The 138,728-nt window shown below is 39.5% G+C and overlaps 2 protein-coding genes and 1 non-coding gene across 4 annotated transcripts; 2 read left to right on the top strand and 1 right to left on the bottom strand.

Moving 5' to 3' along the window:
* Positions 1-1,070: 1,070 nt before the first annotated feature.
* On the bottom strand, positions 1,071-1,177 carry LOC124516757 (U6 spliceosomal RNA). The gene has a single exon (XR_006963160.1). It is a non-coding gene; the product is annotated as a U6 spliceosomal RNA (small nuclear RNA).
* Positions 1,178-31,521: 30,344 nt separating this feature from the next.
* On the top strand, positions 31,522-128,177 carry RLF (RLF zinc finger). Of its 2 annotated transcripts, none has more exons than XM_047082756.1 (8): positions 31,522-31,668; positions 75,050-75,204; positions 76,283-76,364; positions 80,130-80,262; positions 87,370-87,572; positions 105,855-105,991; positions 115,818-115,959; positions 123,054-128,177. In XM_047082756.1, exons 2-8 carry the CDS (start codon positions 75,092-75,094, stop codon positions 127,695-127,697), a joined length of 5,454 nt encoding a protein of 1,817 aa, XP_046938712.1. In that variant the 5' UTR covers positions 31,522-31,668; positions 75,050-75,091; the 3' UTR covers positions 127,698-128,177. The 2 variants fall into 2 exon arrangements, with proteins under 2 accessions (XP_046938712.1, XP_046938711.1); XM_047082755.1 differs by lacking the exon at positions 31,522-31,668 and adding an exon at positions 40,786-41,044.
* A 6,862-nt stretch (positions 128,178-135,039) lies between these two features.
* Positions 135,040-138,660, top strand: TMCO2 (transmembrane and coiled-coil domains 2). The gene is made up of 2 exons (XM_047082461.1): positions 135,040-135,282; positions 138,298-138,660. The coding sequence occupies exons 1-2, from the start codon at positions 135,040-135,042 to the stop codon at positions 138,610-138,612; spliced, it is 558 nt and encodes a 185-aa protein (XP_046938417.1). The 3' UTR covers positions 138,613-138,660.
* The last annotated feature ends 68 nt before the right edge of the window (positions 138,661-138,728 follow it).

The raw sequence follows: 138,728 nt of genomic DNA, 5'->3' as shown, positions 1-138,728 counted from the left end.
TTAAACTTAAGACTTAATAAATGTAAATTGCTTTATCAATCTTTTGAGATAGCCTCGGGCTTTTTCTGTGACGACAGGGCCCCTGGTGAAAGTGTTTCTTAGAGTGATAGATACTTCTTGCCTTTCACAAGTCACCCATAATTTCTTTAAATGTTTCTTTAAAGTGGAGCAATAACTAAACGGCACTTGTGAAGCAATCTGGACGCAAAGTCCTTCTAGATGTGTGTAGCTCTTCCAAGGACAGAATTTTCATCTACACCTAATCTAACAAGTTTTTAGCAATTTGCTTTCAACCAGCCTTTTCAAAGCATTCAACTTAGTTTCCATAGAAACATCTCTTTTTACACCCATATATCATAACGGTTTCCACATGTTAATTAAATCACAGTAGCAAATTTTCCTGATATAAGTAAGTGGAATAAACCCAACAGACATTTGGTAGTCACGTAGCTCAACTGGCAGGAACAGAACTACCCAAAAACTCTCAAATGCAGCTTCCTGGCCATGTTTACCGCGCTGTAGGCATCGGTAAGTACATTTTAGAATTGGGAGAATAAGTTAAATAGGAATGAAGAAAGTAACTACGTCGTTTTGCAAAAAGTATATATGTTGTGGTGATGGTTCCACCAGTCTGTATTTACTAAAAATCACTGGATCCTACACATGAAATGGGTGAATTTTATAGGATGTAAAATGTAACCATTATCAAGCTGTTTTTTAAAAAAAAATCTATGTATTCACGTATTCATGTATTTCTAGATTTTCATGAATTTTTGATTTTCATTGAACAGCTAAAGTACTGAAAAGAAAACAGTTTTTCACCATTCACTTTTTACTTTTTTTTTTTTAAGTTTTTTTTTTTTTTTAACGTTTATTTATTTTTGAGACAGAGAGAGACAGAGCATGAACGGGGAGGGTCAGAGAGAGGGAGACAGAATCTGAAACAGGCTCCAGGCTCTGAGCTGGCAGCACAGAGCCCGACACGGGGCTCGAACTCACAGACCAAGAGATCATGACCCGAGCCGAAGTCGGCCCCTCAACCGACTGAGCCACCCAGGCGCCCCTTTACTTTTTTTTTTAAACGCTTCATGAATTTGCTTGTCCTTCTTTCGCAGGGGCCATGCTAATCCTCTCTGGATTGTGCCAATTTCAGTATCTGAGCTGCTAAAGTGAGCCCCACTTTCTACTTTTTATACTTCTGTATGGTTTGAATTCGTAATGCAAAGATACATAAGTGGGGTTTTTTAAATTTTTTTTAACGTTTATTTATTTTCTTGAGACAGAGAGAGAGACAGAGCATGAGCAGGGGAGGGTCAGAGAGACAGGGAGACACAGAATCTGAAACAGGCTGCAGGCTCTGAGCTGTTAGCACAGAGCCCGACGCGGGGCTCGAACTCATGGACCGCGAGATCATGACCTGAACTTTGAAATTGGATGCTTAACCTACTGAGCCACCCAGGCGCTCCTTTTTTAAAATTTTTTAATGTTTATTTATTTTTGAGAGAAAACAGAGTGTGAGCCAGGCAGGGGGGCAGAGAGAGAGGTAGACACAGAATTTATTTATTTTTTAAAATTCATTTATTTATTTTTAAACTTACATCCAAGTTAGCATATAGTACAACAACGATTTCAGGAATAGATTCCTTAATGCCCCTTACCCATTTAGCCTATCCCCGCTCCCACAACCCTTCCAAAAACCCTCAGTTTGTTCTCTGTATTTAAGAGTCTCTTATGTTTTGTCCCCCTCCCTGTTGTTATATTATTTTTGCTTCCCTTCCCTTATGTTCATCTGCTTTATATCTTAAAGTCCTCATATGAGTGAAGTCGTATGATATTTCTCCTTCTCTAATTTTCACTTGGCATAATACTCTCCAGTTCCATCCACATAGTTGCAAATGGCAAGATTTCATTCATTTTGCTTGCTGAGTAATACTCCATTGTATATATACCACATCTTTATCCATTCATCCATTGATGGACATTTGGGCTCTTTCCATACTTTGGCTATTGTTGGTAGTGCTGCTATAAACATGGGTGTGCATGTGTCCCTTCGAAACAACACACCTGTATCCCGTGGATAAATGCCTAGTAGTGCAATTGCCAGGTCGTAGGATAGTTCTATTTTTAGTTTTTTGAGGAACCTCCATACTGTTTTCCAGAGTGGCTGCACCGGCTTGCATTCCCACCAACGATGCAAAAGAGATCCTCTTTCTTCGCATCCTCGTCAACATCTGTCGTTGCCTGAGTTGTTAATGTTAGCCATTCTGACAGGTATGAGGTGATATCTCATTGTGGGTTTGATTTGTATTTCCCGGGTGATGAGTGATGTTGAGCATTTTTTCATATGTCTGTTCGCCATCTGGATGTCTTCTTTGGAGAAGTGTCTATTCATGTCTTTTCCCCATTTCTTCACCGGATTATTTGGTTTTTGGGTGTTGAGCTAGGTAAGTTATAGATTTTGGATAGTAACCCTTTATCTGATATGTCATTTACAAATATCTTCTCTGAGTCCCCATCAGTTGCCTTTTAGTTTTGCTGAGGGAGATACAGAATTTAAAGCAGGCTCCAGGCTCTGAGCTGTCAGCACAGAGCCCGACGGAGAGCTCGAACTCTTGAACCGCGAGATCATGACCTGAGCCGAAGTCAGACGCTTAACCAACTGAGCCACCAGGCGCCCCAATAACGTTTATTTTATTTTTCCCAGGCTTTTTCCTCTAGTTTTATTAATATAATTGACATACAACATTGTATTAGCTTAAGGTGTACAACATAATGATTTGATATATGTATAAATACGTAACTTTTATAATCAGAAAAAATTAAGATATAATATACATATATCAAATGTATAATTAAAATGTATAATGTATATATACATTAAAATTATTATGCTTTAAATAAAACATAAAATAAAATTATTGTACTTTTTGGTTAGATAATGGAATAAAGCTTTCTCATAGACTCTGTTTCTGCCAATACCTAAGAAAGTTAAAATTTCATCCACAGCAAAGGGCCACAACTCAGTATCTTAAATGTCGACAAGTGGCAGTCAAGGAAAGAAATAGAAAATTATGGTCTGGAGTATGCCAAGGTTTCCAACCCTGCCTCCATTCCATCAAAATTCATACTGTTAGGTTCTCAAAATCCTGAGAATTAATACATCCATATGCACATATATTCCAAGAGAAAAGAGAACTACCTGGTTTCCTTATTTTTTATCTCTTCTCTCTGGAAAAGTGAAAATGGCCACTGGGGAGAAGGCGAAGTGAGGAGTGGAGAATGGGCTAGGTCTTTTAGGTGGCCGTGAAGAGTTCAAGAAAGCATAGTAAATTGGGGGAAGTTCCAAACATTGAGGCTCTTTCGTATAGGAATGGGATACAACAACCCCTATTAGAGTGAACTCTGAAATAGACTCTTAAAACTTCAGAAGACCCTGAGGAATGCAGTATTCTAACAAAGGCTGCATACCTCCTCCCCTGAGTTCTGGCCTCCTCTCTTTCAGATAAGCTTATAAATCATAGAAAATGTGCATACAGCACAAAATAACAGCCTTCAAGCTGCAGTTCATTAGGAAAAACAAATCAGTTTCAGATAAAGTGGGAAGGAATTTGGGAGGCAAGTAGAGAAATAGAAAAAATTCACCCCAAGTGCTTCGAGCTCTAGAATAACCTAACAAGGAAATGAGCTCAGGGGCACCTGAGTTGCTCAGTCAGTTAAGCATCTGACTCTTGATTTGGGGTCAGGTCATGATCTTATGGTTCATGGGTTTGAACCCTGCATCGGGTTCTGTGCTGATGGCTTTGAGCCTGCTTTGAATTCTGTGTCTCCCTTTCTCCCTGCCCCTCTCCTGCTGTCTCTGTCTCTGTCTCTTTCTCTCAAAAATAAACGTTAAAAAATAAAAAATAAAAAAAAGGAGGGAGGTTGGTGCCTGGGTGGCTCAGTCGGTTAAGCGTCTGAGTTTGGCTCAGGTCATGATTTTGCAGTTCATGGTTTCGAGCCCCACATCAGGCTCTGTGCTGACAGCTTGGAACCTGGAGCCTGCTTTAGATTCTGTCTCCCTCTCTCTCTGCCCCTCTCCCACTGTGCTCTGTCTCTGTTTCTCTCACTCAAAAATAAATAAAAACATTTAAAAAAAATTAAAAATAAAGAAAGAAAATGAGCTCAATAGTGTAAGAACTCAAAAATGAGACAATAAAACGACTGAAAGAGATGAATAGGGAAATTGCACATCTGATAACACAAAAACCAAAACAATATCATTATAGAGCTATAAACACATCAAAATAGCAAGGAGTAGAATAGACAAGGCTGGGAATGGAATTATTCATGTGGAAAGAAGACTTGAAATAATCACAATAAAGGCAAATGAAAATCACAAAGAGATTAAAACCATAGTCACCCCCTCAAAGCATTTTTTAATCAAATAGTTCAAACTATCCATGTGGAGAAGTACCAACAGAGTTCTCACTTCCTCTGGATTGGTTTTAAGAGGAACCGTGTAGTAAAAGACAAGTAAAGTTCTTTCCATTTAAGTCAATTCCTGTGGGACCCAAGGAATTTAACAAAAATCCCCTACCCCTGGACAAGCAGAGCAAGACTAACTCCATTTTGTGCTACACCCACCATCTCATGTATAACCCCCACCCTAGTCAAGCCAGTGAACACCCCCTTACTGGAAACCGACTCATAAAGGAATGCGGAACCCCTAACCGCCAAAGGATGTAAACCCCCCCCTTTTGCCCACCAAACTCGCGCGCCAATTCTGACCAGAGTGATAGGCTATTTCAAACAGTTACTATAGGGTAAATTGTAACTCAATTGGCCACCTGCGTGTGGCCTGACACGACTATGCAACTTTCTGTGTGTGTTACAATCTCTTTGGCCACTGGCCCCTATAAAACTGCTACGCCTCTTAACCTAGGGGTCCAAGTCCCTGCTCCGCTGTGTCGGGTGTACTTGGACCCAAGCTCGAGCTTGCAAATAAACCCTCGTGCGTTTGCATCGGTATCCGCTCCTTGGTGGTCTCTCGGATTCGAAATTGGGGGCATTACAATTCCAGGTTGTTATTTTAATAAACAGCCTCTGAGACTTATTAATATTGTAACAGGAAGTGAGAACTTGTAAAGCCTCAATTTCAGTGGACTTAAAAGAGTACTGAAAATTGGTACGATACATATCTATTCCCCAGAATAGACAAGGAACAGTGGGAACATAGAGTAGTATCTGAATGCTCATAGGTTTCAGTTGTGTGTGTGTGTGTGTGTGTGTGTGTGTGTTTATTTATTTCACAAGAAACTGCTTTATATAAATTAAAATTTCTTAATTAAGTTGCTTGCTATTAAAAACACAGCATGTGTATTAATAATCAAGATCCAGATACCTACTGGCTTTCAATAAAATGAACAGGGATTTTTTTTTCTCTCCTTAGAGAGGGGACCCTACCACATTAAAACTTTACAACTCAAAAGGGAGCCTTCCACATATCAGGGCCTCATAGATCTTTTAATTTTTCCCAAGCTTTTTTAACTTTGTCTGGTCTTGTACCTCTATTACTTAAATCCCATATGGTCCTCTTTGTTAGATTCTATTTTCATTTCATTTCACTCTATTTCATTCCATTCATATCTATGAGTAATTTTTTCACATAGGATATGTGATATTAAACATTCTGAGTTCCCACACGTTTCTTATTTTCTCTCATACTCAATTGGCAGTTTGGCTAGGTATAGAATTCGGTTTCTGTTGTAGCAGGATTCTTGCACAGAGTTGTGACACTGAGGCCTTTCTTCTTCTTTTTTTTTTTTTTTAACGTTTATTTATTTTTGAGACAGAGAGAGACAGAGCATGAACGGGGGAGGGGCAGAGAGAGAGGGAGACACAGAATCGGAAGCAGGCTCCAGGCTCTGAGCCATCAGCCTAGAGCCCGACGTGGGGCTCGAGCCCATGGACCGCGAGATCGTGACCTGAGCTGAAGTTGGACGCCCAACCGACTGAGCCACCCAGGTGCCCCATTCTTACCACATTCTTTAGGGAGAGGACTCTACCACACTGTCCTTGACCGGACTTTAGGCAGACTCCTTTGAGCCCTGTTTTTGATTATGCCTCATTCTTGGGCTCTGTCCTCAGCCTGCCTAGTCCAATTTCACCAAGAATCCTGCTAAGTTAGGGGCACCTGGGTGGCTCAGTTGGTTAAGTGTCCAACTCTCTCTCTGCCCCTCCCCAACTTCCACTCTGTCTCTCTCTCAAAAATAAACATTAAAAAAATAAAAATAAATAAAGAGAATCCTGCTAAGTTAGTTTAGCAAGTATTCCATTGATACCTGATCACCATTGATATCTAATTAAGTTCCTCATTCCATACCCTTGATGTCTAAATCCTTGGCCTAATTTTAGCAAGAATCTCATTAAACAAGTTCATCAAGAATCCCCCTACCCTTGAGGTCTCCTCTTAGTAATTTTCCATCCACCAACCCCCTCACTCTGCTCCTTGCATATAAATGCCCAGCCGTCTTTGCTATATGTGGAGTTGAGCTCAGTTTTACCGAAGCCTCTCTGCCCTATTGCAATAGTACTGAATAAAATCTGTCTTTGATGTCTTTGAGTAGTGTCTGGCTCTATTTCTGCTTAACAATTCTGGGTTCCAATAATTTTTCCCTCACAACTTTGAAGACGTTCAGTGCTAATGATGACAAGTCTCATTCCTTTATAGAGAACTTGCTTTGTTTGCTTTTTTTTTTTTCTTTTTGGGTGCCCCGTTGCCTATTCATATTCCTATAGAGTTAGCCCAAGTTTCCTCTGCATGTGTGTTTTTTCAATAGACCTATCCCTTAACTTGAATTCTATGTGAACAGAAGCTGTGTATCATATCCACAGGCAGGCTTATCTGTAGGGTGCGTGTAGGCAGGCAGTCCAGTGACCTCTATAACTGACTCCATTAAGAGGGTGGAGTACAGTCCATGAATCATCCCTTAATAAAGCAATCGTTCCCCCACTCACTCTACCTTTTATGCAGATCTGATCTGTTTTTTGTCAGGCCAAGTATTTTCCCCAGGAGCCTGCTCCAGGCAAATCCTCACTGTCTTCAGAAAGCATCTATGCTGTGATTAGCAGACAAACCCTTAAAAGAAAGCAATTGGAAAGAAATCCCTTCTTTCGTGGATCGTCTTCCTTTGCTAGATGGTCTGTTGGAAATTCATCCCCTTCTATACTCCCCCATATCACAAGGACTGGAAATTTGGGAGCTACATTTTCCAAAACCCCTTACCGGTGGTGTTCAGGTTAGTGCCAGCTGATGAAAGGCATTCAGAAGAGATATGGAGAGAAAATGAGAAGCAGAAGCCATGTGTTATTATTCCTCAGGCAGCTGCAGGAAGATAAGAGGCTTTGCAGTGGCCTCTCGGTATTTTCCCACAGATTGCCCACATAAAAATTTTGATTCTGAAATTTAGTGGCAGGGCTGAGAGCAAAGGATAACTTTCCCTTAATTTCAATCCTCCAGCTATTCTGATGGTTTGGTAAAACAGCTACTTTCCTGAAATAAATTCCTCTCTGCTTGAAATATCTAGAGTAGTTTCTGTTTCCTTGACTGATCCCCAACTGACACGGTGACAAAGACGAGGAGAGCTGGGGAGAGAAACATGGGATGAAAAGTGCCTGGAAAAAGTCTCATGTGAAGACAGGAGCTGGTAGCTCTGAGAAGAGAGAAGAGCTGAATCACTGGAGCTCACAAAAGAACAAAGGGCCAATAGCCCTTTAAGGAAGAGGTGACCGGGAGGGTGGGGCTATTGGACTGTGAGGACACAATCTTCTTTGTTTGCTACTGTGTCCTTAGCACGTGGCACATGCTTGACGCAAAACTGGTGTATGATAAACATGTTTAATAAGTGAATAACCCAGAAGAGCACCGTGCCTTTCTTTGTGCTTCAGTTGGGATGCTTTCCGGTTGCAAGTAATGGAAAATCCAACTTGAGCTAGCTTAAGCTAAAAGGGAATTTATTATTCCACATATCTGAAAAATTTTTAGAGCTATGCTGAAACTTGATATTTGAACTTCAGGCAAGGTTATCTCCAACAGCTCAACAAGGATCTGATTTCATTTCACCCACTAGTCTCTGCCTTCTAAAATGTTGGCTTCATCAAAACTGACTGCTTTTGGAGGTGCCTGGCTGGCTAAGTCAGTAGAGCATGTGACCCATGAGTTCGAGCCCCTCATTGGGTATAGAGAATATTTAAAAAATAAAAAATAAATATCTTAAAAAAAAAACAAAAACCAACCTGGGGAGCCTGGCTGGCTCAGTTGGTGGAACGTGTGACTCTTGATCTCAAGGTTATGGGTTCAAGGTCTGTGCTGTGTGTACAGATTACTTAAAAATAAAATCTTAAAAAAAAAAAAAACTTAAAAAAAAAAAAACAACCCTCACTTCTTTTGTTATCCCAAAAGTGATGCCCATACTTCCAGGGTTACACACTTTCTCTTTCACATCGTATAGAAAACAGGGAGTCTTTGATCTAGCATTCCCAAAAAGGATCTGATTGGATTGTATTAGATCACATGTCCACCCCTGGACCTATCCGTGTGGCCAAATACTACTGATAATGCTCCACCCCTGAGTTAGTCAGCTTCCTTGGGCAAAATAAATGCTATGAGGGGGGACAAAAAAAGTTTTCTATTCTTAGTGTCTCTTCTACTGTATTGACAGTTCTTTGGGAGACCCTCATCTCTGTATCGCTGGGACTGGGCACAGGAACTACTCTGCACTGGGATTCACTGGATAAACATAGACTCCACAACGGATAAGACATAGCCAACTGACTCCACTTAGTGGGAGAAAATCCTATCTGTCTCAACAACAAGCCCCAGCCGTTTTCCAGGCAAAGATGTTCATTCTCTGGAACCAGTGTCAATAAGGAAGAGAGTATGCCTGTATCTAGGACCCGACCCACAAGAGGCAAGGCCTGTGGTCTTAAGAACTTACTATAGCTACTGAAATGAGTGATCTAACACCCTAGATCCTACTTCTCCTATCTACTCCATGACTTAGCTCGTTAATTTATTCCTTCCCACTAGTCCATCATCAGAATGTCCCTCCCTACTTGATTGTTGCCCTGAGGTGTACAAATATGCTGTAATTTCTCCTATCTAAAAAATATACCTCGTTTGGGGAGCCTGGATGGCTTAGTTGGTTAAGCTTCCAAATCTTGATTTCGTCTCAGGTAATCATCTCATTATCTGAACCATGATCTCATGGTTCAAGAGTTCAAGCCCTGTGTCCAACTCAAGGCTGATGGTGTAGAGCCTGCTTGGATTCTCTCTACCTCCTGCCCCTCCCCCTCTCTTAAAAATAAATAAATAAATAAATAAATAAATAAATAAATAAACATTTTAAAAATGTACCTCCTTGAAACTTTGCACCTTCTTCTGGTTATTACTCTGTTTTCCAGCTCCTCTTTACAGAAAAAAAAAAAAAAAAACAACTCTTGTAAAGTTGTATCTACTTGAAGTCTCTATTGCCTCTCCTCTCATTTTCTCCTGAATAGATTTTAATCAAGCTCCTATGCTTATAACGCCACTAAACTGTTCTCATAAAGGTCACTGATAATCGTCACTTTGCTAAATCCAAGGGTTATTTTTCAGTCCTCATCCCTCTCGGCTTCTCAATAGCATTTGACACAATTGATCACACCCTCCTTCTTGAGACCCATTTTTCACTTGGCTTCCAAGACACCATGCTCCCCACATGTTTCCTGCATCTTGCCTGCGGCTCCTTCTCAGTCCCCTTAGCTCATTCCTCCTAACCTCTAAATTTTTTTCAAAAAACTTTAATGTTTACTCATTTTTGAGAGAGAGAGAGTGCAAACAGGGGAGGGGCAGAGAGAGAGGGAGACACAGAAAAAAAGCAGGCTCCAGGCTCTGAGCTGTCAGCACAGAGCCCAGCGTGGGACTTGAACTCATGAACTGTGAGACATAACCTGAGCTGAGTCAGGCTCTTAACCAACTGAACCACCCCAGACGCCCCTCGAAAAATTTTTTTAATGCTTATTTCTGAGAGAGAGAGAGAGAGAGAGAGAGAGACAGAGTGCGAGTGGGAGAGGGGCAGAGAGAGAGGGAGACACAGAATCTGAAGCAGGCTCCAGGCTCTGAGCTGTCAGCACAGAGCCTAACATGGAGCTCAAACTCACAAACTCCAAGATCATGACCTGAGCTGAAGTTGGACGCTCAACCGACTGAGCCACCCGGCGCCCCTCATTCCTCCTAACCTCTAAAGGTGGAGGGTCATGAATCAGTCCTGAGACATTTTCTCTATTTATATACATTCCCTGGGTAATATCATTTGGCCCCATGACTCTATTTATTTTTTATTTCTATTTTTTTAATTAATTATTTATTTTTTCACACAGTGAGGCATTTTTTTTTTAAAGTCTATTTATTTTGAGAGACACAGCATGAGACGGGGACGGGTAGAGAGGGAATGAGAGAGAGAATCCCAAGCAGGCTCCGCAATGCCAGTGCAGAACCCGATGCCAGGCTCAAACCCATGAACCATGAGATCACGACCTGAGCCAAAGCCAGAAGCTCAACCTACTGAGCCACCTGGGCACCCTGACTCCATGACTTCAAGAGCAGTCTATTGCATCCTGAAGTATTTACAGGGAGAACTTTAAATATCCAGAATTTGCTTCAAAATACTTCAGCCCAGAAAGGAATGAGGAGGAGACTAACAGAATATTAATCATTGAAAAAGCTAGGTGATAGGTACACAGATATTCATCATATTATTCTCTCTACTTTTGTATATGCTTAAAATTTTTTTCCATAATAAAAATAAATGAATGAATAAACACAATCTGTATACCGAACACTTCTATATTCATGCTTCCAGGCCTTTTCTCCTAAATTCCAAACATATATTTTCTACCACCCACTCAACATTTCTACTTGATTGCTCAACAATCATCACGGGGCATCTGGGTGGCTCAGTTGGTTAAGCATCAGACTTTGGCTCGAGTCATGATCTTGCAGTTCATGGGTTAGAGCCCTGTGTCGGGCTCTGTGCTGACAGCTCAGAGCCTGGAGCCTGCTTCAGATTCTGTGTCTCTCTCTCTCTCTGTCCCTCCCCCGCTCGCACTCTGTGTGTCTCTCTCTTTCTCAAAAATAAATAAACATAAAAAAAAAAAAAAGAAAATGTGCATCAGAACATGTTTCTTCTTCTCCTCAATTTCCCAGCAAGATCCCATCCTACTTGGAATACCTTTTGGTGGCCTGCAACACTTTGTTATCTGTCCCCACCCTCCAGCCTCACATCCGGGGCTGCAGCTCTCCCAGCTCTCTCTATCTTCACTGGGATCCAGCACACTGGCCTCCTGCTATTCCATGAGTCCATGAAAAAGACTTCCACCTCCAGAGATCTGCCATTCTTTCTACCCAGAATGCTGCCCACCCCCCACCCCCCACTCCTGCCAAGCATTTGCCTGGCTTAAACTCTCACTTCACTCCAAACACCATTCAATCATTACCTAGGTAGAGCTTTCCCCAAATGATATGTGTAAAACAAAGGCTGCTTTCACTCTATCTCCTTTCCTGCTTAATTTCCCACCTATTATTTGATATATCCATTTGTTTGTTACCTGCTTTGTCAGCAACATGAGAACAAGCACTTTGTCTTGTTTACTGCTATATCCCTAACACCCCAAACAATCCATAGCATAAATAGTATAGGTAGAGAGTATTTGGAGGGGAAATGAATGATTGGATGAATCGGTCTCAGAGAAGGGTAGAAGATAGCTCTTCATTTGAATGTTCCAGGATGAGGGGACGTGACTCTTTCCTTCCCCACTTCAAGCTTCTCTGGGGTTCACCTGAACTCTGTGCCTTTAGCATCCAAAAGATTTTTTTCTTAGGGTAGAACCAACTAAGTGGGTAGAACCTTCGATCTACTGTCCTTTTAGGCGGCAGACAAGGAGGCCCACTCTGCAGCCCTTGTGAAAGCACCAACTTGCCCAAGTGCCTTAATCACCTGATCCAGTAATGGGATTGTGATTGCTGCTAAGGAGTTCCTCATCTCCTCCTATTTTTCCCAGCAAGCCCAACTTTTCTGACACCACCTTCTGCTCATCTCTAAAACGGTTGTCAGCCTCTACAACTCTGCTCTGCTCTGCTCCAAGATCTCAGGTGCCTGGATACACAACTCATAGCCTCAAAAACCTAGCAAAATGTCTAGGCTTCTCTGGAGACCTCAAGACCGGCCACCCTCTAAAGATGGGCAGAGGGTAAATGCAAGCGCTTCATTGTGACCTTGAAAGCCCTACAGATTCTGCGCCCACCTATCTCTTCAAACTCATCCTGAACCATTTTTCTTCTTGCTCATAAAGTTCTAGCCAAAATGATTTTTCTGTTTCTCAAATACTCCAAGCTCGTTCTGCTTCATGGCATTTGCTCTTGCCTCTCCCTTCTCCCGGAACATTCTATCCCCAGATCTTTGCATGACTGGCTCCTTACTTTTATTAGTCTTCAGCTCAAATGTCAGCTCTTCAGAGATGCTTTCCCGAAGAACATCCATCTGTATGGCATCATTTTCTTTTATTTTCTTCAGAGTAATTTTTACTCTTGTCCATTTTTGTTTACTTGCTTATTGTCAGACTCTTCTCTCTAAAATAGTGCTGACCAATAGAACTTTCTGCAGTGAAGGAAATGGTCTTTTTTAATGTTTATTTATTTATTTTTGAGAGATTGCAAGCAGGGGAGGGGCAGAGAGAGAGGGAGACACAGAATCCCAAGCAGGCTCTGCACTGTCAGCACAGAGCCTAATGCAGGGCTCACACTCACAAACTGCAAGATCATGACCTGAACCAAAATCAAGAGTTGGAAGCTTAACTGAGTTACCCAGGTGCCCCAGTGTAGGAAATGTTTTTATATCTGTGCTGTCTACTATAGTGGCCACTAGTTGCCATATGAGTCTTAAGCCGTTGAAATGTGGCTGGTGCAACCAAGAAAATAAATTTTAGATTTTATTGTGTTTTAACTAATTTAAATTTAAATAGCCTCATGTAGCCAGAGGCAATGAAGTTCTAGAATGTAAACTCTTAGAGAATAGGGACTTTTGTTCATCTTATGTTTTGCCCTACCCCCAGAAATGAGAACAATTAAGTAGTCCTAGCCAAGATATTCTCTAGAGGATGAATTCTTGCCAAGGCCTAAGGTTTGGGTTGGATATAGATAGCACTAAACCCTCAACTGATTTGACTTTCGTCTTAGGAACATTAAGGTGAAGGTCAGGATCCCCTTTCTTAATAACAAAATGTTGTTGAAAAGTCAGTACAACAACATTGAGAAAAAATCTTAACCAAGTAATTTTATAATTCTTCCAGCAAACATTGCAACTATTTTCATTTTTGCATACCACCTTCCAGAGTCTGTCCACAGGCAGATGTCTTTTCAACCTCTCGCAAACATGGAAGACACCATCATAATTTTGTCCATGGGGAATGACTCGAAGGCCAACGTCTGCAGCTCAGATGGAGGAGCCTGATTCTAGAGTCATTTGCCTGTGGCTCCCCCCAGTCAGGAGGCTTGACTTCCCACAGGCACTGGGAAAGCCCTGTGAGTGGAGACATAGGGCTTGGCCCTGGGTATGCAGCAACTGATGATCGTTTGGGGCCAGAAATTGACTATGGCAGGGGTTCTGCTGGTTTATTCATTCATCCAGTAACCACCATACTCTGATATAGAATCTCGTAAATATTTTCTTTGATTCTACAGGCTCTACGTTTTTTCCTTTTTGTGGCTGGGTGGTAGACATACCACAATTTATTAAACCTATCATGTATTCATTTTTGGACCTTACAGAATTCTGCAATTGACTTTTCCTACATGGAGCTTTATACTTTCATTGTATCATTACCTTATAGTGTAGTAGTTAAGAGTGCAGGTTCTGGAAAGAGAATGTCTCTTTAAAAAAAAATTTTTTTTAATGTTTATTTATTTTTGAGACAGAGAGAGACAGAGCATGAGCAGGGGAGGGGCAGAGAGAGAGGGAGACACAGAATCTGAAACAGGCTCCAGGCTCTGAGCTGTCAGCACAGAGCCCGACGCGGGGCTTGAACTCACGAACCGTGAGATCATGACCTGAGCTGAAGTAGGATGCTAAATCTACTGAGCCACCCAGGAGCCCCTAAATACAGTTTCCTTTATTTGAGAAGGGTCAGATGGACTCCTAAATATGCTTTCTTTGGAATTTTTTTTTCCTGATTACTAGCAAGGAGGAATATTATTACATGTATTATTTACCATTTGTTCCTCTTCTTCAAACTCTTTGCCCACTTAATTACTGCAGTGGAATCCCTTTTTAACAATCTATCCCTTAATACATCTAATTCAGCTGCAGGAGTGGGTTGGTCTCTAACAGGGTAAGCTTCAAAAAGGCCCATTGCCTCTCTGCAGAGGACTCGTCAGTGTTCCACTAGACCCACTTTCTTCATTAACCAAGGATCTTCCCATTAACTAGAACTTTTCCCAGCATGGTCTTTCTGTCATGAAGTACCTGCGGCATTTTATCTGGGGCATGGACTCCGAAGACAGAACAAGAAAATTATTTGAATACAGGCTCCTTTCTTCTTGATCTTGGCAACTGCTGATTGGGGCTGGGAATTCTGCCAAGGCGAACATGTCCTCTATTTCAGACAAGTGCAAGGTTCTCAATGATCTTGGAGGGGCCTACTCCAGATGACAGTTCCACAGGATGGCTTTGGGTTGAGAAGACCCTCAGTTTAGAGACAATAAAACTCCAACTGGAAAAAGACCATCACTATCTTTTCCTAGAAGGGTACTGTTTATTAAAACGTATGGAATGTTGGGGGTGCCTGGATGGTTCAGTTGGTTAAGTGTCCGACTTCGGCTCAGGTCACGATCTCTTGGTTCATGAGTTGGAGCCCCGCGTCGGGCTCTGTGCTGACAGCTCAGAGCCTGGAGCCTGCTTCGGATTCTGTGTCTCCTTCTCTCTGTGTCCCTCCCCCACTCACACTTTGTCTCACTCTCTCTGAAATAAACATTAAAAAAAATAAAACATGTGGAATATTGTAATTGTTAATGGTTGCATCTAAATAAACTGAGGACGACATGCAGAGAAGTTGGTAACATGCCCAAATAGAGGCCTCCTGGTCCAGAGTCTGAACTCTGTCAGTGTACCAAAGACCATCAGGATCAGAGAGCTGACTCACAATAACTAAGTTCACGAGAGTCTGAGTCTTCATCAAGGAATTCTGAAAGTTCGGTTTGTGATAGTCATGCCCTGAGAGGTGAGAAAGGGAGTACAGGTGTTTGTTTATGTGGGAAAGGGGGATGGTTCAGTGGCAGAGAAGACTGGAAACCTTCTGAGGGGACTGGGGTGCTTTGGGGGTGGGCTCTTGCTGGTGCGTCCTGCTTGTTCAGAGGATATCCAGAGACCAAAGAGGACTCAGTGACTTTATTCTTCCTAAAAATTGCCCAGGAGGGGTGCCTGGGTGGCTCAGTCAGTTGAGCGTCCAACTCTTGATTTAGGACTCTTGATTTAGGCTCAGGTCATGATCTCACTCTCAGGTTTGTGAATTCCAGCCCCACATCAGTCTCCATGCTGACAGTGCACGGAGCCTGCTTGGGATTCTCTCTTCCCTCTCTCTCTCTCTCTCTCTCTCTCTGCCCCTCCCATGCCTGCACTCTCTCTCTCTCTCTCTCAAAAATAAATAAATAAAGCAAGCCCAGGAATACCAGGAATAGTCTGTAGTTCAGGGGGGGCCACTGGCAATAGTCCTGGTCACCCCCATCTTGAGGGAGAACAATGTTGGAAGAAGCATGAGCAATCAGGCAGAATGAAGTTATTGCTATTGCTTATGCGTTTGTCTACTGGTACCCAATACATAAGGGCCCTTCCCCCTCTTATTAATAGCCTCATGTTAGATCCATTCAATTGTCTCTTGTGGGTGGATTAGAAAGAATTGGAAGTTCTTCTATCCTTTATTCTCCTGGCTCAGTCGGGAGTAATTTAGCACAATACAAATGCCAATTTGTTAATAAACATTCTCTTTGATGAGATGCTCTTGTCTGCTGAGAAGCAAAATAAAAGGCTGGCCATTTAGCCCTGAAAAGCATTGGGATGCTTAAGGCTCTGTTTTATTGGAGATCAGCCAGAAACACGAGGTCATCAGAGTAAACAGAGCCTACTGAAGTGGATACAGTTCTTTTCTTAGAACAAATAAAAATCCTTATTTCTAAGTGAAATAGAAAACGCACACAAGATTAACACCTCAGGCAACAACTGATGTTGGTGAGGATGTGGAGAAAGAGGAACACTTTTGCACTGCTGGTGGGAACGCAAACTGGTGCAGCCACTCTGGAAAACGATATGGAGGTTCCTCAAAAAAATCAAAAATAGAACCACCCTGCGACCCAGCAGTTGCACTTAGGCATTTATCCAAGGGATACAAGTGTGCTGTTTCGAAGGGGCACATGCACCCCCACATTTATAGCAGCACTATCAACAATAGCAAAAGTATGGAAAGAACCCAAATGTCCATCGATGGGTGAATGCATAAAGAAGATGTGGTATATATCTACAACGGAGTATTACTTGGCAATCAAAAAGAATGAAATCTTGCCATTTGCAACTAAGTGGATGGAACCGGAGGGTATCATGCTAAGTGAAATTAGCCAGTCAGAGAAAGACAAATATCATATGACTTCACTCATATGAGGAATTTAAGATACAAAATGGAAGGGAAGCAAAAATAATATAAAAACAGGGAGGGGGACAAAACATAAGAGACTCTCAAATACAAAGGACAAACTGAGGGTTGCTGGAGGGGTGGGGGGTGGGGGGATGGGCCAGAAGGACAAGGGGCAGTAAGGAAAACACTTGTTGGGATGAGCACTGGGTGTTATACCTAGGGGATGAATCACTGGAATCTCCTCCTGAGATCCTTATTGCACTCTCTGCTAACCAACTAGGACGTAAATTATAAATAAATAAATAAATAAATAAATAAATAAATAAATAAGAAAATGCACACCAGATGATTTCACCATAAGAGAAGTTAATCCAAATCTGCAGACTACACAAGGTAATTAAACTCTGCAGAGGTCAGCAGCCCCCAATGGCTTGCTAGTTGCCCTCAGAGGCATCACACTAGGAAACTTGGAGACTGTAGCTTGTCTCAAGTACACCTTTTATTTGGGACTCACTCTTTTTTTTTTTTTTTTTTATTAAAAATTTTTTTTTTCAACGTTTATTTATTTTTGGGACAGAGAGAGACAGAGCATGAACGGGGGAGGGGCAGAGAGAGAGGGAGACACAGAATCAGAAACAGGCTCCAGGCTCTGAGCCATCAGCCCAGAGCCTGACGCGGGGCTCGAACTCACAGACCGCGAGATCGTGACCTGGCTGAAGTCGGACGCTTAACCGACTGCGCCACCCAGGCGCCCCGGGACTCACTCTTTTTGAGGTCACCTTTGCCAGCCAATCGGAAGGTCAGCCTGCTAGGATTTTACCAGAGAACACAAGCTTCAACTCTGTGCTGCCAACACCCGTTACAAGTCTGCTATAATCAGCGTAAAGCATAATTTTCAACCACAAAACTATGTTTGCAAATATTAAAGGCTAACGAAAAGGAGTTATACCTATGGATGATTGCATGAGGGGTATTCCGCTTCAAAACTTGGTTTTTGAATTCCTACCATATGCCAGGCACTATGCTGGGTCCTGGGGATACAGAGGTGAGCAAAAAGGTGTAGTAGGCCTTGTCCTCTTGGGACCCACAATTTAGCAGGGAAGTAGATACAAATGGAGTAACTATGTAAAAAAAATTAGAAAATTACACTTCTGGGGGTGCCTGGGTAGCTCAGTCAGTTAAGCATCCGACTCTTGATTTCGGCTCGGGTCATGATCTCACTGTTTGTGATTTCGAGCCCCTCATCAGGTTCTGTGCTGACAATGTGAAGCCTGCTTGGGATGCTCTCTCTCTCCCTTGCTCTCTGCCCTTCCCCTGCCCATGCTCACTCTCAAAAATAAATAAATAAACATTAAAAAAAAAAAAATCACACCTCTGGTCAGTTCTATAAAGAAAAGGCGTAGGGGGCGCCTGGGTGGCCCAGTCGGTTGAGCATCTGACTTCAGCTCAGGTCATGATCTCGCGGTTTGTGAGCTTAAGCCCCGCGTCGGGCTCTGTGCTGACAGGTCAGGACCTGCAGCCTGCTTCGGATTCTGTGTCTCCCTCTCTCTCTGCTCCTCCCCTATTCATGTCCTGTCTGTCTGTCTCTCTCTCAAAAACAAATACATAAAAAAAGAAGAAAGAAAGAAAGAAAGAAAGAAAGAAAGAAAGAAAGAAAGAAAGAAAGAAAGAAAAGAAAGAAAAGGTGTAGGAAGGGGATTTGACCTAGACTGGGAGGTCAGTGAACATTGTTTTATGGAAGACACCTTTGGGCTGTGATCTGAAAGGTATATTTACTTTGCAAAACTTGAGCTGGAGATGAACAGGGGAGCATTTTAGGCAGAAGGAGGTCCTGTGGAAGGAGGGAGTATAGAATCTGCCCCTCATGCTGGTATTCTTAACACCATCTATAGATCACGTCAAAGCCACCAGAAGGTAGGGGCACCTGGGTGGCTCAGTCGGTTAAGCGGCCGACTTCGGCTCAGGTCATGATCTCGCGGTCCATGAGTTCGAGCCCCGTGTCAGGCTCTGTGCTGACAGCTCAGAGCCTGGAGCCTGCTTCAGATTCTGTGTCTCCCTCTCTCTGACCCTCCCCCATTCATGCTCTGTCTCTCTCTGTCTCAAAAATAAACATTAAAAAAAAAATTAAAAAAAAAGCCACCAGAAGGCTATATATATATTTTTAAGTTTATTTATTTATTTTAGAGAGAGACATAGAGAGGGCACAAGTTGGGGAGAGGCAGAGAGAGAGAGGTAGACACAGAGAGAGAGAGAGAGAGACAGAGAGAGAGAGGTAGACACAGGATCCAGGCTCTGAGCTGTCAGCACAGAGCCCTCCATGGGGCTTGAACCCAAGAACTATGAGATCATGACCTGAGTCAAAGTTGGACACTTAATTGAACCACCCAGGTGCCCCAGTTATATATTATTTATTCACAACCATAGCCTTCCTGGAGGCCCAGGGGGAAGACAGAGCCCAGCGATTATCATTAACATTTATTGAGCATTTACTGTAAGCCAGGAACTTTGTTAGACGTTGTAAACGAAAATCTACTTTTCTCTGTGTCTTTCTCCTTTACTCTCACATGACAACTACCACACTTCACTTCACTTCTGACACCAGATGTGTGGGTTTTCCACATATCAAGCAACTGTCTGACACCAGCTGGGTGACCTACGATTTAACTCAATTCTGACCCGGTAGCATTAGATCCCACAAGTTAAGGGCTCAGTCCCACAAGACTGCCCCCCACTTTCAGATACTAATCACAAATTTCAGGTTGTCGCCTGTATGTCGGACCAACCGACTATAAGTCTAGGTCCTTGCGACCCCCTCCTCGGGTTCAATAATTTGCTACAATGACTCACAGAACTCAGGGAAACACTTAGGTTTAATGGTTGATTATAAAGGTTTATTATAAAGGTTATATAATAAAGAATGACCAGCCAGATAAAGAGACATAGGGTGAGGTCCATGGTTTTGGGGTGCACCACTGTCCTGGCTTACAAACATGTTCACTAACCCAGAATCTCCCTGAACCCCGTACTTTTAGGATTTATACGTATGGAGGCTTCATTGCATAGACATGATTGATCATTAACTCAATCTCCAGGCCCTTTCCTCTTCCCAATGGAGAGGGGTGGGGCTGAAAGTTCCAAGTACCTAATTATGGCTTGGTTTTTCTGGTGACCAGCCCCATCCTGAAGCTATCCAGGAGTCCACCAAAAGTTACCTCATTAGAACAAAAGACACTCCTATTGCCCGGGGAAATTCTAAGAGATTTAGGAGCACTGTGTTAGGAATCAGAATTGGAGATTATCTAATTTAAGCCAACAACAACCTTATGAAGTGAGCTCAATCATCCCCGATTTGCAGATGAAGAAACTGAGGCATGAAGTTAAGGCCAAGGTGGGACAGCAAGCAAGAAATAGAATTTGAAGCCACCAGTTCTGACTCCAGAGTCCAAGTAACTAACCTCACTGCCACCTACGACTTGCAAGTTCTCATGAGACTTAAGGACTCACGGGGCACAGTGACATCCTGGAGTTACAGTTCTGAGGAATCAACTTTTACAAAGACTTTTGTATGATCTAGGCCTGCACGTGCTAAACCATTTCCTGCAGTCCAGCGCTCATCCTCCCTCACCATCAAGCCTGTAAACCGGTAGCATATAAACAGTGGTGGGTGGAGTTTTTTGACCAGAAGACATAGAAAGGAGAAGCTATATGACCCAGATAAAGAGATGTTTTCCTGGGGAGGTATTGGGTTCTTGGCTGCCTTGATCTTCTTGCGGCATCTTGGAATGTTGCAACATATAACACCTTCCCATAAGCGTTGGTAAATGTCTCACACAACCCCTGAGAATGCCTGATACCTTCCAAACAAGGCTATTCCTTCCCCAGTGTCTAGCAATACATCAAGAGAAGATAAACTCTGAGAACATTTCCTAACCATTCTCCATAAGCCAAAGGAGATTGCAAAATGCACTATTGAAAGAGAAACAAAGAAACAAAAGAGAAGCAAAAAAACAAAGAAAACAAAGGAGAAATCAGGTCAGGGAATCCAAGAGCTGCAGGCCCCTGCACCCAAAGCTGGGTGCTTGGTCTTCTCAGGGAATATGGTCTCCCTCTCACTTTCTAGTTAATTTCCTGTGTTCTTGCTGCGAGCTGCTTCAAACATTTTTATTTTTTATGAGTTTGGACACAAATAATCTGTTCAATAAGCCGTACGTTGTTCACACAGAAAGTTCTTTTTCACCAAGAGAACAAGAGCAGGAGCCAGGTCATTCTAGAACATCTCTTACCAGAGTGTTTTCACTTATAAAACTGGGAGTGGGGAATAATGGACTAAACTCTCTTTTAATTGTTTCAACTGCAAGACTCTGTGCTTCGATGGTATCAGATTTATCAGGAAAACTTAATTTAATAGTTTCCTGTTTATTTTTTTAAGGAGCACCAATAAAGAGGAGAGCAAAAAAAAAACACCTAAAACATGGGGTGCTTGGGTGGCTCAGTCAGTTAAGTGTCTGACTTCTGCTCAGGTCAAGTCTCATGGTTTGTGAGTTCGAGCCCTGCATAAGGCTTTGTGCTGACAGCATGGAGCCTGCTTCAGATTCTCTGTCTCCCTCTCTCTCAGCGCTTCCCTGCTCTCTCTCTCTAAATAAATTAATTAACATTAAAAAAAATAAAAACGTATCTAAGGATTCAAATTGAATTCTGTTTTAGGCAACATCTCCGTATTTAGAAACTGAAAGTAAGATACTCTTAAATATCCGTTCAAAACAATACAGACCTATTAAGCTAGGTTATTAACTATGAGCCATGTACTAAGCAAAACAGTAGAATAAAATAATCTTAAATATTTTATTTTTTTATTTTTTATTTATTTATTTTTAATCTTAAATATTTTAAAATACCCATGCTAGAGACCAATATTTAACACAGTTTTTACATTTTTTAACCCCTTTCAATGTAACCTATACACTTGTTAATTACCTGAGTAATCAACTCATCAACTTTGCATATATGATAACAAAGCAGGTTTTAGTAAAACATGTTTTATTTTAGGTAACCATATTTCTGAATATGTTATTACAAAGTTCATTTTTTTTAATGTTTATTTATTTGAGAGAGAGAGAGAGAGAGAGAGCACACAAGCAGGGGAGGGGCAGAGAGAGAGGGAAACAGATGATCCGAAGGAAGCTCCTGTGCTGTCAGCAGAGGGCCCGATGTGGGGCTCGAACCCACGAACCGCGGGATCATGACCTGGGCTGAAGTCAGACGTTTAACTGCAAAGTTCTTTGTTTTTTTAAGTTTATTTATTTTGAGAGAAAGAAAGAGAGAGAGCAGTACTCGCTCATATCATCCAGGAAAAAGGCATGTGCTCAGTCATTTTTGTGCTTTAGATAACATTATTGGTTTTTGTCTACTCAGACGTGATTGTGGACCGGTCTTGTTTTGTCTGCCTCTGTCATAGTCAGATAAACATATCTGATGTTTATGTTCTGCGAAATGTTGTTTTTCTGTTGTTGTTCTGCCAAATGTTTTCATGTTCAACAGGAGAACACCATGGCTGAGCTACGAGTACCAGGCCAGCTCCCAGCTGTGCTAAGGCCCAGGCATGAGTACCAGGCCAGCTCCAGATGAAAGCGGCTGCTTTTCTCTTTCCCATGATATTAAGAATGCATATGATATGGGGGCGCCAGTCTGGCTCAGTCAGACAAGCATGCCACTCTTGATCTGGGGGTCATGAGTTGAAGCCCCACATTGGATGTAGAGATTACTTTAAAAAAAAATTGGGGCACCTACATGGCTGTCAGTTAAGCATCCAACTCTTGATCTTGGCTCAGGTCATGATATCACAGTTTGTGAGTTGAGACCTGACTCACACTGACAGCACAGAGCCTGCTTGGGATTCTCTCTCCCTTTCTCTGCTCCTCCCCCTGCTCACTCTCTCCCTGTCTCTCTCAAAATAAATAAATACATTTTTTAAAAAAGGAACATAAAATTTTTAAAAAGAATGCATATGGTATGAATATATCATGTATAAAAGTTAAAAAGCTGATAATTCGGGGGGGCCTGTGTGGCTCAGTTGGTTGAGCGTCTGATTCTTTTTTTTTTTTTTTTTAATTTTTTTTTTTCAACGTTTATTTATTTTTGGGACAGAGAGAGACAGAGCATGAACAGGGGAGGGGCAGAGAGAGAGGGAGACACAGAATCGGAAACAGGCTCCAGGCTCTGAGCCATCAGCCCAGAGCCCGACGCGGGGCTCGAACTCACGGACTGCGAGATCGTGACCTCGCTGAAGTCGGACGCTTAACCGACTGCGCCACCCAGGCGCCCCGAGCGTCTGATTCTTGATTTGGGCTCAGGTCATGATCTCACAGTGAGTGAGATCCAGCCGCTCATCGGGCTCAGCCCTGATGGCATGGAGCCTGCTTGGGATTCTCTCTCTCTCTCTCTCTCTCTCTCTCTCTGCCCCTCTCCTGCACTTTCTCCCTCTCAAAAATAATAATAAATATAACTTCCAAAAAGAAAAAGAAAAAAAGAAAAAGCTGACAATTCAGTTAAGTAATTCAATGAAAATTGAGAGAGGTATATTGAAAATTTTAAGTACCGTGGTAAAAATAGAGCAGGATAAGAGACAATGTTATAGAGGGAGAATTGTACTGTTTAATGATCCAAATTGTTGTGTAGAATTTTAAGTTTTATTTAAATTATAATGTGTATCAGACTAAGATAACAATAATGAGGTGAGGGCGAAATTAAACTTGTCACTCTGAAAGGCTTCCATTCAGTCTGCAAAATGGTTAATGTTTCCTTTGTTTTGGGCTATTTGACACCCAATAGTCATGGAGCATAATAATACAAATGCAGCCTCAGGTCCTAAATCCTTCAAATTATCCTTCAAGAAAAGAAACCAGGGTTCTTGGAGGCCAGCCAGTGCCAAATCTCCAGGCAGAGAAACTCCCGGTACATCTTGTTACTGACAGGAAATAGCAATTCTTTGGGGATTTCATGTATGGCGTTGAAGGAGGCAAACAGGCCAATTTGAGAAGAAAGTGTTCACATTCAGGGACAGTTATGCCACCACAAGCTGAATATTGAAATCAATGACTGTAATCAACTGGAACAAGTTGTTTTTTTTTTCTTTTAAGTGGGTTCTACACCCAATGTGGGGCTTGAACTCACGCCACTGAAATCAGGAGTCACTTGCTCCACTGACTGAGCCAGCCAGGCGCCCCCATGAAACAAGTTAAATCTATAAAAAATGCCTCGAATCCAGGATAATACGAAGAAAAGAGGTATTAACATGAAGTACATTTAAAATATAATTTCAGTGTAGAGGTAAATGATCAATGTATATTTATAACATTCAGAAATATTATTTACTGATTAAGCCAAATCATGAGAAGCTCGTCTTAAAGCTGTGGTCATGACTTGAGTAAATGATCACAAATCATTACCCAACAAGGCAGCGCTGCCCAATAGAAATAAAATGTGAGCCCCATATGTAACTTTAAATTTTCTAGAAGCCACATTTATTTATACATTTTTTAACGTTTATTTATTTTTGAGACAGGGAGAGACAGAGCATGAACGGGGGAGGGTCAGAGAGAGAGGGAGACACAGAATCTGAAACAGGGTCCAGGCTCTGAGCTGTCAGCACAGAGCCCAACACGGGGCTCGAACCCACAGACTGCGAGATCATGACCTGAGCCGAAGTCGGACGCTTAACTGACTGAGCCACCCAGGCGCCCCAAGAAGCCACATTTAAAAAGTAAAAAGAAGCAGGTGAAATTAATTGAAATAATATATTTATTTAATCCAATATATTCAAAATATTATAATTTACACATGTGATCGATGTAAAATTATTAACGAGACTTTTCTCATCCTTTTTTTCATACTAAGACTTTGAAATGTGGTGTGTATTTTATTTTTTAAATTTTGTAAAAGCTTTTTTTTCATGTTTATTTTTGGGAAAGAGAGAGAGAGAGAGAGTGGGGTAGGAGCAGAGAGAGAAGGGGACGAGGATCTGAAGCAGGCTCTACACTGACAGCACAGAGCCCAATGTAGGGCTCAAACTCACGAACCATGAGATCAGGACCTGAGCCGAAGTCCGATGCTTAACCAACTGAGCGACCCAGGCACCCCAGATTTTTCTTTTTAAGTAGGCTCCACATCCAATGTGAGGCTTAAACTCACAACCCTAAGATCAAGAATCACACGCTCTACCCACTGAGCCAGCCAGGCACCCCTGGTGTGTATTTTATGAGAGTTTATCACAATCTGGACGAGCCACAGTTCAAGTGTTCAATAGCCATATATGTCCACAGGCTCCCATGTTAGACAACATAGCCAAAGGCCTCAGAAATGAATTGCCTGACTGAAGGATAACTGTGAAAAAAACCCAATGCTTTTACAGTAACAAATTCCTCATAGGTCCAAGTTGCAAAGAGAGGTAAGATGTACCTAATAAAGAGGTGGGCATCATAGGAAATCACAAAAACATCTGTTTATAATGATAATCAACATTTATTTAGCATTTTCCATGTACCAGACTCCGTACTAAGAGCTTCACAAGGGTTATTTCATTTACCTTAATCCTCACAACGCCTAATAAGGTAATAATAATGGCTGACATTGATGTAACATATTTCTAAATATTTGCATCTATTAATGCATTTGATCTTATCTAACCCCATGATGTGGTTTCTGTTAATATTCCATTTTAAAGATCTAAGACAAAGAGATTAAGAGCCTTACCTAGTAAGTGCAGAACTAGAAGCTGGGCAAGCCTATTTGTAAAATATACATTATTTATTATTTTCTTCGCAGAAAGAGAAGGGTCATGGTGAATGGTTTTATTTCAAATGCATTGCTGGCAGAAATTAAGCTGAGATCATTTATTTTAAAGTTTATTTATTTATTTTGAGAGAGAGAGAGAGAGAGAATGTGCTTGCTTGAGCAGGAGAGGGGAAGAGAGAGAGAGGGAGAGAAAGCATCCCAAACCGGCTCCATGCTGTCAGGGAGAGCCCACCCAACGTGGGGCTCCATCTCATGAACCCAGAGATCATGACTTGAGCCAAAGTCAAGAGTCAGATGCTTAACCGACTGAGCCACCCAGGTGTCCCAAATCCGAGATCCTTTTATTTTATTTATTTTTATTTTTTAAAGTTTATGTATTTATTTGAGAGAGAGAGAGCATGGGCAGGGAGGGGAAGAGAGGGAGAGAGAATCTCAAGAAGGCTCCACACTGTCAGCACTGAGCCTGATTCGGGGCTCAAACTCATCAACTGTGAGATCATGTCCTGAGCCAAAATCAAGAATTGGATGCTAAACCGACTGAGCCACCCAGGCGCCCCTCTGAGACCCTTTTATACTGCTAAGTGATACCGGGCCATAAAAGATGTGATTTTGTAGTATTTGTAAATTTTTTTCTTCAGAGGTAAGATTAAGCAATCCTATCAAGAACCACTAAATTCCTCATAGCTCTGAAAAGGCCTTTGAAACAAACAAACCAATGAAAGATAAACGTTCTTTTCTGTTGTAACAACCTGGGGAAATGTGCACCCAGGGTGTTACTGAGCCTGCTTTCTTACTGGTAGAAACCAAGGAAAGGAGATCTCATAAAATGTTGTCCCAGGCTTTTCGACTTTCTCCGTACAGGATCCAGTACCATTAAGACAGGTCTCAAAAGGGTCCCTAATTTCACTACCATTTTTTTTTAAGATTTTATTTTTAAGTAATCTCTATACCCAACGTGGGGCTCAAACCCTGAGGTCAAGAGTCACATGCTCTACTGACTGAGACAGCCAGGCACCCCAGTTCATGACCATTTTAGGGAGGACTTCGAAGTATAAGAATGTGTACCATTTCCTTCTATTGAAAAATATATTTTTTAACTTATTTGGTTTTATAGAAAAATCCATCCTAAAATTCATATCAAATCTCAAGGGACCCCAAATAGCCCAAACGATCTTAAAAAGAACTATATTGTTCTTGGTTTCAAAACTTAATCCAAAACTATGGTAGTCAAAACAGTTTGGTACTAGCATAAATGCAGACATAGACCAAAGGAAAAGAATAGAGCGTCTGGGAAAAAAACCTCATATATACAATCCCATTACTTTTTTAACCTTTGTTTTAATTAAAGTATAATTGACACACAATTTTATACTGGCTTCAGGTATACAACGTGATGAGTCCACATTTATATACATTACCAAAAATAAGTGTAGTTACCACTTGTCACCACACAAAGTTGTTACAATATTATTGACTATAGTCTCTGTGCTATACTCTCATCCCCATGACATACTTATTTTGTAACTGGAAGCTTGTACTTCTTAACCCCTTCACCTATTTTGCCCATCTCCCCAACCCCTTCCCCGCTGGCAACCACCCACCTGTCCTCTGTATTTCTGAGTCTATTTCTGTTTATTTAATTTGTTCATTTGTTGTGTTTTTCAGATGCCCCATATATTTTTTAAATGTTTATTTATTTTTGAGAGAGAGAGAGAGAGAGAGAGAGAGAGAGAGAGAGAGAGAGAGCAGGGGAGGGGCAGAGAGAAAGGGAGAATCCGAAGCACGCTCCAGGCTCTGAGCTGTCAGCACAGAACCTGATGTGGGGCTTGAACTCACAAACTGCGATATCATGACCTGAGCTGAAGTCAGATGCTTAAATGACTGAGCTACCCGGGTGCCCCTAGATGTCCCATATTCTTGCAGCCCTTTCAGTAGGACTAGAAAATAGTATATCAGCTAGGAAATATACTTATGGATACACATACACACACAAAAATAGATATCATGCACCTTCTAAGATGTTGGGCTGGAGTCAGCTCATATGGGCTTGAAAAAGCTCAATGTTGAATATTCAGGAATTCTTTGAGCAGCTGTTAAACTGATGGTAGTTTGAAATCAACCATAGTAGGAGTATTTATACCACAGAAGTCAGTAAATGCTACATATCAGTGTGGGTTTTTTAAATGTTTATCTATTATTTTTGAGAGAGAGAGCATGGGGGAGGGGCAGAGAGAAAGGGAGACAGAGGACCTGAAGTGGGCTCTTGGCTGAGAGCAGAGAGCCTGATGCAGAGCTCGAACTCATGTGAAATCATGACCTGAGCCGAAGTCAGATGCTCAACCAACTGAGCCACCCAGGTGCCCTCTCAGAGTGTTTTTTTAATCAGAAAGCCATTTACCAGTACAACTACATATATATCACACACATATATCTACTCTTCTCTATATATGATAGTTAATACTATCTCTATCTCTCTATACATACAGACGTGCACATATATGCATCTATATACACCATGGGCTCACGCTTCTACCTTTAATTCTATTTCAACATCAGTTTGGTCTACTCTTTTCCATTTCCATATTTGTAACTGTCTTCTCCAACAGTAACTTGGCTCCCATTATTCTCCATATATTCACTTATTTACTCAATCTCCTGACCACAGGAGCCATCTGCTTGGCCCCATCCCCATAGACTCTGCCGGAGAGCACAGCCTCCTTTGCCCTGAGGGCCTACCAATCCTGACCTTTCAAACCACACTTCAGCCCTAGCCCTGGCTGCCCAGACCACCGGAGTTGCCTTCCTGGCCTGGGCCCCATCAGCTCTAAGCTCATCAGCCAAATCTTAACTTTAGTCCTCACATTTCCCATGAAACATGCCTGTTTCCCTATTGTTTATGAGCTCATGGTTTTGAGTGGTTAATTTAATTCATTCATATGGATTGCCAGATAAAATACAGGAAGCCAGTTCAGTTTGAACCCGGGAAAATACTTAGGCCAAAAAAGTATTTGTTATTTATCTGAATTAGAAATTGAACTGGATGTGCTGCATTTTAATTTGCCGAATCTGGCAATCCTCGTTAGAACTACAAATAAGCTTCCTTTAATCCTCAACAGTCCCTGGGTCATTTTGAAATGTGGGCTGTAACTCCAGACTTCTGGCACACATTGGGCTCCTAGCTCTTCCTGCACTGAGTCCTATCCACCTCATACCTCTGCTTGGAAGGCACAGGTAAGTGCCCCGCCCCAGTCTCACTTTCTCTACATCTTTTCTCCGTCCTTGTTCTGCATGCACGGCTTTTGCTCTCCACCAAACAACTATCAGAGTTATAGACAGTAGTACACAGTCTAGTATACAGCTAGAGATTTTGGTTTACTAATTAGTTCGTGTGTTTTTATCCTGGAATACTCATAAAGGAGAGGAGGCAGCCTCATCAATCCTCTGGGGAGCTTTACCTAGTTAGCCAGTAGTCCGTAGTATTGCACAGAACTCACTGTATTCTTTTCATTCCCCCACATGATTTTTACCTCCTTACATTGAAAATGATCTGCTGCCCTCCCTGTCTGTCAGCCCGTGGGCTTGTCAGGGAGCTGACGGCCAAACATCAGGGTCACATGGGGGCCAGATTGTGATGCACTCTGAGGGGAGGGGCCTCCTACTTGCACTTAACCTGATAGTTCAAGGTCCCCGGGGGCTGACATTTGTCTCCTGTTTGTGAAGCTCAGGGGTCTCGAGTCTGGGCTGCACCAGGCTAGGAGAAAAATTAAAGATTTGTTTGTTTTTTTTTTATTAAAAAAATTTTTTTGTTTGGTTTACATTTATTTTTGAGAAACAGAGTGAGACAAAGTGTGAGCAGGGGAGAGGCTGAGAGAGAAGGAGACACAGAATCTGAAGCAGGCTCCAGGCTCTGAGCAAGCGGTAAGCACAGAGCCTGAGGCGGGGCTCGAACCCACAAACTGTGAGATCATGACCTGAGCCAAAGTCGGATGCTTAACTGACTGACCCACCCAGGTGCCCCAAGGATTGGGTTTTTCTAAAGAATTAGCTCTATTGGGGCGCCTGGGTGGCTCAGTCGGTTGAGCGTCCAACTTCGGCTCAGGTCATGATCTCGCAGTCTGTGGGTTCGAGCCCCGCGTTGGGCTCTGTGCTGACAGCTCAGAGCCTGGAGCCTGTTTCAGATTCTGTGTCTCCCTCTCTCTCTGACCCTCCCCCGTTCATGCTCGGTCTCTCTCTGTCTCAAAAATAAATAAATGTTAAAAAAAAAAAAAAGAATTAGCTCCATTGAGATGGAATTAGCATACAATAAAATACCCACATAAATGTACAATTCAGTGAACTTTGACAAATGTATATACACATGTAACAGGAACCACAATCAAGATATAGAACATTTCTCACCCCAAAAGGTTCTGTTTGGCCCTTCTCAATCAATTTCTATTCCCAACTCCTGGCGACTGGCAACCACTTAATAATTATATTACACCTATTAATGGATCTTAATATATATTTAACTACACACACTTAAATAACAGAACGTCTGCGTTTTCTTATTAAGCCAAAAAGCAAAAGACTGCCTACAAAAAAGTGCATGGTTTGACCATGTTCTTGTTTTATCCATTTTTTTCCAATTCTCCCCTTTTTTAGAGAATAAATTTGTCATTTGGCAAAAGAAAGAAAAGTGGAAAGCCTGCCTAATTTTCAAGAACAATAGTGGCAGTTGCCATTTATTGAGTAGCTACTGTGTACCAGGCACCATATTCACACTTTACATGAATCCATTTTCTCATTTGATCCTCACAACATCCCTGAAAGGTGGGTATTTATTATTATCTTCATTTAATGTGTGACTCAGAAACACCCTGACCCCACCTAAGCATGGTTAACACAAATGTACCGAACAGTATCAGTAACCCAAACTTCTGGAGCTCCTGGATGGCTCAGTCGGTTAAGCGTCCACTACTGATTTTGGCTCAGGTCATGATCTCAGTGTGTGGGAGTGAGACCTGCGTTGGGCTCTCCACTGACAGTGCAGAGCCTGCTTGGGATTCTCTCTCCCTCCCTCTCTCTCTGCCCCTCTCCTGCTCACGCTGTCTTTCAAAATAAATAAAATAAACATTAAAAAAAATAAGCCAAATTTCTAAACTCTAAGCAACCCACCAAGAGCTTAAGTGATAGCAAATCCAGTCTTTCAATCAGGTCCCCTCCCCAGTTCTCAAAAATAACTAGACCTACCATTGTTACTCTGCAGCTCAAGGATTGCTGCCCTCTTCCAGGCCACTGGACTTTCCATCTGTGGCACACCATCTATGCTGGGCCCAACTCCGGCAAAGCTGTGCTGGGGCCCCTCCTCTCTTTCCAGGGCGTCAGAGTAGCTGGCAAAGATCTTCAGACATTCCTGGGATTCTGAAAACACTATCCCAGAAACAAAGGCCCTCTAGGGGGCAGTGTAGATTAACACGTTGGCCCAACCTAACAACCTACCTCTGCCCACGTTAAAATTCTGTTAACACATGAAAGTGAAAGCTTGAGGCTCAGAGAAGTTAAATAATGTGGTCACAATTGCCCGCTAGTCAATTGCAAGAATGGGATTCAATTTCAGTCTGTCTGACTTCAGAACAGTAACCGCTTTTCACTCTGTTGGGCTATCTTTCTTGACCATTCATTAGACTGAAGGGAAAAGGTCATAGCAAAAAGCAAATAAATAAATATATGTGGAGCAACTACTCTGTGCCAGGCCCCAATTATGATGTGAACAAAAGAGGAAAGATAGCACTTGAGGGAAGAAGTGTTCTTTGGGGAGATTCATGTGTAAGTTAAAGCAGAGAAGAGTTTAAGAAGAGAGGTGGTTTTGCTAATAACAGAGCATGCATTATAACCCAGACGGTCACTCAGGCGTCCAACAAATGTTCATGCTTATGATAGCCTCTGTGTGAGGCACTGAAATAGAGTGGGGAACTTATGATCTAGTGAGGTGTTAGTAGGAGATATCAAACGAATAAATGCATACTTAAATGTGTCATTACAGGTTGTGGTAAGTGCTATGAAAGAAACAAAGAACAGGCTGGGAGAAGAGAGAAAAGCAAGGGACCCACTTCAAGAGAAGAACTCTGAAGATTGAGAAGGAGCTGGAGATGTAAAGAACATTCCAGACAGAGAGCACAGCAAGTACAAAAAGCCCTTGAGGTAAGAAAGAGATTAGGGTTTGCAGGGCTGAAGGAAGGGCCAGTCTACCATGACAGGATGATACTGTATTTTCATACCGTTTAGTATCAATGGCAAGGAGTTCCAAGAAAAGGTGACGAATTGAGCAAAGACACAAAGGTAGGAAAACTGTGTATAAGGGGGGTGGTGACATGTTTGGAGAGCTAGCAAACAACTCTGTGCTCTTAGGAATAGCAAGTAGTTAAGTGGTTGGATTTAAAACCCAGGCTGAGGATTTTGATTCTATTTGAAGCAAGATGGGGCTGAACATTTTTAAGCAGTGGAGGTGAATTTAGGAAGATGAATTTCAGAGAACAATTGGGATGGTCTAGAACCAGGGATAACTGTTGGGACACTTTTGCAATAGCCCAAGCAAGAGAGAAGTAGGACATGTCTAATGGTGGTGGTACAGGGAAGGAATCAGTCCTTCCATAAATCCAACAAATGTAAAATCCCTGAAAAGGAAGAGCAAAGAATAGTTCTCCAGGGGAAATCTTTGGCAGGGAGGAAGACTGCAACAGCATCTGTGGGGTTTTTGAGTTTCCATCTCCTTTGAGGGTTCTCTGCCTTTGGGACCACCGACCCTTCATCAAAACACAGTAGCAAAGTGTCCCAGGAAGGAACACTAGACTCCTGGGATCCCAAGGACATGATGAGTCCAAGGGAGAGAGACTGGGAGGTTGTGGTGACAGTCATGGGGGCTAAGCATTCAAAGGAAGTTCTGGAATATAGACATTGGTCCCTCACCTTGCAGCTACTCTCACCCTCCCTGCTCTTCTGTGACCTTTAGAGGACATCACGTTGTGTTCTGTATATGTTCCCATTTGCTGGGCAGGGGTAAATGGAAATGGGTCAGAGAAAAGACAGACGGAAGAAGGTTTCCTGAGGACCAATGGATTGGATTTGGAACCTAACCTGATTAGATCTTGAGGAAAGGAAAGAGAAAAACAGAAAGTCATTATAAATAAGGCTGGGTATGGAAGGGGGTGATTTAAAATCTTCTAGCTCCCTTTACACAGATTCTACCCTCCCTCAGCAAACTTCTGATGCTAATTTTGTTTCCAAAGTTGACTTTTCTATAGGGATGCTATTATATTTCTTAGGGTGAATTAGTAAGTTGGGCTCTTGTGACTTAATCACCACCTAGATGAAATGATAGAGTGAGTCAGTCCACAATGTTTTTTGAATCCGAATAGATGAATCTGCACAATGAAACTACCCTAAATCATCACTTGTAAATGTGTCGCTGATGGTGTATTGAGAAATATCCAGCTTCATCAAGGAGAACCAGGAGTATCTGTAGAACTAGAATATGACTAAGGAAAGTTGCAAATAAGTTAACTCTATTATAATTTCTGGGAAAAAATACAAAAGTAGGGACATCTTTTATTTATGAGATATATATATATATATTTATTAAAACATTTTTTCAGTTTATTTTGAGAGAGAGAGTGCACAAGCAGGGGAGAGGCAGAAAGAGAGAGAGAGAGAGAGAGAGAGAGAGAGAGAGTCCCAAACAGGCTCCGAGCTGTCAGTGCAAAGCCTGATACACGGCTTCATCTCAAGAACCATGAGATCACGACCTGAGCTGAAATCAAGAGTTGGACGCTTAATTGAGCCATTCCACGCCTGTATTTGTGACATATTTCTGCCCTTAGGACAGTACCTGAAACATAGCAGACCATCAATGAATATTTGTTAAACAAATGAAGAATGCCACTCAACACTGCCCTTCAATTTTCCTGCACACATTTAGTAAGTATTCTTTCCTGTCTCACTCTGAAACAATTCTTTTTTTTTTATTTTTTAATTTTTTAAAATTTACATCCAAATTAGTTAGCATACAGTGCAACAATGATTTCAGGAATAGATTCCTTAGTGCCCCTTACCCATTTAGCCCATCCCCCCTCCCACAACCCCTCCTGTAACCCTCAGTTTGTTCTCCATATTTATGAGTCTCTTCTGTTTTGTCTCCCTCCTTGTTTTTATTTTTGTTTCCCTTCCCTTATGTTCATCTGTTTTGTCTCTTAAAGTCCTCGTATGAGTGAAGTCATATGATTTTTGTCTTTCTCTGACTGGCTAATTTCACTTAGCATAATACCCTCCAGTTCCATCCACATAATTGCAAATGGCAAGATTTCATTCTTTTTGATTGCCAAGTAATACTCCATTGTAGATATATACCACGTCTTCTGTATCCATTCATCCATCGATGGACATTTGGGCTCTTTCCATACTTTGGCTATTGTTGATAGTGCTGCTATAAACATTGGGATGCATGTGTCCCTTCAAAACAGCATACCTGTATCCCTTGGATAAAAACCTAAGTGCAGTTGCTGGGTCGTAGGGTAGTTCTAGTTTTAGTTTTTTGAGGAACCTCCATACTGTTTTCCAGAGTGGCTGTACCAGCTTGCATTCCCAGAGAGCACATTTTCAATCAAGAGCTTAGAATAGATATGGAATGTGAGAGAGAGAATGGGGATGAGCACGACTCCAAATCTTTGGCTTAAGCAGCCAAATGAACCCACTGTCATTTACTGACAAAGGAAAGGCTTTGGATAAGTTTTGTGTGAGCTGCCTGCTAGATATGTAGCGGAGACAGTTAGGAGGCAGAGTCTGGACATCAGTACAGTGGTAATGGTTAGCAGGTTCACTCTTAGTATTTGCAGGGTCACGACCAAGAGCACAAATAGTGGCCATATACCACATGTCTAACTATATAAAGTTATAACTAACTTAACATCACACTGTTAGATAAAACATGTTCTATCCTTCTGTCTTGATAAATATACCTTTACAACAATAAAACCTGAAGGACACATAATGAAATTGTGATTTTTGTGGCCAAATTTTGGCTAAATATCACAAAAAAACTGAATTTGATTACTATCATACCTGTCTGACTGTTCCATTGATGGATCAGGGATGTTTAGATAAATTATAAAATACATGATAAATGATTACATATTTATTCCATACAATTAACTTTTCTTGCCTTAGCAAAATCACTAATCATATTGTTATAATAAAATTTTTCACATAGTTTGTATCTGGGAATAATGAGCTAAAAAAGGATTGAGAATAAAAGATAATTGTATTCAAAATGTACAAAGTGTAAATATATTTTGATAAGTTTAAAATGAAACTGTTGGGCCGCCTCACTGGCACAGTCAGTAGAGCATCTGACTCTTTTTTTTTCTTAATTAAAAAATTTTTTTTAAATGTTTACTTATTTTTGAGACAGACAGAGACAGAATGCGAATGGGTTGGGGCAGAGAGAGAGGGCGGCACAGAATCTGAAGCAGGTTCCAGGCTCTGAGCTGTCAGCACAGAGCCCGATGCGGGGCTCGAACCCATAAGCTGTGAGATCATGACCCGAGCTGAAGTCGAACGCTCAACCGACTAAGCCACCCAGGCGCCCCTTCTTAATTTTTTTAAATGTTTATTTATTTTTGAGAGAGAGAGTGACAGAGCATGAGCATGGGAGGGGCAGAGAGAGGAGTAGACACAGAATCTGAAGCGGGCTCCAGGCTCTGAGCTGTTAGCACAGAGCCCGACGCAGGTCTCGAACTCAGAAGCCATGAGATCATGACCTCAGCCAAAGTCAGACGGTTATCCGACTGAGCCACCCAGGCACCCCCCAAAATATCAGAATTTTAAATCAAAATTGTATAAACAATGCAGGAAATAGAAAGTTAGCCTTTAAAAACCAAATTGTCTTATTAAATATTTTTATACAAAGTTATTCCCAATGCATTCCCAATTCATTGAGTATTGACAATGTAAAGAACCAGTTTTTCCATTCATTACAACTAGACAAATACACACATGATGTAAAATTTCACGGTCAAAAGAATTGTTTAGCATTGCGGAATTTTTTTTCAGCCACTATGGGAAATGGTACTAAATCACCAATTGTTTCCACACCTTGAATCGGAACAGGTAAAGAGGCAATTAAAAAAAAAAACCAAAAACCTTCCTGCATGGTGCACCTGGGTGGCTCAGTTGGTTAAGCATTTGACTCTTGATTTTGGCTCAGGTCAGGATCTCAGGGTTCATGCAGTTGGGCTCTGTGCGGACAGCACGGACCCTGCTTGGGATTCTCTTTCCCCTTCCCCCTGCCACTCCCTCTCCTTTTCTCTCTCGCTCAAAGTAAATAAATAAACTTTAACAACAACAGTAAAAAGGAACATTCACTACTACTGGGAAATAATACTTGGTTATGCAAGAATATGTTGCACCTGTGCTAAAGAACTGAGCCACCCAGGTGCCCCAAAACTCAGTAAGTATGTAATACTAACTCCCCGTTCTCCTTTGCCCCAACCCCTTGCAACAACTCTTCTACTCTTTGTCTCTGATTTTAAATCCTTTAGGTACCTCAGATAGGTGGTATCACACAGTATTTATCTCTGTGATTTATGTATGTCAGTTAGTATAATGTATTTGAGGCTTATCTATTGTGTAGCATGTGTCAGATTTTCTTTCCTTTTTAAGACTGAGCAATATTCCATTGTATGTATATGCCACATTTTGTTTGTCCATCCATCCTTCAGTGAATGCTTGGGTTTTTCCCATCTCTTGGTGATTATGAATAATATTGCTGTGAATATGCGTATACAAATATCTGCTCAAATCCTTGCTTTCAATTCTTTTGGTGCCTTTCCGTTTGAGGACACAGAGCAAAAGATATGGAGTTTGAATAATGCTAGTTATAAAAGTAGATAGAGTTGTACTTAAAAATTTTTTTTAATGTTTTATTTTATTTTTGAGACAGAGAGAGACAGAGCATGAGCGGGGGAGGGTTAGAGAGAGAGGGAGACACAGAATCCGAAGCAGGCTCCAGGCTCTGAGCTGTCAGCACAGAGCCCGACACGGGGCTCAAACTCACAGACGGTGAGATCATGACCTAAGCCGAAGTCGGAAGCTCAACCGACTGAGCCACCCAGGCGCCCCAGGGTTGTACTTTTTTAAAGTTTATTTATTTATTCTATTTATTCTATTTAGAGAGAGAGAGGGAGAGAGAGAGAGAGAGAGAGCGAGCAAGCAGGGAAGGAGCAGAGAGAGAGGGAGAATCCCAAGCAGACTTCTCACCATCAGCACAGACCATGACAAGACACGAACCCACAAACTGCAAGATCATGACCTGAGCTGAAATCAAGAGTTGAATGCTTAATCAACTGAGCCACACAGGCACCCCTAGGGTTGTACTCTGTGATGAGGGCTGGATCTTGAAAGATAGAGAAATCTATGTGTTCTTTAATATAGTTATTGTGTGTGTGTGTGAGTGTGTGTGTGTGTGTGTGTGTGTGTGTGGAGAGAGAGAGAGAGAGAGAGAGAGAGAGAGAGAGAGAGAGAGATTTGCCAGGGCAGGGCCCTTCTTGGATGGTTTTAATGGGCCTAAATATGTAAATGGTATTAGAACTGGGTGGGTACAGGGGCGCCTGGGTGGTTCAGTCCGTTGAACGTCCGACTTCGGCTCAGGTCATGATCTCACCGTCTGTGAGTTCGAGCCCTGTGTCGGGCTCTGTGCTGACACTCAGAGCCTGGAGCCTGCTTCGGATTCTGTGTCTCCCTCTTTCTCTGTCCCTCCCCTGCTCATGCTCTGTCATCTCTGTCAAAAATAAATAAACATTAAAAAAAGAAGAACTGGATGGGTACAGCAATGAGTGTGGATAGAAAAGAGGTTGAAGGGCTGTGCCTGGGACAGCTAGAAATCAGAAAGAGAAGGGAGAGCAAGAAAAGAAACCACGAAGAAACACCAGGAAAGTATGGAGACTTGGAAGCCAAGTGAAATCCAATACCGGGGAATGATCAACAAGGCCAAATACTGCCAAGGGACTAAATAAAGGACTGAGAATTTGCCACTTGAGACAACAAAAGTAGAAATTACTGGTAACATTAAAAAAAAAAAAAAGGCAGTTTCAGCGAGGACTGGGGATGAAAGCCTGGCTGTAAAGGGTTCAAGAGAAAATGAGAAGAAAGTGCAAATAGAGGATTTGGCCAGCTCTTTACAAGAGTTTTTCTACAAAAGAGCAGAGATGTGGGACGGAAACTAGGGGAGGATGTGGTGGAGTGAAAGAAGTCTTGTGGTTTTTGTCTGTTGTTGTCTTGTAACAGTGGCATGACCACCGATGGTTCTGCATCTCCAACCCTGCCCACAGACATATATCCAAGCGCATCCATTTGGATGTCTCATAGGGAAATTAAAATTAACCCGTCCCAAACAGAACTTTCAGTTCTCTCTCCCTCTTTTCCCAATCTGTTTCTTTCCTTAGTCTCCATCTTTCTCAGTAAGCATCTTTGCCAACCATTCAAACTGAAGGCCATTCCAGATTCCTCTCTTTCCCTCACTCCTCATAAACAAAGCATCGGCCTGTTGGTTTTGCTTCCAAAATGTATCCTTAATCTGTTCACCTTTACTACTGGGACTGCTGCAATAGCTTCTCTGTCTTCCTTCTTGCCTCCCACCACCTTTTCTCTACGTGGTGGCAGCAGGAGTGTAAATCAGATGATATCATATGACCACTTAATGCTTTTCGGTGGTTACCTGTCACACTTTAAATCCCCACTGCTTGCCTTGAGCTATAAAGTCCTATATTATCTGGCCCTCTTCTCCTTCTCCAACCTCATCTCCACCACCTGCCCTGCCTTGCACCACATTACAGATACACTGACCTTCTTCCCACCCCACCTCATCCTGCCTTTTTTTTTTTTTAGGCCTAATTATTTTGTATGCCAAAGATACAAAAAAGTACAGGGAATTTTATAGAAAACTATGTGCCTATTACCTACATCTAACACATTAATGTTTAGCCACATCTGTCCATTAAAATATGTTGTTCTCTGAATCTCTGTTAGCTGGGAAAGAGCCCAGCACATAATAGGTGCTAATCAATCAATGTTGATGTATGCAGCTTACTATGCTGATGTATGAAGTTTTTTTTATATATATATGAAATTTATTGACAAATTGGTTTCCATACAACACCCAGTGCTCATCCCAAAAGGTGCCCTCCTCAATACCCATCACCCACCCTCCCCTCCCTCCCACCCCCCATCAACCCTCATGAAGTTTTAATTCATTCATTTACTGGCTGTATATTTTTTGTGTGTGAATATACCGTAATTTGTTTATCCATCTTTCTACTGTTGAACATTTAGTGTACTGTTGAACACTAATAGTGTTGCAATGAACATTGGCAACATAGTGTTTAAGAGGTCAGATTTGGTGGCTCGGGTAGGTTAAGCGTCTGACTTCAGCTCAGGTCTTGATCTCACGGTTTGTGAGTTTGAGCCTAGCGTCGGGCTCTGTGCTGACAGCTCAGAGCCTGGAGCCTGTTTCGGATTCTGTATCTCCCTCTTTCTCTCTGTTGCTCCCCTGCTTGTGCTCTGTCACTCAAAAATAAATAAACATTAAAAAAAATTTTTAAGAGGTCAGATTCTATGGTAGTTTTTTTTTTAAGTTTATTTATTTATTTTGAGAGAGAGCACTCAAGCTTGGGCGGGAGAGGGGCAGAGACAGAATCCCAAGCAGTCTCTATGCTGTCAGCGCAGAGCCCAATGCAGAGTCCAATGCCTGGCAATCTCATGAACCATGAGATCATGACCTGAGCCAAAATCAAGAGCCAGTTGCTTAACCAGATGAGCCACCCAGGCACCTCTAAGAGATCCGTTTCTGGAGCAGACTACTTGGGATTGAATTCCGGGCACCATAATTTCCAAGTTGTGTCACTTTGGTCAAGTTACTTAAAGTCTCCATGTCTGTTTCCTGAATTATAAAATGAGGGTAAAAATAGTAACTTTTCATGGTATTGTTAGTAGGATTAAACGGGTTAAAATATATAAAAAACCTTATCTCAATGAATATCAACTATTATTATTATGAGGAATTGCTGAGTCACAGGACATGTGTATATTCAATTTTATTAAGTGATTACCAATTAATGCCTCCACCAGCAATATATAAGTTCCATATTTCTAAATCCTAAAACATGGTGCTAATGGGTATAAAATTATGTATATATATAATATACACATATATATTATGTGTATATAATATATATGTTATATATGTATATATTATATATATATATATATATGTTTATTTAATCTCTACACCCAATATGGGGCTGGAACTCATGACCCTGAGATCAAAAGTCAAATGCTCTTCTGACTCATCCAGCCAGGTGCCCCATATATTGTTTTAATTTGTACCTTGATGGTCACAGTGAAGTTAAACATCTTTTCACGGGTTTATTGGTCATTCTTATTGGTGTTTTGGTGAACTAGCTCTGTATATCCTTTATTTACTTTCCTACTGGATTGTTTGCTTTTTTTCCTTTTGATTTGGGGAACTTTTCGGATATTAATCTTTTGGCGGTTTTATATATTTGAATACCATCTAGTTTTTGGCTTGTCTTTGTGTTGCATCTTCTTAAACTTCTGTTGTTACAGAATTAACTAATTTTAATGCAGTCAAATCTAACAATATTTTCTCACACGGTTTGTGCTTTTTTGGGACTTATTTAAGAAATTCGTCCCTATTTTGATATCCTAAAGAAATATTTCCTGAAAAATATTTCGGGGCCTACATGTAATCCACCTGGGATTTATTTTTGGATATGGTTTAAAGTAGAAATCTAAATTTTCTTCCTATTGAAAAAGTTGCCTCAGCCCCATTTCCTGTAGAGGTCATCCTTTCCCTACTGACTTGTAGTGCCCATTCTTATAAACCACCTTCCCACGGACCTAGTCTTCATAACCTTTGCTTATTTTCTTTCCACCGGGGGATCCTTATTCTCTCTTCCTTCCGATCGCAGCTTAAGCGTCAGGCCGCTCCTGTCTAGGTTATGTCTACATGTATGTCCGGCTCGGTGACCCCGTGACTCCAGAGAGTCTGGAAAGGCTGAGAGAAGTAGGTGTTTGGCCAGCTGCCGCCAGGCTGTTGCCAGGGCGGCTGTCGGGAAGGCCGCCGAGAGGAGGAGCACCCAGAAACCCAGTGACGGAATCCGGCCCGCGCCCGCGTCGCCAAGGAGTGCGTCACCACGTGTGGTCGAACGGGGGCGGGGCCAGGGCTGAATCACGTGGCTTGGTTGCCTACGCGCTGCTGGGCCGTGGGAAGATGGCGGACGGAAAGGGAGAAGCCGCCGCCGCCGCCGGGGCCGGGGCTGAGGCTCCGGCAGGAGCCGGAGCCGGGGACGGAACCGAGACTGAGTCCATGGCTCGGGGTCATCGCCCTGCATCTCCGGCTCTTGGAGCCCCGGGACTGCGACCGTGTCTGTGGCAGCTGGAGACAGAGCTGAGGGAGCAGGAGGTGTCGGAGGTCTCATCTTTGAACTACTGCCGGAGCTTCTGCCAGGTGAGGGGCTGACTGGCTGGCTGAAGGCGGCGGGGTGGGGAGGCCAGGGGAAGAGGCCTCGGATCGGTTGCCGCAGCCGGGGCTGGACTGAGAGGCGCCACCTCCGTGTCTCGCCGCGCCCCCAGGCCGGGAAGGCCCAGCTCGGGAAGCTCGACCGCTGGCCCCCCTTCACCACTGCCCGACTTTGGTCACCGCCAGGGCGGGTTGCGCTGGGCCAGACTGAGAGCCCGGAGGGCGCCGGCGGCTCCCTGGAAGGGCCGTGCCCTGTCGCCGTTGCCTGTCCCCCTGCCGGGTGGTTGGTTGGAGCGCCATTGCCTCCAGAGAGATTGATTGCTCGTTCCTGCTGGGAGATCCTTTTTTGAGTACAGATCTCCAAACTGGAAAACCTGAGTTTTCCTGAATAATCCGGAGATATGTGTTGGGGCCAGAGACTTCTCTTTGGAGTCAACGTCATCTGGGCCCCTAAAAGGTCTGACAGTTGGCTTTGAAAGGCGTCTTGGGCTTTCTCATTAGTGATTGCGGAGCCCATTGGTTGGTTGTGTTGTTTTTTTTCTTTCTTATTTTATTTATTTATTTTTGAGAGGCGGGGTGGGGAGACTTTTAAGCTGTTCTTTCTCTTCTTCTGGATTCCTTTGAGGATTGTGCTATCAGCAGTGAGGCTAGTGAGCTAGTGGTGGCTATTTAGGGTCTTTGAGTGGAAGAGGATTGAGAAAGATGTGGAGTGTGGTCTCTTGGCAGTGGTATGACCATTTCTGTGCTACAGTGGGTCCTAACCTGTGGTTACATACATATTTATTGGTATGTTTAGTTTATAGTCTCCATGGTCACTTCCAGATTTTTGTCTATAAATTTAAAGATACGCCATTATTATTTCTACTTCTGCTATTCTATCGGGTTTCAGGACCAACACTCTGCTCCTCACCTGGTGTATCTGAGAGAATGCAAAATAATGGTAGTATGTTGGTACTTGGACTCTTGATGAGTAGTTGAGTGTGCCGAATACATTGCGCTGTTGCAAAGTTGTAATTGGGGGGGACAATTTTGCTCTCTTAGTCCAGTGGAAAATAAAAAATTGGCTTGCTTTCTTGCTTTTCTCCTTCCTCTTTGCTGAGCCAGAGACACCTCATCTCTTTGAATGGAATTTTGTCCATGCTCATCTTTTCTATACATTGTATCATTAGCAGTTTTTATGTCTACAACCTGCAGCATTTGTCTGCACTAGGAAGTGTCCCGGTGTAATTCTTCTTTGCTTCTATGCTAGTAATGAGCATTGGTGCTTAATACATTTATTCTGCGAACTTTTACTGACTGCATTGGATGATGCCAGGCACTTCCTCGAGTGCTGAGGAAACGTAAGACAGCACTTACCCATGATGAGCGTACAGTTGGAAGGAGGTGGTAGACGTAACAGTATTTCCAGAACAGTTTTGGTAATGATGGAAAAGGAGGTGTTGTAGAGACAGTGGTAAGGGGATAGCCATCATGGCACATCCTAATGGAATGGAATGACAATTAACTAGTAAAAACAAATTAAAAGTTTAACTGTGGACCGTACTATGTACTTAGAAGTAACTGGGAGAGGCCTCTTTAGATAGGGTGGTCCAGGAAGGCCCTAAGGCTGAAAGGTAAAAAATGAGTCTTGGGACTGTAGGGGGAGGGGAAGGGAGCATTTGAATGCCAAAGGTAGAGATGAGAAGGAAAATTGAAGCTTTGGGAGAATGGGAAGCTGATTGGACAGGAGTAATGGGGAGGACGACAGGAGAAGAAATCTGGGTTTGGGGAAGTCTTCTAAGCTTGTGTTATTATCTTAGAAAGATAACAAGAATGGATGTAACTACTTAAGTTGAAGCTTATCAGAGGATACCATGTATATATCTACATATCTATATATTTTGCTTTATGCCTAGTGCTTGCAGCCCTCATCTCATTTTAACTGAATGTTTTAATGTCTTGAGTCTTGGTGACACCTAGAAATGTAAGGGCACAGAGGAATTTAAAAAGCAAAGTACTTCTGTAATTTGTCTTTTCTGTGAAGATTTCCTTTGGCCTGAGGTTTTTCCCCCAAACACTTTTTTGGACTAATAAATGTAATAAGAAAAGATGTTCCTGTAATCATGATGTGTTATAATAGGAAGCACATTGGATTGGGAGCTAGTCGGGTCCTATTTGTGACTCTACCGCTTATTAGTTAATAACCTTGGACACACTGTGCTTATGGAATTTATTTTGTTTCCTGGCCTTTATCTCCTTATAATGCTTTATACAAACAGTAGAAGAGAAAGTTTATATACAACTCTTCACAATATTTGTCAGAATATTTTGGTCACATTTTTTCCCAGTAGTCCAGATAAAATCAACTCATGGTGCCCTTGTTCACCAAATACAGAAAAAAAACTCAACATTTTATGATGAAGGAGGAACAATTTCACCATTCAGATTTGGTTGGATAGCTCTTGGTTTCACATTTGAAAGGCAGAATAAGATTTATTCATCCACTCTTTGTGGTGTGCCTGACATTGCACTAAGTGCTGGATATAGGAACATGCCCTCTAGGAGCACTTAATGTGTAAAGATAGGTAGTAGCATCATAAAGGCCTGATTTGTGCTCTCCGGGATACTTAACTGCCACAAAAGTATTTTCATCAGGTATTTAGTTTAGAAATCTAGAGATTTAGATGTACCAAGCACATCCCTCCTGCAACAGGCTGGGACCATATTCTCTCCAGCTCTTGCAGTACTTAAAAGAAATGGGTCTATCTTTGGAATTGCACCAAATCAAGAAATAAACCTACATATGAAAGGATAGAGTAGCTTGTCTCATTCTGGGCATGTTTTCAATTTTCAGAAGTTTGTGAAGATGATAAAAATGAAACTTGAAAAGTAATAGTTACTAAGAAAATGATACTTAGATCAACTTGTATTCAGTGAACATTTGTATTCAATGACAATGGGATGTGGCTTTTCCCTCTTTTCCCTCAATTTCTTTTCTGAAAACACTGTCTGCCAAACAGTGTGGATGAGATTAACTCCAGAAAATAGTCTTTCTTTGTTTTGTTGAAAAATTGATGGCTATCCTCTCAAGTTTTTGCTATATTTTGGGATCAAGATTCCTAAAGTTTTACAACTGGTAGTTCTATTTGTAATACACATTTTGAAAGCTTTTTAAGTAACATTAACAGACTTGAAATTATTGGGTGAATGATTATACTTTGAGAATACCAGGCAAAGTAGTTTTATGAATAAATCTTGTTGATATGAAACTTTTAGGTTCTAGACTAATAGTGACTTTATAGATTTTTAAGTGTTAAAGTAAGTACTGCATATATTTCAGTTTCTCCTGGATTTGTGATTGAATGCAAAGGGTCTGCTGGCTTCACCATTTAAATTAGCTATGTGACCTTGGGTACGTTATTTTCTTTAACCCTTAGTTTTCTCATTGGTAAATGGAACAATAATAGTACTTACTATTATCTATGTAAACATATTGTTTATGGACTAAATAAGACAATCTAAAAAACAGTGTTCCCGGAATTGTCCTAGTTTTCCAGATTTCTTAGCCTTCGAATAGAAAGTCTTCACCCACTTACCTCCAGTTTACTTTTCAGCTCTTACCTAGCCAATCCCATCACCATAATCCTACTCTTATTCAGAGGTATTTTACTTGGAGTCCTTGGACCAAAATTTCTCCAAGTACATTATTTTGGGAAAGCTGACTTTAATTTTCATTTGATTCCTCAAGATCCATACATATTAGGCTTCGGTAAATATTTACCAATTGATTGATCTCCAGAAGGATACTTTAGCAAGATCTCAGGTCAAGTAGTCTGCCTTTGTCTTTCATTGTGCTGTTCTCTCCTTTTTTCTCTCATTTTCTATATGGCGAATTTTCCTTGTTTAGGGCCCAGTGCAAACACCGTCTCCTCTGTGAAGCTTTCTCTAATTTCTCTAGACTTCCTCTTAGATGTTTGTCTTCTTTTGATGCTTTGTACATACTTTTAACTCTTGCTTTTCTTGCTGTCACTGGCTTAGTCCAGGTTTCATAAATAATGTCCTGTTGCAGCAACCTCTTTACCAAGCTCCCTTGCTTTCTGACTGACTTTATCTACACTCCATTCTGGTATTCTTTCTAAATTGTAAATATAATCTCGTTAGTCACTTTGTTCCCTGAAATTCTTCAATGGTTTCTTACCCCAAAGACAAGATAGAATTCAGACTTACCAGCCTCACCTGGCAGACAAAGCCTTTTAGAATTTGGACACTGCCCCCACTCCCCTTCCCCAGCTCCCACCTTTCCAACCTTTTTTCCTTTTTTTTTTTTTTTAATACCTTTACTACAGTATCCATCTCTAAGTCTGCCTGATTAACCTAGGGTCCTCCCTTCTCCATCTGCTTATTTATCCTTTAAGACCAGCTCAAACATTAAGTCTTTGAGAAGTGTTTTATGATTGCAGCAGACATAATGAGGTGATTCTTCGTGTACTCCGGTAGCATCTTGTACATAATTGTGGTACCTGAATAGTTGTTTCCATGTTTGTCTCTTGTATTGGCCACCAAACCAACAAGAGTAGAGGTCTTATTTAGTCTTTTTTGTATACTTGGCACCTAGCAATTAATACAGTGCCTGGCACACAAAGCTAATTTGTTGAATGAATTATATTGTAGAACTTCATGATATACTGAAGAGGTTAGTACTTCAAAAGAAACACCTGATGTAAAATCTGATGTAAAAAGCAACTTTATCATAAGAAACAGGATAAAGGAACAGGATAGACACTCTTTGCTCATCTCTTGGAGGCGTACTTGTGAACTTAGCCTACATTCATACAATGTACACATTTACATGTGTGGAATGAGGAGTAGTGTTGGAGGGAGAAAATTAGAGGCGTTATAGCATTGAAGAAGAGTTAGCAGCCTAATAAGGCAACAGTTTGGAAATGTTGAGATGGGGAGGATCAGTTAATTCCTTGAGATTGGTGACCATGAAAACTCTTGAGATTTACTTCTCATTTATTTTAAAGGATTTTTAATACATTACCTTTTCTTTTTGTGCATTCTAAATAGAAACTAGATGACAGGTGGTTATAATGGCATAAACTAGCTTTGCACCACATATGACCAAAACATAATTATAAATGTGACTATGAAGCAGTGGGAATTTTGGATGCTGTCATTTACTTGGTACCACCCAGTCTCTTTCATACTAGTGATTTTTGTGTCTACCTGTGCTTCATGCTCTTTTGAACAATTTTAATAAAAAATCTAAGTAGAAAGCACCACTTGTTTCAAGCCTGCAAAGGCATTGGTCAACTAAAGTGTGCTTTGTTTTCGCTTTGTTCTAGACACCTGTCACCTCTCCCAGAGGCCTTCCTTGACTGTCTTGTCTAAAACAACACTTCCCCATCATCTTCAACTCCTGAACACTGCTTTATATTTCTCTAAATCACCGACTACTATCTGATGTCTATGACAAATATGTCTATTTATCTGTCTCTGCACCTGGAATGTAAGCATCAAGAGGGTGTTGACTGTTTTGTTTACCCAGTGCCTAGAATTGTCCCTGGCACTTAATGGGTACTTAGTCAATATTTGTTGATCTTTTATCTCCTTCCTTCCTTAAATCTCTGACTAGACTTCTTAACAAGTCTTACCTTTCTTTATTAAGAAATAGGGACATGTTTTGGTCAGCCAGTTTATGCTGCTTCCGAGCAGGGATCAGGTCTTACTGTTCTTTGTATCCTAATTACTAAAGAGTAGAACTAAATTTTATTTATGGTTTCTTTTTTTTTTTTTTAATTTTTTTTTCAACGTTTATTTATTTATTTTTGGGACAGAGAGAGACAGAGCATGAACGGGGGAGGGGCAGAGAGAGAGGGAGACACAGAATCGGAAACAGGCTCCAGGCTCTGAGCCATCAGCCCAGAGCCTGACGCGGGGCTCGAACTCACGGACCGCGAGATCGTGACTGGCTGAAGTCGACGCTTAACCGACTGCGCCACCCAGGCGCCCCTATTTATGGTTTCTTTTTTTTTTTTAATGTTTATTTTTGAGGGGGGGTGGGGCAGAGAGAGAGAGGGAGACACAGAATCTGAAGCAGGCTCCAGGCTCTGAGCTGTCAGCACAGAGCCTGACATGGGGCGCGAACCCAGGACATCATGCCCTGAGCTGAAGTTGGAGCTTAACCGACTGAGCCACCCAGGTGCCCCTTATTTATGTTTTCTAAGAATTTCCCATGGTTGCTTGTATTCCACAAATATTTAAAGAGCTTTTCAACAGGGTTTGCTGAGCCAGGTTGAAACATTTATTTTGGATATGGTTGATATCATACTGGAAAATTTGAACATAGATAAGGGATTGAGCAAGATTGTATACAAAAAAATAGATTCCTAAAACTTTTGTTGATCCCTAAAGCCAACATATAAACCATTACATGAAAAATTAGAGGGGTTATTTATTTATCTGTCAATCTTTCTATCTATCAACTAATCAATCATCTTTTATGTGCCAAGCTCTCAGGTAGATGGTGTTATTTTTTATTTTCATTTTACAGATAGAAAACTGAGGCTCAGGGAAATAAACTTTCCCGGGGTCACACAGCAAGTAAGCTGTGACAGAGTCTTCAGATTCCAAAGTCCATGCTCTTTTTCCTATATCAGCATTTCCTAAACTGTTTTGTTCCATGAGTTATATGTATTAGTAAGTACTTACTGAATTAAGGATTCTATGTTCATGTAAGTTAGGATAATGTTGGGATAAATATTTTTTTATGTGTCATATATGTTAAGATGCATTGTGAACCTCCTAGAGAGACATTGTTATGCAGCATTTGCCAAACTTAAAAAGTCTGGGACATTTAATATTTTGCTGTGTTCTAAACCTGATATCATCCCCAAATTACATGTTTTTCTTTCATTATAGTAAAGCAAAACACTGTGTGGAAGAGTGGATTGCTTTATGTTTCTATATACCACTGAATTTTGATTCCCTACTTTCAGCCTAAAACATGACTGTGAGCTTTTTATGAAAAAAATTTCCCTCCAAGTTTTTGCAGGTTTTGAATTATACTTATTGTCACATATGAAAAGTATTTCAATGTATTATAACTTTTGTAAATTAGAAATGAATACTATTTAGACATATCTTGAGGTCAAGGTTATTCATCTGGGTTTACCTTTATCTCTGCAACATAGCTAGCTTGGGAACTAATGTATTTGTCTATTTCTTCTCACTTTTGTGCTATGTCTGAATTCTTTAATATGTTTTTTTTTTTTTAATGCCTTGTCCTTTTTGGGAGGGATCTATTAGTTCAGCATGCTGACATTTGATTTCATAGTATTTTTACTCCCAGGGAAATAGCCGGAGTGTGTCACATTAGCCAGCACAATAATGCTTTATTAATATGGACACGCGTTAAGAATTATTACTGGGTATATTGGAATGAATGGCCTAGCTTGGGAATTGCATTTTTGTGATACATGGTTATATAAAATAGGTGTATTTTTATTCATAATTTCATTTACTTTAATTTGCTTTTTTAACATATATGCTTAGAATACATAAAGTATCTTAAAATAATAAAACTGAATATATATATGTATATATAGATAGATAGATATTTAAAGTTTTGTGACTCCTGCCTAGTATGTGCTCATTCTAAAAGCTTAAGACAAGATGTATAAGTGCAGAAAGTGAAACCACCATGTAATCTCACTGTGAATAGCTTGGTGTATTGTTCTGATTTTTGGGAAAATATGTATATAGTATACGTGTATATATAAGGATTAAAACTAAAAAAATTATTTGAGTATAGTTGACACACAGTGTTACATTAGTTTCAGATGTACAACATAGTAATTCAGCTTCTCTATATGTTATGCTATGCTTACTCCAAGTGTAGCTACCATCTGTCACCATACAATGCTATTATAGTGTCACTGAGTATATTCCCTTTACTGTGCCTTTTATTCTCATGACTTATTCATTCTATAACTGGAAGTCTGTATCTCCCATCCCCCTCACCCTTTTTTTCCTTTGCCCTACCTCCCTTCCCCCTGGCAACCATCTATTTGTTCTTTGTATTTATAGGTCCAGTTCTGCTTTTTGTTTGTTCATTTGTTTTGTTTTTTAGAATCCACATATGAGTGAAATCATAGGTTAGTTTTCTTTCTCAATCTGCCCTATTTTAATTAACATAATACCCTCTAGGTCTATCCATGTTGCACATAGCAAGGTCTTACCCTTTTTTATGGCTGTGTAGTATTCCATTGTGTGTATGTATATGCATTTGTCTGTTAATGGCCACTTAAGTTGCTTGTATATCTTTTTTTTTTTTTATATTTATTTTTGAGAGAGAGACAGAGCATGAACAGGGGAGGGGCAGAGAGAGAGGGAGACACAAAATGCGAAGCAAGCTCTAGGCTCTGAGCTGTCAGCACAGGGCCTGATGTGGGGCTCAGACCCACGAACTGTGAGATCAAGACCTGAGCCCAAGTCGGTTGCTAAATCGACTGAGCTACTCAGGCGTCCCTGTATCTTGGTTATTGTAAATAATGCTGCAGTAAACTTAGGAGTGTCTATCTTTTTGAGTTAATGTTTTCTCCTTAGGTAAATACCCAGAAGTGGAATTATTGGATCAAATGGTATGTCATTTTTTTTAAGATTTTTTTTAAGTTTATTTGTCTTTGCGGGGGCGGGGGGGGTAGAGAGAGAGAATTCCATGAGAGATCATGAGCTGAACTGAAATCAAGAGTCAGATGCTTAACCAACTGAGCCACCCAGGTGCCCACTGGATCAAATGGTACTTCTAATTTTAGTTTTTGAGGAGCCTCCATACTGTTTTCCACAGCGGCTCTACCAATTTACATTCCCATGGTGTACAAGGGTTCTTTTTTCTCCAGCATTTATTATATCTTGTCTTTTTGGTTCTAGCCAATCTGACAGATGTAAGGTGATATCTCATTGTGGTTTTGATTAGCATTTCCCTGATGATTAGAGATGTTGAGCAATTTTTCATGTGTCTGTTGACCATCTGTAGGTTTTCTTTGGAGAAATGTCTGTTCAGGTCCTCTACCCATTTTTTATTTGGATTTGTTTGTTTTTTGGTGTTGAATTGTATAAGTTCTTTATATATTTGAGATATTAACCCCTTATCAGATATGTTATTTGCAAATATCTTCTCCCATTCAGTAGGTTGCCTTTTTGTTTTGTTGACTTATTCCTTTGAAATGCAAAAGGATGTAGTCCCAGGAGTTTACTTTTGCTTTTGTTTCCCTTGCCTTAGGAGATATATCTAGAAAAATGTTGGTGGGGCTGACGTTAGAGAAATTAATGTCTATATTCTTTTCTAGGATTCTAGGATATTTAGGTCCTTAATCCATTTTGAGTTTATTTTTGTGTATGTTAGAGAGTGGTCCAGTTTCATTCTTCTGCATGTAGTTGTCCAGTTTTCCCAGCACCATTTACTGAAGAGACTGTCTTTTCTCCGTTGCATATTCTTGCCTCCTTTGTTATAGATTAATTGACCATATAAGCGTACATGTATTTCTGGACTCTTTATTTTGTTCCATTGATCTATGTGTCTGTATTTATGCCAGTATCATACTGTTTTGATCACTTCAGCTTTGTAGTATATCTTGAAATCTGGAATTATGATACCTCCACCTTTGTTTTTCTTTCTCAAGATTGCTTAAATATTAGATTTTTTAATTGTCCAAGAAATTCATGTAAAAAAAAATTAGAATAATGTAAAAGAAGAGAGCAAAGGATGAAAACTGTCACATATACCCTAATACTTCAGTACTACATTTTTCTAGGTTAATAGTTTTCTTAGGTTAACAGTTTGGGAATATATACTTAGAGAATTTTTCTATATATGTATATATTTTTAGAAAAATAATGTTGAGCTTATATATTAAAACTTAATATATTGATATTGTAGATAATCTGTCTTGTGGAATACACACGTTTATTACTTTAAAAAATTGTATAATTTATTGTAAACTGCCTTGATTTTAAATATTTTTAAAAATGTTTTTCATGTTTATTTTTGAGAGAGAGAGAGACAGAGTGTGAGCAGGGAAGGGTCAGGGAGAGGGAGACACAGAATCTGAAGCAGGCTCCAGGCTCTGAGCTAACAGCACAGAGTCTGACGCGGGGTTCGAATTCTCGGACTGCGAGATCATGACCTGAGCCGAAGTTGGACGCTTAAGGTCCTGAGCCACTCAGGTGCCCCGAAAACTGCCTTGATTTTAAATTCTGCAGGTAGCGGGGCGCCTGGGTGGCGCAGTCGGTTAAGCGTCCGACTTCAGCCAGGTCACGATCTCGCGGTCCGTGAGTTCGAGCCCCGCGTCAGGCTCTGGGCTGATGGCTCAGAGCCTGGAGCCTGTTTCGGATTCTGTGTCTCCCTCTCTCTCTGCCCCTCCCCCGTTCATGCTCTGTCTCTCTCTGTCCCAAAAATAAATAAAACGTTGAAAAAAAAAATTTTTTAAAAATAAAAAAAAAATAAATTCTGCAGGTAGCAAAACCTTCAACACTCTTAATTGAAAAAAAAATTTTTTTTACCTAGAAAAATATATATTGCTACAGAAAGGAAAAAATAAAAGCCCTTTTCTGCCTTCAGTCCCTCCAGTCACTCCCCAAAAGAGTTAAGTCTCTTGTGTATTCTTAAAATCTCAAATACTCTTCTGTGATTTATATTTTAATTTAATGAGAACAATTTTCTATATCGACACACATTGAGCATGTACCATAATTAAACCGTTTTGTTCTTTTTTATTGTTATCATAAGTAAGGTTGCAGTGAATATCCTTAAACATCAAACACTAGTTATTTATACCTATAGCATAAATTCTTGGAGTTGAAATTACTGTATTAAAGAGAATGTTTATTTTAAATTTTGGTGGATACTAGCCTACAAAAAGTTGAGTAGCATTTGTATGTTTTTCATGTGTATTAGATATTTGAACTTTTTTTTCTGTGAGGTTCTTCTTTACTATTTTTTACATAACTGTATTTTAAAGTATTCCCGGCTAAAAGTCATTAAAATTTGATTGTGTTTAATCATTGAGTATGATCATGTAATCTTAAGATTCCATGCTGCTTTGAGGTTCTCAAGAATCTGAAGCCATTGGAATGTATGATACAAATTAGTGATTGTTGCTGTGGGAAATTTGTCGGTCTACTCATTTCCAACAGACATTTATTGATGTTTTATATATCAATGCTATTAGACTCTAGAAAGACTTAAGTCATAGCTGAATAACTGGAAAGGCCCTAGTACTTTCCATTAGCTAAATTTTTCTTATATTGTTATTTTTATGTTACCAAATAAGGTGTCACTGAATGTATGTATGACCTTGGGCCAAATCAGTTTGTTTTGGGGACTTCAGATTGCTGCTCAAATCAGATGATCTTTAAGGTTTGATTCTCCTTAGAAATTATATAATTCGTTTGAAAAATGTTTGCTAAGGATTATTTTCTAAGTCATCTCCAGACTTTGGTCTTACGTATCCTTATTGAAATAAACGAATAATGTTTTATTTATGCAGTACCTATATGTTATAAGCAACCACAGAAAAACATAAAAGTGGTAAGATGTTTGAAAGTCATTTAAATAAGTGTTAGTATTATGTTTCTGCCCCCAATGGGTTATTACTTCTCTCTGTAGAGTAAATGCCTATCCCAGTGGAAACCACTCTACTGATTTGAACTGAAGTTATTTGTTTACATTAGTTATGTTTACTATCCTTATTTGGCTTCTTTCTTCAAAGTGAAATCTTGATTACAGTCTTTAAGGGTCTTGGTAAATGAAAATGTTAAATCTAGAACAAATGATCCCATAAAGTTCTAACAGTAAGTGTGGATATGACATCAAATTTGGGCAATCTTAATGTTTTACTATCTTATGACATGAAGAACATATCTAATAGAAAGTAGATTTGAAGTTAGGAGATTTCATTCTAACATTCTTGTGACTTTAAACTTTGCCTTGGATCTCTATTCTTGTCTCTAAAATTGGGGGTAATAGAAAGCTCCCTGATAGGTGGTTGTGAATATCAGGTAGGACAGTATAACACTGCTCTTAGCATAACTTTTGGTAGCAGATAGGTACCTAGTGTATCAATTTCTTTATATCCATTTCATCACTAATAATGTTTTAAAGAAATATTTCATGTAGAGCAGCTTTCCACCATTTTCCTGTCAATGTACAGCCCATTGGGGAAAAAAAGGTTTCCTAGATGTTTATAGAGCATTTGCTAATATAGTTTTAGAGAGCCTATGATGAGCTTTGTAGATTGGAAGTGTAATTTCCAGTAAATTTCTTTTATGTTGAAACAATATGGATGTCCTTTGGGATCCACATATAGTGGATATAATGGATTTGACCTGTTGTAACTAACAAATCATTCTATATAAAAATTTCTTTGATTCATTTGACTACTGGTTTTAACTTGGCTTATTATTTGCCATATAAATTATGTATTTCATTTTATTGAAATCTGTGCATATCAAAAGTGATTTGAAGGGTGCCTGGGTAGTTCCTCAGTTGGTTAAGCATCCAGCTCTTGATTTGGGCTCAGGTTGTGATCTCATGATTCTTGAGATAGAGCCCCAGGTCAGGCTCTGCGCTGGCAGCACGGAGCCTGCTTGGAATTCTCTCTCTCCCTCTGCCCCCTGCCCCCACTCGCAATCCCTCTGTGTCTGTCTGTCTGTTTCTCTCTTTCAAAATAAATAAACTTTTTAAAAAAGTGATTTGAATTTATAACACGTTGGATTTGAGCCCCTGAAAAAAGGTGGCCATGTTTTTATAAACATGTTTGAGGGAAGAAGTTTAGAAGTTATTTAGTTCACTCCCCTTTCAGCTTAAAACTTTTAAGGGGGAAACTCCCTCTCAGTGTAGGATGTTAGCCGAGGATAAGAATAGGTGATAATATCAATAAAATTCTGAACGTTGACATATCTATTTACCACCAAACAAAATTCATGACTAGTGTGTCATTAATCTGATGTGAACACCCTTGTAAAAAATAGGGTTTAAGCATTTTCATTCATTCATTCATTCATTCATTTATTTATTTTTAAGCATTTTCTTTTAAAAACTCCCAGAAGTGCAGTTTGGTCAACATTATGCTGCTCTCCTCCTTTACAAGGATTTGAATGAAGCAGTAAGAATTTGGAACCAAATCTACTTAGTTGAATCTGTTTTTTTTTTTTTAAGTTTTTTTTTTTAAAGTAAGTTATATTTAAAAAAATTTTTTTAACGTTTATTTATTTTTGAGACAGAGAGAGACAGAGCATGAACGGGGGAGGGTCAGAGAGAGGGAGACACAGAATCGGAAACAGGCTCCGAGCTGTCAGCACAGAGCCCGACACGGGGCTCGAACTCACGGACCGCAAGATCGTGACCTGAGCCGAAGTCGGCCGCTCAACCAACTGAGCCACCCAGGCGCCCCTTAAGTTTTTTTTTTAATGTTTATTTTTGAGAGAGAGAGAGAGAGAGACAGAGCATGAGCAGGGGAGGGAAAGAGAAAGAGGGAGACACAGAATCCGAAGCAGGCTCCAGGCTCTGAGCTGTCAGCACAGAACCAGATGCAGGGCTTGAACTCACGAACTATGAGATCATAACCTGAGCAGAAGTTGGACACTCAACCAACTGAGCCACCCAGGTACCGCAAATCTGTTTTAATATACAGTTGTTTCACTCTCTTCAAAGATATGTATCTGAGAAACTATCTTAATCAAACTTCAAAAATAATTTAGCATATCCTTTAATAATAGTGCGAAGCCTCAAAAGCAAGTAATTATAAGAATACCTGCTATATACTATTCAGTTTGCTGGATTCTGATCTGCACTGATGACAAAACAGATGTGGTTCTTGCCCTCTGGGTTTATTATCTAGTAGAGAAGATAAACGTTAAACAATTTTTGTATTATGTTTGCTTATTGATACAGTAGAGCAGTAGTCAGTGTTTGATCATATATATTTATCCACCTTCTAATTAGTTTGTCCTTAGGTAAGAGGAACATAAGTGAAACAGGAACTATTATTATTGCATAATAATTTTGAGGTCTAATATAAGTGGTTTTAAATATTTGAACATTGAATATTTGAATATTGAACATGATTTCTCTTTTCCAATTAGTATAGATTATAAAGAAACAATTTTTCATGCCACTTTTCTATAATCAGTTTCATTGATCTTGGTTGCCAAATTGAAAATTTGAAGCAAGTATATTTTTAAGAAGGGAAGACCTGGGGCGCCTGGGTGGCTCAGTCGGTTGAACGTCCGACTTCGGCTCAGGTCATGATCTCACAGGTCGTGGGTTCAAGCCCCGTATCAGGCTCTGTGCTGACCGCTTGTTCAGAGCCTGAAGCCTGCTTCAGATTCTGTGTCTCCTACTCTCTCTGCCCCTCCCCCGTTCACACTTTGTCTCACTCTGTTTCTCAAAAATAAATGTAAAAAAAAAAAAGAAGGGAAGACCTTACTAATTTAAAGGGGAGTAGAATGCCAGAAATTTTTTTTATTTTAGGTTTGGAAATGCCAAAAAATAAATACCCTTTGAACATCCCAAAACCATAAGACATCTGCGCCCAGGAGATTATTATAAAGAATTAGAAAGCTTTTGTTTATGTTTATAAAGCATTTGTACCAAATTATTTTTTTTATTTTTTTTTTCAACGTTTATTTATTTTTGGGACAGAGAGAGATAGAGCATGAACGGGGGAGGGGCAGAGAGAGAGGGAGACACAGAATCGGAAACAGGCTCCAGGCTCTGAGCCATCAGCCCAGAGCCCGATGCGGGGCTCGAACTCACGGACCGCGAGATTGTGACCTGGCTGAAGTCGGACGCTTAACCGACTGCGCCACCCAGGCGCCCCTGTACCAAATTATTTATAGGGGTTATTTGGATGTGGGGAATGGGAGTAAAATTAGATGGAATACAGTTGTGATTTTTCACTTCTTTATTGTGTACAAAATTTTAATGTGGTGGGATTGTAGGTGAATTTTACCTTTTTGCTGTATTTCAGTATTTTTTCAAGTAAAATTTAAACAGATGATAAGGTAGTGCTATATGTATTGATAGGAAAGGATATCCAAGATGTTTTTTTTTAAAGAAAAGAAAATTATCTCATTATATAAAGCAGTGGTACATAGAAAAAGTTTTGAATTACTAAAATGTTATGTGTTGCATTTCAGTCAAGATTTAGTGGAACATCCATTTTTCTTGTGTTTTTATACAGTTTGTACTTAATCTGTTACCCTTTTATATCATTTTTCAAAGTATTTTTCAAATGTGTATTTATTGTGAGAGAGAGAGAGCACGAGCACATGAGCAGGGTAGGGACCGAGAGAGAGGGAGAGAGAATTCCAAGCCACTTCCATGCTGTCAACATAGACCCCAGTGCGGGGCGCAATCTCACAATCCTGGGATCATGGACTGAGCTGAAACCAAGAGTTGGGTGCTTAGCCAACTGAGCTGTCCAGGTGCCCCTCTAAAATATTTTATTTTTTAAGCAATTTTTACATCCAACTTGGGGCCCAAACTTAACCTGGAGATCAGCTCACCAACTGAGCCAGCCAGGTGCCCCTATCTGTTACCCTTTCAAATTAATTTTCATTTTATCCTCTGTTGTTGTTGTTGTTGTTTGTTGTTGTTTTTGTTTTGTGGTTTTTTTTTTTTTTTTTTAGTATTTGTCTTTGTTTCTCTCCCTTCTGTTTCCTAGCCCTTGTGTCTTTTTCTTGTTTTACTCGCTTGCTTTGGATCTGAAGGAATACCACCCTCTGGTAGCTTTCTGAGATCTCTCCTGTCTCTTGTTTGTGTTAGACTGGGTGTAGGAATCTAGGTTGAAAATCAGTTTTGCTCAGAATTTTGCAGCATATGTTAAAAACAAAATATCTCCAACATACAAAGTAGTAGAGAGTATATTAAAATGAGCATGACCTAAGAAATAAAATGATAGAGACTACCTGTGTACCCTTTCATTGATTCATTTGCCTCCTACCACCATCCTGATTTTGGTATTTAATCATTGTCCTGAATCTCTTTACTTAGTATTTGTGCATTTTAACACATTTATGTGTTTTCTACTTTACTTAAATGGTGTACTATATTCTGAAGCTTTTCTTTCTTTCTTTCTTTCTTTCTTTCTTTCTTTCTTTCTTTCTTTCTGAGAGAGAAAGAAAAAGAGGGCACAAGTGAGTGAGGGCAGAAAGAGAGAAGTGGGGCTCACCCAAAGTGGGGCTCTAGTTCACCTGAAGCAGGACTCAAACTCATGAACCGTGAGACCCAGGCCGAAGTCAGGTGCTTAACCAACTAAGCCACCCAGGTACCCTCTTCTGAAGCTTTTTAAATTCAACATAATGGAAAAATAAAATAAATGTAACAGAATGTTTCTAAGATTTATCTGTATTGGCATGGATAGCTTTGGTACCTTCATTTTTCAGTGATGTATAGTATTTTATTATGTAAATATAACTCATTTGTCCATTCTTTTATTAATGGACTTAGAGGCATTTGTTTTTATTTATTTATTTTTATTTTTTAATGCCTTTTTTTTTGAGAGAGAGAGAGAGCGAGCAAGCATGATTGGGGGAAGGGCAGAGAGAGAGAGAGGGAGACACAGAATCCAAAGCAGGCTCCAGGCTCTGAGCTGTCAGCACAGAGCTCAGCATAGTGCTGGAACTCAACAAACTGTGAGATCATGACCTGAGCCAAAGTTGGACACTTAACCAACTGAGCCACCCAGGCACCCTGAGGCATTTGTTTACATTGACTGTTGGGGTTGACATTTTCCCAATGTATCTTGATACATTGGTACAAGAATTTCTTTAGGGTATATGCTTAAAGTGGAGTTGCTGAGTTCATATATAGACCTGCCTTCAACTATAATACTGCCAAGTTATTCTCTAAAGTATTTGTAGCAATTTATGCCAGTTATTCATGTATGAAAGTTAACATTGCCCCACATTCTTGCCAGTAATTGGTGTAGTTCGTTTAATTTTAGCCATTCTGGTGGGTGGACTGTGGTATCTCATTGTGGTTTTAATTTGTTTCTTTTTTCTGTTTACTTGTAAGGAGTTACCTGTTTAGTTATATTTATTGCTATTCACATTTCCTCTTCTGTGAATTGCCTTTTCGTGTTTTTTGCTCATTTTTTAGTTGCGTTATTTGCCTTAAAATTTTTTTTTTAATGTTTATTTTTGACAGAGACAGAGACAGAGACAGAGCCTGAGTAGGGGAGGGGCAGAGAGTGAGGGAGACACAGAATCTGAAGCAGGCTCCAGGCTCCAAGCTGACAGCACATAGCCGGAGGCGGGGCTCAAACCCACAAACATGGGAGACCACGACCTGAGCCAAAAATTTTTTTTTTTTAATTTTTTTTTCAACGTTTATTTATTTTTTTGGGGACAGAGAGAGACAGAGCATGAACAGGGGAGGGGCAGAGAGAGAGGGAGACACAGAATCGGAAACAGGCTCCAGGCTCTGAGCCATCAGCCCAGAGCCCGACGCGGGGCTCGAACTCACGGACCACGAGATCGTGACCTGGCTGAAGTCGGACGCTTAACCGACTGCGCCACCCAGGCGCCCCCAAAAATTTTTTTTAAGATTTTATATTTAAGTAATCTCCACACCCAACATGAGGCTCAAACTCACAACCCCAAGATCAAGAGTCACATGCTCTACCGACTGAGCTGACTGTCTTTTACTTTATAGTTTATGAAATTTTGTATTATGAAATATGAATCTTTTGCTGGCCATATACCTTGGAATTATCTTCTCTCCAATTTATCTTTTCATTTTTTTTATATTTATGCACAGAGGTTTTACATTTTTACAGTAAAAACTATAAATCTGACAACTGAAACGTAAAATTTATTTAAATTATTTTTATGATTTTGTGTACTTCTTGGCCCATGTCTTTTTTTAAAATTTATTTTATTTTTGGGGTGCCTAGGTGGCTCAGTTGGTTAAGCGTCCAGCTCTTTTTTTTAATGTTTAGCGCGCGTGCTAAACACACACACACACACACACACACACACACACACACACACACAGTGGGAGAGGGGCAAAGAGAGAGGGAGACACAGAATCCGAAGCAGGCTCTAGGCTCCAAGCTCCTGAGTTGTCAGCACAGAGCCTGATGTTGGGCTTGAACCCACAAACTGTGAGATCATGATCTAAGCTGAAGTCTTGATGCTTAACTGACAGAGCCGCCCAGGTGCCTTAGCGTCCAGCTCTTGATTTTGGCTCAGGTTATGAGCTCACAGTTGTGAGATCAAGCCCCACGTTGGGCTCTGCACTGAGTGTGGAGCCTGCTTAAGATTCTCTCTCTCCCTCTGCCCTTCTCCCCTGCTTGCACTGTCTCTCTCAAAGAAATAAAAATAAGTTTTAAAAAAGATTTTTAAGTACTCTCTACACCCAACATGGGACTTGAACTCACAAACCTGAGATCAAGAGTTGCATGCTCCACCGATTGAGCCAGCCAGACACCTCCTGGGCCATGTGTCTTTTTAAAAACAACTTTATTGAGGGGCACCTGGATGGCTCAGTTGGGTAAGCATCTGACTCTTTTTTTTTTTTTTAATGTTTTTATTTATTTTTGAGACAGAGAGAGACAGAGCACGAGCAGGAGAGGGGCAGAGAAAGAGGGAGACACAGAATCCGAAGCAGGCTCCAGGCTCTGAGCTGTCAGCACAGAGCCCGACGTGGGGCTTGAACTCACAGACCATGAGATCATGACCTGAGCTGAAGTCGGATGCTTAACCGACTGAGCCACCCAGGCGCCCTGCATCTGAGTCTTAATTTGGGGTCAGGTCATGATCTCATAGTTTGTGGGTTCGGGCCTCATGTTGGTCTCCATGCTATTAGCGCAGAGCACACTTGGGATTCTTTTCTCCCTGTCTCTCTGCCCATTCCCTACTCATGCTCTTTCTCTCCCTCTCAAAAATAAATAAACTTAAGACAAACTACAATCTTTATTGAGATATAATTGATATACAGTAAATTGCTTGTTTTTAAAATGTGCAGTTTGGGGCGCCTGGGTGGCGCAGTCGGTTAAGCGTCCGACTTCAGCCAGGTCACGATCTCGCGGTCCGTGAGTTCGAGCCCCGCGTCGGGCTCTGGGCTGATGGCTCAGAGCCTGGAGCCTGTTTCCGATTCTGTGTCTCCCTCTCTCTCTGCCCCTCCCCCGTTCATGCTCTGTCTCTCTCTGTCCCAAAAATAAATAAATGTTGAAAAAAAAATAAATAAATAAACATTTAAAATGTGCAGTTTGATAAGCTTTGCCATATCTAATGGCAAAACACCGGTGAAACCATTACTATAATCAAGATAATATATCCATCACCCCTAGAATTTCCTTCCTACCCCGTTGCATTTGTCTGTCTTTTCCTACCATCTTTCATCTTCACCCAACGATTGATCTGCCTTCTCTAGAGATTAGATTCCATTTTTAAGAATTTTATATCATTCTTTTTATAAACTATGCTGTGCCTTTGGCTTCTTTTACACAATAATTATTTTGAAATTCATGTTGTGTGGAATTAATATATTGTATTGCTGGGTATTCATTGTATGGTTCTATCATGCTTTGCTCATTCACCTGTTGATAGACATTTAGCATGTTTCTACTTTTTGGCTGTTACAAATAAAGTTGCTGTGAACATTTGTATTTATAAGTCTTTGTGTGGACAAATGGTTTCTCTTTCGACTCTTAAAAAATGAGAACAAACTGAGGGTTGATGGGGGGTAGGAGGGAGGGGAGGGTGGGTGATGGGTATTGAGGAGGGCATCTTTTGGGATGAGCACTGGGTGTTGTATGGAAACCAATTTGACAATAAATTTCATATATTTAAAAAAAACAAACGCTTTCTCTTTTCTCTTAGGTAAATATGTAGGTGGAATGGTTGTATCACATGACAAGTTTTTCAGAGTAGTTGTATCATTTTACATTCCCACCAACAATGTATGAGAGTTCTAGCTTTCTATCTCCTGATCAACATTTGGTGTGATCAGTCTTTTTAATTTTAGCCATTCTAAAATTAGTGGTGCTCTCTGTGGTTCTAATTTACATTTCCCTAATGACTTATTATGTTGAGTATCTTTTCATGTGCTTATTTGCCGTTCTCATATCTTTCTTGGTGAAATATTTTTTCAAATCTTTTGCCCGTTAAAAAAAGTGGATTGTTTTTTATTGTTGAGTTTTGAGAAGGTGTGTGTGTGTGTGTGTGTGTGTGTGTGTGTGTGTGTGTGTGTCTGTCTGTCTTTTTTCTGGACATAAACCCTTCATGAAATATATTTTTCTTCCTTTTTTTAAATGTTTATTTTTGAGAGAGAGAGTGGGGAGGGGCATAGAGGGGGGACAGAGGATCCAAAGTGTAGACTGTGCTGAGAGCAGAGAGCCCAGTGTGGGGCTCGAACTTAACAACTGCGAGATCATGACCTGTACTGAAGTCAGACACTTAACCGACCGAGCCCCTCAGGCACCCCTATTCTTTATTTTAATGTTGAAGCTTAGATGGCAGAGAGTGGGCAGAATGGGAATGGTGATTTTCACTTCCAAGGTATACACATTCAGACCCTGAATCACTTGGGACTCTCTGGAGGGAACATCCTTCGCCATGACACAGATTCCATTGTGGTAATGTGGCCATGGGGAAAGCCTAAGGTACTGTCTACATGCTTATAGGGAGCAAATCACAAGGATGAACTAAGGCAGAACAGCATCGTGGATGTCACACATTCTGGAATAACTGTTGAACTCATGTGAGATACCATCAAGAATTACTAGGATACTGGGTAAGACAGGAATGAAAAGTCCTACATAACTAATGGTGGGCATACAAGCCAGCCAAGCCATGGTTAATTTCTATTAAGTTGAACCCTTCTATAAACACACAGGCTTTTTTTCTTAGGCTTTTCCTTTTATTCTCTTACCAGTATCTCTTGAAGAACACACATTCTTAATTTTGATAAAGTTCAGTTTATCAACTTTCTCTTTTATCTTTTAACATTCTTTTCATGTTACATACAAAGATTTTCCCTATGTTGTCTTCTGTAAGTTTATTTTAGGTTTTACATTTAGATCTATGATCCATTTGTAGCTCATTTTTATATATCCTATGATGGGTGGATGGAAGCTTTTTGTGTTTTTATTTTTTTTTAAAATTTTTTTTTCAACGTTTATTTATTTTTGGGACAGAGAGAGACAGAGCATGAACGGGGGAGGGGCAGAGAGAGAGGGAGACACAGAATCAGAAACAGGCTCCAGGCTCTGAGCCATCAGCCCAGAGCCTGACGCGGGGCTCGAACTCACGGACCGCGAGATCGTGACCTGGCTGAAGTCGGACGCTTAACCGACTGCGCCACCCAGGCGCCCCGCTTTTTGTGTTTTTAAATGAATATCCGAATGTTCCGTATTGTTAGTTGAAAAGACTGCTTTCTCTGGGGTGCCTGGGTGGCTCACTTGGTTAAGTGTCTAACTTTGGCTTAGGTTATGATCTCATGTTTTATGAGTTCAAGCCCCATATCAGCCTCTGCACTCACAGCATGGAACCTGCTTGGGATTCTCTGTCTCCTCTCTGTGCCCCTCCCCTGCTTGCAAGCGTGCATAAATACTCTCTTTATCTCTGAAAATTTAATATATAAACTTCAGAAAAAGAAGACTCCTTTCTCATTGAATTAAAAAATTGCCTTTGCACCTTGTTGAAAATCATTTAGCCATATGTATATAGGTGTATTTCTGGACTGTGTTCTGTTCATTGATCTATTTGTCTACCCTAATGCCATTATTATTATCTTGTGTTGCTTTTTCAAACAGAAAATAGAATATGAAAGCAATATTGCACATAGAGACAGGAAGTAGGTGGTTGTCAGGGGGCTGAAGGGAGGTAGTAATAATAGGGAGTTATTTAATGGGTTCAGTTTCAGTTTTGCAATGTGAAAAGTGTTCGATGCATGGATGTTGGTGATGGTTGCACAATACCATAAATATACTTAATGCCACAGAACTGTATTTTTTTTAAATGGCTGAGATGATAAATTTTTTTTATCATCTAATGGCTAAGATTTTTTTTTTTTTTTGCCATGATTTATTACAAGCTATATTGCACAATGTCTGGGGCAGAATGAAAGAATGAATACTCAGTTTCAGTTGACTGATTTAAAAAAAAAAAAAAAAGGACCCAAAGAGGTTAGCTAGCAAATGATGAGGGTAAGAAGTTTGAATCCACAGCCAAAAGGCATATTATTTCACTCTATTACATAGCTACATCTGAATTGTAATACTTTTCCCCAACATGATAAAGCTTGGATTTTAAAATCTCCAGACTTACTAGGTATTCTAGGTCAATGCTTGTATCAGTAATGACTCACTAAAGTAGAAATGGAGGATATGTGAGTTTATCCTCTTCTTTCTCCCTGTCTTCCTGTTGCACTTATGTTTCTTGAAAGTTGCTAATCTAAAATCTCAAGACATAAAGTTGGCTCTCTTTTTTTGGTATTTTTTAAATTGTAGTGAAGTATGCATAATATAAAATTTACCATTTTAACCATTTTTAAGTACGCATTCAGTGGCATTAAGTATATTCTATTGATCTGAAACCATCACCACGATTTATCTTCAGAACATTTTCATCTTCCCAAACCAAAACTCTGAACCCTTTAGACACTAACTCCCCATTTCTCCCTCTCCCTAGCCTCTAACCACCACCCTTCTATTTTCTGTCTCTAAGAATTTGACTATGGTACCATGTATGAGTGGAAACATACATTATTTTCTCTTTGTGATTTGCTTATTTCACTTAGCATAATGGCTTCAAAATTTATCCATGTTGTGGCATGTGTCAAATTCCCTTACTTTTTAAGGCTGAATAATATTCCACTATGTGTTCATACTACAATTTGTTTATTCATTCATCACTTGATGGGTTTGGCTTTTATAAATATGCTGTTATGAACATGGGCACAAATACCTTGTCAAGTCCTTGCTTTTGACTCCTTTGGGTATATATCTGGAAGTGGAACACTGGGTCATATGATAGTTGTTTATTAAATAATTATTTATTTTGGGGAGCCTGGGTGGCTTACTTGGTTAAGTGTCCGACTTTGGCTCATGTCATGATCTCATGGTTCATGAGTTAAAGCCCTGAGTCGAGCTCTGTGCTGACAGCTCAGAGCCTGGAGCCTGCTTCAGATTCTATGTCTCCTGCTCTCTGTGCCCTTCTCCAACTCACACTCTCTCTCTCTTTTGAAAATAAACATTTAAAAAAGTTAAAAATAAAAGAATTATTTTGAGAGAAAGAAAGAGTGAGAGTGAGAGCCTGCATGTGGCTGCAGTAGGGAGGAGGGGCACAGAGAGAAAGGAGAGAGAATTCCAAGCAGGCTCTGCACTGTCAGCACAGAGCCTGATGTGGGACTTGATCCCACAAATCATGAGATCATGATCTGAGCCGAAATCAGGAGTCACATGCTTAACCTCCTGAACCACTCAAGTGCCCCAGGTAGTTGTTTAATTTTTGAGGGACCACCATGCCATTTTCCACAGTGGCTGCACCATTTACATTCCCAGCAGCAACGCACAGGGGGTCCAAATTCTCCATATCCTTGTCAACACTTGGTATTTTCTGGTTTGGTTTGGTTTGGTAATAGCCATCCTAATGGGAATGAAGTGGTTATGTCATTGTGATTTTGATTTACATTTCTTAATTAGTGATGTTAAGCATCTTTTAATGTGCTTTTTGGCCATCTGTGTATCTTTGGAGAAATGCCTGTTCAAGTCCTTTGCCCATTTTTAATTAGGTTGTTTGGGTTTCGTTGTTGAATTAAAAAAAATTTTTTTTAATGTTTATTCATTTTTGAGAGAGACAAAATATGAGTGGGGGAGGGGCAGAGAGAGAGGGAGACACAGGATCTAAATCAGGCTTCAGGCTCTGAGCTGTCAGCACAGAGCCCAGTGTGGGGCTTGAACCCACCAACTGTGAGATCATGACCTGAGCCAAAGTTGGACGCTTAACGTACTGAGCCACCCAGGTGCCCTTTGTTGTTGAATTTTAAGGCTTCTTTATATATTCTGTATATCAGTCTTAACAGATATATGATGTGCAAATATTTTCTCCTGTTCTGTGAGTTGCCTTTTTACCATACTGGTAGTGTCTTTTGGTGTACAGAAGTTTTAAATTTTGATATAGTCCAATTTGTCTGTTTTTACTTTTGTTACCTGTGCTTTTGGTATCATATTCAAGAAATCATCTTAGATCTGTATTGAGTTAATTTTTGGATATGGTATAGGGTGAACCTAATTCTTTTGTATATGGTTACCTAATTTTCCCAACACTGTTAAGAAGACTGCCCTTTCCCCCATTGAATGGTCTTGGCACCCTTGTGGAAACTCATTGACCGGATATGTATAGGGTTTATTTCTGGGCTTTCTGTCTCATTGGTCTGTATATCTTGTTTTCATGCCAATATACACTGCTTTGATTACTGTAACTTTGTAGTAAATTTTGAAATCAGGAAATGTGAGATTTGCAACTTTATTCTTTTCAAGATTGTTTTGGCAATTCTTGGTCCCTTGAGATTCCATAATTTTAGTATGGATTCTTCTATTTCTGGGAAAAAAAGTCATTGGGATTTTGATAGGGATTGCATAGAATCTGTAGATTGCTTTGGGTAGTATTGATATCTTAACAATAGTAAGTCTTCCAATTTATGAACATTTCCATGTTATGTCTTTCCATTTATTTGTGTCTTCTGTCATTTCTTTCAGCAGAGTTTTATACTTTTCAGTGTGCTTGTCTTTCCCTTCCTTGGTTAAGTTTATTCCTATTTCTTTGATGTTATTGCAAATGGACTAGTTAACTTCTTTTTCAGATATGTCATTGTTAGTGTATAAAATCAACTGATTTTTGTGTGTTGATTTTGTATCCTGCAAGTTTGCTCAATTTGATTATTTAAATTTATTATTATTTTTTTAATGTGGAATCTTTAGCACTTTCTACATGTACAATCATGTTGTTTACAAAACATTGAAACTTTTACTTTCTCTCCAGTTTGGTTGCTTTTTGTTTCTTTTTCTTGCCTAATTGCTCTTACTATGACTTCCAGTACTATGTTGAATAGAAGTGGTGACAATAGGCATCTTTTTTCCTGATCTTAAAGGAAACGCTTTCAGTCTTTCACCATTGAGTATAATGTTAGCTGTGGGTTTTCATCTATTATTGGTGTATATTATGTTGAGATAGTTTTTTCTTTTTTATTCAAACATTTTTTTAATGTTTACTTATTTTTGAGGAAGAGACAGAGTGTGAATGGGGGAGGAGCAGAGAGAGGGGCAGACACAGAATTCAAAGCAGGCTCCAGGCTCCGAGCTTTCAGCCCAGAGACTGATGCGGGGCTTGAATTCATGAACCTTGAGTTCATGACCTGAGCTGAAGTCAGATGTTCAACTGACTGAGCCAGCCAGGCGCACCGAGATAGTTTTCTTCTGTTCCTTGTTGATTATTTTTTATCATGAAAAGTTCTTGAATTTTTCAGACACCTTTTCTGCATTAGTTGAAATGATCTTGTGAAGTTTTTTCCCCTTTATTCTATTAATGTAGTTTTTACATTGATTTGCATATGCTGAACCATCCTTGCATTCCAGGAATAAATCCCATTTGGTCATGGTATCTAATCCATTTTAATATGCCATTGGATTTAGATTGGTAGTATTTTGCTGATTTTTTTTTTTTTTTTAATTTAAGAGAGAGCCTGCACGCAAGGGTAGGAGAGGGGCAGAGAGATAGAATCCCAAGCAGGATCCACACAGTCAGCTCAGAGCCTGACATGGGGTTCAATCTCATGACCCTGGATTCATGACAAGAGTCGGACACTTAACCAACTGAGCCACCCTGGTGCTCCAATGAATTTTTTATCAGTGCTTATAAGGGATATTGATCTGTAGTTTTCCTACTTGTAGTCTTTCTTTGGCCTTGGTATCAGAATAGTGCTGGCCATATAGAATGAGTTAGAAGTATTTTGTCCTCTTTGATTTTTTGAAAGATTGAAGTTAACTGTTGGAGCTATTCCCATCCAAGCTCTCTTCCTTACTGTTATTGATAATTCAGATGAAGATACCTTATAAGATGCTGTAGTAACTTAAGATTACCTCATAAAAGAAATATATGAAAATTTTATTCAACTTCACCAGTAATGAAAGGATTGTTAAATTGAATAAACAAAATAATTGTATTTCCCCTATCCAGTTGACCCTCAAAAAATCATATTTAGATTGTAATATACAATAATTGTGACAGCTCCCAATCTGTCACTGTCTAACACTAATGATAGGAATGTAAATTGGAACAAATTTTCTGGAGCAGAATTTGGCACAATGTAAAGCTTTAAAAATTATGCATCTTTTGACCTAGCAATCCCATTTATAGGATATTATCCTAAGAAAATTGTCATGAAGAATACATGCAAGAAGTTAGAGGAATGCCTTCAACATTATGTGTAACAGTACAAAGTTAAAAACTATAATGTCCAGAAAAAGAGAAGTGGGTAATAAATTGTGATACATACACAAGCCTGTGCAACTATAACATACTGATGTTGGGGAAAATGTTACAAAATAATGTATAGTATGATTCCATTAAAATGTTTCTATTTAGGCATTAAAACCCCCTCAGATTTAATATTACCTGTTAACAGTGGTCTGTTTCTGGGTGGTGGTAGTGTGGATTCTTGATATTATTTCTACTTCTCCATCTCTCTATTTTTTAAACAGTAAATGATACTAGTTTTAGGACAACACAGGAAAAGGTATTCTGTTAGAATTGAAAATGGTGCTTGCCTCAGCAGCACATACAGTACAATTGAAAATGAAATGAAGCAAGAAACCATAGTTAAATCTTATGACAGAATCAGTATCTAAAAATAATCTGGGTAGGCTGGGATGATGGACTGAATCCAATGAAATTTAATCAGGATGGATGAATTAGGTAGATAAGATAGAGTAATAAGTAAGTCATATTTCTGGGTTTGAAAAACCAACTATACTCAATATGGAAAGTGTGAAGTGGAGCCTGATAGCAACGTATGTAAAAGACTTAAAGGTTTTAGTTGACTCTACCCGCTTTTTCTGTGTGAGCAGCCAGCCATTTTCCTCCCCTTCCATTTCATCTCACACCCAGCTTAGTCTCTTCGTGGGAAACCTCCAGTGTTTCCTCACCAAGTGACGTTAAGTCTTGTCACCATTTGCCCCCATCTGTTCTAGTCATCTTTTCTGACTGTTCAAGTTGCTGTCTATTTGGAGTCCTCCTGTTCCTCTCCCTTTTGCTTTTTCAAACTTGAGCCATACTTCAGAAATCAGACTTAGTCTTGTTGGAAGCCTGTCTGTCATAGTGCGATCACATTTTACTCAAATTTATTTTAATTCTGGGAATTTCTTATGTTGAGAAATTAAAATCAATAAGGTTTCTCGCTTTATGTGCAAAATTTGAAATAATGCAAATCTCTTCTGTTAAAAGTGACATAATTTCCTTTTGCCTTGGGACATGCAGCCTTAACAGTAAATACCTTTTTCATTTCTTTGTGAGCTACCAGCATTCTAAAGCGTGGGGCATTAATTAGCATCACTGCCGCAAAACCTTCCCAGAAGCAGTCACTTTAATGATACTACAAAATATTAAAGACAGTGCTTAGGGGAAAAAAGGAATTTAAAAGCAACTTAAAGGGGCACCTGGGTGGTTCAGTTGGCTAATAAGCATTTGACTCTTGGTTTGGGCTCAGTTTATGATCTCACGGTTCATGAGTTTGAGCCCCAGGTCATGCTCTGTGCCCACAGCACATAACCTGCTTGGGATTCCCTCCCTCTCTCCCTCCTTGTCTCTCTCAAAAATAAATAAGCTTAAAAAAATAAAAGCACACTTAAAATAGTTGTAGAATTGTGCATTCTGAGAAGACATGCAGCAAAGTGATGAAGTGTGGGCTCTGGAGCCAGGTACCTCTGAATTCAAATTTAAATTCTGAATCCTGCACTTAGCTAGTGGGTGACTTTGGGCAAACAACTTAATCTGTGTCTCTGCTTTCTTATGTGTGTATGTACATACGTTTATTTATTCGTTTTGAGAGAGAGACTGAGCGAGCAGAGGAGGAACAGGCAGAAAGAGGGAATGAGAGAATCCCAAGCAGGCTCTGCACTGTCAGCGCAGAGCCTGATGCGGGGCTCAGACCCATAAACAAGATCATGATCTGAGCCGAAATCAAGAGTCAGATGCTTAACTGACTGAGCCACCCAGGTGCCCCTCCTTGTTTCCTCACTTTAAAAAAAAAAAAAAAAAAAAAAGGAAAAGATTTTATTTTTAAGTAATCTCTATACCCATTGTGGGGCTCAAACTTAACAGCCCTGAGATCAGGACTTGCATGCTCGATCGACTGAGTCAACAAGGCACCCTTTTGTTTCTTCAGTTTTAAAATGGGCTGGGGACACCTGGGTGGCTCAGTTGGTTAAGCATCTGACTTTGGCTCAGGTCATGATCTTACAGTTTATGAGTTTGAGCCCCACATCAGGCTCTCTGCTGTCAGCACAGATCCTCTGTCCCCCATTCTCTCTACCCCAACCCCATGTACACACGCTGTCAATAAATAAATAAATAAAAATAAAACTAAACTAAAGCTTAAAAAAGAATAAATAAAATGGGCAGATGATAGGGGCACCTGGGGGACTAAGTCGTTTAAGTGTCTGACTTTGGCTCAGGTCATGATCTCATGGTTCATGAGTTTGAGCCCCGCATCAAGTTCTGCACTGGTGGTGCAGAGCCTGCTTGCAATTCTCTCTCTTCTCCCTCTCTCTCTCTGCCCCTTCCCCACTTGCATGCGTGCTGTCTCTCTTCTCTCTCTCTCTCTCTCACTCTCTCTCTCTCTCAAAAGGAATAAATAAACTTAAAAAAAAAGGGGCTGTTGTAAATTGTGTTAGTAGCATGGAAAACTCCTAGGAGAATACATAGGTAATACTGTGTGCTCAAAAATACTATGAGAATTCCATTGGGAATATTTCTATTAAAGAAAATAGTGTTAAACCACTTGAGTTTTAAATTACAGTACATCCCTGCATAAAATATGACTATTTTGTAAGAAATGCTCCCTCTTTGGGGCATCTGACTGGCTTAATTGCAAGAGCATGTGACTCTTGATCTTGGGGTCGTGAATTTGAGCATGTTGGGCGTAGAGATTACTTTAAATAAATAAACTTGAGAAAATGCTCCCTTTTAGATGGTTTCTCAGAAAATAGGATGTGCCAGTCTCTTTGAAACCATGTAGTGAGGAATGTAGATAGAATTCGGATGAAGGGAGATTTTTTTCCCCCTTCATTGTAAGCATAATAATTGTTCACTAAAGAAAATTTGAACGTGGCTGGGTGACTCGGTTGAGCATCCAACTCTTGATTTCAGCTTAGGTCATGATCCCAGAGTCATGGGATCAAGCCCCAGTCAGGCTTTGTGCTGAGCATGGAGCCTTCTTGAGATTCTCCTCTTCTCTGTCTTCCCTCTCCCCTGCTTGTGTCTGCACTCTTTCCAAAATAAAAATTAAAAAAAAAAAAAAGTTAAAAAAAAAGAAACTTGGGGGTGCCTGTGTGGTTCAGTTGGTTAAGCATCCCACTCTTGGTTTTGACTCAGGTCATGATCTCCCAGCTTTGTGGGTTTGAGCCCCTCATCCCTCGTAGAATTCTCTCTCTCCCTCTTTCTCTGCCCACCCCCACCCCCAATTTGTACTGTGTCTCTCAAAATAAATAAATAAACTTTAAAAATAAAATAAAATAATTTTAAAAAGAAATTTGGGAAGTTCAGAAAAATATGAAAACAACAAAAAAATTGTTCATAATGCTACTGCTGTCCCAGTGCTAACCATATTAGCATTTTAGTTGAGTTCCTTTTAAGTTTTCCCCTGTGCATTATTATTTTTTTTTTAATATACATATATGTTGTGATTATAGCATACAGAACTGGAGGGTATTTAGCCTGGAGAAGTAAACGATTGTAGAAGTCCAGATGAGTCCATAGTAAACTATGTTGGGGGCCTGGTCAGGGTCACTAGCTATAGAAGTAAAGCATAGGGGTAGGAAACAAAAGTATTTCTGAGGTTGAATCAACAAACTGTGGGGTGGTGATTTAGTTTTTTAGCTCTGGCTCCTGAAAAGAGGCAGATGGAACATAGGAGGAAGAGCATATCTGCTGGGGAAGATGTTTGTTTTGGACATGTTGAGTTTGCAATTTGAGTAGGACATTCAGATGGAAATGTCTAATAGGCAGTTGAGGTTTTTAACAAAGACTTGAGAGGTAATCTGCCTGGGATATGCATGAGAGCACCCCAGTAAGAGTGTTTAAAATCATCAAAGATGGCGCCTATAGAGATGCACGTGTATCTGACCTCTCAGTATACCTTTCTGTTTAAGGGCAGGAGTAGAATTTCCATCCTTACTACTCAGCATAGTATTACCACATAGTAGGTGTTTGTGGAATAAATGAGTTTATTGAAACAGAGAGGGGACATTAATTTGGTCTCTGTAGAATCCTAATGAGCTTGAGGAAGTGATATTTATTATTTATCTTCCCTTTCTCTTTCAGTTTTCTTGGTGTCTAAAATAAAATTTCTTTTTAAAAAAAAAAATTTTTTTTTTAATGTTTATTTATTTTTGAGACAGAGACAGAACATGAACGGGGGAGGGGCAGAGAGAGAGGGAGACACAGAATCGGAAGCAGGCTCCAGGCTCTGAGCCATCAGCCCAGAGCCCGACGCGGGGCTCGAACTCATGGACCGTGAGATCGTGACCTGAGCTGAAGTCGGACGCTTAACCGACTGAGCCACCCAGGCGCCCCTAAAATAAAATTTCTAAGGAGAAATAAGACCTATTTTTCTTTACTGCTTCTGATGGAATTTTGTTTACGTGAGATACTTAAATATTATTTGGATGGCTGTAATTCAGCTTAATCTTGAATTTTTTTAAAAAGGTGATTGTGAGAAAGATTGTTTCAGTGAATCTTCAAATGCTCAGAGTATGTCATAGTGGATAATGTTAAGAAGATCTATTTAATTGGACTAACACATAAGGATGAAAAGATTTAGGAATATAAAAATATATAAATCAGTATAGGGCAAGCTATAAACATAAATATCCATGGGGTATTGAATCTTTGAAATTGTGTAGCTTGTGGAAGTCTTCATGAAATGTGTCATAAGATACTAGATTGGTGGCAAGAGCATTCTTAGTGGGAAGGTGGACTGGAAAGACCCACCTCATCTGTATGCATTCAACCCTTCCCTTTGTATACTTTAGGTAGCAGTTGGTTAATTTGCATGTGTGGTTTCAACTGTCACACTGTTGACTCATTCTGAAAGCTCCATGAGGATAGGCCCCCATGTCTTTTCCCCCCAGTACCTAACAGTGTAGGTTAGAGTAAGCTATCGGTAAATATTTGTCCAGTGAATAAAATGATGAATGGATTAGCAAACATTTAGTGAGACTTGAGAATGTTCTATGGGGGTGGGAGTGGGTGAAGAATTGTTAGTCCTGTAAAGATTGAAAACACATAATATCTGACCTCAGGGAGCATAAAATCTGGTATTGAGTATAAATTTATCAAGCTCTCTGGTTTAACCAATGCAGACAATTAAGTAATTTGCTGACCTGAAACAGACTTTGTTTGTAACATAGATTTTAATAAATTTCTTAAGAGAGATTCTGTGAATTTTTATTTATATAACAGATAATCACATAATCTCCATTCCTTTTGTGTACTCATTTAGCTGCAAAAAGGATTGTTGTGGGCTCAGTTTTAAGAACCTTTGATATTATTAAGTTTTTATTTTATTAAAATTTGGGATTTCTTTTAAATATATATTTTTAATGTTTATTTATTTTTGAGAGACAGAGACTAAACAGGGGAGAGGCGGAGAGAGAGGGAGACACCGAATCCGAAGCAGGCTCCAGGCTCCAGGCTCCGGGCTGTCACCACACAGCCTGATGCAGGGCTCGAACCCATGAACTGTGGGATCATGACCTGAGCTGAAGTTGGACGCTCAACTGACTGAGCCACCCAGGCGCCCCTAAAATTTGGGATTTGATTAAATGAGGACATAATGCTCCTCTGAAAATACAGAAGGAGCTCATATCTAAACTGTGATAAAGAAGCAAGAGACCTAATTGAATTGGTATACTAAAACAACTGGCTTGATCACTCAAGTATGCAAAGACCAGATAATCCAATGTGTTAGCTAAGAGTTTTACTATATATGGTATAATTGTTTATGATGTATTTCCTTGTAAGTTTTTTTTTTTTTTTAAGCAATCAAGACTAGTCAGTTCTTAATTATCAGAACTGATATAAGGCCTTTTTAGAAACTGAAGCTGCAAAAAATCCAGTGGAATCCTGTAGTGCTACTATAACTATTTGTGGTTCTTCACGCAGAAAAATTAAAGTGAAGACAGGAAGTTAGGACTTTTTGAAGAAATTATACTGGGGGTAATGAATTCAAATCATATGTAATTCGCTCAAGATAAAGCTACCCTTTGAAAATAAGACACTGGTCCAGTCAGAATGTGTATTCTGAGGGAAAAAACTTGTATGCTGCCTATGCATAATTCAAGTGGTAACCTAACTAGATATATCAGTTGAGCATAAGCAAAACCTAAGCAGTTGTTGGAAGGAAGATATATATATTAATAGAAGAGAGCACAACCCTGTGGAACTTAGAGTCCCCAAGCAAGAATTTTGCAGTGGTTTTCTAGCATTGTCCAGAGAGAACATAAGCCAGCTTTCCACCATCATTTTAACAAATTCTTCGTGTTGGACACATGTAATTTATTAGGCTTGATTGTAGTTCCATTTTCCTTTGTTTTAGATTTCATACTCACCAGATACACCCTCTTAGGTAACCACGCTATGGGTAAGGCATTACTCTGGGTAGTAATATGACTGTCTCCTATTATAAACAAATAAATTGGCATTTGGCCTATATGTGGATTTTTAATTTTTTTTTTAATGTTTATTTATTTTGGGGACAGAGAGAGACAGAGCATGAACGGGGGAGGGGCAGAGAGAGAGGGAGACACAGAATCGGAAGCAGGCTCCAGGCTCTGAGCCATCAGCCCAGAGCCCGACGCGGGGCTCGAACTCACGGACCGCGAGATCGTGACCTGGTTGAAGTCGGACGCTTAACCGACTGCACCACCCAGGCGCCCCTATATGTGGATTTTTAAAAAATAAACTTCATTGAAAATAAAAATATAACATCATTCTTTCATAAATTGGTTGGTGTAAATTAAGCCTAATCAGTTCTATGTGTGCAGAGAAAAATGGATTTTTAGAGCTATAGAGCTGAGGGCCATACTCAGGAATAAATGTCTTCTTGTAGAAGGCAGGAACCATAGTCCTATTCTCATATACCCAGTGCTTACTACTGGCTGGTGCTCAATTTAATCTATTAATGAAACTCATTATTGAATTTCAGAGATCATAACTCCAGACTTCTAGTGAGAATAACTATAGAGATTTTATGGCTTTACCTTTAGATTTATTCTCATGTCAAAAGAGCAGTTCTGGCTTTTCTTTAATTCAGCAGAAACAATTCATTAAATGATGAAAATAGAGTCTTCTCGGGGTGCCTGGGTGGCTCAGTCAGTTGAATATCCAACTCTTGATTTTAGCTCAGGTCATGATCTCACAGTTCATGGGATCGAGCCCTGCATCATGCAGTTTGTTGACAGTGCGGAGCCTGTTTGGGAATCTCTTTCTCCCTCTCTGTCTGCCCCTTCCTTGCTCATACTCTGTTTCTCTCAGAGTAAGTAAGCAAACATTTAAAAAAAAGAGAGAGAATAGAATCCTGTAAACAAATGAGAGGCTAAAAAGGCAAATAAAAGGTGTGTGCATTTGTTAGAAAAAAGGGGAGTGACAGTATTTGAGAACAAAGACAGTCTGTTTCATTGTTTTTATTTCTTAAATAATTAATATTCTAATTTTATTTTTTAGACCTTATTGCAGTATGCAAGCAACAAGAATGCCTCAGAACATATGGTGTATCTTCTGGAGGTATATCGACTTGCCATCCAAAGCTTTGCCAGTGCACGCCCATACTTAACTACTGAATGTGAAGATGTCCTGTTAGTGCTTGGCAGATTAGTACTGTAAGTTTAAGTACTTAAGTCACTGTTAAAATTGAGTACTTCTAGTTGTAATGTTTGCTTGACTTTTCTTTACTATGAAATCACATTATTCAGAGCACCATTAAAGCCATACCTTTGAATGAAATTTCCTTTGCTCTGAGCCTTCATACTCTGGTTCCCAGGAAATAAAGTGCAAGCAAAGCTCCAGCCAAACAACGTAATCTTTAAATGCCTCCAGAGTCTCTTCTACTCAGGCTTAGCATCCAAGAATAATACATTTTCTCTCTGTTCTTAGGTATAGATCAATTTAAGTGACAATATCTGGAAACTGTAGTGGTCTTTGAGGATCACTTTGTGGAGAAATACTCTGAAATTCTACAATTCAATTACATTATTTGAACCAAGAATAATTTTATTAGCGGACAATATCAGGATATAGTATAAGATTGCTACCCTGAGTCCATGATAATTTAGCTGTTGTTTTAATATTTGGCTGTTGTAGTAACAGATAAAATTACACCTTTAATGAAGTTTTCATCTGCAAATTGAAAAGGTACAACTATTCAGTTTTTAGATTGGTTTAGCTTACAGATTGTTTGGAAGGATTCTAGTCTGGGTAGTCTTGATTTGTTAAAGACAAAGAATTGGCCTTGTCAATATTTCTGCTTCCTCTGCAAGTGACAAGAATCTATATAGATGACAGTTACAATATTTATCTCTTTATCAGCTGCATTGACAATATTTTGCTCCTATTTTTGTCTTCAGGAATCAGAATGGTTCCTATTTGTGTGCCCTCCCCACATCCTAATAAAACTAAATAAAACTGCTTGCAATATGGTTTCTAAAAGGAATATATTATTACCGACTTCTAAAGCCACAATGTAATTATAAAGATGCCTGGTTTTTCTTTATTTTCTTTTTTAAAGTTGAAAAGCCAATATAACAGTGTTGAAGAAAATTTTGAAGAGTGAGAAACAAATTTCAAATAATCTAAACAAATGTAAAATGTATATTCAGTATCACTGTTGTACTGTATTTGATTATGCTTATAACTACTATAACCACCTTTGTATATTGACTTCATTATTTTATATTATAGGAGCTGTTTTGAATTATTGCTTTCAGTGTCTGAAAGTGAACTGCCATGTGAAGTCTGGGTACTCTTCCTTCAGTCTCTACAGGTGAGTTGATTTGGGCTCAAAAAAGTTCTCTGTTTAGATATCCAAGACACTTAGTTAATTCCTCCCAGCAAATAAAATTGAAAACTTGGAAGAAAAACAAGCATACTGTATATTAATTTCATGAAATTTTGAGAAAGATGCCTTCCAAATGAAGGGGGTGTGTTAAAAATTGTTTTATTCTTTCATTTGGTTTTGTTAGCCATTATATAGCTTAGGAATCAACATAGAAGTTTTCATTATTCAAAAACAAAGTTTTAGACAGAAAAAAGCTATTAAAAATGTAAAGTTGTATATGGTTGGTTATAAGGTAGCAGTATTTGGATCATTCTTTGTACACTTATCTAGTAATTTCCCTCTAACATTAGGGATTATGTCTAGCAGTGTAAGTCTCTCAAACAGCCAAAATAGTCATCATAGATTCTGTTCATGCATTTTGTTTGCAGAAGAGCTCCATTGGCTCTCATATTGGCTTGATTATCCACTTTCGTAAAAGGTGAGCAGCACATCAGAAAGTAATGAGTTGTGGAGGAGATAATAGGATAGGAGGAAAAACAAGTAAAATGCCAGTAACAGGAGGCAAATTTGCCTGTTACTGACAGAGACCGAAAAACTATTTAAAAAAAAATAGTTTGTTATCACTATGTACTAAATACTGCTCTACATTGTTTTGTGTGTTTTGTGCCTTTTAATGTGTTTTGTGTCTTTTAATCAAATTACAAGCCTATAATGTAGTGATCATTTGAATCCCCATTTACAAATAGGAAGACTAGGCATGGAGAGTGTTGATTAGCTTACCCAAAGTTACACCCAGATTTATATCCAGAGCTTGTTTTGCTAACTGCTTCCTCAAGGACATAACTCTGTAGTAGCCCAGACCTGTTTCGTGTAGGCACAAGTAAATATTTAGATGTTAACAGACATACTTCTTTATCTGGCAGTTTCTTTCTTCTGGGGTGTATAACTCAAAATGAAATGATAACAGTGTTAATCTTTTTCTTTTTGGGGAAAAGAGGATTTTTTTTCTCATGTCTTTGGCCTGTTTTAATCCCTATAACATGGTCCTAATTCCTCAAATATTCATATGGGTGCTAAAATCATCTCTCATACATAACACACTGATTTTGTTATGCTGTGTTTTGAGGCTTGCCAGTAGTTTTGTCCTGGCATACAACAGTCTAGAAGGGCAAATCTCTCTATTCTTGTTAAGGCTATTACTATTATTTATATCAGTATCCTTTGCAGAGAGAATACTGTCCTGTTTCTTCATTCTTTTCTTAGATTGTATGCACAAAATATTTGCCTTTCCCCTACACCTGTGTAACTTTTTCCAGTATTTATCATACAGGATATATTTTTGAATATGTGTTCAATAAAATAAATGTAGTAGAGGTACAGATAAATGTAAGACGTGGTCCCTATTGCACACTAAAAGGTAAAACCCTGAAGTTTTCTTATTTTAGTGATAAATGAACAAGGCAGTAGATGGTTTTGAGGAAATTTTTGGTAAGAGAACAGTTGTTATCAGAGCAGGCCACAAATAGAACACGCTCATTCCCTATTTTCAGCTTGTGTAACCCTTCCACGTCTTTTGCCTATGAATATGAAAATACATCCTGAAATGAATTTCCTAATAAACAAAACTGCAATCCTGTTTTTTGCAACTTTTTTTTAAATTTATTTATTTTGAGGGAGAGAATGAGCAGGGGAGGGGTAGAGATGAAGGGAGACAATGAATAAGAGCAAACACATTAAAATTTCAGAATATGGGAACAACCAGTAATCCTCACTAGTAATAGTGGACATTGGAGACATATACTTAATCATTTATGTCAAGTTAAATTTCTGACTCCTTTCTCCTGACCCTTTGTGTACATAAATATTTTAAAGAACAAACTATTGGCAATTATATTTTTTTTTTAATTTTTTTTTTTTTTCAACGTTTAATTATTTTTGGGACAGAGAGAGACAGAGCATGAACGGGGGAGGGGCACAGAGAGAGGGAGACACAGAATCGGAAACAGGCTCCAGGCTCTGAGCCACCAGCCCAGAGCCCGACGCGGGGCTCGAACTCACGGACCGCGAGATCGTGACCTGGCTGAAGTCGGACGCTTAACCGACTACGCCACCCAGGCGCCCCGGCAATTATATTTTGTTTTCTGAGGAGATAGAATGATAGCTGATAACCTAGACTTTCCATGACATTTTATATAGAGCCACTTTTCATTTAAAAAGTCTTTTGAGGGGCACCTGGGTGGCTCAGTCGGTTAAGCATCCAACTTCGGCTCAGGTCATGATCTCGCCGTCCGTGAGTTCGAGCCCCGCATCGGGCTCTGTACTGACAGCTCAGAGCCTGGAGCCTGCTTCAGATTCTGTGTCTCCCTCTCTCTCTGACCCTCCCCCATTCATGCTCTGTCTCTCTCTGTCTCAAAAATAAATAAACATTAAAAAAATAATAATAATAATAAAAAAATAACGTCTTTTGATAGAAGAATTTAAACAATGAAAAAATTTATCAGTTGGCATCATTAAATTAATATTTCTATTAGAAGGAATACATTGCCTTTGTGAATACCATGGAACACTTTATTAAAAAAGTTTTTTTTAATGTTTACTTTTGAGAGAGAGAGTGTGCAAGGCAGGGCAGGGGCAGGAAGAGAGGGAGATAGAGGATCTGAAGCAGGCTGTTTGCTGACAGAAGAGAACCCGATTGTGGGGCTCGAACTCACAAACCGCGAGATCATGACCTGAGCTGAAGTCTGGCGCTTAACTAACTGAGCCATCAAAGTGCCTTGTGAATACTGTGGAATCTTTTAAAAGAAAGCTATTAAATAGCCTTAAAATAATTTAGTAATTGGACAGTTGGGTGGCTCAGTCTGTTAAGCCTCCAACTTCAGGTCATGATCTCATGGTTCATGAGTCTCATAGTTTGTGAGTTCAAGCCCTGCATCGGGCTCTGTGCTGAAAGCTCAGCCTGCTTCAGATTCTGTGTCTCCCTCTCTCTCTGCCCTTCCTGGTTCCCACTTGTCTCTCTCTCAAAAATAAATAAACATTAAAAAATTTTTTTTAAATAAAATTATTAATGTGAGGTTGTAAATTGAATTATGGTCATAATTTTACCTAAGGAGAATTTAGGAAAACATTTTATTTTATTTTTAAGTTTATTTTGAGAGAGAGAGTGTGTGTGAGCATGGGAGGGAAAGAGAAGGAGAGAGAATCTCAAGCAGGCTCTGTGCTGTCAGCACAGAGCCCGACACGGGGCTTGAACCCACAAACCATGAGATCATGACCTGAGCTGAAACGAAGAGTCAGACACTTAACCAACCAAGCCCCCCAGAAACCCCTAGGAAAACATTTTAAAGGTGCTCTTTAGTGAAAATACCCTAGTTTCTTTTTTTTTTTTTTTTTAAGTTTATTTTGAGAGAGAGAGAAGTGGGGGGGCAGAGAGAGGGAGGGAGAGAGAGAGAATTCCAAGCAGGCTCTGTACTGTCAGCAAGGAACCTGACACAGGGCTCGAATTCACCAACTGTGAGATTATGATCTGAGCTGAAACCAAGAGCCAGACTTTCAAATGACTGAGCCACCAGGCGCCCCTCTAGTTTCACTTTTAAAAATAAACAGAGCTTTGAGGATGGTTTTTTTTCCTGCTTATTTCTCTTTTGGAAATCTAAGTTCCTTTCATAGACATTCAGATACATTGAAAAGGCAAAAAATACATTTTATATTGCTTATTAGTCTGTTTTCTGGATATGCTGTTTTTTGTTTTAGGAGTCACATGATGCATTATTGGAATTTGGGAATAATAACCTACAAATATTGGTTCATGTTACCAAGGAAGGAGTGTGGAAAAACCCAGTTCTTCTTAAAATTCTGTCTCAACAGCCAGTAGAAACAGAAGAAGGTAAGCCATAAAACTTTACTGACTATATTGAAGGAAGACTTAGATCTAAGAGAATTAGAATTCATTTATGGCTTAAAATTTTGTAAATATCACCTGTGTATCCCTACCCAGTCTGTTCTCCTTTGAATAGTAAAAACTAACCGTTAGCATTTAATGTCTCCCTAGTCTTTAGTATATGGTAGAGCTTTGCTCGTGTTTTGTTCACTGGTTACTACAACTAAGGACCATGGAAAAATTGCTTTTTTATTTTAAACTTATGAAATAATTGGAATTTAGCATTTTGTAGAGAAATGCAAAGAATGAAAATTTTATTTACAAAATTGTCAGTTTAACACCAGAAGATTTATGGAATTGAATTGGTATTTGCATTTTAGACACAAAAAGTTATTTCATTTGGTACCACGACCAATTGTGATTTCATTTGCTTTAAGTTAGTAGAAAATTAAAAGGATCACATTCTGTTAAGTATGTTTCAGGAATAAAAATGGGCTTCAGAAGAGTTTTTATTTATACTTTTGGTATATCTTTAACTTAGGTCTTGAACAGACCATTTGAATGTTGATGCCTTAAAATATCCTAGTTAGCTTATTCATTCACCAAGTTTGACAGCCTACTGTAGACATGCTGTTTGGGTTTTCCGTATAGTGAGAAGATTGGCAAGGAGGGTACTTAGAGTTTTCTCTTGATCCCTTTCCTCTGCTAATTCTCCTGCTTATTAGTCACATTGACAAAAGAGGAAAAGAATAAAGGAAAGAGCTGTTAAATAGAAAAGAGGTTGGTTTTATTGTTTTCTGTTCAGGTTCCCAGTGTATGTCATCCCATTTGTGGATATAGGCAAATGGAGGCTAAAATATCACCTTTCTTATTAATATAAGTTGCTTAGAGGATAGAGCCAAATAGTTTCAGAAGAATCCCAGAATTAGGCAGATCCCAGTCCAGATAAAGTCTGACTAGGGCAGAGAAGAGCACTTATTCTGTTACTCTCTAGAGGCAGGCCTAAGCTCAACAGGAAGAAGGCTAGAGTAGCATTAAATGTCCCCACTTTATTTTCCCTTGATGTACGAGTCAAATACATCACCCCACCTCAGGAGTTAACAGTACTTAATTTCTTTTCACATAGAAAAAAATCAAGAGATGGAGAGAAGCACTGTTCACCTAACATCTTGTGGTATCCTATCTATTCAGTAAAGATGAAGTGCCCACTATCTGTAAGACTGTGCACAGAACAGTGACATGTCTAAGGAATTATTCTGTGAACTAGCATATAAATGGTGGGCAGCCTATATAGTCTGCCTGCTTTCTCAGTTGGCCCTGACTCTAATTTCAGGTCAGAAGATTAGAAAGCTTTCTTTACGGGAGCCTGGGGGGCTCAGTCAGTTAAGCAGCCGACTCTTGGTTTTGGTTAAGGTCATGCTCTCATGGTTTGTGAGTTTGAGCCCCACATCGGCCCCTGTGCTGACAGTGTGGATGGAGCCTGTTGGATCCTCTGTCTCCCTCTCTCTGCCCCTCCCCTGCTCGTGCTCGTGTGCACGCGTGCATGTGCTCAAAAATAAACATTACAGAAATTAAAGAAAGCTTCTTTTATAGCCCCACTGCCCTTTGTAGCCCAGGTGTTAACATATATTTGAAATTAGAAAGCAGTGATTATCCTCTCGTTGATTCTCTTCTGTTCAATGATGTAGTCATCAGAAGCATAAAAGTACACATTTTAAGCCTCCAAGGAACTCAATAAATGCTTTTCAGTTTATTTTTGTGGATTTAAAAAAAAGATTTATCAGGGTTTTGTTTTTCCTGCCTTGAATTCTTGAATTTTGTGACCTCCCCCCCCCCCCCCCGCCCCCCGCCCGAAGTTTATTACTGAAGTATGTAATGAGTATCGGTTGTTGGCACTTCTGCCTGGCATAATCAGCAGGGAAATAGCAGGTTCTCCCACCCAGATTCCAGCCCAGGTACTGAAGGCCTTTCCACCCCAGGCTACCCCAGCAGCCTGCCACAGATGATGGGGATGGCAAGACCAAGCCCAGCTAAGGTCTCACTCGTAGTTTCCGTCCTGAGCTCCAGGAGTCACAAAACTACCCCTCCTCACAGTGGCAGTGGCAGCAGCCACCTGGATCCAGGTAACCTACAGACTAGGAGACCTCAGCTACCATCAGTGGGGAGCCCCCACTACCATAATGGAGAGATTCCATCTACAACTCAAAGGACACCCAGAACCACCATCTGATATCTGCCAGTTTTGCCAACTGACCTGTACCCTACCCACCTACCCAGCCCCCCCGCCCCCGCCCTTTCCCATAACTTATGCCAGTAGGAGACTCAGGAGGGCCAAAGCCACAGTCTTTTCCTTTTTTTCTCTCTCCCCTCCCAAAGGTTGAAGGAAGGGATACATCCTTGTTCAGAGTCACCAACTCCTTTCCCAAATCAGGCTGATAAGGAACCAGCTCTTATACCTCCTCCTGGTTGTTTTTCTTTCCCACCCCAGTTTATTTTTTGTGTCCCTTCTGCCCCCTACCTCGGAAGCCATTTTATGAACTGTCAGGTGCCACTTGAGCCTTCCAGTAAAAATAAAAACAGGCTTTCCTGTTAAAAAATAAAAAAACGGCTGTTTTTAATTGGACCTTAAATGTTAACCATTTTTTACGTGATGAAGTATCATGATGTTTGCAGTTTACTTTTAAATGGTTCAGGAAAAGAAAAGCGAAGTAAAGAAATGACAAAACAGTTCATTTGTTGAATCTAGATGGAAGAAAGGATATATGATTAAAAATTATTTTATACTAAAATGACCAAAAAAATACAGAAAGAGTCCCAATTAGGAAGGGGATTTCTATACTTTATTATATCATTTTTAAATATTGAATGTATGGATGGATTTCATCTTAAAAAACAAAGTTAAGATACATAACTTGAAATGAATTTATCTATAAAGCTTATTTATTTATAAAGTTTATCCATCCTGAGAGAGAGAGCACAACTGAGGGAGGAACAGAGAGAGAGAATCCCAAGTAGGCTCTGTGCTGTGAGTGCAGAGCCGGATGCAGGGCCTGAATTCCTGAACCATGAGATCATGAACTGAGCCAAAGTCAGCCGCTTAACCACCTGAGCCACCCAGGTGCCCCTGTTTTTTTGTTTTTTTTTTTTTAAATGTTTATTTTTTGAGAGCATGCAAGGGCCTGAGCAGGGGAGGGGCAGAGAGGGAGAGAGAAATCCCAAGCAGGCCCTGAGTTGTCAGCGTAGAGCCTGACGCAGTGCTTGAACTCATGAACTGTGAGACCATGATCTGAGGCAAAACCAAGAGTCTGGATGCTTAACTGACTGCACCACCCGGGCAGCCCTGAAATGAATTTTAAAATGCAAGATTGGTCTGTATGTTCAAAGTCGATATGGTGGTTTAACTATAGTACATTGAGTAAATTAGTTTTACCTCTATAATTTAGAGTGTTTGTTACGTGATAAGTACCATATTAGTGCTTTCCATATCTTACTTAGTCCATAAACCAGGTGAGACATTACCCATGCCTAAGGCCACGTGGTTAAAATTGGGAGGCAGAATTTGAACACAGGTGAGGAGATATTGAAAGTTTTTGATTGAAGCATGATAACCACTCAGGTGCTAAATATATGGTTTTGTAAAACCTCTCTAATATGTAAGGCATTGTGTTTAGTGCTGCAGGGAATACAGAAGTTAACAAGACACGGTATTCACAAATTGCTGATGGTGTAGTAAGGGAGAAGACAGAAACAGATAATAGCAACTAGCATTGAGCATTTACTCTGTGCTTGGCCCTGTGCCAAGTGTCTTATCTGTGTTACGGTAGTTCATCTATGATTCATTCAGCTCTGTGAGGTGGATATTACTAATTTTTTTTTTAACAGATGAAGAAACTTGAGGCTCAGAGAGGTCAGTTAATTGTCCAAGGGTCTCACAGCTAGTATGTGTCAGAGTCCTGATTCAGCCTCACATTGAATGTGATTCCAAAACATGAGGTAGTAGTCTCTGTACACTGTAATCCTTTATTCCTGTAGTTAAAGAGAAAAGTAAGTACAGTGAAGGAAGTAAAATACTGTGGGAATTGTTTTTTTTAATGCTGTAAGAATTTAGAAGAGGGTGGGTTGTATAGCTCTTCAGGGTGAGATTTGTGAAAATGCTTATAGCCTTATAGGGCAGATTAGGCAGAATAGGATATTGGGGTGACAGATGTGGCAGGAAATAATATGAAAGAATTAGATTGGGAGGTTTTTTTAAATGTTTATTTATTTTAATTTTTGTGAATGTTTATTATTTTTGAGACAAAGAAACAAAGCATGAGCGGGGAAGGGGCAGAGAGAGAGAGGGAGACACAGAATCTGAAGCAAGCTCCAGGCTCTGAGCTGTCAGCAAAGAGCCTGACGCGGGGCCATGAACTGTGAACTCATGAACCGTGAGATCATGACCTGAGCTGAAGTCAGACGCGTAACTGACTGAGCCACCCAGGTGCCCCTAATATATTTTTATATTTATAATATAAATATTATATATTTATATATATATATATGGAGAGAGAGAGAGATCTATCAGTTACTGTTTTGGGGGGAAGAAGGCCGGAGGACTGGAGTTAGGGCAGAAAGGAGATAACTTTATAAACATTTTTTTGTGTTTCTGAATTTTATGTCATGTGCATATATGGTATTACTTATTTTTTAAAAGAATTTAAGAAACTGTACAGATCTATATATCTATATCTATATGTATATATGTATCTATATGTATATAGATATATAGATATAGATCTACTTATTTATTTATTTACACACAAGAGAACATGAGTGGGGGAGGGGCAGAGAGAGAGGGAGAGAGAATCCCAAGCAGTCCAGAGCCCAATGTGGGGCTCAATCCCATGAACTGGGAGATCATGACCTGAGCCAAAATCAAGAGTCAGATCCTCAACTGACCAAGACACCCAGGTGCCCCTGATTGGGGAGTTTTAAAAAGAATTGCTAGCATACAATAAGGATATAATAATAATTGAGGGATGGAATTGGCAAGGAGGGATAATGCTAAACGTTCATTTCTGTATGATTGAGAGAATACCATTACTGAAAATAGAAGTAAGGAATGAGGAGCTATTTGAGAGGGAGATGTGATTATGAGTTCATTTTGTGGAATTTAGTGCCTATGGGACTAAAACGGAAAAATCCAAGTGAAAGTGATCTGTTTTCCAGCCATACTTTTTGACCTTGACTACATTATTAGAGTATCTGTGGAATTTAAAACCAACACACACAGACACACATTCTCTATCCCCCTCTCTCCCTCCCCAGGCTTCACCTGCTAAATCAAAATCTGCAGTTAGAGCTCTAGAATCTAGACCTTTTTGAGCTACCACAGGAAATAGGCACCTTCCACCTATATAGAATGACCTATATGATATATTTAGTGGTAAAAGAAATAGGTCCTCTGTACTCAGAATATTTCTGGAAGAAATTGGAAACAGTTATTGTTTTGGGGGGAAGGAGACTGGGGGACTGGAGTTAGGGCAGAAAGGAGACAACTTTATAAACTTTTTTTGTGTTTTTGAATTTTATGTCATGTGCATATATGGTATTACTTGTTTTTTAAAAGAATTTCAGAAACTGTACAGTTGGTTCGGATGTAAAGACTGGGCCAGTAGTTTATCCCTGTCCCCACAGTGGTTTATCATTAATACAATGATTTCCACTCCATAGATCTCATGCTTGTAGACATAGCAGCATGGGTATCATCTGAGAAGCTTGTTGGAAAAACAAAATCTCAGGTCCCATCCCAGACCCACTGAATTAGAATCTGCATTTTACTAAGATACCCCAGGTGATTCAGAAGGCACTTTCAAGTTTGAGAAACACTATTTTATTTTTTTTTTAATTTTTTTTTTTAATTTTTTTTTCAACGTTTATTTATTTTTGGGACAGAGAGAGACAGAGCATGAACGGGGGAGGGGCAGAGAGAGAGGGAGACACAGAATCGGAAACAGGCTCCAGGCTCCGAGCCATCAGCCCAGAGCCTGATGCGGGGCTCGAACTCCCGGACCGCGAGATCGTGACCTGGCTGAAGTCGGACGCTTAACCGACTGCGCCACCCAGGCGCCCCGAGAAACACTATTTTAGATGGAACATCTAAAGCAGTTTGTTTACTCATGACTTGTCTTGACCTACGATATTCTCACCTCTGTTCTTTAAATAATAGTAACGATGCCACACACTTGTTGAGTGTATGCTGTTCGTAAGTCGTGGGATCGTCTAGAACACTGTAAAAATCAGTGCTCAGATGCTTAATATTTAGTACTGCCCAGAGCAGCATTTTCCAAAGTGTGTACTGAACCAGGAACATATATTTTACATTATGCTAATAATATGTGTAAAAGGGTTCTCTGGTCAAATCAGTTTGGGAGACATTGGGTTAAATAAAAGTGAACAGTTTTCTTTATTGCAGGACTGTTCAGAGATTTGACCAAGGAATCCTTTTTTTTTCTAGGACTATCTCTCAGGTCTTTTGGTCGGTGGAACACACTTTGAGAAATTCCTGGTTTAGAGGAAAGAACACCACTGGCTTTGGAATCCTTGGCAAGTTACCTAATTTCTCTGAATATTAATTTTCCTAACCTTAAACTGGGGATAATAATACTTGCCTTGGTGGTGGTGTGAAGAATAAGTGAGAGGTATATAGAAACACTCAGCCTAAAGCTTGGTACCTCATAAAAGTGTTCGAGTGGTAGTTGTTAATATTACATAGGCTACTTCTTTTTCTTGCATTTATGCTTGTTGTTCATATCCATATTCCTTAATATCCTTATCAGAAAGTGAGGGAGGAGAAAGTCAAATAATTAATTTTAATAAAGTGTTAGTAGTTTTATTAAGAGGTTTGGTGTTTAGAATAAAACTACAAATAATGTGGGAATCATTAGCAAAATTAATTTATCTTGCTATCTGCTCTGTTAGATGAGTATTGAGATCAGAATATACTTCCCAAGTTATATCAACCGAATTTTTATTCACTAAAAACAAACCAACAACAAAAGATATCAAACTATCGTCTTAACCTTGACATGTTATGAGGTATGTTATCAGACTTTCATTTTTCCTTTCTCCTAGTCAATAAATTGATTGCACAAGAAGGACCTTCCTTTCTGCAAATGCGAATAAAACATTTGTTGAAATCTAACTGCATCCCTCAGGCCACTGCTTTATCAAAACTGTGTGCAGAATCTAAGGAAATTTCAAATGTGTCATCTTTTCAGCAAGCCTATATCACATGCTTATGTTCCATTCTCCCGAATGAAGATGCTATTAAGGAGGTGAGTAAAGCAAATAAGTGCTGGTTGTCACTCACGCTTACTATGAAGTTAATAGATTTTGATAAATGTTGCATGCCAGGATGAAAACCAAGAATTATTTTTTTCTGGCTACTGAAAAGTGCCGTATTAATTGTATATAACTGTTCAACAGAGTGAATATAAAGTTATGTCTTATAGGTGGATTTGAAAGTAGATAATTAAAGAATATGCAGGTGGGTATTTATGTGCTAGGGCAATGGTTTGCTTTGAAATTTTCAAATGTAAAAGGTGTTTTTCTTTTTTTTAAAGTAATGATTTCTATATGTTTGGGAAATACAGAAATTATTAATACTAACATCAAGGGATAAACTAAAGTAGGAATGTCACTTAGCTTTCATTTAAGGTACTTTACACATGTAACTGTAAGCAGAGAAATATGGGACTTTAGAACCTGTGAATATGTTTTGAACTATAATTAAATGCACAAGCTGCGTACCGTGGAAAATAATAAAATAATTGAATCTTTTTTAAAAATTATTTTATCAGTCACATTGCATTTTTTAACCCGAACCCTTTTCTTTAAAATGTTGGAATTCGTTTTCTCTAATCGTTTTTGATAAATTACATAGGAAAAGATGAATAATTTCTAGCTATATTCTGTCATTTACCTATAATTCTCCTAGATCTGGTACGTGGATTCTCATTTTACTTCTCTGTTAAACCTTTCCTATTAAAGGTAATAATCCCAAGGATCTGATTTTATGCTGTAGTAATTCTTAAACTTTAATGATAGTTTCAACTTACAGTTTTATTTATAATATCCTACTCCAAATGCAACTCTCTCTTTCCAGCTCACTCACTCCAGGACCAAAAGTCTATTGATCCCGCTTGCCTTCATCCTCCTCATGTACTCCTTTCCCTCCTTAAACTCTGCTTTTCCATAGTCAATCAATATTATCACTCCCTAAGTTTCTCGACTGGTCTCTCCCTTAATTGTACTTATTTGACTAACCACCATCTTGATTATCTCTAAATCTTTACCTACTCTCTATCTTTTCCTGCACCATTGGGGTCAAACTGGGGTGGAGAAAACCAGCCTACTGATTTTACCAGTAATCAGTCACACTATATTTTTTTAGGCTATTTGCTCTCCCACTTTCTTTTTTTTTTTTTTTTTTTTTAATTTTTTTTTTCAACGTTTATTTATTTTTGGGACAGAGAGAGACAGAGCATGAACGGGGGAGGGGCAGAGAGAGAGGGAGACACAGAATCGGAAACAGGCTCCAGGCTCCGAGCCATCAGCCCAGAGCCCGACACGGGGCTCGAACTCCCGGACCGCGAGATCGTGACCTGGCTGAAGTCGGACGCTTAACCGACTGCACCACCCAGGCGCCCCTCTCCCACTTTCATAAAGTACTATTTCATACTGTGTCCTTTCTTTTCAAATATATACTGTAATGCCTTTTGCCCCATCACACTTTGCATTGATGAACTTTCTCCCTATTTCTCTGAGGAAATTGAGGCAGTTGGAAGGGGGTTTCTGTAAGCTGCTTCCATGACATCTATTCACCTACCTGTATCTGTGCGTGCGCACCTTCTCTTCCATTACTAAAGATAACTGTATCTGTTCTCCTGCCTAAGGCCAGTCCCCCCCTGACTTCAGTATCATATCCCATCTGCTGTTGCCCCCTCAAGGATAATGCTTACAGGACTTTTCTCTACTGTATCATCAGTTCCCCCTCTACTGCAACCATCCTATCAGCATTTATGCTATTACTTCTTTCATCTTTAAAAAAGAAATCTTTAGATTCCACTTCCCCATCCAACGACCACCCCATTCTTCTCCTGGCCTTTCAGCATAATTTCTTGAATGAATTGTGTGAATTTACTGTTCTAACATCGTTCTCCTCGAACACATTATAATATGGCATTCACCCCTGCCAGTCTATCACATCACTAAATCCAATGATGATTTCTCAGCTTTCATCTTATTCAATCTGACTTCTTAACTTTGTCTTTTAAACATTTTTTTAGGTTTATTTATTTATTTTGAGAGAGAGCACAAGGAGGGAAGGGACAGAGAGAGAAGGGGAGAGAGAAAAATCCCTAGCAGGCTCCAAGCTGTCAGTGCAGAGCCTGACATGGGGCTCAGTCTCCTGAACCCATGAGATCCTGACCTGAGCCAAAGTCAAGAGTCGGCTGCTTAACTGACTGAGCCACCCAGGCACTTTCTAGGGTATTGCATTCTCCTGGTTTTCTATGCACCTAACTGATTAGTCAGTCTTTCTTAGTTCTAACCTGTTCTTCCTCCTCATCTCTCTGTTGAGTAAATGTTACAGTACTCTAGGACTCTGTCCTTGTGTGTCCTCTCTTTTCTACCTACAAGCATGCCCTTGGTGACTTCTTTTAGATTCCTGTTTTTAAATACCAACTGTTGTCTGCATCTCAAATGTTTTATCTCCAGCCCAGTCCTCTCCTCTGAACTCCAGACTCACATATCCAGCTACCTAATCACTATCTCTACTGGTATGGCTAATAGCATCTCAGACTTCATATGTCCATAACTAAGCTCCTGATCTACCTGATATTCGGGCTTTGTTTTTATGCGCTTTCTTCCAAATGAAGTCAGTTGCTGTCCAGTCTCAGTGTTGCAGGTGAAGGGGGGAAGGTAGTGAATAACCAGCTACCATTTTTTTTTGAGTCCTTACTGTATGTTAAATGCTATGCTGAATGCTTTATATATATTTTGTCACATTTAATTCTCACAACTCTTAACTCTATTTTTATTGGTGAGGAAAATGAGGCTCAGATCAAGTAATATGTTCATGCTTACAAAGCTTAAAGTGGTTAAGGTGAGATGCAAACCTGAGTTTGGTATACTACTACTAGTATTAAAAATGCAGGATAATATATATCATCCTAGGTGATAAATACCTAAGGGTTTATATGCCGAATGCTGTGTTAGGCATTGTGTTACAAAAATTAATTCAGAAACTTCTGAACTGACCTACTTGCTTTTTACTCTCACTCTCTACATTTTATTCTTACCAAAATTAACTAGAATAATATCTTTAAAACTTAAAGTGGGGTCATGTCACTCCCTGATCAACAGCTTTCCATCTTTTTCATAATAAATCCAGAAGGCTTTATTCTATGTGTCATGGCTCCTGGAGACTTCTCTAAACATCTCTGACAGTATCTTCTACCATGTAACGCTCATTGCTCCATAGCAATTTGCTGTTGTTTGAACAAACCAAACACATTCCTGCCTTAGATCTTTGTGGTTGCCATTTCTTTTGCCTAGAATGCCCGTCCACAAGATACTTGGGATGGCTCGTTCACTTAACAGCATTCACATCTCACTGCAATATTGCCTTATCAGAGACCTTCTTCACTGTCCCATCTAAAATAGTGTCCTATCAGGGTGCCTGGGTGACTCAGTGGGTTCAGCATCCGGTTCTTGATTTCAGCTTAGGTCATGATCTCACCATCGTGAGATTGAGCTCTGGGTTGTGCTCCATGCTGCTGTGGAGCCCACTTGGGATTCTTTCTCTCCCTCTGCTCCTCCCCTGCTTGTGTGCATGCACACTGTCTCGAGTAAATAAAAGAAAAGAAAATTTATACTATCCCCCTTCTCTGTCCTTTTTTTCTTAATACCTGTTATCGTTATTATAAATATATAGACGTCCATCTAAAATGGCCTCTGTCACTCTCTGTCCCCTTACTTACCTGTTTCTTCTTTATGTTTATATTACTACTTCTGCTAGACATCATATTTGCTTCTTTTCTGTTTCCTCCCACTAGGTTGAAAACATTGTAAGGATGAAGACATTGGTTTATTCACCACTATATCTCTACATTCTGGAAGAATAGTTAGCAGCGTAATGGGCATTTATTCTTAAGCGACTAACTATAAGCCCATATGCTAATTTTTTTATTTGCAGTGTTGGGAAGGGTAAGGAGATGGGAGACTGCTTATCTCTAATAACAGTTGTAGTATTTTGTGTTTGGGAAACCTAATCAGAGTTAAGTTGTAGTAATGGTTACATTCAGCACCTGATACATGCCAGAAAATTTCAGAAGAAGCAAAAATGCTAGATCATGGACTTGATTCCTCTTCATTCTATAATAATAACAACTTTTCCTTTAATGTCTCAGCCTTTGTTTATTTAAAACTTTTGTTTGTAGCATTGTGTGAGGTACTGGCAAAAACAGAAGGGTGTGTATGGCTTACTTTGGTTGCCAGAAACAGATACAGGAAGATAAGTACTACGCTGTATGATACTGCCCCTGAATTCAATAGAAGTGGGGAGAATCTTTGTTGACTGGCATATAAGGCTTTATAAAAAATTGATCCTTGATTTGGACCTTGAAATAATGTTAGGGTTTGGATGGGTAGAAAGAATGGTTTGGGGATAGCTGACTTTGGTAGTGAAGGCGGAGAAATGAATGTGTATGTTGCTGAGGCCCACTGGGGAACACCTTGCCATGGCAGAGTGGGTGTTGAGGTCTTGTGAGAAATAAGACCTGTTGGGTGGGGAGAAGGGGGAGGCCTTGGAAACTCTAGTGAATTAAAACTGATTTGATGCAGTAGAAATTAGAAAGGTTTTGAAGGTGGGGATTGAAATGACAAACAGTATTTTAGGAAGCTTAGAAAGAAGATATATTAGGCTTAGAGGAGATTGATTGGAGTTAGCAAGAGGACTTAATGTCAAGAGACTCGTGAGGCCTGGGAGACTGGAAGAATGACAGTGTTCCGCTAACTGATCAGAATGGCAAAGAAGAAAGATATGGACAACAAGGAGGGCTTGGGAGAATAATCAGCTTTGTTTTGTCCATGACTTTTCTGGTTTATTAATAACAAGACAACAAAACAGGATTTCTTCCTGAAGTTACATAATTAATTCCTTTCAACAAATTTGTTGAGTTTGTAAGGAACGAAGTTAGAGGAAATGTGATTTGATTCTCTACAACAGAGGTGGCAAACTATGGCATGTGGGCCAGATCCACCCAACTACCTTTTTTTGTAAATAAAGTTTTACCGGAACACAGTCATGCCCATTTGCTTATTGTTTATGGCTGTGTTTACAGTGGTAGAGTTGAGTAGCTGTAACAGACTACCTGGCCCACGAAGCTGAAAATATTTTTTACCTGGCACTTTATAAAAAATGTTTGCTAGTCCTTGCTCTACAAGAATCAGATTTTCCAGTGTATAGTAAACATTGACTATCATTTAGTCTACTCCTGCATGGTTTACCAGTGATGAAACTGAAGCCAAGATGATAATGTTTCCAAGGCCCTACCTGCATTAAGCTAATTAGAGAGTCCAAGCCCAGGCTAGAACACAGATCTCCTTGCTTTCTGGCCAGCCTTTTTTTCCACTGTACAGCTTATTTCCAGTTGGTAAATACAACGAGCCATGTTATAATAGGAAACATCTTAGTGGTATATCATCTATTCATATTTATACATTTATGTATAGGTGTGATTTAAAACATTATATAATGATTGAGATTAATTACTTAAATATATCAATCCAAAAACATTTAGCACACATCATAAAATTTTAAAAGGAACACTGGTACCATCATAATTAGTCTCACCCAGTTGTGCTTTCTTTTGCAACTGACAATAGAATTAAAGAGAATCTTTAAAATTTGCTTTGGAAAAGTATAATGAATCACTAGACGTTCATTAATCGGGTTTAAAATCAGCATGTGTTCTAAAGTAGCAGAGTTCTATACACATTTGCCATCTACTTCAACTGAGTTCAGAAGAGTCATATTAACTTGAGCAACAGCTGGGAATAAGAGTATTTGTATGTTGGCTCCTGTGGGTATCACCATAATGGGTGTGTGTAATAGGAAACCTCTGCTGGGGAAGATTTAGCCAGACACATACAATTAAGATTACTTGAGGGGATCACCTTGAAAGCCAAAATTCACAACCCCAAACTCAGAACCTCAGTGGAATCCTCAAGTTTCAGTTTCATTTAGAATTGAATGATACGATATTACTATTAGTTCTGCACATGAAAGATTTTTTTTTTTTAAATTGTTTTTTTCAACGTTTATTTATTTTTGGGACAGAGAGAGACAGAGCATGAACGGGGGAGGGGCAGAGAGAGAGGGAGACACAGAATCGGAAACAGGCTCCAGGCTCTGAGCCATCAGCCCAGAGCCTGACGCGGGGCTCGAACTCACGGACCGCGAGATCGTGACCTGGCTGAAGTCGGACGCTTAACCGACTGCGCCACCCAGGCGCCCCTGCACATGAAAGATTTTTAATGAAAGTTACAGACTTGGTCATGGCCTAGTGTCCCAAGTGGATGTTTCCTATATTTTTTTCATTACTGAAGGAGGAAATCTTTGCAAAGATCAAGTTTTCCACATATAATATGAAGGATAATGAGATTGTAAACATGAAGCCCTTCTATTATTACGAAGAGCCAAGGAATCTGTCAGTAGAACTCTTGGCACAGTTAAGGCAGGAGTCCATTTCTGTTTTAATCCCTGAATGAACTATTTCTTCAGTGTCTAATGTTAATAGACACAACAGGAGAGGCTTCTTTCTTTTCTTGATGTGGGAAGAAAAAGACAAACAGTACCTAATTTACTCACTAGTCTAGCACTGTTGGGAATTGACATAATCACTAGGTATAGATGATAAACAGCAAATACATTTAAGCAGGATCCATTGGGAATTCAGTTTGGGAGTAGAAGAGAAAGTAAACAGGAGCATAGAAATTTCAGGTGTAGCTTAAATAAGAATCAAGATTAAGATCAATCCTGAACAAGGAATAATAACAAAGTGTATAATTACATTTAAAATTGAAGTGTAAATAATTTTACTTTATTGTACGGGGAATGAAACGTACTCTCAAAAAATACATTAAAGGGATGCCTGGGTGGCTCACTTGGTTAAACTTCTGACTCACTCTTGATCTCGGCTCAGGTCATGGTCTCACAATTTGTGAGACTGAGCCCCATGTTGAGCTGTGTGCTGACAGCATGGAGCCTGCTTGGGATTCTCTTTCCCTCTCTCTCTGTTCCTCCCCTGCTTGTGCTCATTCTCTTTCTCTCTCTCTTTCTTTTTCTCTCTCTCTCTCTTGCTTGCTCTCAAAATAAACTTAAATACATTAAAGGTAGAAAGGCTGTATGAAGATGTTGAGGGTTTGAGTATTTAAATATTTTCTCTCCTAATGCAGAGGTCTTTCAAATAGCTTTGAAGAGACATCTTCCCAGGGCAGTTTACATCTGGATCTTGCATCTAGTCTTGCTTTTGTGGGTTATGTGTGGGTATTTTGGTTGATGTAAGATTATACTAGTGAGTCATGGAGAGTTAGATGTATAATTTTCAAGAATTTAGTAGGACATTTCAGGCTTACATACACACAGCGATAGGGTTTAATTAGAAGCATCAATGACCATTACATGCAGGTAACCACTGGTGTTAACCTAGTGCTGGTCTGTGGTATTATTGCAGTTTAAAAGAAGTCTGATTTTTAGAAGCATGGCCTTTTTTCCTTGTTGTGTCTCTGAACCTAACAGGGATGATTCTCCCAAAGGTAGACCCAGGTTTATGTGAAATGTAGACTTGCTAACTGTAACTCCTACCTTTTTCCTGTTGGAGGATACACGTGACAAGAGTCTTATTATCTGGATAACCTGAAATCCACTTTGATTCCCTTTTGAGAAAACATCAGCTTCAGTTTAAAGAGTCTGTTATGAGGAACAAATGATTTGCATTGTGCCTCAGAACTGATCAGGGGAAAAAAAAGGAAAAAGATCAGGAAAATACTAAATTCAAAACCAGTAATCTAGAGAAAGATAAATGATAAAATATTCCAGTAATGGCACTGGCCAGAATACTGGTTTACCTTGGTAGCCTAATAGTGAAAATAAGAAGGCAGATATGCTGCCTCTACTCCCCTTCTCTTATGCCAGTTGGCTACCTGTTAGACCATTGGTATTTAATTGCCAGATTATTATGAAAGTCTTCTGATTGCATTCTTGTCCCTACAGTTCACTTTCTACAATACCCAAGATGATCTTTTTTCTTTCCTTTTTAAAATAAAAGTATATATTTTGTTTATTTATTTTTGAGAGAGAGCGCATACACATGTATGAGCGAGGAAGGGGCAGAGAGAGAGGGAGATGGGATCTGAAGCAGGCTCCTCACTGTCCTCACAGAGCCCCATGTGGGGCTCAAACTCACAAACTGAGATCATGATCTGAACCAAAGTCGGACACTTAACTGACTGAGCCACTCAAGCGCCCCTTGAGATAATTTTAGATTCACATATTATTGTAAGAAACAATATAGACATACTTTCCAGTCATTTAACATATATTCATTGGAGGACTCTGTTAGGCAGTGGGGATACAAGGATGAACAAGACACGAGGGAGAGGAACAGCAAACAGTATTCATACACCGTGAGACTGAGGGGAGAGTTCTGAGTTGGAAATGAGGCGTTCAAGTCATCAGCATTTGAAACCACAGGGCAAATAAGATTAACTATTTCAGAACCCTGGAAATTAACTAAAGGCTTACTACAATCCAAAGAGGTTTTATTCAAGGAAAACCGATGAATCTCCCTAAGAACAACTTGATGCCATTTTAACTTGTCCTACTTCCTGTCTCTTCCCCAGCTTCACAGTAACCTTGAAAACAAACAGCCTCAAAGCTACAGTAGTAGTAGCCTATGAAAACCAGCAGCCTAGCAACCAGCTGAGGAAGCAGAATGAGCTTTGGAACTCTGCCAAAGCCCATACCTAGCATTGTCACTATTTGATCTTTGTAGCAACTTCTGAAAAGTTCCATTCTCAAGACTTGTCTTTATTTGACTCAGAGCTCACAATGACAAAAGCTGTGTCCTCAGTATGTATTTGTCAGAAACAATCAGTGGTAATTGTTTAATGTGACAGTGGTCAGAGGAGGCATTATGAGTCAGGCTAACAAGAGACTGCCCAAAAAGATTAAAAAAGAAAAACTGGGATATGGGACGTCATACGGGACTTTGAAAACTTTTGATATATTGCTAGGATTCTGGAAGGTAACAGGGCTCTGTGTCTGGTGAGGAATGACCTAAAATGGCCCTAATCTCGAGGCTCTGCACAGGTAGGAAATGAAAGGCAGGGCAGAGTTTTAAACTGCCTACTGAAATATTGAAAGTATGCCCCAATACACAAAGCTGCTTGGCAAAAGCAGAGACTTATTCAGGCATTTAAGTAAATGTCTTCAATACATTGAACATGTAGCTGACCATTAAGCGAACCAAGCAGAGGCTGTAGTGGCCACACATGACAAAGAGTGTAGACTTTACAGAATTAATTCTAGGAAAGTCACTAAACCATCAGGCAAAAGATCGATGGACTAGAATCCAGAATCTAGAAATGAGCCCTTCACACTTACCACCAGTTGATTATCTATGTGAATTCCAAGACAGTTCAATGGGGAAAAGAATGATCTTTTCAATGAACGGGTCTTTAACAACTGGATATCAGTTGCAAAAGAATGAAGCTTGATCCTTAATACTGTATGCAAAAAAATAACTCCAAATGGATTGTAGATATAAATATATAAATATAATACAAATATATATTATAACTACATAATTTATATACAAATATATTATCTATAAAATATATTAGATATAATCCATATTAAAATATAAACATATAATATGTAAATATGCTATAATATATAAATGTTAAATATAAAGTATGACATCTTAAAATACAGGAATAATTATTTAAGGCTTTGGATTTGGCAGTTGTTTCATATTTGACACCAAAAGCACAAGTGACAAAAGAAAAATAAGACTTCATCCAACTTTGTGAAAGGACATCAAGGAACAGCAAAGTTAATCCACAGAATGAGAGAAAATATTTGCAAACCATGTATCTTATAAAGGATTTGAATCTAGAATTAATGAAGAACTCTTACAAGTCACCAGTAAAAAGACAAATAATCTAATATTAAAAATGGTTAAAAGTTTTTTTGTTAAATTAATAGACTTTTTAAAAAAATTAATACATTTTTAAAAGCAGAAACAGTTTACAGAAAGTTTGAGTGGCAAGTACACAAAGCCCTTACCCCACATTTTACCTGTTAACATCTTGCCATGAGTGTGTTACATTTGTTAGAATTGTTGAACTAGTATATTATTTTTTTTTAATTTTTTTTTTTCAACGTTTATTTATTTTTGGGACAGAGAGAGAGCATGAACGGGGGAGGGGCAGAGAGAGAGGGAGACACAGAATCGGAAACAGGCTCCAGGCTCTGAGCCATCAGCCCAGAGCCCGACGCGGGGCTTGAACTCACGGACCGCGAGATCGTGACCTGGCTGAAGTCGGACGCTTAACCGACTGCGCCACCCAGGCGCCCCTGAACTAGTATATTATTAATTAAAATCTGTAGTTTACATTAAGGCTCACTATCAGTGTTACACATTCTATGAGTTGTGACAAACATATAATTGTGTGTATTTGTCATCACAGTAACATGCAGAATAGTTCCCCTCTTCTGAAAATGTCCTGTACTCTGCTTATTTATCCTTCCCTCTTTTTCCCCAGGCCCCTGGCATCCACTGATCTTTTTACTGCCCCCACAGTTTTGCCTTTTCCAGAATGTCATATAGTTGGAATTATGTAGTATGTAGCCTTTTCAGATTGGCTTCTTTCACTGAGCAGTATGCGTTTAAGGTTCACCATATCATTTTATGGCTTCATGCTTCCTTCTTTCCTCTCTTTCCTCCCTCCTTTTCTTCCTTCCTTCCTTCACCAAACTCATATTCCTCTCTGCCTTTCTTTTTTCTTTTTCTTTTCTTTTTTTTAAACAAACCAAAGTCCATGGTTAGGGTTCAGTCTTTGTGGTGTACATTCTGTTATCTGTGCTGCTTATTATGTATACTGCATTTCTGGAATGGCTGGTTTAGTTGTACTTTTTATAGTTTGGGATTCTGAGCTCAGTTTTGATGGAAGTGGGTGGAAGCAAGGAGTGCTTTATTTCTGAGAATTCTAATAGGGCTTAGTTAGCATATGTCTCTATAAATCAGTTTCAGTTTTCCTTCTGCCAGGTGATTCAGAGATGTTACCAGCCAGAACCTTCTTTTTATTTTGTATCATTTTTCTCAGTTTGGCATTATTAGACAACGGAGTAGTGTTAGGGCAAATTCCAAGTTTGAAGGACAGGTTATAAATTCTCAAGTATTTTTTTTATCCCACCAGAACCTAGGTTGAGATTGCTATACAAGTTTTCCTGCTGTGTGCCTTATTTTGGTCCACCCGTTCTCTGAGTTTGTAGCTCTATTGGGGTTCCAATTGTATGCAGAAGTCTCACTGCCAACTTCCTGTCTCCAGGTCCAAGCTTTATCATCTACCCATGAGTTGTAAAACACAAGCCTCTTAGTGAGATTAGCAGTGATCCAGCAAGTTAGGGCGGTTGTCCAGTCACACTTGAACACTTTTATCCCCCTTCATGATTTCTTTTACTTCTTTAATGTTCGGCTGTATGTTCTATAAAAGGCATTTCTGTTTTACCCAGGATTTCTAAGTGCTTTGCCACAGGGGAATTTTCAGGCATTACTCTTGTTCAGGACTGGCAGGAAGGTATGTAATCATTATATATTAAATTCACAGGGTAAGGTGGTATGTTTCATCTTTGCCACCAGAATTTCCAGCATTAGCCACTTTTTGCCTTATGCTGTAAGTTGTGATACTTTGTAAATACACATAGCATTGATAGTGCTTATGCATGATTTATAATTTTATATTATTAAGTGTAGCAGACTTTGTTATGAAGTAGATTTTAGTAAGGAAAGATCTGGAGGAACTAGTTAGGATTTTGAAGAGGTTGAAGGTGAGAACATGGTATGGAATGAATGTTCCTGACTAATCTTTCAGGTCCTTTTAAGTTCCTAGCTGGTTCTGCTCACTGTCCTTCCATTCCAGTTCAATAAATGTTTATTGACAGCCCTTAGAAACAAAACGATCAACGTGTCCTCCAGTCTCCTGCTATCATTAGCCTATATCCTTTATGGAAATTGGCAAAAAAGACCATGTTCCACTATGTCCTCCTTCATACGATTGCTTCCAAAGGTCTCCCTTCTGTGAGGAAGAGCCTCATGCCAAAACTTAGGGCTTGGCAAGATGACTGAATTTCAGCCTCCATTAATATACTTAGCTGGTTACCTCTGTGTAGTATGAAACTGTACCCTGATATCCCCCCAAAAGCTATTTTCTTTGAAGCCTTCTTTGCTTACTCTAGTCTGCATTATTCTTATCTCCAGTCGGTCCCATTTATTTATTCTGTGGCCACTGTTATTTATCTTGTGGTTCTCTTTTATTCCAACAAATATTTATTGATGTTCCCCCAAGTGCCTGGTACCATTGTAGGCACTGAAGATACAGTGGTGAATAAAAACGAAGTTTTGCCCAAATGGAACTTATATTCTCATAGGCAAGATGGATAGTAAACAAAAAAAAAGTATTGGGGCACCTGGCTGGCTCAGTCGGTAGAGCATCTGACTGTTGATCTTGGGGTTGTGAGTTTAAGCCCCACATTGGGTGTAGAGATGTTTAAATAAATTAAGGGGAAAAAAACTTTAAAACAATTTTTAAAAAAGAACTAAAAAATTATTTCAGTACCTATCCAGGAATTTCCTAGACACTCACTGAAATTCTCAGAAGCTTGTCAGTGACCTCATTTTAATTTACTGTAGCTGAAAAGTATTTTGTGGCATATATTTGGTTTTTAATGTGGTCTTAAGCTTTTCTATTAGAAAAGGTTGGGGAGGGGCGCCTGGGTGGCGCAGTCGGTTAAGCGTCCGACTTCAGCCAGGTCACGATCTCGCGGTCTGTGAGTTCGAGCCCCGCGTCGGGCTCTGGGCTGATGGCTCGGAGCCTGGAGCCTGTTTCCGATTCTGTGTCTCCCTCTCTCTCTGCCCCTCCCCCGTTCATGCTCTGTCTCTCTCTGTCCCAAAAAAAATAAATAAAAAACGTTGAAAAAAAAAATTTTAAAAAAAAAATAAAAAAAAAATAAAAAAATAAAAAAAAAAAAAGAAAAGGTTGGGGACCATACTGTGTCTTATTAGTGAAGTGTTAAAAAATATGGCATTTTAATTTACCTGGATTTTTCTATTTTTAAAATTTTTTATTTAGTTTTGTTACTTTATCATAACTCTTTTTCCTCTGTATTCAAGAAAATACAGGTATTTGGGGCAAAATACTGATATCCTCTTCAATTAAAAATATTATCTGAGTGCTTGCTTATTTGTCATGTAAAGATCCTAAAGCAGGCACTAAGTAGGTTAAAAGCATGAGATAAGATACCAGCTTTCAAAGGACTTAGAATCAAGCAGAGTAGGTAACAGACTGAAGGAACTCTGGCTTCAGTTTCTTCACTTGGAAGAATGATGAGTTTTTTTTCATTACTTAAATGAGAGTGTAAAAAAAAAAAAGTCTAGATGGATGCCCCTGTGTTATTAGCATAGATGAGTATGTGTGAGGCAAATGAGTTCTTGAATTGGAAGGTTGTACAGAAACCCCACTATAAACTAGTCCTGTTTTGTCAGTAGAAACCTTGATGGAAGTAAAACAATGAAGGTAATGGATAATAAAAAAAATATATGTAAGTTACCATTCTTATTAGGTGTTACGGACCTCTTAGAAACTTCTTTATCAGGCATATATTCTAAAATGTCAGGTAAACAACAATATTAAGCATGAACTAAAAGCATGCTAGTACTTAAAATTTACTAGGAAATGGGTAACATTTGGAGAAAGTTGAGTAGAGGTTAGATTGGTACAGGAGCAGGCAAGGTTACCAGCAATCTTTGTGGTAGTCTCAGAAAAGGCACTAAGGTACTGGAAGAGCAGAAGGCGTCTACTCTTAGGAAACCACTAGAGTTGATACTCCAACACTATTGCTAAATTACCATTAGCTGACTAGAAATAATTTATTTCTGTTTCTCCAGTTCCTCGTTCATTCTTACCTGTTGGCCCTTGCGATGTGTTTTTCTTCCTCTTTGGAACAGTTTTCTTATTTCACTCTACCCTTTCCCATGGCTTATCTCTACTCATTCTTTAATTCTCATTTTAAATGTGACTTCATCCAGGAAGTTGTTTTTGATCCCCCAAATTTGGGTTAGATCTCTTTTTATCAAAGGTAGGAAAAATACTCTGTACATCCCCATTGTAACAGTTAATATACACTGTAATTCTTAGCAGTTGCTGCTGCCTCATTTGTTATCTGTGGCTGGACTGTGACTTCCGTGAAGGCAAAAATCAGGTTGGCTTGTATCCCCAGTACTTAGCACAGCACAGGTACTTAGTAATACACAGCACTGCTTTGAAAGACATGTGCATTTTAATTTTAACATGTTTTTTTCCTGTGGCATTTTGTGAACAGAGGATTTTGGATATAAGACCGTCTTCAGAAATTCATAGTCTAGTTAGAAAGCCAAAGTTCAAAGCACATGTAAAAAAAGTAAAATAATAAAAGGTAAAGGCCACTGTGAGTCACTAGTTCAGAAGTTGGCCCAAAATGGAATAAAAAATAGCCCAATTAAAAATGTTGATAAGATGCTGTGAATTCAGAGTAAGGCAAGAGATCGTTGGATGCTAGAGTAGTCTATGAAGGAAGTTTCAGCTGAATGTTGAAGGATGGGGAGGATCGGTTCAGCAGGCAAGAGGAGGAGGGCTGTTTGTTTAGGCTTATACACTAACTGGTAGTGTTCATCTTTGTAATAAATCATTTTTGTAATAAATGTTTCGTGTTTGTAATAAATAGAAATAATAGAACTACGTATACCTTCTAAACAACTAGTCTGGATTTTTCATATCATTTCCTCCTCCCCCGTCATTTTAGGTTAATGATTTTTGACTTGAAATCTACATTTCTAATTTATTTCAGTTTTGTCCCTTTTTCTTAATACTTTGGTTCCAAGGTGAAAGCTCATATCTCTCTGAAGTATACCCTTTTAAAATGAGCTTCCCTGTAGGAATAAAATGACGTGAGATTAGTTTTTCATTTTATTTACTGTTACTTTTTTTTTTTTTTAATTTTTTTTTTCAACGTTTATTTTTATTTTTGGGACAGAGAGAGACAGAGCATGAACAGGGGAGGGGCAGAGAGAGAGGGAGACACAGAATCGGAAACAGGCTCCAGGCTCTGAGCCATCAGCCCAGAGCCCGACGCGGGGCTCGAACTCCCGGACCGCGAGATCGCGACCTGGCTGAAGTCGGACGCTTAACCGACTGCGCCACCCAGGCGCCCCTACTGTTACTTTTTATTATTAGCCACAGTTGACTAGAGACAGGAAACAGTCTTTTCTCAGGCTCATCTTTTACTTGTGAAGTAGAAATAATATTGCCTGCATTGCTAATCTTACAGATTTATCATGCTGATAAAGTGAGATGATATCTCATTCAAGGTATTTGAAAAGGATAAAAAATGTTCTAGAAATGCAAATTGTATATTATTTCCATTCTAATTTATATGTCTGGCTTAGAGGGTTTCTCATGCTATTTCTCAGCTTGGAAATGTTATATGTTGCTGTTACATTGCAAAATCAAATTTTAGAATTCTGGGTTTTTGACAGGAGCTTTAACATGGCGTGGATAGTAGGTGGTTGCCCTGGAATAAATAGCTGTTTTCATTTGCTGAGGAATTTTCATTTCAGTCCTTCGGTCACTTCAGTTCTGAATACCCTGTGGTGGGCCTTTTGTCTCTGGATGACCCTTCTAATTCATTCAGCTATGGATGAGGACATGGTTGTTGAGGGCATCATTAAAATTCCATCCTCATTAAGTCTGATACGGTCTTTTTTTTTTTTTTAACCTGAAAACTGAATTTAAATTATGTTCTAGGCTTTACCAACGTAATTTTGCCTCCCAGTGCTCTTTAGATATAAATTTAAATCAGGTGTGATCTTGCATCTGAGCGTGATCTTTTGAAATGCTTTCTACTATTCTTAAGGTTGATTTTCTTTTTTTCTTTTTCTTATTTTTAAAATTTATATATTTCATGAAAAATTCTTAAGAGCTCTTCTGATGTGCTCCCTATTTGTCAATCCCTGTTAGAATATATATTTTTTAAACCTTAACTGTAACTTTAATAGGCACACATACCACATTTTTAATTGATGCATAATTGACATTGTATTATTTTAGGTATACAACATAATATTCAATATTTATATAGGTTGTGAAATGATATCCAGATAAGTCTAGTTGATGTCTGTCACTATACAGAGTCACAAAAGTTTTTTTTCTTATGATGAGAACATTTAAGATCTATTCTAATAACTTTCCAATATGCAATACAGTATTAATTATAGTCACCATGATGTACTAAAACATATTAAATTCTTAAAATAACTCCATGAGGGAGGTTCTGTTATTTCCATTTTACACATGAGGAAACAGACACTAAGTCACTGAGAAGTTACATGACTTACCCAGAGTCACACAGCTAGTAGCTATAGAGCTGGGAAAAGAATATACACAATCTGGTTTTAGAATAATTGCTTTTGGGGCACCTGGGTGGCTCAGTGGGTTAAGCAACCGACTCTTGGTTTGGCTCAGGTCATGATCTCACAGTTCTTGAGTTTGTCAAGCCCTGCGTCAGGCTCTGTGCTGACACTGCAGAGCCTGCTTGGAATTCTCTCTCCTTCTCTCTCCGCCCCTCCCCTGCCCCCCCCCTCTCTCTCACACACACACACTAAATAAACTTAATAAAAATATCTAAAAAGAAAAAAAAGAATAATTGCTTTTAACCACTATATCATACTGCTTATTGTGTCATCACATTGTCTTTAAAAGACTAGAAAACAGACTTGTATGAGGTTCACTTTGTAAATGTGAACATTTTACCCTCATTAAACTTGATTTGTTTATCCCACTCATCACCTGTTTACTGTTTTTTTTTTAACGTGTTCCAGACAATGCTATGTGCTGAGTTTTGAACAAGATATAAAAGTCCCTAACCTCATTAATTTTACATTCTAGCAGAGAAGACAGATACTAAGTTCTTTGCCTAATGATTGAATTGTAGTTGTGATAGATGTTACAAAGGAGGAATTAAGAGTAGAGTTTTTGTATGTGGGGGTGTTTTTTAATTGAAGTACAGTTGACTTTTGGAGGAGTTGTTTTTTGTTTTCAATGGATGAGAATCGAGTTTTTGTTGGAGATTCTGACCTAGTCTTAGAAGTGAAAGGATTGTATGAGAAAATAGCATGTGAGCTAAGCTTTGAAAAAAGTCTTTCTGTGCCTACTTGAGGGTATGACTAAAATTAGATGTTTCGACCACCTGTTGGAACTGAATAGCACTTTGGAAAAGATGAACTAAACTCTTTTGTACCTCATTCACCCTGATATTCACTTCATTTATCCTGAAATTTATCACTGTTTTGTACATTTGGTGTCTGGTATAATTCACATTTATAAGGCTGACATATGACAAAGAGATTAATCATATTCTTTGTTAAGACTGGGAAGTGATAGAGTTGAGAAAGGATCTCTTTAGAGGTCTTAATCTCCTGTTTCATTAGTATGTAAAAAGAGCCCCAGAAAATTCTGATTTGCCCAGAGGTGGTTTTAAGATTTCTATAATTAGTGTCAACGAGGGGCACCTGGCTGGCTCATTTGGTACTGCATGTGACTCTTGACCTTGGGGTTGAGGGTTTGAGCCTCACATTCGGTGTAGAGATTGCTTTAAAAAAATTGAATCCTTTTAAAAAAATAGTGTTAATGAAAAAGATGTATTTCTGAGTGTTTTAGCTGTTTGAACGCACTTATACCAAGTATTATTTTTTCTCCTTAACTCTGAGAAAGTGGTACAAGTTTCTCAACTGGCCTCGTTTAGCCCTACTGGCTGTGAGGATAAGCCTTGTGTTTTTCTATCTGTAACTAGAGTGACTTGAATAAAACTGTAAAGGAAATAAAGAAAGAAAAAACAAAAAAAATTATACTTCAAGTGAAAATAATCTGAAGTTATTATGCATAATTTGACTTATTTATGTGGTAGCAAAGTTCATGAATAATTGAACTGTACAAAAATGCTTTTGTCTGTGTTGGGACTGCAGTGGAACTTCAGTCTATTCACTTCTCTTTAATATTTTCTAATATGATATAGTCCAGGAGATTTAGTCATAAGTTAATAGAAGAAAATTGTGTCCCTCTAATTGCCTCATCAATTGTCAAAGATAGAAAACCTTAAAAGAGGCTTCTTGTTACATAACAAAATATACAGGAAAGTCACCATTTTTATTTTGACTCCATCTTCTCATTTTTGATAGATTGCAAAGGTCGACTGTAAGGAAATACTAGACATCATATGTAATCTGGAATCCGAGGGTCAGGATAACACGGCATTTGTTCTTTGTACGACTTACCTCACTCAGCAGCTCCAAACTGCAAGTGTATATTGTTCTTGGTAAGTATATTTACTTTGTTTCACTTTATTTGTTTAGTACATAGTATGGCATTTAGAGTTTATGTAAAACATTGGCTTCTTTCAAATTTAAAGCCTAAGCAAATTAATTGATGACATGTGAATTACATCTTGCTTAGAAGCTAAACCATTTAATAAAAAATGTTACTGGTTTAATCTTTTCCAGAAGAGTCCAGAAATAAAAAGAGGGTAAAGAATTTGAGCTCCTCTTGATCATCTTATATGGAGGGTTGTCTGTTAACTTTAATATAGGTCTTCTTTGGAAATAAAATTATGGCAACATGAGACAAATTGGTGTTAGGTCATTTTCCTTTACACTTACTATATCTTTTGGTAGTCATTTTCCCCTCTTATTTGGAAACCCATTAATTATCTAGGTTTCTAGGTCAGTCTTGCACTAGAGAAGGAAATCCATTTGAATAGGTAATCTCTTTTGAAACTTTGGTACTATATAGCAGAATTATATTAATTTGGTTTTAATTCAGTTTATATCTTGTTTGCCTACAGAGTACTTAGTTGCTAAAAAGAAAACAGTTAAGTGTAACCTACGGTTCTTTCATTCCAACTGTGCAGAATCTGTTTAGGCCAAAAGGGCAGACTTGATACACAGGAGAGTTCTAGAATGTAAGACTGCCAGTAAGTATCAGATTAGTGATATGGATAATGCCATAGGATATTAGTGGAAGGTGCTCACTGTTTAAGAAAGGTGTCAAGGGAGAGGTTATATCAGAGCTTTAATTCAAAGAATGGATTGGCTTTGCATGATCTTGATTAGAGGAGCATGGAGAGATTTAGAACCTAAGGATGGCTTGAAGTTGGAAACGAACATTTTGATTGTAGGAAAACCCAGTAAAGCCCTTCGTGTGCTTTAGCCTTCATTGATCTCCTTTTGGAGCATCTGTGTGTATTTGTAGTTTTATTATTAACATTGTATGCTACTATATTTCTTCCTGTTTACTATTTTATATAGAAATATTATTTGTGTGCTATAAATTATCGCATAATAATCCTCATAATTATCATTGTGCAGATGAGGCAGTGGATGACCAGAGGAATCAGAGAAGTCTTGTGATTGCCCAGGGTCTTAAGGCTAAAGTGATAGAGCTGAGATTCACATCCAGGGTTTTTGACTCCTAATCCAGTGCTTTTCTTCTCCTGTGGTGGTTTTCTTGGTGCAGGGCCAGAATGCAGATTGCAGTCTTCTACCACTGAGTCCACTATGCCAGAGTTATATCTCCTGTGAGAAGGGAGATAGTGGAACAGGGAGTTAAATATATTTTGTAATAATCACTATGGCATTTTGTTAGGAAACCAAAAAAGCGGTGCTAAAAATGAAAAGAATTAAGTAGCAGTGAGGGTTTTGATCATTAAATTAAATAGAAGAGGTTTCCCCCCCCCATGCATTAGAGATTAGAGATTTTAGCCTCAGTAAAACAGATGTATTTACTTGAGGAACAAACCCCAATTTATCTTGTTACAGTTAATTTCTTTGCCTACAATGAAAAAATATCTGCTAGTGATAGCTAGATTTTCAGGGCAAAGAAATACACTAAATTACATATGAGATGTGTTATACATTACAGAGGGTTATGGGGTTTTTTTTTGGATTTTTTTTAAGTTTTAGATGTACAGTATAATGATGCAACAATTCTATACATTATTCAGTGTTCATCACAATAAGTGTACTCTTAATCCCCTTCACCGATTTCATCCATCTCCCCTCTGGTGACAACCAGTTTGTCCTCTATACTATATAATGAGTATATTTTCATTTGTCTCTTTTTTCTTTGTTCATTTATTTTGTTTCTTAAATTCTGCATATGTTTTAAATCATATGGTATTTGTCTTTCTCTGACTATTTCACTTAGCATTGTACCCTCTAGATGCATCCATGTCATTGCAAATAGCAAGATCTTTTTTATGGCAGAGTAAATTCCATTGTGTATATATATACCACATCATCTTTAACCATTCTTCTGTTGATAGACACTTGGGCTGCCTCTGTATCTTGGCTATTGTAAGTAATGCTACAGTAAATGTAGGGGTGCATATATCTTTTCGAATTAGTGTTTTTATGTTTTTTGGGTAAATACCCAGTAGTGGAACTACTGGATCATATGGTAATTCTATTTTTAATTTTTTTTTTAACGTTTATTTATTTTTGAAACAGAGAGAGACAGAGCATGAACGGGGGAGGGTCAGAGAGAGGGAGACACAGAATCTGAAACAGGCTCCAGGCTCTGAGCTGTCAGCACAGAGCCCGACGCGGGGCCCGAACTCATGGACCACGAGATCACGACCTGAGCCGAAGTCGGCTGCCCAACCGACTGAGCCACCCAGGCGCCCCTCTATTTTTGATTTTTTGAGGAACCTTCATACTGTTGTCCACAGTGGTTGCACCAGCCTGCATTCCCACCAGTGGTGCATGAGGATTCCTTTTTCTCTAAATCCTGGCCAATACTTTTTATTTCTTGTGTTTTTTATTTTGGCCATTCTGACAGGTGTGTCATGATATCTTATTGTGGTTTTGATTTGCATTTCCCTGGTGATTAGTGATGTTGAACATCTTTTCATGTGTTTGTTTGGTTATCTGTGTGTCATCTTTGGAAAAATGCCTGTGTCCTCTGCCTGTTTTTGAATTGAATTATTTGCTTTTGGGTGTGTTCCATTGTGTAATTTCTTTGTATATTTTTGGATATTAACCCCTTTTCAGATATATCATTTACCAATATCTTCTTTCATTCAGTAGTTTGTCTTTTTGTTTTGTTGATGGTTTCCTTTGCTGTGTGAAAGCTTTGTATTTTGGTGTAGTCTCAGTAGTTTAATTTTGCTTTTGTTTCCCTTGCCAAAAGAGACCTATCTAGAAAAATGTTTCCATGGCTGATATTGAAGAGATTACTGCCTGTGTTTACTTCTAGGAATTTTATGGCTTCAGGTCTCACATTTAGGTCTTTCTCAATTTTGAATTTATTTTTGTGTATGGTCTAAGAAAGTGGTCTAATTTCATTCTTTTGCATGTAGCTGCCTTGTTTTCCCAACAGCATTTATTGAAGAGCTTGTCTTTTTCCTGTTGTATAGTCTTGTATATTCCTTTGTCATATAATGGCCATAAAAGTGGGTTTATTTCCAGCTTCTTTATTCTGTTCCATTGATCTGTGTGTCGGTTTTTGTGCCAGTACCATACTGTTTTGATTACTGTAGTTTTGTAGTATATCTTGAAATCTGGGGTTTTGATACCTCCAGCTTTGTTCTTCTTTGTCAAGATTGCTATTTTGAGGTCTTTTTTTTTTTTTTTTTAATGTTTGTTTGTTTGTTTATTAGAGTGAGAGAGCAGGCGAACACAAGCAGGGGAGGGGCAGAGAGAGAGGGAGACACAGAATCCAAAGCAGGCTCCGGAGCCCTGTGTGGGGCTCAAACTCCGGAACCTTGAGATCATGACCTGAGCTGAAGTCAGATGCTTAGCCAACTGAGCCACCCAGGCGTCCGTGGCTATTTGAGGTCTTTTTTCATTCCATGTAAATTTTAGGATTATTGTTCTAGTTCTGTGAAAAGCTGTTGGTATTTTAATAGGGATTGCATTGAATGTGTAGATTGCTTTGGGTAGTGTGGACAATTTAATAATAATTGGTTTTCCCAATCCATGAGCATGGAATCTTTCCATTGTGTCATCTTCAGTTTCTTTTACCCGTGTTTTACAGCTTTCAGAGTACAAGTCTTTCACTTCCTTGTTTAGTTTATTCCTAGGAATTTTATTCTTTTTGGTGTAATTGTAAATGGGACTATTTTCTTAATTTTTCTTTTGCTACTTTATTAGTATATAGAAATGCAACAGGGGGTGCCTGGCTCAGTCGGTTAAGCTTCGGATTCTTGATTTTGGCTCAGGTCATGAACTCATGTTGCGTGAGATCAAGCCTTGCTTCGAGCTCTGTGCTGACAGTCAGGAGCCTGCTTGGAATTCTCTCCCTCCCCCTCCCCCCCCCCCCCCCGCCACTTGTGCGTGCATGCATGCATGCGCTTACTCACACTCTCTCTCTCTAAATTAGTAAACATTTTAAAAAATAGAAATGCAACAGATTTCTGTATATTAATTTTGTATCCTGTGACTTTGTTGAATTCATGTATCAGTTCTAGTAGTTTTTTGGTAGAGTCTTCAGGGTTTCTGTATATAGTATCAGGTCATCTATAAATAGTGAAAATTTTACTTCTTCCTTACCAATTTGGATGCTGTTATTTCTTTTTGTTATCTGACTGCTGTGACTAGGATGTCCAAACTATGTTGAATGAAAATGGTAAGAGTGGACATCCCTGTCTTCTTCCTGAACTTAGAGGAAAAGCTCTGATTTTCACCATTGAGTATGATGTTTGCTGTAGGTTTGTCATATATGGCCTTAATTAATGTTGAGGTGTGTTCCTGCTAAACCTACTTCGTTGAAAAGTTTTTATCATGAGTGAATGTAGTACTTTGTAAGATGCTTTTTCTGCTTCTGTTGAGATGATTACATGGTTTTTATCCTTCTCTTGTTAATGTGACCTATCATATTGATTGATTTGTGAATAGTGAATCACGTTGCATCCTTGGAATAAATCACACTTGATCATGGTGACTAATTTTTTTTAAGTGTTGTTGGATTTGGTTTGCTAATATTTTGTTGAGGATATTTGCATCTATGTTCATCAGATATTGGCTTATAGTTTTCTTTTTGTGTAGTGTCTACCTGGTTTTGGAAGCAGGGTAATGCTGACCTTGTAGAATGGATTTGTAATCTTTCCTTCCTCTTTTTTTTTTTTTTTTTTTTTTTTTGAAATAGTTTGAGAAGAATAGGTGTTAACTCTTCTTTAAATGTTTGACAGAATTCACCTGTGAAGCCATTTAGTCCTGGACTTTTGTTTGTTGGGAATTTTTTGATTTCTGATTCAACTTCACTGCTAGTAGTTGGTCTGTTCAAATGCTCTTATTTCTTTCTGATTCAGTTTAGAAGGTTATATGTTTCTAGGACTTTATCCATTTCTTCCAGGTTATCAAGTTTGTTGACATACAATTTTTCATAATCTTGTATAATCCTTTGTATTTCTGTGGTGTAGGTTGTTATTTTTCCTCTTTTATTTCTGATTTATTTGCATCCTCCTTTTTTTTCTAATGATTCTGGCTAAAGGTTTATCAATTTTGTTGCATTTTTTAAAGAACCACGTCCTGGTTTCTTTAGTTTTATTTCACTTATTTCTCCTCTAATCTTTTTCATTTCCTTCCTTCTGTTGGCTTTGGGCTTTGTTCTTTTTCTAGCTCCTCGAGGAGTAAGTTTAGGTCATTTGAGATTTTTCTTGATTATAAAGTAATTTTAAAACTATAATCGCACGGTTCTTTTAATATTCCTAATAGAGCTTCCCTTCTAGCGTGACCTATAGCTTTATTCTTCTTCCTTTCTTTACTCTGACACATTAGCCCTTCCAAGGATGTTAGCAGCTGTAGGATTAATGCTGCTCCACGCAGCAGGAAGGGATTAACAAGGATTTCCCTCTTGTTGGCCTCCTGAGGAGCTAGAATGAGTAAAGGAAAGAAAATATTTAGTCACTTCACACTTGGGTAAAAGTAAGCTTCTTCCAAGCAGTTTAAAGAGAAATAGAATCTAAAATTTTGAAATTTGGAATCTTTTTTTTTTTTAACCCCTTCTGTTGTTTTCATAGGTGTTTGTTTTGCTAATGGGATATTGGAGTGGGATATTTGAAACTTAGGGATTCTGTAAAACATGTGACTAAGTTGGAATCTGATAAAAGCAGTCACTTATTTTTAAACACATATACTAGAATTTATTTATAGGAAGTATCATTCTTGAATGTGGTCATCACAGAAGATAGTATTTGAAGTGTTAACTATGTAACTGTTACCCCAAAGTTTTTTTTTTTAATTTTCTTAGAAATTTCCTTTAGAGATACTTACAAACCACAATAAAATATATCCTATTACTTTAAATCAGCCACCATGTATATGCTTGATCTCAAAAGGTATATTACTCAGCTTATTAATTAACCATGGCCCCAAAAGAATTTTGGCTCTGCAAAAATCAAAGATGTGCTGGAGGAATGAGTTTCCTATAGATGTCTGCAGTGATAATACCATTAGAGTAGCCAAGCAAATAAGAAAGATAACCATTTTTGAATGGGACAGTGTACATATAGATGTGTAATTACTACTACTGCTTTTAAAATAAAGTTCAGGGTGCCTGGATAGCTCAGTTGGATAAGCGTCCAACTTTGGCTCAGGTCATGATCTCATGGTACGTGGGTTCGAGCCCCTCATTGAGCTCTACCGACAGCTCAGAGTCTGGATCCTGCTTCCGATTCTGTGTCTCCCCCTCTGTCTCTCTCTCTGTCCCTCTCCTTCTTGTAGTCTCTCTCTCTCTCTTCTCTCTCTCTCAAAAATAAACATTAAAAAAATTAAAATTCATGGGGCATCTGGGTCGCTCAGTCAGTTAAACGTTCGACTTAGGCTCAGGTCATGATCTCAAGGTTCGTGAGTTCGAGCCCTGTGTTGGGCTCTGTGCTGACAGCTTGGAGACTTGAGCCTGCTTCGGATTTTGTTTCTCTCTCTCTCTCTCTCTCTCTCTCTCTCTCTCTCTCTGCCCCTCCCTCGCTAATGCTGTGTCTCAAAAATAAATATAAAAAAAATTAAAGGTCATACAGGGGTGCCTCTCTCTCTCAAAAGTAAATAAACATTAAACAAATAAAGTTCATACAGGTGAGCCTTAAACCTCCACACAAAGCTTTCAGCAAGTATTTGATAGGTTGACCTTTGCTTTCTTAGATCTGAGTTTAATGTATGTTGGGGCACCTGGGTGGCTCAGTCAGTTGTACATCTGACTTCAGCTCAAGTCATGATCTCATGGTTCGTGAGTTTGAGCCCCACCTGCTCGCTGCTATCAGGAAGAGCCCTCTTCCAATCCTCTGTCCCTCTCTCTCTGCCCCTCCCCACCACACTCGCTTATGTGCTCTCTCTCTCGAAATATATGTATAAAAAAATCTTGTACATTTGTGTTTCTTTGATGTAATCTCATGCCTGTTCTCTCCCAGGCCAGACTGTGATATGCCAGGGTCAATGTGTGTGTTGTCCTCAGTACCTGACGAAGACCACATATCCATATATGTTTTATTTAACCGAATTTTGTTGGAAGTAAAAAGTGGTCATGAGAATCACATACTGTATCTGCAGGAGCCACCTTTAAAGATGGTCATCCCTTAATGCCACAAAGTTTTCTTTGACTCATTTCCACAATGCCTGAATTCTAGATAACCGTGTGACATACTGACTGGACTTTGGGCTTCCTGATATGCAGAAACCCAGTGTAGTTTAAAGTTCTTGCATGGTAGCTAGATCTCTGCTGAAGTATGTTTCCTACCATTAATAGAACTAAATTTCCTTTCCAGTTTTTATGAATTTGTATATAATTTGTTGACTTGAAGTAGGCAGTGGGCTAATTGGAAGCATCTATACAGTGGAATCATTTTCAGTATATTCTTTAATGGTTGTCCATTTAAAAAAATCGTACCATTATAGTAATTGATATTCGTCCCAGTGCATGTATGATCCAACAGGTTCTGAGTTACTATTTTATTGGTGGTTTCCATTTTCCAGTGTACAGATTTGAATGGATGACATGGTAGCATTTTCATGAGCTGGTTGTTTTGCTTTCAGGCAAATTTGTATATTTGGTTGGGTAATGAGTGGTAGTTTTAAATTGTTGGATCGTAATTGTGTAAGTATGTTTAAAAACAAAATACCCTTTTTTGATCATGGTTATTTGGAATTAAAATAAATATAGCTTGAAATATTTAATTTGGAATAAATCAGGCCATAAACATTCTGATATATATTTTAAAAGTTATTTGAGGGGCTCCTGAGTGGCTCACCAGTTAAGTGGCCAACTTTTGGTTTCAGCTGAGGTCATGATCTCACGGTTCGTGAGTTCAAGCCCTGCATTGGGCTTTGTGCTGGTAGTACAGAGCCTGCTTGGGATTCTCTCTCTGCCCCTCCTGCACTCCTTCTCTTTCTTTCTCTCTCTCTCTCTCCCTCAAAATAAATAGATAAACTTAAAAAAAATTATTTAAGAGGCTTTAATACTCAACTTGCCTCTTACCACTTTATCAGATTTGCCTAACTTTAAACTAATAGCTAGTTGACGTATTTTAGATAGTAGATATTCCTGATGCAGGGCTCAAACTCAGGAACCATGAGATCATATATGACCTGAGCCGAAACCAAGAGTCGGATGCTTAACTGACTGAGCCATCCAGGTGCCCAGCAATCTTGTGAGTTAAAAAAATGAACAGTCACCCCAATTACTTGCCTAGCCAGTAGCTATTTTCAAAGCTGACCTGTCTCAATTTTTTACTTTTCCTGGTTAGGAAAGCAACACTAGTCACCAAAGACAAACACTTAAAGGCATTTTAAGTTAATTTTATTTATCATAGCTCAAATTTGCCATCATTAAATATTAAAAGCTTTAATCATGTATCTTTTAAGGAGTATATTCATTTAGATCTTTGAGGCAAGTTTTGTATGTATATAAGAATTTCACCATATGAGAATCCTAGTTACTTCTTTGAAAATACAATAGGGGTGCCTGGGTGGATCAGTTGGTTGAACAACTAACTCTTGATTTCAGCTGAGGTCATGATATCATGGTCATGGGATCAAGCCCTGCATTGGGCTTTGTGCTGAACACAGAGCCTGCTTGAGATTTGTCTTCCTCTGCCCCTCTCCTGCTCACACACATGCTCTCTAAATTAATTAATTAATTAAATTAAATAAAGTATAATAAAATAAGTTCTGTTAAATATGTTTATTTTCAATCTGTTGAGGTATGTTCGTTTATTAAGCTTTGTATTTGTACCCAGCTTCCTAGAATAGTCTGTTAATAGCAGTAAGATATTAGTGTTCTAAAACTGGCTTGTGAAAATAATACTTTTTTGTGAAAATTGTTTAAGAAATAATTACAGTATGTATTGCAGTGTACAGAAAAGAGTCACTTTTTTAAAGTGGTAACATTCTCTTTAGTTTTACTAAGTAACTTCCCTTGCATTCATATTAGTATTTTTATCCTGGACATTTTTGAGTTACTAGTGCTTTTCCTTGAGAATTTTCTCTTGGGGCTCCTGCGTGGCTCAGTCGGTTCAGCGTCAGACTCTTGATTTCGGCTCAGGTCATGATCTCACACGGTTGGTGAGTTCAAGCCTCATGTTGGGCTCTGTGCTGACAGCGTGAAACCTACTTGGGATTGTCTCTGCCACTCCCTGCTCGTGCATTCTGTCTTTTTCTCTCAAAATAAATGAACTTTAAAAAAAAAAAGTTTTTTCTCTTAACCCATTCAGTGCCTTTAATTAACTTGTTCTTTTCAAGCTTTCTTTGTTTCCGTAATGAATATTTGTAAGATTCTCGTATTTTGGCTGTTTCTAAAAGTGCCATTTTGCTAATTTTATTAGTAATATTTAAACATTCCAAAATGCATACCTAAGTAGCTTCATGACATTTTAGAGCTAGAAAGGGCCAGGTAAGTGGAGAAGTGTACTGTTAGAATATTTATTAGTTGTATACATTTTGTTAGCAGTGTCGGGATGTCTCATGATCTCTGCCCACTAGGATAGAGTTTAATGATTTTACCAGTTTGAGAGGACCCAATAGGGAATGTAGACAGTTTTTTTTTTCTTCTAGTTTCTGTTCACTATCAATTTATCTTTACAAACCAAAGTGGGGTGGGGAGGTGGACAGCAAATACCAGTTGCTTTAAATGTTTTACCTTAATCTTTCTTTTTATAGGGAATTGACTCTCTTTTGGAGTAAACTGCAGAGAAGAATTGACCCATCTTTAGACACTTTTTTGGAGCGCTGTCGTCAGTTTGGTGTCATAGCTAAAACACAGCAGCATTTGTTTTGCCTGATTAGAGTTATACAAACAGAAGTGAGTAATTTTGCTTTTTACGATGATTGTCCTAGAACTGAAGAAATGAGTGGGGAGATTACTTCTCAGACAACTCCTTTTAGACGAGGAAAGATTATGGAATTGGACGTACCTAGGTGTTTCTGCAGATTGACCTTTTAGAATCCACAGTTTTCTTAATGGAAGATAGTGATTTAAAGTGACTGGAGGAAGGGAAGATTATGTTTCTGGGCTATAACCTCAACTACCCTATATCAACTTTTCCTAGAACAGTTTTCTATATTTTATGCAAGCATGTTTGTTTGCATATTAACATAATTATTAAAAATGAAGAAAATATAACTATATTTTCCTTAAGAATAGAGTAATACATTTTCTAGGTTTTGGAATAATAGAACAGTTCCAGAATTAGCTATACAAAAATTATAATCTGTGCACAACAGGAAACAAGTTAGATATTTTTAGGAAGTAAATATTTCCTAAAATGAAATGAAGTGCTATATATAAAGCCTTGTTTTTTGAGTTGAGCCCTATAGATATAGAATACTATTAGCTTAGAGATTCAGCACAAATCTTATACTGTTCCCTGTTTTTGTTTTGTTTTTAGTATCTGCTCATGACTGAGCTCTCCATATACCCATAGCTGTAATGGCTCATGGCTATGTTTCATGGGCTACTTCTTTGACAACATCCAAGGATTGTTTATACTAAAGCCAAGGCACAGTTGTATCTTTGATACATCCTTTCTCCTTTAATGTAAACATCTATATCCTATACTTTATTTGAAATATGTTGGTCTGGTCTTCTCCAGTGAAGATAGGAAAAGGTAAAACAGTTATTAAAAAGTAAATTCATGGTCAGATATGTTAGGTGATAATTATTTCTAATCACTGTGAATGAAGTTGTATCTCCTGTCACAGAAAGAACATGTTCAAGTAATTACCGAACTTGTGTTATTTTTAAAAATTAGTTTTAGGGGCATCTGGGTGGCTCAGTCGGTTAAGCATCTGACTGGCTCAGGTAATGATCTCGTGGTCTGTGGGTTCGCACCCCACATCGGGCTCTGTGCAGACAGCTCAGAGCCTGGAGCCTACTCTGGATTCTGTGTCTCCCTCTCTGCCCCTCCCTGACTCACACTCTGTCTCTCTCTGTCTGTCAAAAATGAATAAACGTGCCGGGCGCCTAGGTGGGTCAGTTGGTTAAGCATCCGACTTCAGCTCAGGTCATGATATCACATTCTGTGAGTTCGAGCCCCACATCGGGCTGTGTGCTGACAGCTCAGAGCCTGGAGCCTGCTTCGGATTTTGTGTCTCAGTCTCTCTCTTCCCCTCCCCCACTCGCACTCTGTCTCTCTGTCTCTGTCTCTCTCAAAAATAAACATTATGGAAAGAGCCTAAATGTCCATCAATTGATGAATGGATAAAGAAGTTGTGGTTTATACATACAATGGAATACTACTTGGCAATGAGAAAGAATGAAATCTGGCCTTTTGTAGCAACGTGGATGGAACTGGAGAGTGTTATGCTAAGTGAAATAAGTCATACAGAGACAGACAGATACCATATGTTTTCACTCTTATTTTGATCCTGAGAAACTTAACAGAAGACCATGGGGGAGGGGGAGGGGGGAAAAGGTACAGAGAGGGAAGGAGGCAAACCATAAGAGACTCTTAAAAACTGAGAATAAACTGAGGGTTGATGGGGGGTGGGAGGGAGGGGAAAGTAGGTGATGGGCGTTGAGGAGGGCACCTGTTGGGGTGAACACTGGGTGTTGTATGGAAACCAATTTGACAATAAATTTCATATTTAAAAAAAAAATAAACATTAAAACATTTTTCATTAGTTTTAGAATTGGCCTTTAAAAAGTTTTATTTTGGGGGCGCCTGGGTGGCTCAGTCGGTTGAGTGTCCGACTTCGGCTCAGATCATGATCTCACGGTCCGTGAGTTCAAGCCCTGCATCAGGCTCCGTGCTGACAGCTCAGAGCCCGGAGCCTGCTTCAGATTCTGTGTCTCCCTCTCTCTCTGACCCTCCCCTGTTCATGCTCTGTCTCTCCCTGTCTCAAAAATAAACACTAAAAAAATTTTTTTTTTAAGTTTTATTTTGTAAGTTTTAAGGAGAGTATTAGTTTTCTATTGCTGCATAACAAATTACCACAAACCTAGCACTTAAAACAACACCCAAGGGGCGCCTGGGTGGCGCAGTCGGTTAAGCGTCCGACTTCAGCCAGGTCACGATCTCGCGGTCCGGGAGTTCGAGCCCCGCGTCGGGCTCTGGGCTGATGGCTCAGAGCCTGGAGCCTGTTTCCGATTCTGTGTCTCCCTCTCTCTCTGCCCCTCCCCCGTTCATGCTCTGTCTCTGTCCCCCAAAAAATAAAAAATAAAAAACGTTGAAGAAAAAAAAAAAATTAAAAAAAAAAAAAAAAAAAAACAACACCCAATTGTTAGCTCAGTTTTGTAGGACACAATGTAGCACAGTGTGGCCAAATTTGTTGCTCAGAGTATCAAGAAGGTGGAATCAAGGTTTTTGCCAGCTTGTGTTCTTATCTGGAAGCTCTGTGGAAAATCTACTTCTAAGCTCATTCTTGTTGACAGAATTCTCTTCCTTTCAGTTGTAAGACTAAAGCCCTCATTTTTTGCCGGCTGCCAGCTGCAGCCTGTTTTCAGCTACTAGAAGCCATCCTCTTTCCATACCTGCATTTTTAAGCCAGCAGACATTTAAGAAATTCTCCTAATTTGAATCTGACCTTCTCTAAATCTGATTTCCAGACACCTAGATGTAGAGGGCTTGAATGATTAGGTCAGGCCCACCTAGGTAATCCACCTGTTTTAAGATCAACTGATTTGGGGCCTTTATTACACCCACAAAGTCCTTTTTCCCATATGACATAATCATAGGAATTATACTTACAGGATCCACTTACCCTTGAATGGAGGAGATTATACAAAAGTGAGGGTCATTTTGGAATTCTGCTTACCTCAAGGAACCACAGAAAATGGGAAAGCTGCTAGAGGACTAGGGAAAGTGGGTTTCTGAGGCACTTGGCTGGCTCACTTGGTGGAGCATGTGACTTGTTCTTGGAGTTGTGAGTTCATAGAGATTACTTTAAAAAAAAAAAAAGTGGGTTTCTGACACAGACCAAGGAATTTGCTGTCCACCTACATAACCAGACCCATTCCTCTTTAATCCTCATTTCAGGTACTTTCCACTATAATCATTCATGATAACTGGCCTAAAGGGTAGAAAAGATGTGGACTGGTAGGTGGAAGGCAGTGAGTGGAGAATTCCCTTCAAATTGAGAGACTCACCTCTGGGTTTTTAAAGAGGGATGGATCTAACCTGTATCAGTTAGGATCTAGTTCTGCCGCGAGTAGTAGATATCCCACAATAGTAGTGCTCTAAAGAAAGTGGAAATTTTTCCTTTTCTCATGTAGGTAGATAATCCAGGCAGACAGGCCAAGGTTGCTTTTAGTGGTTCCACGTATCAGAAACCCAGGTTCCTTTTTGTCTGCCATCAACACATAGTTTCCGTCTCATGTTCTAAAAGCTGACTATTCCAATCCTAGCTATCATGTCCATTCCTGATAGCAGGGCACTGGGAGTGGGGAGGCAAACCACACCATGATAACACCTTTTCCTCATCTCCTCTAATACACACAGCCCCATCTAGCTGCAAGGGAGACAGGAGATATATTTATTATTTCAGGTTACTTTGTAACCAGATAGAAACCAGGCATTCTGTTTTTGTAGCAGAAGAGGCAAAGGATATTGGGAGACCGCTTATAACCAATGACTTAGTCCTTGGGGTGGAACAGGTTAATGATGCTAAAAAGCTTGTGTGGGCATTAGGTCTTTTGCAGAAGGCAACAGTGTATAATGGAGAGGGCCTTGTGATAGTACCTCTTTATTTTCTGGGCTTCCATTTTCTATAAATGAAGAGCTTAAACCAGATCATTTAAAGGTGCTTAGGGACATCTGGGTGGCTCAGTTGGTTGTGTCTGATCTTGATTTCAGCTCAGGTCATGATCCCAGGGTCATGGGATTGAGCCCCACATCGGGGTCTGTGCTGTACGTGGAGCCTGCTTGGGATTCTCTCTCTCTCCCTCTCTCCTCTCCCCCACTCCTTTACGTGCATGCTGTCTCTCTAATTAATTACTTAATTGGTTAAAAAAATAAAGGTGCTTAGAGTTGTTAGACTTTAAAAATAGTATGAATGAAGGTAGATGAGGTTATATTTTGAAGTGGAAGTTAAAGAGGGCAACATTCAAGAAACTTGAATCCAGTTTCTTTGGCCATATGGCCCTTTTTGGTGGAACATCTAGTGCTTACTGTTTTGCAAAACATGACTTTGTCTATTATAATTCCTTCTCTTTAGTAATAGAGAAGCTGAAAATTAGAGGTGTATGACTTGTAAAGATTGTAAACCTAGTTGCAGCAGAGTCAGGACTGGACCATGGGTATCTTGACAAATTGCGTAATGTGATATGATTATCATTTGTAAATCAGAGCACAGAGGTCTTGGAGGGTCAGGTAAGTTTTAAAATAATTCATAGGTTCTCAACAAGTTTTATTCTTTTTGGAAGAGTGAGATAAACTGCAAAGAATATTCTTTTTTTTTTTTTATGTTTATTTTGAGAGAAAGTGCATTAGCGGGGGAGGGAGGGAGACAGAGAGACAGAGAGGGAATCTTAATCAGGCTCCACCCTCAGCGTGGAGCCAGACGCAGGACTTGATCCCACAAACCGTGAGATCATGACCTGAGCTGAAATCAAGAGTCGGATGCTTAACCAACTGAGCTACCCAGGCTCCGTCCATTCTTTCTTAAATAGCCCAATCTGGATGAAATGGTAAAATGTACAAAATCACTAAGAGCACTTTTCAAAAAAACAGACTTTATACCATTATGCATTCTAAACAGATATACCAAGAAGTTACTTGTTAAAAGAGTAGTGAATAAATTATAGGATATGAAATGTGGAACTGAATTTTGAAGATAAGACTAAATTGATTTTAAACCAGGTAGCTGGAACAAAGAGTGGCAGACATAGTGTATGAAGAGCACATAGGATATAGCCATATCAAGCTTTGGAATTCATAAAGGTTGTAAACTGGTTAAGAACTCAGGTTATGCACAAAGATAGCTTTAAGTTTAAATCCTTGTTCCTTTGCTCACTAGCTGGTGACTTTGGGCAGTTAACCTTCCGAGCCTTGGTTTCTTATCTATAAAATGAGGATAATGTGGGAAAATAGTATTTGGATTAGTGCCTAGACTGTAGTAAGGTTTCAGGGATGCCTAGGTGGCTCAGTCAGTTAAGCATCTGACTTCTGCTCAGGTCATGATCTTGTGGTTCATGGGTTTGAGCCCCATGTCGGGCTCTGTGCTGACAGCTCAGAGCTTGGAGCCTGCTTTGGATTCTGTCTCCCTGTCTCTCTGCCCCTCCCCCCCTCAAAAATTAACAAACATTAAAAAAAATTTTTTTAATAAAAAAATATAGTAAGGGTAGGGTTCTGTAAATTGATGATAGTTGTTTCTCTGTGTTCCTAGAACTTAGAATGAATGATGCTCAACACAGTATAATTGCTTAACAAATTGATTATCAATTTGAAGAGTAGAGTTTATCCTGTTATTTTACATGGTATTCTGTTGAATACTAACTATGTGCCAGCAATGTAGTAATCGCTTTATATTGCTTATTTCATTTTTATAACAATGTTAGGAGGAAAATCTAATGTTACCACTACTGTTTCCATTTTATAGATGAGGCAGCTACAGCTTAGGAATTAAGAACTTGTCACTGCAGTGAAGCTGGGTTCAAAAGCAGTAAAAGTCTGACTCAAAAATCTATGCCATTGGGGCACCTGGCTGGCTCAGTCTATAGAGCATGCAATTCTTGATCTCGGGGTCATCAGTTTGAGCCCCATTTTAGGCATACAAATTACTTTTAAAAAACTTTTATGTTTTGCATTTTAAGCCACTCTGCCATACAATCCTACTTTTCTTTGCTCATAGTATTTTCATATTCCATTTCAGCCTCTCACGTAAGTCATCTTCTTGTATGCCTTGTATCATATATGACCAGATCTTTTTCCTGATTTTTTTTTAATGTTTACTTATTTTTGAGAGAGAGCTCAAGCCAGGGAGGGGCAGGTGGAGGGGGAGGAGGCAGAGGATCTGAAGCAAGCTCTGCACTGACAGCAGTGAGCCCATCGTAGGGCTCGAATTCACAAACTGTGAGATCATCACCTGAGCCAGAGTCAGACACCCAACCAAGTACCCAGGCACTATATAGAAAGAATTTTAAGTTTTTGTTGTTTTTCCCATGGGAAGCTTGAGATTGAGTATACCTATAGCTATAAAGTACTAATTCTTTTAGGAGAAAAGAGGGAGAATCATTTCAGCCTTGAGATTTTGAAAACACGGAGCTGTTCATGACAGTTGAATTTCTTAAATCGAGTTTTATACAGCTGTTTCCTTTTTCACCCATTTATTTAAGCCCTGTCCTTCTTAACCAGCTTAAGACAATTCTTTTTTTGAATCCTTCAGTGACCTTATTTATCCTGATTTCCTTTGAATTCATGTACCTTTATTATGTATATATTTGGCATATAAATAAATTCCTTGAGGGTTAGACAGTGCTTTAATAGGCAGTGTCTTGTAAAGTTGGACACTATAAATGTACATTGTAACATCTAATCCAGTCCTTTCTTTGCTTGTTGAGGCAAAAAGAATTGGAGCACCTGAGTGGCTCAGTCGGTTAAGTGTTCATCTTCGACTCAGATCATCATCTCAAGGCTCGTGGGTCTAAGCCCCAGGTTGGGCTTTTAAGCTGACTGTTCAGAGCCTGGAGCCTGCTTTGGATTCTGTGTCTTCCTCTCTCTCTCTCTCTCTCTGCCTGCCCCTCCCCCACTCATGCTCGCTCTCGCTCTTTCTCAAAAATAAATCATTTTAAAAATTAAAAAGGAGAAGGATCTAAATGTAACTTGGAGGAAGAAAGTTTAAAGATAAATTTAAGAACACTAAAAGGTTCGAGAAGTATGTATCTTACCAGTGAAAGTTAGGTAATACTTCATAATGAAAAAGTAATAACTCCCCCCCCCACCCCTGTTTGTCTTGCAGGCACAAGACGCTGGTCTCGGAGTGTCAATTTTACTATGTGTCAGAGCTCTTCAACTCAGATCAAGCGAGGATGAGGAAATGAAGGCATCAGTTTGCAAAACAATTGCTTGTCTTTTACCAGAAGATTTAGAGGTCAGACGAGCCTGTCAGCTTACAGAATTCTTAATTGAACCTAGTTTGGATGGATTTAATATGTTGGAAGAACTGTATCTGCAACCAGATCAAAAATTTGATGAAGAAAATGCACCAGTTCCAAATTCTCTCCGATGTGAGCTCTTACTAGCTTTAAAGGCCCACTGGCCTTTTGATCCTGAATTTTGGGACTGGAAAACTTTAAAACGACACTGCCACCAACTGCTAGGACAAGAGGCCTCAGATTCTGATGATGATCTAAGTGGCTATGAAATGTCTATTAATGACACAGACGTTTTAGAGTCATTTCTCAGTGACTATGAGGAAGGTAAAGAAGATAAACAATATAGAAGAAGAGATTTGACAGATCAGCATAAGGAGAAAAGAGACAAAAAACCCATTGGTTCTTCTGAAAGATACCAGAGGTGGCTTCAGTATAAATTTTTCTGTTTGTTGTGTAAGCGGGAATGTATAGAGGCCAGGATTCTTCATCATTCTAAGATGCATATGGAAGATGGAATTTACACCTGTCCAGTTTGTATTAAAAAATTCAAGAGAAAAGAAATTTTTGTTCCTCATGTGATGGAGCATGTTAAAATGCCACCAAGCAGAAGGGACCGTTCTAGAAAGAAATTACTGTTGAAAGGCTCTCAGAAGGGAATTTGTCCCAAGAGCCCCTCTGCAACCCTGGAGCAAAACCAATCATTGGATGAACAAGCCAAAGGAGAGTCTCATGAATACGTCACATTCAGCAAATTAGAAGATTGCCACCTGCAAGACAGAGATTTGTACCCATGTCCTGGCACAGACTGTTCCCGAGTATTTAAGCAGTTTAAATACTTAAGTGTGCATCTTAAAGCTGAACACCAAAATAATGATGAAAATGCCAAGCACTACTTGGATATGAAAAATAGAAGAGAGAAGTGTACTTATTGTCGACGACATTTCATGTCTGCTTTTCACCTGCGGGAGCATGAACAAGTGCATTGTGGTCCTCAACCTTATATGTGTGTATCTATAGATTGCTATGCAAGGTTCGGATCAGTGAATGAACTACTTAACCATAAACAAAAACATGATGATCTGCGTTATAAATGTGAATTAAATGGCTGTAATATTGTTTTCAGTGACTTGGGACAGCTTTACCACCATGAAGCACAACACTTTAGGGATGCATCTTACACATGCAACTTTGTTGGCTGTAAAAAATTCTATTATTCCAAAATTGAATACCAGGATCACCTCTCAATGCATAATGTTGAAAGTTCAAATGGAGATGTGAAGAAATCGGTGAAACTTGAGGAGGCTGCACCAGGTGAAAAGCAAGATTGTATTGATCAGCCCCATCTACTTGACCAAACTGATAAATCACATTTACCCGAGGATCTTCTTTTCTGTGCCGGATCAGCTAGTTCTCAAATAGAAACTGCAGAAAATCTGAAAGAAAACAGTGACAGTAATTCTAGTGATCAGTTAAGTCATAGCTCTTCAGCTTCCATGAATGAAGAGTTAATTGATACACTGGATCACTCGGAAATGCAGGATATATTATTATCTCATGAGAAAGTCTTTGTGCCCTCCAATTTAAAAGAGAAATGTTCCAATGTGGCAGTTTGCTTTGATGGGACTAAGTTCACCTGTGGTTTTGATGGCTGTGGTTCCACGTACAAAAATGCAAGAGGGATGCAAAAGCATCTCCGCAAGGTCCATCCGTACCACTTCAAACCCAAAAAGATAAAGACAAAAGATCTCTTTCCCTGTGGGGGTAATGAACACAATCAAGCAACTGAAAAGTTTGATGCAGAACCTAAACCCAGTTCAGATACAAACAGTGACTCCCCAGATGAAGGTCTAGACCACAATATTCATACTAAATGCAAACGAGAATATCAAGGTTATTCCTCAGAAGCTTCTATCTGTGCTTCTAAGAGGCCGTGTACAGAGGATACCATGTTGGAACTTCTGTTACGCTTGAAACATTTAAGCTTGAAAAACTCAATAACGCATGGATCATTCTCAGGGTCATTGCAGGGGTACCCATCCAGTGGTGCTAAGTCTCTTCAGTCGGTTTCACCTACTATCTCCGACCTTAATTTTCAGAATCAAGATGAGAACATGCCAAGTCAGTACCTTGCACAGTTGGCAGCTAAGCCTTTTTTCTGTGAGCTTCAAGGATGCAAATATGAATTTGTGACCAGAGAGGCTTTGTTAATGCATTATCTTAAAAAACACAATTACTCAAAAGAAAAAGTCCTTCAGTTAACCATGTTTCAACATCGGTATTCCCCATTCCAGTGTCATATTTGCCAAAGGTCATTTACAAGAAAAACACACCTTAGGATTCATTATAAAAATAAACATCAAATTGGCAGTGACAGAGTCACTCACAAACTACTAGATAATGAAAAATGTGATCATGAAGGCCCATGCTCAGTAGACAGATTGAAAGGTGATTGCTCTACAGAACTCGGTGGTGACCCCAGCAGTAACTCTGAGAAGCCACACTGTCACTCTAAAAAGGATGAATGCAGTTCAGAAACAGATTTGGAGTCGTCTTGTGAAGAAACAGAAAGTAAAACATCTGATATTTCATCACCCATGGGTAGCCATAGAGAAGAACGAGAAGGACGAGAGGGAAGAGGTAGCAGGAGGACTGTTGCTAAAGGAAACCTCTGCTATATTTTGAATAAGTACCACAAACCATTCCATTGTATCCATAAAACTTGCAACTCCTCCTTCACTAATCTAAAAGGCTTGATTCGTCATTACAGAACTGTACATCAGTACAACAAAGAACAATTATGTTTAGAAAAAGACAAAGCAAGAACCAAAAGGGAACTTGTCAAATGTAAAAAGATATTTGCTTGCAAATACAAGGAATGTAACAAACGCTTCCTGTGTTCCAAAGCTCTTGCTAAGCACTGTAGTGACTCTCATAACCTAGATCATATTGAAGAGCCTAAAGTGCTTTCCGAAGCTGAATCTGCAGCAAGGTTTTCCTGTAACCAGCCTCAGTGCCCTGCTGTTTTTTATACATTCAGCAAGTTGAAGCACCACTTGATGGAACAGCATAATATTGAAGGAGAAATACATTCAGAATATGAAATTCATTGTGATCTTAATGGCTGTGGCCAGATTTTCACCCATCGCAGTAATTATTCTCAACATGTATATTACCGACATAAGGACTATTACGATGATCTATTTAGAAGTCAGAAAGTGGCAAATGAAAGGCTACTGAGGAGTGAAAAGGTGTGTCCGACAGCTCTCACTCAGGGGCATGAACATCAGACTACCAGGAGATCATTTAATGCTAAGGCTAAAAAATGTAGTTTAATCAAAGAAAAGAAGGCTCCGATTAGTTTTAAAACAAGAGCTGAAGCCCTCCATATGTGTGTGGAACAGTCTGAGCACACACAGTACCCCTGCATGGTTCAAGGATGCTTATCTGTGGTGAAGTTGGAAAGCAGCATAGTGAGGCATTATAAACGCACCCATCAGATGAGTAGTGCCTACTTAGAGCAACAGATGGAAAACCTGGTCGTTTGTGTGAAGTATGGTACCAAAATTAAGGAGGAGCCCCCTTCTGAAGCAGAGCCCTATATAAAGAAAGAAGAAAATAGCTGTGAATCAGAGCACACAAAGCACGGCCATTCCCCAGGTGACAGCGTGCCTGTCCAGAACACAGATTCCCTTCATCCAGGCGAAAGGGATGGAGGTCAGAAAGGATGTACAGAAAGCAAACCAGTTTTTGATGCAGATACTCTCCTCTACAGAGGAACTTTGAAATGTAACCATAGTTCAGAAACCACTTCTTTGGAACAATGTAATATAGTTCAGCCTCCTCCTTGTAAAATAGAAAATTCCATACCTAATCCTAGTGGGACTGAGAGTGGGACTTACTTCACGAGTTTCCAGCTGCCTTTACCAAGGATCAAAGACTCAGAAACTGGGCAGCCAAGTTCAGGGCAAGAAAACACTGTAAAAAATTCAACCCCTGTTCCAAAAGAGAATTTTAGGAAACATCCACAGCCCAGGTCATTTGATTTGAAGACTTATAAACCTATGGGATTTGAATCTTCATTTCTGAAATTTATTCAGGAAAGTGAAGAGAAAGAAGACGATTTTGATGATTGGGAACCTTCGGAGCACTTAACATTAAATAATTCTTCACAACCCAGTAATGACTTAACAGGGAGTGTTATGGCAAATAATATGGTGAATGACAATGACCCTGAAGTTGACATACCTCATTCTTCCAGTGACTCTGCAATTCATGAGAACCTGACTGCAATCCCACCTTTGATAGTAGCTGAGACAACAACAGTTCCTTCCTTGGAAAACCTGAGGGTTGTATTGGACAAAGCATTAACAGACTGTGGAGAGCTTGCCTTAAAACAGCTTCATTATCTTCGGCCAGTGGTTGTCCTTGAAAGATCTAAGTTTTCCACACCAATTTTAGACTTGTTTCCAACAAAAAAGACAGATGAGCTTTGTGTAGGAAGTTCCTAAATAGCAATTTTGTTTTAGAAACAGACTGGCTCCAACACTGCAACATGGGGACAATTGCCAATTTGAACAAAGGCTGCGAACCAGCCACACCATTGTTTAGGGTAGAATAGGCTGTGTATTTACATGAATGTATAATATCTATGTCAGCAGTATTGGCTGAGTCCATTAGCTCTCCAGTTGGTTTATTGATTGGGGTTTTTTGTTTTTGTTTTTGTTTATTAAAAAAAGAAATGGAACTGTACTCTTGTTTGGTGCTAATTAATACATCAAAATATATTGGGGCTTCCTTTTTCAAATTAAGTGTGCATGATTGTATATGGAACAAATACTAAGATCCCAGGGTGGGAGGGCTAGGGAAAGGGATATGGAGTTCTTACTTGACTTGAATGTGCACCTGAGGGTGCTTTGTGTAATATATTGTACACTACAGCATCTTATATTTTTTGAGTTGAGTTTCAATAAATTACAATTTTTCACCCATTTCTTGTTTACTCATAATGAGTTTTCATACCATACACTAACTGAAACTGCACTGGGCATTTTCTGGAATGTGCACTTATATTTTACCCCAGTAGTTTCTCGTTTCTTATTAACCAAACCATTCAGATCAAGTTTCTTTCTGAATGACTGTTGTCATAAAGTTTTTGTGTAGAGAAAATTCTGAAATTGAGTAATTAGCTCTGAGGGTCAAGATAGCTCCCAAAAGAGGATGCCCGGCGGCTGTCCAGATAGAAAGAATACCAAGGAGAACATGAAGGGCATAGATGGATGCAGTCATGTTTCCAGGGACTTACAAAGAATGTGGTAGGCTGCAATGAAAGGGAAGCACTGGGGTGGATGAGATGACTGTAGAGATCGATGGGCAAGGACCCAACCATGAATGCTATTGAGTTTGGACTCGAGTCCTTAGGCAGCTGAGAGGCTTTAAAGGATTTGAACAAAATAACATGACGTTAATTGCAATGTTAAATTAATAACAATTTGTAGATGTCTTAAAATGATTGTGATTTGAGAGGCTGAGAATGGAAACAGTAGATATTAAGACTGTTGAAGTAACTGAGGCAAACCTGATGAGAGTTTATACTATCAGTTGGAGCACAAGGAAGAGGAGATGAAATTTAAAGAGAGGGTTGGATGGTGAAAAAAACGTTTTGAGCAAAACCGATTTAGTAGTGATGCGTCCAGTTGAGGTTGGAATACAAAAGGAAGAAATGAATTTTGGGGAAGAGGATGGAAAGCCAAGGTGAGCTTGGTCTTTGGATGTGTTGAACCTCAGTGGACTATGAGCCCTGTATGTCTAATGACAAAGCAGTGTGTTCTTATAAATACAGCAGCTTTATTCTCTGTTCTTGTGAAGTTCTCAGTGAGTTTCATCAGCTAGCAATGAAGTGACTCAGACACTCCTAATATCCCTTTCTTATGTCTGTCGTTAGGATTTTAAGACCTTTTCTCTGACCTCTAGAACCCCCCCACACACACACACACACACATGGACACACAATGCCTAAGTGCTTTCTTGGTTCAGATCCTAGTAGGTAACCATAGGGTTCTCAAATAAGCATCTGTTGAAAGAAGAAAATGGCAGAAACAGTGGACAGTGGAACACCTTAGAGGCTGAGGCTACTACTGACTCCTTGGGACCTTTAGCTAGTTTCTGTGGGCTTCAGTTTCCTCACCTATAAAGTGAAGAGGTATGGGATATTTTGACAGGTCACTTTCTGTGATCTGAGCATGAGAAACAGCTGGCGGCTTCATTTTTAGCCCAGAACAAGAGAAGATTGCTAATTTGCTTAAGACTGAACTACATCCATTCGACCACTCCTAATTTCTACCCCCAGAAAGGGCCAAGTAGGTCCGTTTGTAGTGGAACCAAACCCTAGTTGAACGCTATTGAAAGTTTGCGTCAAGTACAAGCCTAAATGGTTCATCCTAAGATTATTTTCTATTCCAGTTGGAGCATCTTTATTTGACTTTTTAATAAGACCACGTTTTATGTCAAACCCAGCATGTGTAGTTCTATGATAATACAGAAGGTCGGACAGTTATTTTTCTAGCTTTCCATACTGTCATTTTTACTTGATGTGTCTTTGGGATTTGTCCCAATGCTAGCACAAACCTGGAAGCATTGACTTTGTTTTCAAAGCCCTTTTAAAGTCAAGAATGCCCCCTAAATAATGGGTAGAAGTTCAGAGTACCAGACACTTTCATTCTGTCCTTTTACCCAGAATTCTCTTACTTCAGTGTTTCCCCATGTTGATGAACACGTGTGAGAGAGTGGAGTGGGAAATGAAGGAAAAGAAAGTTTTTGATTAGTATTCACAGTATTCCATCCCAAACCTATCGTCTCTTAGTCCCAGGTTGCCTACTTCTGCCCTGCACTGCCAAGGACATAGTCATAGTTATTAACCAAATATTTAAGTGCACACATATTTAGTGACGGTTTCAGATGCTTTAAAAGATAAAAATGTAAAGTAAATTTATCAAGGCATCTGGCGGTGTGGAGCTTTCATGTGAGGGCTGGGGTAGCTTTAAACGTTGTAAAGTGTGGTAAGTGGACCAGCAGCGTGGGCATCACCTGGAGCTTGTTAGAAATGGAGAATGTCAGGTCCCACTCCAGAGCTTCTGGACCCAAATCGCATTTTAGTAAGATCGATCTCCAGATGATTCATAGGCACAGAAAAATTTGAGAAGCAGTGGCCTAGAATACAAAGTGGAAAGCACTGTGAGAATTCAGGGTAATTGCACTTTTTTAAAGCACTTTACATAAAATTATCTTGTTGAATTTTCATAAGTTCATGAAGTAGGTACAGTTACCCTTATTTGGCAACTAAAAAGATAGAAATAAAGTGTTTTGCCTAGCTGATAAAAGCTAGGAATAAGTGGAGCCTAGTTTCCAATCTCATCTGACGGAAGGTATCAGGGAGGGGAAGTTAATGTGAAGGAAGAATATTAGAAGGTTGCAGGTGGTATTTAAAGTCCCAAAAACACCCTAGCTCTGTAATTAAACTGAGTATATGGTTTGTAAAAGTGAATAATGGAGAATAAAGTTTGAAATGTAAGTAAAAGGTCATGCGAATCCAATGCCAATCATACATCTATTATTGACATTTTCTCATTTGAGGAAAAAGGAAAACTGGTTCATATGGTTTCAGTGAGTAATTTGTAAACTGTTAAAAAGTCCATGTTTCTCTCAGAGAGAAACTTCTAAAAGTCTGAAAGGTTGCCCAATCCCTTCTCCCCACCTGCCACCCCACAATAAACTGTGATACCCCTGGTTTTATATGCTGACTCAGAGGCAAAGCCTCCCATTATGTAGAGCTGAGTCTGGAAAGAGGGGCCTGCCTTAGTCTGACCTGCTTGGTCTATACCTGCAGGAACAGATTCTGTGACAGACTGCTTTTGGAGGTCTGAACCACTTTGAGGAAGGGAAGCAGGATAGTCAGGAGATTTAAAAACCTGTTCACCTGTATTCAACAGGTTTAGCCTGGAAAAGAAGACTGGAGGTACAGGAAAGCTATAGCCAAGTATTCACTAAGCACATACTATCTGCTAGCTCCTGAGCGATGAACATGAGGCAGTGAGTTTCCTGCATCATGGTGATTAGAGTCTAGTAAAGAAGAGACAATAAACAAAACACTACATAAAGTGCTACAAAAGAATCTATGGCTGCGATAGCCTCCCCCCGCCCCGCCAAAAAACAAAAAGGCCAGGAAGAGCTTCTTTGAGGAAGCCATGTTTGGACTGAAACCTGAAGAATCAATAGGAATTATCCAGAGAGGATAATCCTGTTGTGTGGAAAGGCTTTGTGGTGTGTTCATGACCTTGACAAGTCTGGTATAGCTCATGCTGAGAGAAAAAATGGGAAAGGGAAAAGAGAGAAGGTTGGATAGATAGGTAAGCAGCAACCATATTTTAGTGCCAAGTAACTAGCTTCTAGATTTCAGATTTTGTTTGAAAGTCAATGAAGAACCTTTTGAAGGTTTAAAAGTAGGCACTGTGTGATTCATAAATTGCAGCATGTAAGTCAAAAAGTCTTAATACAGTCTGATGTGGAAGTGACTGATGGCTGGCCCAGTAGATAGATGGATGGATGACACTATCTAAAGGTGGGCTGAGGGGTGCCTGGTGGATCGGTTGAGTGTCTGACTTCAGCTCAGGTCATGATCTCACGGCTGGTGACTTCAAGCCTCGCGTCGGACTCTGTGCTGACAGCTCAGCTGGCATGCTCTGTCCCTCTGTCTCTCAAAAGTAAATATTTAAAATTAAAAAATTAAATGTGGGGGGCGCCTGGGTGGCTCAGTCGGTTAAGCGGCCGACTTCGGCTCAGGTCATGATCTCTCGGTCTGTGAGTTCGAGCCCCGCGTCAGGCTCTGTGCTGACAGCTCAGAGCCTGGAGCCTGTTTCAGATTCTGTGTCTCCCTCTCTCTGACCCTCCCCCATTCATGCTCTGTCTCTCTCTGTCTCAAAAATAAATAAACATTTTAAAAAAATTAAAAAACAAATTAAAAAAAATTAAAAATGTGGGCTGAGATGTCTTGCATAGTGATAATTCATCTTTGGATATGTTCAGGTGTCTAAGAAGGGAGTCAAACTATAAATGGGTTTTTGGACTAGGTTCTTTTTAATTTTTTTAACATGTATTATTCATTTTTGAGAGACAGAGACAGAGCATGAGCGGGGAAGGGGCAGAGAGAGAAGGAGACACAGAATCCGAAGCAGGCTCCAGGCTCCGAGCTGTCAGCACAGAGCCCGACGCGGGGCTTGAACTCACGAACTGCAAGATCATGACCTGAACCGGAGTTGGACGCTCAACCGACTGAGCCACCCAGGTGCCCCTGGACTAGGTTCTTTGAAGGTATGTTATACTATGGAGATTTACAATACCTTGCATTTGTAAATGTCACTACAAATAATAGTTGCACTTACCTCTACGGGTAGCTTATTCTTTTACACAAATTTTCAACTTCTCACTCTAGGCCTACAAGGTAAAAGTTACCCCACGTCACAAGGTATTAAGGCTTGAGTTAAGTAATTTGCTCAAGGTAACAAGGTTAGTGAATAGGAGAGCCAAAAGTTTTAACCCAGATCCATTGTATTCCCAAACGCCTATCCTCTTAACAGTTACTCTATAAAGATTCTATCCAGGGGCACCTGGGTGGCTCAGTCAGTTAAGCATCCAACTCAAGTTCGACTCAGGTCATTATCTATGGTTTGTGAGTTCCAGCCCTGCAGCGGGATATAAGCTAACAGTGTGGAGCCTGCTTGGGATTCTCTCTCTCTTCCTCTCCCTCTGCCCCTCCCCCACTTTCTCTCTCTCTTTCCCTCTCTCTCTCTCAAATAAACTTAAAATAAATAAATAAATAAATAAATAAATAAATAAATAAATAAAAGGATTCTACCCAAACAAGTGCACAGATACGGTAATAGGCACTTGATGAATGAACAGTGTAGGCCATAAAGATATTTTGAATTCTTCCAGGGGACTTTGCATTCATCTAATATTTTATTTTAAAAAGTTTTTAATGTTTATTTTTGAGAAAGAAAGAGTGTGAGCAAGGGAAGGGCAGAGAGAGAAGGAGAGAAAGAATCTGAAGCAGGCTCCAGGCTCTGAGCTGTCAGCACAGAGCCCAATGCGGGGCTTGAACTCATGAACCGTGCGATCATGACCTGAGCTGAAGTTGGACACTTAACAGACTGAGCCACCCAGGCACCCCTCACTTAATATTTAGACTTCTCCTATGTGCCAAGCCCTAGGGATACAGTAGTCAATAAAAGGGACATGGTCCCTGTCTTCAAGTTGGTAATAGGAAAGACAGATGTGAAACCAAAAATTTCACAAATAACTATAATTGTGTTAAGTGCTTTGAAAGTAAAGTGAGAGGTGCCATGTAACAGGGGGTCTAATCTAGTATAGAGATTCTCAAGCAATGATTTAGTTGTCACAGCCCTATCTTTCTCCAAAAAGTTTCTGATTGGCATTCTTTAATAGTTTCTGACCTATTTTAACCTTTAATAGCCAAATCCAAAGTCTTATCTGAGTCCCTTTTATTCCTTGCTAGAAAAGATTTTGCGTTCAGTCACTAGGAGACTGTGGGTTTAACATCAATAGCAGTCACTCCTGAACCAGTAGATCATTTCATCCTGACGCAAGTACATTTCCAACGGCACTCTGGACTCCGTCTTCTGGATGTGTCTCTGGCACCTCAAGCAACTTGCCTTACCTCCCCTTCTTGCAAGAACAAAACAGTTCTTGCCTCTACCAGGCCTCCCTCTTGCTGTCCTTTCGACCAGAATGAGCAGATTGGAATAGCATCACACAATATTTTTCCAAAAATTGTCATAACTGACCCCTTTTCTTCCTTTTTCTGCCTCTCCCTCTTCTTGGTGCAAACCCACTTTTGGATTCTTGGCTGTCTTCACAATTGATCTCACAGTTCATATGCTTGTGTGTGAACTCTTTTCATGTAAGTTTTTTAGGTACAGACCATACATTTTGTATTTTCATACCTCCTTGCTGAAAATACATAGGTAGTAGCCAATAAATAATTGTTTTGATAACATGTGATTTAAGTTATTGTACAGCACGCTGTTTACCAAGTGTTTAGAAAATGATATCATTTGTTTCTAACATAAACCTTGCAAAAGATGTGGCATTCCCATCTGTAAAGAGATGAGCAAAATGAGGCTCAAATATGTTTAAAGTCTTCCCAAAGATCACAATTTCTAAACAATAGTGACATGTGAAAAAAGGGAATGCTACAAAATGATCCAGTAATATCCCCCCTCCACATTTACCTAATCCCTAAAGAGCAAACTATTCACTCTTCAGGAAAACTTTCTTTAGATCCTCAAATCTCCACTTAACCTCAGTTAATAATTGCTGTCTCTTCAGTGTATTGTTGGAAGCGTTTTATATCTACACTCCCCAAGAAAGTGACCGCTAGCCACATTGGCTAAATAATTAAATTTATCTAGTTATAATTAAATAAAATGTAAAATCCAATTCCTTGGCCACACTATTCACATCGGACAGAGCAGATATAGAATATTCCCATCATTGCAGAAAGTTCGATTGGACAGTGCTGGGCTAGAGCTAGAACTTGCCAAAGATCAGAGAAAGCAGTATGACTGAACCGAAAATCCAGGCCAGTAGCTGGTTGGTTCTGAGTGAGAAAGTTCACCGGGTGAGTGGGAAGCAAGCTGACCTTTGAAACAGTGACATCACAATGTACAGTTCACAATGGCTCCAGAACACCTCAGCTCCAAGGCCACGCTCCCTAGCCCATATCTAGGTTCCTGAAGCCTCTGCACATGTAGTTCCAGGAGCTGCTGTCTTACTAAAATGTCAACATCTTTGTCCTCATCTTCTGTCTGGGACAACCTCGTAGAATATCTCTCTCTGAGCTCAATAAGGAAGTGGCTACAAGCAACTCTTCTGGGAGAGACTAGTCCACCTCAGCAAACAAATTTTGGAGTACTAGATACCCTTGCTCCAATTGTGCAAGTTATCCTGCGGATTTCTTTTTTGCTTTTGTTGGGAGTAGGAGTATATATCTTATGGAAACGAAGTGTTCGGTCAATTCAGGTCATACTCTTTTGTTCCAGAGGAATTTAAATAGTTAGAAATTGAAACTTGGTTAGTTCTCTCCCGCATTGCTGCTATACCTGTATTCTAAGACCATGCAGATGAGGAAAGGATGAACCCTAATCTCTGAAATTGGTTGAAACTAGGTTATCCTTAAAAACTTTTGCCAGTTAGGTTTCGAGCATAAAGCGCTCTCTCTCTCACAGTGGTTTTTGGCCTGTTTTAGAATAAAACAGATGAAACAAGCTTATAAACTGAGAAGGCAGCTTAACCTCAAACTTATTTGATCACATATTCATCTTTGAGTTTTTACTATGTGCCTGACATCATTAGGGGTACCTTTTCATAGAATAGGCATTGCAAGGATAATTGGGATCTTGGGTTTGGCTTTGCGTTCTTACTGTGACATTGCTCTGTACCTGATGTCAAGGCATGTATATTCATTAGGCACCGATATTTTCATTATTTCTTTGTTTTCACAATATCAGGCTTGGGCACATTGCTGGCTCAGTCAGTTAAGCATCTGACATCGGCGCGGGTCATGATCTTGCTGTTCATGAGTCTGAGCCTCACGTTAGGCTCTCCGCTGAGAGCACAGAGCCTGCTTCAGATCCTGTCTCCCTCTCTCTCTGCCCCCCACCCCTGCCTGCTCATGCTCGCTCTCTCTCTCTCTCTCTCACACACACATAAATAAATAAATAAATAAATAAATATGGGGCGCCTGGGTGGCGCAGTCGGTTAAGCGTCCGACTTCAGCCAGGTCACGATCTCGCGGTCCGGGAGTTCGAGCCCCGCGTCAGGCTCCGGGCTGATGGCTCGGAGCCTGGAGCCTGCTTCCGATTCTGTGTCTCCCTCTCTCTCTGCCCCTCCCCCGTTCATGCTCTGTCTCTCTCTGTCCCAAAAATAAATAAACATTGAAAAAAAAAAATTTAAAAAAAAAAAAAATAATAAATAAATAAATAAATAAATCATTGAAAAAAAACCCAACAATATCAGACTCAATAAACAGGGATTCTTCTGGGGAATAGGAGCATAATTGGCTGGGATTGTAAGAAACATTGAGGATTTTACATACTTCTAATCACCAATAATAATAACTTCATAGTTTTATCACCAGCAATAATAGCTATATTTACAAGGTAGTCAAAATGCTTTCTTTTTTTTTTTTTAATGTTTATTTGTTTCTGAGAGAGAGAGCAGGGGAGGGGCAGAGAGAGAGGGAGAGAGAGAATCCTAAGCAGACTCTGCCTGTCAGCAGAGCCCAATGGGGGACTCTAACCCATAAACCATGAGATCATGACCTGAACTGAAATCAGGAGTCTGACACTTAACTAACTGAGCCAGCCAGGATCCCCCCAAATTTTTTTAAGTTTATATGAGAGAGAGAATGTGTGTGCGAAAGTGTGCTCGGGGGAGGGGCAGAGAGAGAAGGAGAGAGGATCCCAAGCAGAACCCACGAACCGTGAGATCATGACTTGAGCCACAGCCAAGAGTCAGACACTTAACTGACTGAGCCACCCAGAAGCCCCTAGTCAAAATGTTTTTAGAATCCCAACAATAACATGAAGTGGATAGAGGTTGTTTTCATATAGAGGTTTCATTTTCATTATCACCTCCATTTTGTAGGCAAGCGAACTTGGTTATCACTGAACCAAGTTGACATAGACTGTAAAAACTGGCAAATCTGAGATTTGAACCCAACGTTTAGGATGCCAAATTCAAATCTCCAAAATCTCATTTAATGTAATCTAACTAACGTAAATCCCCAACAGGGATATGTGTGTATACATGCACTTCAGTTAGCTAATAGAAGAATATAAGGCCAAAAACCCAAACTGTTTTCTATAATTCTGGGTTCTGCTCTTGTCTGGTTAATGTTCAGCTCAATTAGATGAACCCGCAGCCCTCCGGACACCTCAGCCAAGAAAAAGAGGTAGTATAACAAGTGGTTAACAGCAAGGGCTTTGGAGTCTGACCGCGGGGGCTCAAACCTTGGTTCTGTCGCTTGCTGTGTTGACTGACAGCAACCAGCCTCCAAAACCCCACTTTCCTTTATCTGTAGGATGGGTTTGCTAACAGTGCCTCTCTTAAGAGTGGTAGTGAGGGTTAAAGGAGATACTGTGTATGTAAAGCTCAGCACGCAGTAAGTACTCAATAAACAGGGCCAGTTATCATAACAAGGAAGAAAGATGATTGGTTGTTTGGTTTTTTTTTTATCCTGACAGGAATCTATCCTAGATCATTAAAAATTTTCCCCCAGGGGCGCCTGGGTGGCTCAGCCGGTTAAGCGGCCAACATCGGCTCAGGTCATGATCTCGTGGTCCGTGGGTTCGAGCCCCGCGTCGGGCTCTGTGCTGACAGCTCAGAGCCTGGAGCCTGTTTCAGATTCTGTGTCTCCCTGTCTCTGACCCTCCCCCATTCATGCTCTGTCTCTCTCTGTCTCAAAAATAAATAAACGTTTAAAAAAAAATTTTTTTTTAAAAAGGTAAGGTAGGCTAAATTGAAAAAAAAAAAAAAATTTTCCCCCAGGACCAGGAAACCTAGTTTTTCAGACCACTGTGTCCTGAGGGAACCTACACGGAAGTCAGAATTCCTGGGTTTCAGTCCTGGCTCTACCATTCCCAAGTATACGACGTTGGACAATGGCAGGGTCCAAACTGGAAGGTATTTAAATGGCTACCCAGTTCTGGTTTTTTTCTACATAAACAGGTCATGCATAGGCAAAACGCCCTCCTAGCACAGATCCCTGCCTGTGACAAATTTTTAGTAAATGATATCTATTATTATCATCTTCACTAATTAAATGCAAATAATAATCCCTGACCTGCGTATCACTGTGTTTTGTGGTAAAGATCAAAAGACAAAAAAGATGTGAAGGTGTTTTGTTAAACAGAAGCCTTGGCGTAGGGATGAGGGATTATTGTTACTGTTAGGTTTTTGTTTTGATTCTGTTAGTAAACTGAGGCATTTGTGCGAATAAACAAGTAACGTTCAACTTCTGTTGTTTTATTTTAGAAAATATTGTTGTTTATCATCACACTCTACAAACTTTACAAGAAGAGCGCAGATTTTTTTCAGGCTTTGCTGGTCAACCCAGAAGGGAACGCTCTCCCGGGTCAAGACAATAACTTCTTCCTGTCCTTGGGTCTGCAAGAGAGAATTTTGAAAAAACTTCAGACGGTGGAAAACAAAGTGAAGGACCTGGAGGGGATGATCATTTCCCACAAACCTGCCACGAAGAGGGATTGCTCCTCTGAGCCCTACTGCAGCTGCTCTGACTGCCAGAGTCCCTTGCCCGCATCAGGATTTACTTCCACATCTGAAATGTGACGGACTCCAATCTCTTCCAGAAAAGCACTGTTTTTTCCCTCATGTGTGTGGTGGTGTATCAATAAAGATAGAGAACTATATTGAAATTACCCTGCAAGGACGGGCTCTCTATTCAC

The sequence above is a fragment of the Lynx rufus genome, unplaced genomic scaffold (genome assembly GCF_022079265.1).
Source record: "Lynx rufus isolate CCGP_SWC_20201006 ecotype Redwood Valley unplaced genomic scaffold, mLynRuf1.p SCAF_2, whole genome shotgun sequence".
NCBI lineage: Eukaryota > Metazoa > Chordata > Mammalia > Carnivora > Felidae > Lynx > Lynx rufus.
Note: the sequence above shows the minus strand (reverse complement) of the source record. Positions and strands in the feature narration are given on the sequence as shown.

Excerpts from the sequence above, each read along its gene's own strand:
- RLF (XM_047082755.1), top strand. The coding sequence starts at position 40,808 with ATGGCGGACGGAAAGGGAGAAGCCGCCGCCGCCGCCGGGGCCGGGGCT. Across the intron at positions 76,365-80,129 it reads TCTTCCTTCAGTCTCTACAG|GAGTCACATGATGCATTATT; the intron begins GTGAGTTGATTT and ends TTTTTGTTTTAG. Across the intron at positions 105,992-115,817 it reads GCAAGTGTATATTGTTCTTG|GGAATTGACTCTCTTTTGGA; the intron begins GTAAGTATATTT and ends TTCTTTTTATAG.
- TMCO2 (XM_047082461.1), top strand. The coding sequence starts at position 135,040 with ATGTCAACATCTTTGTCCTCATCTTCTGTCTGGGACAACCTCGTAGAA. Across the intron at positions 135,283-138,297 it reads GAAGTGTTCGGTCAATTCAG|AAAATATTGTTGTTTATCAT; the intron begins GTCATACTCTTT and ends GTTTTATTTTAG.